At 46.0% G+C, this 132,984-nt stretch overlaps 2 protein-coding genes across 2 annotated transcripts; one reads left to right on the top strand and one right to left on the bottom strand.

Annotated features, from left to right (window-relative positions):
- Window positions 1-3,444: 3,444 nt before the first annotated feature.
- On the bottom strand, window positions 3,445-11,261 carry LOC119372050 (protein asteroid homolog 1). The gene is made up of 3 exons (XM_037642499.2): window positions 10,875-11,261; window positions 7,523-7,727; window positions 3,445-5,373 (listed from the first exon to the last, which is right to left on the bottom strand). The coding sequence occupies exons 1-3, from the start codon at window positions 11,033-11,035 to the stop codon at window positions 3,634-3,636; spliced, it is 2,106 nt and encodes a 701-aa protein (XP_037498427.1). The 5' UTR covers window positions 11,036-11,261; the 3' UTR covers window positions 3,445-3,633.
- Window positions 11,262-26,639: 15,378 nt separating this feature from the next.
- LOC119372042 (annulin) lies at window positions 26,640-119,893 on the top strand. Its single transcript, XM_037642484.2, has 22 exons — window positions 26,640-26,736; window positions 29,039-29,302; window positions 42,831-43,106; window positions 44,308-44,463; window positions 44,720-44,941; window positions 46,462-46,689; window positions 51,072-51,335; window positions 95,880-96,092; window positions 98,298-98,437; window positions 99,652-99,790; window positions 99,946-100,064; window positions 101,985-102,095; window positions 102,223-102,397; window positions 103,191-103,329; window positions 103,462-103,568; window positions 103,902-104,067; window positions 105,025-105,104; window positions 106,576-106,721; window positions 115,286-115,430; window positions 116,264-116,424; window positions 117,286-117,425; window positions 119,677-119,893. The coding sequence occupies exons 1-22, from the start codon at window positions 26,715-26,717 to the stop codon at window positions 119,864-119,866; spliced, it is 3,603 nt and encodes a 1,200-aa protein (XP_037498412.2). The 5' UTR covers window positions 26,640-26,714; the 3' UTR covers window positions 119,867-119,893.
- The last annotated feature ends 13,091 nt before the right edge of the window (window positions 119,894-132,984 follow it).

Below are 132,984 nucleotides of genomic sequence, written 5' to 3'. Positions count from 1 at the left end.
ACGAGCCCCAACTAAAAAGCGCGTTGCCTGCTTCCGCGTAAAGGCGCGAAAATCGAAATGAACGCAATAATCAAGAAGAAAAAAAGAAACGCAACGGGACATTTTTTTTTGTCCATATTTTGTAAAGTGACTTTTAATGTTGCCCACCTAAACCGTGTAACTCTGCAACATGAATTGACAAAGCCTGGATCACGCGAGTCGCTGCAACAAAAACAGCGTATGTGTCTGAAACAATTTCTTGATTCTAAAAGATCTACTCAGACTTAACTCAAGTAATAACAAAATAACATAGACGTTCCGTCACCTATGCAGGTGGCATCCCCATTGTGTACTGTGGATGCCACCTGCACAGGTGGCGAAACATCTATTTAGTCAGAGTAAATCTTTTAGAATCATGAATTCACCCGGCTTTTAAACATTTTTGCAAATCATTTCTTGCAGATATTAAAATCACCTCGTAGTCTTTGCAGTAAAATTCCAATGAACAAACTTTTCATCCATTAAATAAAAAGGGAAATAGTGAGAAGTACTTAACATTTACCTTTGCTCATATATATATATTTCCTCTTAACAATATATATATTTCCTCTTAACAGCGAGCTATTCGGGCAACGCAGAATATGCACAGCGCACAAACTGATAAAAGGACGCAAAAAGAGCAACGAAGACTAGTGCTGACATCCAACTGAAAGTTAGCGCTGGTCTTTGTCACTCTTTTTCTAATATTCTATATATTGCGCTTTGGCAGAGTTGCAAGAATGTGATCGAACACACTCAGAGAAATTTCATCACAATGCTTCTTCTTTGTGATTGGATTCTGATGGATCCCATCAGAATGCTTCTTTTGTACAACTGGAATAACACAATAGCACATCCTTCTTTAAATTCTAATTTTAATCAATGGACCTGTTTTTGTTTTACCAGGCATTACTAGATTTCAGCTCTTGTTTTACATTGCCGGAAACATTGCATAACATTTACAAGCTCAGCTAAAGCAGAGGGCTTTCTCGTGACAACATATGTTGGCATTCTTTATTCAGTCATGTAGAAAAAACTGCAACTTTGCCTTAAGCTGTGTCTCACCACGGTGGTCTAGTGGTGATGGCGCTCGACTGCTGACCCGAAGGTCGCGGGATCGAATCCCGGCCACGGCGGCTGCATTTTCGATGGAGGCGAAAATGTTTGAGGGCCGTGTACTTTGATTTAGGTGCACGTTAAAGAACCCCAGGTGGCCGAAATTTCTGGAGCCCTCCCCTACGGCGTCTCTCATAATCATATCGTGGTTTTGGGACGTTAAACCCCAGATATTATTATTATTGCCTTAAGCTGTAGAAGCAGTGCAAAGGTACCCTGAGATATTACTTTCTTGAAGCAAGTACAGTAAACTGAAACATTTATGAAAAGAAAGTAAGTAAAGCCATCAATATACTGGGAAATCCGTGCTTTCTGGAAACCTAAATTCTTTACAGCTATTCAAGACCCTTCACAAGTCTTGCCATCTATGCATTGCAGGTGATATCGGAGTGTCCATATGGCAAGTTTGTCACCATCAAGAGCTTGCATCCTTTATAGCTCTTGTTGCTTGGACAGAAAGGTAAAAAATGCATGATAGTGTAGTTCTACATTTGGCTTCAACATATGGTGACACTGTTTCTGTGTTTGTTCTTTATAACTGTCATTGTCGTGGTGTGCCAGCCATATTAATCTTCCCAATGAAATAGGCTAACAACGATGCTAAGTGCTATACTAAACAATGAGGACCAAAGAAATGGTCAAATTATTGCAAGATTTGGATGCAAATATAGCAGCAGTACGAGCAACATTTTAAAGTTGTTAAAATGAATATACAAGTTACGGTGCAAGGCTAACATATTTTTACAAGTTTTCTGAAACAGAAGTATTAAGTCACAGCCAAGATCTATGAAATAATGAAAACTATTAAAATGAATTTATGACAGGGCAATACATAATAGGCTAAGCAGCAGATATTACTCTTAATGACTAAAAAAAGCACCTCCAGGAAAGAAATCTTAATATCAAAGGGACGCTAAAGTGAAACATAAACAGTTTAGCCTGATTAATTATTCTCTGAGAATTAAGTGTTAATTTCAACACCGCCTCTATTTTTTTTCAATGCCAGTGCAAGCACTCGCTCCACAATAGGAGCTGTTGGTCCTACTTAGTTCAGGGAGTTGCCACGATGTGATGCTACCTAAAGGATATGGCTGCTTGCATCACATGTGCGTCTGAGCGTGCGACACTGCTGCTCCCGTGGAAACGCTGTAGATGCTCCGCTTTATCCCTCTCCAATATCCCGCATCTGTCAGATCTGTTCTTTTTGTAGCATGGATAGGGTTCAGATAGGAGCGCCAGCGGAAGATGAGGACAAGGACAGTTGTTGTTAGTGCTTGTGCTAGCTCCGCTTTGACTGCTGATTACTTCTCTGTGCCAATTCTGTAATAAACGCTTCACAGGCTCAACGCTAAACACATACCATCACTTAATACTCCTTCTTTTGTGGCTCAAAGCAATATCAACACCGTCGCAGAACGCTTGTGTGGCATATTTTAAAGCCAGCGTATGCAGCAGCGTTGCAGTGATGCATCCCCTTTAGTAGCGCACATAGCGCCACGAACGGAGACGCGCAATCTCAAAACGCCGCATCTCTCAGAGAGTGAGCATGACAACCAACACAGTGATCATGAGGGATGCAAGACGCCATCCCACGGATAAAAACCCAACCGAACAAAAAATTACCTTCTCCGACTTCCGTTGTAAGGCACCACCTAAAGATACTCTTCCCCTGAATGTAAAGCAGGCACAAACACTAGTTGACGAGGGAGAGTTGGAAAGGACGATAGGAGGGCAGTGAGTGGATGGATCGGGCACATCTGACTGACATTGAAGAAACAGAGGCGGCGTTGGTTAATTTTATGAGCATATGTTCATTAGTAAATAAGAAGATAGAAGCCCAAGTTTCATTTTTAAACATTACGCTGGTAACCAAGCACCTGGCAAATGTGACGTACGGATTTCAGTTTTTTTTTTAGTTTTTTTTTATGTAGTCCCCATTGGTTGAAAAAAATTTCCTGAAACTTGCAATGTTAAATCTCTGGCTTCCTTGAAACACAATGCAATTCATTTTTACTGAAAAAAACTTGGTAGGCACTAGCAAAGGCTATCAAAATCTGTGACGTCACAGCGAATTGGTAAGAAAACGTGAAGGTGGCTTTGCTACCTCCATTTTTTTTTGTGCTCATTGTGTCTTACAAAGCACCTTTTTGTAGCACGAGTGCTGTTCTTGGTATTATGGAAGGGTAATTTACTAACATGAGCAAAATCTTTTTTTTTTCTTTCACTTTTGTGTCTCTTTAAGGTGACACCTCATTATATCCGATGCTGTAACTGCTATGCAGAAGCAATAAACACTCCTCACACACCATGCACTGCACATGAAACACCACTTTTATTGTCTACATTTATTAAAACATAAAAGGTATCACATGACCCAATGAGTAATGTGGCAGGGATGTCTCACAACATTTGTACAAATCTACACAAGGTGAGCGATAAAACTTTTCAATGCAAAGTTTGGATGTCAAATGAAGCAAATGTAGAGCACACAAACCGTTATCACGCTTCTTCCTTCAAAAGCTCTTCAAAGCGGTTTGACAGCAGTTCAAATGAATCATCTTGCTGTTCAGTCGCACCATGAGTCTCAGCCTTCTTACTCCTTTTCTTCCTTTTCTTCTTTCCACCTGCAGCTGCTCCTGCACAGAAACTGTCTTCTGGCAAAAGGTCTCGAATCTTCTTGTAGAAGAGAGAAAACTCAGTCTCAAGCACTGTTCCTCTTCCCATATACTCAGCAATAAAAAGGTCTGGATTTACTCGACTGTCCAGCTCCTTGGTCAAGTTGTAAAGGAAAGTGCCATTCAAAGTTTTGTGAAACTCAACATCCTTGCATGGTTCAAGTAACAGCCTGTTGAGAAACCTTGCAAACAAAAGGCAGGTCTGCAGTTGGCTAACCAAATACACCAATTCATAGTCAAAGCGCTTAGCATGGTTATGCACAGGACCAGTGAAGAACTTTGAAAACTTGTGGCTCGCATGTTGTACGATCTCTTGACTCAGATGTTCTTCCACACCTGGTAGGATTTCATCTATGCCTTCACGGCTTCGAACTGTACAACCATTCCTGAGGAACTTGAGCTTCTCTGAAGCCTTTCGAGATGATAGCTTTGTCCTTAGAAGAAGCTTCAATAGCACAATGCTCACAAGCAATGAGCGAAAAAGGTTTTCATTAACTTTTAACCTGGAATTTTTCAGCCAGAAGCAGATAACTGCGAAGAGACCATGCACTGATTCTGGACACTGATCATGTATGCTTTGAACACCAAATATACAAAAAAATAAATCTTTACGTCTCTGGTCTGTTAAAGTAGGAATTTCTTCTAACCGTGGAAGTGCCCCATAACCAGATGCACTCAAGATAGGTTCAACAAACCGACGAGTGATGTTCCGTCCTTCTCTATCAAATTCTTCCACTGGTATTAAATCCTTGGACTTTGAGTTCACACTCAATACTAGGCCATAAAGGGCTTTACGCAGGGGTTGTGAGCATGCATAACTGCTTTCCAACTCAAAGCAATCAATCTGTGTCAAATGAAACACCTGGTGCACAGCAGCAATATTGATGAGATATGGGTTAAGGATCCCACTGAAGTACAGTTCTGAAAACCATTCTGGAAACGTGCTGCCTGCTTCATCTGTAAGAACCATTTTGGCTCCATCCTTCAACTTGTCAACAAATGGTGACTTGCACACTTCATACCGAGCCACAGTGTCCAAAATTATTTTGGAAGTAGACTCACGCCTTGCTGCTTTCAGTGTCTGCAGTATGTGGGATAATGCGAGATCAGAACTTGTTGTGCTCAACCAGTAGAGGAGGCCAACCATCTTAGTGTGCTGCTTACTGATCTTCAGTTTCTTGCTTCTGAGTCGAGGAAGCTTGATGCTGTTGAAGAAGCCTTCAAACATTACACCATTGACAAAGTCATTTCCCATCAATGTAGCGAACAATGGAAGCATAGACTTATCAAAGCCTGGAAAATGACACAATAAGTTGTCCACATGGTACCACTTGCAGGGCAAAGAATTCACGTTTTCACCATTCTCCGCAGTCACTATCTGTGGTGATGTGCAGATAGAGTCAAGCCGAATAAAGCCTCCAACAAGGTTGAATATATAAAAGTCACTATCCTGGCTAGCCACTGGACATCCATAATGGTTAGCAATGGCAGCAATCTCCTCATCAGCCTCAAAGCTGCACTGAAAAACTTGGATGCCTAGTTCTCGCACGACATCCTTGAACACCTGCAGGTGAATGAAGAAAAATTATGCCAATGCAATCAGCACACCAATATGAATCCAACACTAACAATTAACAGTACTGCTGTACACTTTTTATAGCACTCGTAATTAAATTGCTTACAAATTCCTTAGATAAAAACCATCACAAGTACTATATAGTGTGCTTTTTTTTATTTATTCCCTTTCTGCCATGGTTCAAGCAGCTGTTCCTAGAAGTAGCCGCATGTGCGCCATGATAAGGGCAAAAATAACAGAAAAATAGGATAATCGTTGCAATACAGTTGACTCTCAGTAAATGGAAATCCCTTAAATGAAATTACTGCTTAAATAGAACAACTGCCTATAACATGACTGGTTTCATACTTGAATTCTGCACCCCTGTTCACCTCTCAGTAAACGGAACTGTTAAATGAAACATAATTTCCTGATCCCTTCAGGTTCCTTTTAACGAAAGTCTACGATATATGGCTACCAATGCAAAGCTATCTGCAAAGTCAGTAGCTATTTCCTCAGAAATGTAAAGGCTATAAAGCAAAGAATTCTGCTCTTGTGTCAAGACAGAAAATAAGAAAGGGAAATAACTTTTACACCAAGGCCCATGGAACAATTGTCCAACTATTCTGAGTTTAACATTGTAACTGAGAGTATAAGGCCGAAAGTGTTTATACACATGTGCAAGAAAGGGCCCTCAGTACATATTTTACCTCAAGATTTAAATTTGATATAGCTGCCTTTAACCCTTTGACACACTATGTACACAACTGTGTACACCACTTGTTTTTGCTATTTGTATTGACTAGGAGCTAAGAAAGAGCAAGATACATTAACCTTTGAATGAATTGAACCTCCTGCATAATAAATTTGTCTACATCTAAATTCATTTTGCCATGTACAGTGACATATGAACACTTTGCTGAAGGTACTATCATCTTCGAAGAATCTTTCTACATGCCGCTTTCCGCGAGCCACGTCAAAGGCATAATTTTTCTGGACATAACTGGACATAACTGGAAAATGGACATAACTGGAAAAAAATTTGCACTATATTTGTAACCTGAAGTTTCATCCTATTCATGCAAAAACAGAGCATGAATGACTGCAGAATATATAGATATTTAATTAAAATTTAATTAGGATTAATTACTACAACACACATAAATTAACGTATTAGGACATTATTTTTGTTGCAATGGAATACTGAGTGCCTTGAAATGACATTGTATTGATTTGACGCATTTACAGATAGTTCTTCATAGCTGGCATATGAAAGGGTTAAACCGCTCCTACTGGCGGCTGCTTCCAATGGATTTTGACATGGATTATGTGAAATCATGAAATGAGGTGCCACCGCTATGTCGTCCACCTTGAAACATTTCGACACCACAACGGACGTTTCACTCTACATGCTCTGGCACCGAGACATGTAACAATAGTGTCACTATTGAATTGTACTCACTATTCCGTAACTCGCGCAATAAAACACAGCGGCAAATTCTGAGACATACATGAAAAACAAAACCATGCATGGCAGCCAGGATGTATTTCCAGCCACTAAAATCACTACCAGTGTTTGCAGTGCCCAAAAGCATCATAGCCTTTGAGATCTGCTTCTGTTAACTGAAGGAACCATTTATTTTGACATTCATTTTGTCATGAATCAGTGTTGCCAGAATGCTATACAGATGAACTGCGACAAATAAAGACCTTAAATACATATTTACTACCCCACCGAATGAATTCAAAACCTTTCCAGCTTGCTTTCAGACACGTATGTTTTAACATGCAATTCATAATTCAAGGTTGACAGCTGGGCTAGTGGATACCATTCCATGAAAGATCAAAAGAGTACAAACAACAGCATGTCTAACTTTTGTCCTTCTTTGCACTCCTTAATCTTTCATGGCATGATTCAAGCTTGAAAATGCAGCATCACTGCCTTTTAAGGACCACAACAATACAATAATCTATAAAACAGAAGGCCGATTTTTCCACACTGATTCATCTTTTTGATGCACATAATCCTGACCTTGCTATAAGAAAATTTTTGTGATGTGTAATTAATCCCTAAAATGCATGAAGATAAATGTCAAAATCTTAATACTTTGTTTTCCCTGATTCAAACTAGTCCTGATGGCTGGACAAGACAACTTACCTCATGAGCAAGTATAGGAAGAATCTTTAAGTTGGGAGCCCCTGTCTTGGCAATGGCCTTGGCAGTAGCCAAGCGCTCCTGGAGGCGACGCTGGGTTGTCTTCAGCTTACGGTTAGACACATCATGTCCACCATCAAACACGAGGATCAGCTCTATGTTGCATGCCTTAAAAACAGCAAAATAATTGCGTATTGCTGTTGCATACCTGAGTGAAAAATAAAAATAAAAATAATTAGTAAAGCACATGCACATTTTGTACCTGTACTCAGTCACAGGCCATGGATAAGTAAGAATATAGCAAAGCAAGACGACCTGCAGCCAGCAGATATAAAGCATGCTCAATTATCAGTTCTAAAAGAAACCGTAGTGGTTCCACTTGGCTGCAATAGTAAGCAAATGGTGCAAAAAGGCCATCATGGCATATTATATCATTGTTGCAGTTGTTACAGAATGAGGCACCTCAACAGCATTAACTCCACAAAGGTGCACAAATAAAGGAATACAACTAAACAAGAAAAAAAAAAGGGGGGGGGGAGGGCACTGAGCTGGCAGATAAGACGATTAGAACAGTGAAAGGGTAATTATGACCAGTGCACGAATGTAAGAGAGCCAGAATAAGCAAAAACCACAAGGTGACTGGTTATTTATTTTAAAAGATTGACAGAACATTAATGTTTCATATGAGAAAGCAGCAAAACACGCACTCATGTTACTGCAGTTACTCCATAAGTAAGGTCGAAGTGCAAAAGCACTTCTACCCTACCCTTCAGCAACTCGCAGCCACTGTAGCCACAATTAGATGGAGGTGAAATGCAAGAATACTATTTGTGTACTTGAATGTAAATGCACGTTAAAGAACTCATGTGGTCGAAATTCCTCCAGCATCCATCCCACTACAGTGTGCCTCAATCATATAGTGGTTTCGGTAAGCAAAGCAACAGAATTTAATAAAAAAAATTTCTTTGTTTTAAAGATGGCAGCTTAAACCACTGTCTAGCGTTCCGTCCAGATGAAACGATAAGTGCTAAAGTGCTTTCAGATGGAACAAATTGCTGTGGGCAAAGTATTGTACAGACGGAATAAAAGAAATGTCCAGCATTCATCGGGTTCCATCCAGTGCACTTCGTTGCATGGGATAAATTCCCCCACAAAGCAGCGTCAATCGTATGGGCTTTGTGGCGTGCTGCATACACATCAAGCTCATGACTGTAATAGCAGAGCTGTCCTGCGTTCGATTTTCACGTTAGATGAGGCTTTTTTTTTTCAAGAAATTCACTTTCTAAAGTGTGTTATTGTGATATATTAGCAAATCCGACGAAAGGGTTAGGAAAAGCCGCAGGCACTGTTAGACACAACACATACTAGGCTAGAATTTAGATTTTGTTCAGATCTGTCCTTGACATGCATATTTACTTAATCAGGAATCAACTGAGGCCTCTCAAAAGCCATGAACCCACATTCTTGTACACTAGAGGCACCCTTCAATGTAGTTTTCAAGAAGAGACAGATGCGCCAGGAAATGCAGCCTGTTGAGTAGAAGCAACAAAATTGGGCCTGGTCAAGAAGCGGACGTGATTTGCATGTCTCTCCCTCACTAGACTGTTCATGATTATTGGTAGGACTATGGCTGCATGGAGCATGCATTTCACCTGTTTCTTTCTTGATTTGAGAAGAGGAAATGATCTTCAAAATGGCCAAGTTCAGATTGTAATAGACCTTTTCAACTGAAAAGGGGAGAACCTTCTTTCTTTACTGTTGCACAGGAGTATAAAGGCTTGATGTCGCTGCCTTGACGGTGCATTTTGGGGGATCATGCATACTTAAAGGCCAACTCCGGCGATTTTTCGAGGTCGATGGATCTCAATGAAATTCGCTGGGTACGTTCCTTTGCACGTTTCCGTCATTTATGCCAAATTACAGGCTTGAGACATGCGCAGATCGTTTGCAAATGAATTTTAAAGATGGTCTGCAAACGCCCTCCTGGCTTCCCACAATTATTGGCAACATTGCGTCTGTGACGTCAGTATTGGGAAGGCGGCGGAAGTGACGCAGCCGAGGGCACCGCAAACTTCGGCGCTTCGGCCACTACAGTGAGCGTCTGCTGTGCACAAGGCGACAGACAGCGTTGGTTTGGCCGGCGCTTCGCTGGTCGTCCCGGCTGTCACAGTTTTCATACTCGGCGCCGGCGTGACCGGCATGCCTTGCATGAGTTCCGGTTCGTTTGTAACAACGTCTATGTCATATGTAGACAGCAGACTCGGTTGGGTTTCGGTGTTGAGCTTTTTTGCTTATTTAAAATTATTCTCCAATTTGCCCAGTATTTCTGCTATCGGGACCGTAACAGGAGCGTCTCAGGAACATAGAAGCACCATTACTTTGACATGGCCAAAAAATCGCCGGAGTTGGCCTTTAAGTCAGCCCCAAGGTGATTATGGAGGCATCCAGGAAAACTTGGTTGAAAGGTGCATAGAGGGGAGATGCATGAGCGCATCTGTGTGTTCTGCGAGCGCCTCATTTTCTCAGTATCCCTGGTGGCCAATGCTGGCGATACTGAGGTGGCAAATGAGAGCTACCTAGTGCCCTCTGGTCAGTGAAGGGTGCCTATACTAGAACCAGCGCTTGCCCCAAATGTGCATATGTGTCTACACACATATGAACACGTGCAGACAATTATGTGCGGTGTAAACTGGGTGTGGCTGAACCGCTGAAAAACATAACCATTACTGAATGAAGGGTAGTTATCCTTGTTATGTCACTCTGTTGCCTTTTATTAGCTTTTCCCTTCACAGCTGCAGTACAGTGCAAATCTCTAGAACAGCATTTTTATTGCAATTCCCGCTCCTTTTCGTTACTCCCCCATTAAAAATCACTACACCTACTATAGCACATTAAGGCAATGATGCACATTAACAAAAAAAAATTAAGCATTGTACAAGAGATTGTAACAACGTCAAGCATACCCATCACACTCACGAGCCCGATTATTTGCCAGCACACTGCAAGAACTTTTTCTTTTCTTTATTGCCTCGCATATAAGAGCGCCACATACTCAGTGAACTGGAGAAAACAGTACAATATGATGCAATGATGAAACATCAGCTGGAGGCTGACTACGTATTAGAACTTCGGTCTGTGTAATAATGGCTCCACAACCCACTCCGGTACATCAAAGCACGCCGCAAGAACCCAACAATTTTTTGCAGAACTTCAAGCAAGCAAGAAGGCCGCACTGTATGGAACGCTGGACAATCGTTTCGATTCCGTCTGAAGGAAACTTTACTCACAGTAGTTTGTTCCGCCTGGGCGGAACGCTAGACACTTCCAGCTAAGAATCACAACAGCTGTGTCTCACCCGTCATAGTCGCCCCCGTAGACGCACTCGAGGTTTGACGTGAAGTAGATCATATAGATGAGATTGTTTCCATCAACCACTAACTTCGTTGAGTGCAAATCCCTCCATTCCGACAGGTCGGGATTAAGAGTGAAAAAGGAACTGAGGCCGCGGACACCCATCAGTGCTTATGTAAAGCAGTCAATGCCTGTGGCTTTGCGCGCTATCAATAAGCTTTGGTCCTTTGATCACCTTGCCATGTTGCACGTATACACACACGGCCATACAGTCTGATACTAAATCTATACTTGCACTGAAACCACGGCTCGAACGGCATGAACATCTGTTTAAGCACTAGAAAGGCTAGAAATAAGCACGCTCCGCCATGCTTCTGCTGCTTCTGTGCTTGAATACATTCGGATTCAGCTCAAATTTGGATTGGATTAGCCCATAGAATAGCCCGTGCGCCACCGATGGCGGCGCTGCGAACGGCGCTCCGGTGACGCAAACGGGGGGATTAAGCTTTCGTCGTTATGCTAGCATGAAGGAAAAATGTAGCATTTTCGTTATAGTTCGCTCGAGTCGCACGGCGCTCCTTCGACTAGCGATACTAGCAACATGCCCCCGATTTAGTAGCGTAACTCACTGGCTGGATGGCATTGAAATATCTTACGTGAAAGCGCGAAGTCTACGCTGCTTTGGAAGCGAAGCGCGATCAATTTTAGGGCTTATTCGCAAATGTTAGCGTTGTGTAAACAGACTTGAGTTGAACGAAAATTCACCTGTGTACACGTGCAAAACGTTTGCCGACAAAATAAAATTGATGAGTTCACCGACCAGCGGGTTATTGCGGAAAACTAGCGTAGACTAGCGCCTAATGAAGCGCCAGCAGTGGTGCGCGTGGTAGTTAATTGCACCCTTATGATTAGAGATAGATCTTAAGCGGTTTGCCGCTCGTGATCCACGTTCATACTTTCGATCGCGCAATGCTGCCTAATCGGTGTGCTTCGATCGCCTCTCAATGGCGATGACAGGACGGCACGCAACTATACAGTTTCTAATGCTCAGGCAACGCGCTTCACTGTTCGTGTTTCATTTGACGCCGATAGCAAAAAATCGGCGAAAGGGGCCAGGAATTAGAGGAGAAAGAGCTCTCTTTCCCAACATTCTTTTTAGCCCTTTGGCTGATTATTGCTATTCTTTACCGCGCGGTAACAAGACTGAATATTTTAAGAAAGCCTTAGATTCCTCATAAAACGCGAAAATTGGCCATCGGCGGCGTCAACACGAGTGATGCAAAAGATCATCACGTGATGACGTCATCATGACGTCGGTCGGCAATGTGTGATTTCACATAATGACGTCATCATATGACATCGTCGCTTTGCACTCCTCCGTGATCGGCTCACGGAGGCAGTGCAAAACCAGGTGGGTAGAAAACTTTCGATGCCTCCAATCCTGGAGGCAGTGCAAAACCACGTTAGGTCCAGACCGTGGTCCAGACCCAACTGAAAAAAAACGACCTCGGCTCTATGCTGACCCAACGTGCATGACCGACCTGGCCGGCCAGGGCCCGAGCTTGGCCGACAGAGTTGGGCCGAGGTTGGGATTGGTTAATGGCCTTACAACGGCCGACCTTTGGCTGCTAACATAGGCTCAAGGCCGTAGGCCGACCTTGTAGACATCAGGCGGTGCACAGCTGGATCAAATAATCTTGTGCGAATAATTGTAGGGCAAAAAATGACAGCCGACGCTCAACGCTCGTACAAGAAATCTTCACTGAGTGAGAAATAATGCGCGCGGCGTAGGAAAAAAAATGCGCCAACAGATATAAAGCAATGTCGGCTTGTCGCTGGCTCATAGTCCCTGGCCAACGTGGTAGGTAGCAAAGCATGGCCCTACGGAGGACCACGTTTGGTCGCCCGAGCATTGGGTGCCGACTTTTTCTCTATCATTTGCTGACCATTGGCTGAACGTCTTCGGCCAACTAATAACCAGCGTAATTGGTTGCCAATCAGGGCCCCATTTTGGGTCGCCATTGGTCGGCCAACAATACCGGTTGCCGAGCGCTGCCCATTTGTTTGCCAACCATCGGCCGTCGGCCAATTTCAGTTGGGAGAAAGCTTTCAGAGGGGGGCGGGGGAGGAACAATACATCGACTGAATAAAAAGAAGAGGAAGATGGTTTTCGAGTTCGCCTTAGGCAAATGAATAAGGGACCCTGTGAGTTTTTTTTTTTTAGTGCAGTGATCGCACCTGTCGATCACTCTCAACGGTCGACTCCCTATCAGGAGCTCGTCAACCGTTGGGAGTGATTTACACTATTTTATTGCAAATACATCTTATTACGACTTTCCGATGCGAAAGCTTTGCATTTATCTACGTTAGTATGATTACACTAATTCTGTTCAGCATACTTTCAGACGACCGTGAATGGTCCAGAAAACGTCGATTTATTAACGTAGGGGTTAAAATGTGTTGAATAAAGGAACTCCGCTATCACCGCCAATATTTCATATGACTGCCAATATTTCATATCAACTAGTGATCGAAAACGGGCCGGCTCGTCATTTTGAGTGCACCACGGCTATAGAACAGTCAGGAAAAGAAATCGTCGCCATACATGAAGATGTATACACATTGATGGCTAGCAGACGACACCAGGAGCAATCGAACTGAACGTGCTCCTGACGGCAACTCCGCTAGATTTCGCAGGGTATATACGTTGCTTGAACATACAGTACAAATTGTTTTATGAACTTGCTCACTAATGTTTCAATAACTCGAGCAGGACAGACTGGCCGGCAGCATCGAGCAGCTGTCACGTAGCGAGTGCGCGCGCGAAGAGCGGCACCCCAGTTGTGATGCAAAACTATCGGCATATCGACTATCGATAGCATCAATAGTTTTTTTTTTTTTTTGAGCTATCGATAGTGTTAAGAAACTATCGATAGGATTACCGATAGTACAATCGAAAGTACCGTCGGTAGTATGTTCTCTGGTATTACTACCGACTAGAGCACTGCACGGGCTCGGGCCTACCCGAAAACCCGAGCCCGGCCCGGCCCGTGGGCCGGGCCGGGCCGGGTAAAGTAGTTTTCACGGCGGGCCCGGGCCGGGCTCGGGTTTGAATCTCCGGGCTTAGGGCCGGGCCCGGGTTTGAGGTGGAGGGCTCGGGTCGGGCCGGGCTTGGACTTTGATCAGTTCTTAAAGGGACTCTAAAGAGATGCAATGAATCGGTTAAGACTGATAAAGTAAGAACACGAATGTAACTGGTTTGAAGGCCAACTCCGGCGATTTTTGGGTCATGTCAAAGTAATGGTGCTTTTAGTTCCTGAGACGCTCCTGTCACGGGCCCGATAGCAAAAATACTCGGCAAATTGGAGAATAATTTTAAATAAGCAAGAAAGCGCAACACCGAAACCGAAACCCAACCGAGCATACTGTCTTCGCGTGACGTCTAAGTAGGCAAAAGCCGGAAATCATGCAAGGCATGGCGGTCCCGCCAGCGCGTAGTATGAAAGCTGCGAAAGCGGCGAAGAGCAGACGCGCAGGGGTAATTTACTGATAATAGAAAAATTGTTTTTTTTTTCTTTAGTGTCCCTTCAAGTGTGTTCCTCATGCGTTGCGTGTACATATACGCTTCAGATGTTATCTTTATAAAACGATTCTCTTTTCTTTTCTTTTATGGGGCAAGCTGTTTGGACAAGTTTTATGGGGGACAAGTACTGATCTTCTTTTGCCTCTTGCACATGGGGCTACTTGATTTATCTGAAACGGGAGAGCTAAAAGTAAATACACCAGGCGCAAAAATAGTTAACATCTCGCTATTCCGTGCTTTGTTTGCATTCGTTATTATTTTATATCACGAATGTTATTCTGTAATCGCCGTAATAAACGCAATATAATAAATTTATAGCTATAACTTATCATCGGAAGTGCGATTACGGAGCTTCCAGGCGGGGAAACGTCCTTGAATGTTCCAGCCCTCCACTAAAACGAAAAGACTTCGCGGAGTTTCGTTGCATAAAATCCCTTTAGAGACATTCTTTTTCGTGGCTTTGTCTAGGTTCCCACTGGTCATGTGACGCGAGATGGACATGCACAGCCTGCTTTGTGTGCCCAAATTGTTGACATCTGAGCGTTCGTCTTGTTCCGCTCTATATCAGGGGTCTCAAAGCCGCTTCAGCTAACAGGCCGCATTCACGAAAATGTACTTCCGCAAGTTCCAGGACAGTGACGAAGGTAGGAGTAGAGGGAGGGGGCGGGGTGAGGTAGGAATAGGTTATACCCAGGCCTGTATCAAGGAGGGCACCTAGCCCCCCCCCCCCCGAAATTTTGGTGAAGTAGGTGTTTTTACCAAACATAAATAATTAAAATAGGTGTTTTTCTCAAACAGTCAAGGTTTTCAGCAAATGCTTCCTCCCCCCCCCCCCGAAAAAATTTCCTGGCTATGGGCCTGGTTGTACCAGATGTCAGATAGCGTTGCCGTTTGAAATACCTTTTTAATATATCATATATGGGTCATTTCTGAAGGGTATTTGGCGGCAAGTTTCCACCACCATATCGATACCATCTCGAAGACGACTAAAATCTCGACGCCAATTCCGTAATTATAGTGTTTTGTTTCACGGGTATGTATCAACACATGGTGGCTGCAGGCGGTGCCTCACGAAAAAAAAAATGTTTTAGACCTGTCATGAATGTGTAGCTCAAAAACTTACTTGTAAATAAATAAAAAAGTGGGACGAAGACCGTCATGTGCGGGCCGCAGGCCGTTAGCGAGAGGTCCGCGGCCCGCGTGTTTGAGACCCCTGCACCGTATAGTGCGCGAGCTACATGATAGGGCCACAACAGCGTTAAAATGTGCAGGAATAGCACAAGTCCATTAAACATGTATATTCATGTATAAAGGCAAAGTTTATTAGCTTGACGAAGTATCTGCCTTAAAATAAGAATAAGTTCCATGCCGGGTGATGTTCCCTTACCTCGAATCATATGCATCCAATGAGTAAGCGTGGAGAAGCTTATTCGCACCTTTATTACCAAACTGGAATTTACCCCGAAAATAGATCGCAATCACTTCGTGCACCTACTTCCAGTCCTTCCAGTGTAGTCTTACAAGCGTAGGCCACCTTCTACCGGTACAACATCGTTAGGAAGGCATACGCCATTACATTATGAAAAAAAAAAAAACAGATTCCTGTGCAAGCCGTGCATAACAAACACTGCTGAAAACTGCAAGGACAAGCTCTCAGAGGCGTTTGTAGATTATATTGAAGAGTGACACAACGTTGGGGAAGGAGAGAAATGAATAGGGATCAGCTTGACAGCTATTTTCATTCGGCAGAGGTGCAAAAAGACCTCCTCCATTTGCTCCAGTGGTGGAAGTTAAGAAGGACGACTGCCGACGCCTTCACGTTTCGCAAGGCAGATGTGCGCCCCTGGGACTAGCGCAAGCAAGAAACTTTAGCGCGGCAGGACATGTGATGCAACGGAGCATGGTGTGCTTATAGCGGAATCTTTTTATAATTTGATTTTTCTGTACAATAACATGCGAGCAAATAGACTATAAAGTATGCCACAAAAACTCATAGACTGTATATAATAGCAGTGATATATGAAAAGAATGCTATGACAAATAGTCTCTTTCTTGCCATTCCACTTCTTATACGTATTTCCAAAGTGCACGCGGTGCGCGTGGTTCGTTATAATTTTTATCTAGGTTAGTGTAATTACAACAAACGTAATAAATCTGGCTTTTTCCCTCTATTTCTCTTGATGTGGAAAGGTGCTACTATGATGAAGATATATGTGCTACATATCCAGAAGGGTGCACAATGGGTTTTGTTGTTAAAGCACGCTTTAAAGGGACACTAAAGGGAAAAACGATTTTCCTCGTATTGGTAAATTACTCTCACAATTCCAAAATCCCCACGCCGGCCGCGAGAAGACTCATGAGAAGCGAGAAAACGCGCGAAAAGAAATTACGGCTGGTGACGCCACCTTGAAGTTCCCGCATCAAACGCGTCATAGATTTTGACGGCCTCTGCTAGGCACTACGCAGTTCATAATCGGTAAAAATGAAGTGCATTGTTTTACGAGGGGGGGAGGCATGGACTTAACATACGAAGCTTTAGGAAATTTCGACAAGCCATAGTCGCCAAAGTACGAAAAATACGCTTTAAAATCCGTGTTGTCACGCCTGGAGATTTTAGAGCGATATTTAAAAATGAAACGTTGACCTTAATTTTATCCTTTATTAATGCATCTGTGTTGGTGAAATTAACGACATTAAATTTCTCAGAGTACAATTTATCAATCTAAGCCGATTCATTGTTTCACTTTCGTGTCCATTTAAATTGCAATAGAGAGTGCAATAAAAACAAAGTTCTGTTCTCTCTCCCCTCTGTTTCTATTGCGCTCCTTATCGAAACCGGACTCATCCTGCAAATCACTCTTCTTCCAACAATATCTGCTACAAAACGCTCTTGATGATCCCGACTGCATTCCTAGAAAATTAGGTACAGTATACCACTGCCGAACGAACGTTCATCGTACTCAGTATGTCCGCTCAACTATTTCCACGGCGAGCCAGCCTCTTTTTACAAGAAAGTAACGTAGGTCAAAGTATACTTGTTAGCGAAGCATGCGCCAAGCATGCGTGCATATTTGCCACTTAATTGTGGTCGATTCTATGCTCGGGCAACACCACCTATAGATTAGTGGCTCGGGCCCCTGTCGGGCCCGATCTGTGGTCGGGCCGGACCGGGCCGGGTAGGCTAAATTTTTTCTCGGGTTCGGGCCGGGCCAGGGTCCCGCTTCGAGTCGCCGGGCCGGGCTCGGGCGGGTAAATTTGAACGAGTCCCGGGCCCGGGCCGGGCCCGGGCCGAGAATTCCGGCCCGTGCAGTGCTCTACTATCGATTTTACTATCAATAGTGCTGTAATAATTATGCTGATGCTAGCCGACGATATTGCCAAAAAAGCATTTGCGATAGCCTACTATCAGCAATGCTCAGTTTACTTAATTTATGAGCAATTTTTGGCGAAATAAAAATTATTTGAGCAGCGAAAATGCAGGAATATGTCCATAAAAAAATTCACATTCAAAAGCAACCACTTACAATTAACAAACCTAGTTCTTGATATTTTTATTTTGAAATCACAAAATGCAATATAAATACCGTCAAATGTAACGATCTAGTGTCCTGTACACCAGAACAATTCAACTTAATTGTCATGTGTCAGTCAAGCATTCTGGTGAAGGAGCGCAAGCATGTCAACTTTCGTGCCTTTCAGCCTGCTCCTCCTGCTATCACATACTTGGGGAACCAAGTTTATGCAACAATGTGTTCGCGCGGTTGATTTTATATTATGGGTAGTGCTATCAAACTTATTATCAATAGCGCTATCGATAGTGTTTTTTTTTTTTACCATCGATAATTCGATAGTGACTGCACTATTGATAGTACCATCGATAGTTCTGCATCACTACACCCCAGTCGTCCATCTGACGTCACACGCGAAAGGGCGCCACTCAAAGATCTCGGGGCACTGTACCAGCAGCCTTACTTAATTGACTTGGGGTACTGTACTTGGGGACTGAACTTGCGCTTTATGGACCACTGTGGCTACCGTGGCACTGTGGGCGAACCCGTTATACTGCTCCCTTTGGTACCTAGAACTGTACCACAGCGACAGCGCATATGCCGGCATGTATGTGCACGGCTAGCGAAGCTACAGGGTGTTCTTTTTTAGGCCATTATAAAAATGCTATGAGAGTAAGGCTCCTGTAGCACTCGCACGCGAACTCTACGTCGAGGCGGAAATACTTTGACGCGGCTAAAGTTGTATTCAAATTATTGATTAACAAAAAACGTTAATTTATTTTTAATCATTAACTTGAGGGCAGTTTATATGGACAAGTTGTAGTACGTGACAATTTATGGCATACCCATTTTTTTTTGGAAATCCCCCAAAACACACGTAATATGAAATATTAATACAGTAAAAGCTCGTTAATTTGACCCCCGTTCGGGAAATCGTATATTTCGGACGTGTTCTCTGGTCCCGGCAAGCATATGTATTGTTTAATGACATCAAACTCTCGTTAAGCCCCGCCACGGTGGTCCAGTGCGCCCGCCTGCTGACCCGAAGGTCGCGGGATCGAATCCCAGCCGCGGCGGCTGCATTTTCAATGAAGGCGAAAATATTTCAGGCCCATGTACTTAGATTTAGGTCCACTTTAAGGAACCCCAGGTGGTCGAAATTGCCAGAGCCCCTCAACTGCGGCGTTTCTCATAATCATACCTTGGTTTTGGGACGTTAAACCCCGGATATTATTATTAAACTCGCGTTAATTCGGTCGTACTTGGCCGCAACCTGGCTACAGCGTGCTTCACTGTAATCCGGTTAATTCGGAGGAGCTTCGGAGTGCGCCAAGCACGAAGCGCCGAAAATGTGTGACGCAAAGGATCAAAAACGGCGTTAGCGAGCAACCGAAACGGCCGCGGGCCTTCAGAAAGGCGTGGTCGCCATCCACAATCTTCCACAATTTGTTGTCTGCGACCAGCCAAAGCTTCAGCGGCTGCGGCAAGCTAGTTTCGTTTTCGATTTAATTCGGCGCACGCGAACTGCATGGGCCTATTTATGATCGCGTCGATAGCGACTGGGGTCGAAGGTGCGACAAGCAGTAGTTTCGTTTTGCGCACTAGCGAGCCAGGTTTATTCAGCAGCAGATGCAGTGCTCAGCAGCTTCGTTTCGACTCTGGACGTAAGCCGCGCGCGCGTCAATGCGCGCACAATGTCACAAAACTCGAATACGGCGCCAGCTGTTGAAGATGAAGAACTTCAACCGCGGTCCGCATGCAGTCATGAAACTCGCTTGCTGCATTGTGATGGACGAACGATCAGCTGCTGGCCATTTTACCGACGAAAAAATTGCCGGTGGTGGCGGTACGTATAAAGGAATGCGTTCAGAGCACTTTTCAGCTTAAGACACGGCGATCTTGAGCCGCGGTCATATTGTGAACGAAGTCATGAATGATGCAAATTGCGGATTTTACACTGCTCTTGCGCAAAATAAGCGCTGGATTTACGTATTCATCAAGGAAATGAAAATGTAGTGATGTAATAGACACTTTGTTATTGTCTTGATTCGGCATTCGGTTAATTCGCACATTTTTTTTTCGGTCCCCAGGAATCCGAGTTAACGAGCTTTTATTGTAATAGAAATTCAAGGCCCCGAATGAGGCGAAATCGAAACTGAGCGCGCGAGCGCGCCGGGTGCGCACGAAATGCCGCCGCTAACACGACGAGCTCTTAGCACTGGTCTCGTAGAATGGTGTTCTTGTGCGGAGCATGACGTCGTCGGTGCGCACGACCGCAACAGGCGGCCGCTTAGTCTGGGAGCTAATTGTTTAGCTCAGACATTTCGAGTGTAGCGAGTCTAAAACAACATTCGTTGCAGGTGCAAATCTGCGTGTAACGTAATGATCGCTCCTGTGTGTAACGTGAAGCTGCGTGCAACGTATTGAAGAACCTGCGGGTCTAATCAGACGTTTAAAATGACGACAATTGTCCCTCAATGCCGCACCATTTCTCAGCAGAGAATGAAATAATGGTAACTCCACATATCCGAGACACGATTCTACGTCAAAGAAAAATTTAGCCAACTTAATCACATTTATTTCTCTCCTCGCACTCACGAAAAAGAGCCAGAGGACTCTTTTTTTTTATTAAAGGGCAGAGCACATCGGTGCAAAGGGAACAGAGAAACAGACAATATGCAAGGAAAAACTCACGGGGCCCCTTATGCACTCGACTAAGACGACTCGACGGCGAAGCCCGTTTTCTGTTTCTTCTCAGTCGACGTATTGATCCTCCCCCGCCGCCCTCCGAAAGCTTTCTGCTTCTAACGCGGTTTTGCACTGCCTTCAGGCAGGGGCGCAGCCAGAAATCCTTGATCTGAAGAGGGGCCCGGGTAGGCAGATGTGATCGAGTGTTATTTTGTGCTCTGTATGCAATGGCAAAAAAATTCGGGGGGGGGGGGGGAGAACACGGGCCCGGTGTGCCCACCCCCCACCACCTGGCTACGCCACTGCCTTCAGGATCGAAGGCAATGAAAGCTTCGTGTACCTCAGCTGGCTTCGCAATGCCTCCATGAGTGGCCCTCCTTTGACCAAGCGACGATGTCATGTGATGACGTCATCATGATAGTCACGTTTTGTGACGTCATTATGATGTCACGATGACGTAACATATTTTTGCTGATCCGTGACGTCATGACGACGCCATGTGGCTACGTCATACCGTGATGATGATTTTCTGCATCACGCATGTTGACGCCCAGCACTTTGATGCCGACGCCGCCGACGGTCAATTTTCGCGTTTGATGAGGCATTTAAGGCTTTCGCCTTGATAATTAGCCAATAATAAATTGGTGGCTAATTAGCTTCCTTAACGCATCCTTGAATGAAAGACTGCTTGGAAGTTATTCGCATTGCGTAATGTTTAGGACATTTAATCATAAAGTCAGTATTCCGAGTATTGAAATTTAGCGTATATCTGGGGCGAATAATAATGAAAAAAAAATGCCAGTGCGTCTTTTAACCCATTTGTTTTTGTTCGTTGTTTCAGACTACGGCGAACCTAAGGACGAGCTTACACACCTTCTAAAAGTGCACCCTAGGCATGTACACATTTTTAGAAGATATATTCACGGGATGTATTTTTAGTGACTTTTTTATACAACTTTTTCAAAGTCATGAGGAGCACTTACAAAGGTACCTTGAAGGTGTACGGAGTACCGTACGTTTGGAATATCTAGCTGTTCCAAAGAGAAGTACACTGTGAGAGCAGCGTTATATCTCCTTTAAATCGCGTATGCCAAGTCGGATAAGCGTTGCGACCAACTGGACCGTAGTACGAAACAACGCGGAAGATCCCGCCTGCTTCGCCTAGAGGAAGACAATGCCGACTCGAGCTTTTTGAATTCTTACTGCTTTTCTTGCTCCATCCTCCTTTGTTTTGTTTTTTTAATTTCCTTCTGCTTCCCGAATACCCGGCAGCATTATTTGGACGAGAAGCAACAATTCGGTGCTTTCAGTAGGCTCTGCTGCGGTAGAAAGCGAAGCCACCCATGCATGCTCAATATGATTATAAGATATTCTGGAGGACGCAGGAAAACGTCTTGAGGAGTTCAAAAAAGTTGTATTAACACGATAGCGATGAACAGCCCATGTCGCTGATATTCCAGTGTCGGCGTTGGCGGCGTTGACTGTGAGTGAAAAAATAGCTGACCTGTATGCGATAAAGGAAGCCATTCTTTACATCCAGCGGCAACTTTCGGGGTGATGGGCCATTTTAACGGATTCGAAAGCAGCCCTACAGAGCATGAGGACCATCAACGCTACTCGTAAACAACGTCCGGTGGCCTGAGACATTGGTTACATCCACCACATGACCACCGTTTTCGGTCGCACTATCATGTGTCAGTGGATTCCCGGACACTGCGGCATGAATGAAGAAGCAGATCTAGCTGCAGATAGAGGTTTGTATTTAAAGGGCCCCTCACCAGGTTTGACAATTTTGAGCTAACGAGCGCAATGCATACACTGGGCGTTCACGATCACGTCTGCAAAAAATTTGCAACGCTATGCGCCGCGGAAATGGGTGAAATTTCAAGGTGAACGCTGCTTGCCCTTCCTCTCGCGGGCGCGCGCTTTAGAGAATAAGGGGATGACGTACATGAGAAAATGGCCCTACGTAGAAGGTAGTGTTGTGACGACGCTCCTCTACGTAGACGACTGTGCTCTGACGTCGCTAACAGTTGCACGTGACACTGGGATAATTATTTGACACGACATATGTAGTTCGTGTAATTTGTTGCTTCAATAGATTAATAAAACTTGAGAGAAATAATGAGACACACAAAGGGAATGTGTGCGTCTTTTAAATTTTTTTTTCGTGAATTGCAGCGAGATGCGGAGCTAATGTGCCTCCCTTTCCCATGCGTTCGTGTCCCCGCGGTTAGCGCATCGAGCAGACGCCAGCCCTGAAAACGAAAGTAATGTTCTGGCGCGTTCGAGCACTCATTATGCTCATTTATTCTACCGCGTCCAAGTAAACGTTAATACGGCACTGGCTCATGATACCGCCACTCTCGTGCCCGTACAAATGTCAACTTTCATGCCCGTCCCGCAGAAACAGGCAGTACACCACAGAGAACGCCGACAAAACGCCCACGGCCGCTACATCACGCTACATAAAAAAAAAAAAAGGTAGCAGCCGTGCAACGCCGCTCGCGTGCTCGGGCTGGCTCGGGCACGTCATGCGCACGTGACCATGCATACGCATGACGTGTTCATGCGTATGTGTGAAGCGAAGAGGGCAGGGAAGGGATTTGGCTTGCTAAGGCTACACGGGGCGAGTGGCAAGGGTTTGAAACTCGCCTCTTCGCTTCCTGGTTTCGCACCGCTACAAATTATTGTTTTTCTCAGCTCGTAATGAACTGATTTGAAAACTTCTCGCGGCATACTGCTCTTCATTCGGCACACAACAACTTCCAGCGTCTAACTAAAATTTGCTATGTGGCCTGGTGAGGGGCCCTTTAAGGAAAGTTCGGCGAACATACTTCACTCAATCAGATGCATCAAGCAACGGCAAAGAAGTACGCCCACGGAGAAGGGAATCAATTATGCATGGAACCTTTCGCCTCAAGATCTCTTTCTCCGTTCCATAGACCCTGACTTGAAATCAAGACTTCCGCATAACCTTTCTCGTCACTTTGAGACACTCTATCACCGACTTCGACTCAACGCAGCCTTCACCAATAGCTACGTGTGCCGCCTTGGTTTGACCACTCACCCATATTGCGACAACTGTGGTACGTTAGAATCAATAGAACATATTTTGTTAGATTACCAGGCATACGGAGAAGAAACAACTTGTCTCCAAATTAGAATATGCTCAACTTCCCAAGCACCGCTAGATCTCGGGAAAATGCTTGGACATACGTCTTCTCCATCGCAGCAACGTCAGATTTTAAAAGTTTCTGTTCAGGTTCCTCGAGGACATTAAGTTAATTTATAAACTGTAAAGTAACTTACATCATAACCATTACGTTTTGACATGCACATATCACTATCATAATATTTTCTTTATTTATTCTTTCTCTTTTCCTGCCCTCCTCCTCCTAGGGCATTTCTGTCCTCAATCCCGATCCCCTATACAGAGTAGCATGTAGGCGCCTTTATATACGCCGGCAGAATGCTCTGTTTTTCATTAAAGAGCTTTCTCTCTCTCTCTCGTCGGTGTTGTCCGTGCGCGAAAAATCGAGATGCAAATAAATAAATAATAAAAATCTGGGTTCGAGTGACAATCGAACCGAGGCCATTTGTGTGGTATAGCTAGTCATGTGATTGACCACAGAGTGACCCGAGTGCTTGAAACTGCTTCTCAAAAAAAAAAAAAAAAAACTATACAGGCGTCATGTGCGGAGGAGTGCCGCTTAGGAAGTCTGAGTGACACTTTAGGGTGCGCAGTGCTAAACGGGAAAACAGGGCGCACTTGTAGCAAAGAAGAAATGGCGACCGACAGCGAGCGCGTCTTTCGAACATGGAGATGAAAAAAAAAAAAAAACAGAAATATGATTGCTTTACGTTGAGTTATAAATAAAAACAAAGTTAAGCTATTTTTTTTTTACTTATTGAAAAGCGCAGCCGGCCGAGACGCAGCAAATTGCGGTCACGGAACGCACTCCGACTGGAGTATATATACTATTCTGGAAGTGACACTCCGCTTGCGTCGTTCAGATTTGGAAAAGCGCACTTTAACCAAAGTCTACTCCTCGTAAGTACACTTAACTTGCCCGTTTGACATGGTTGTAATATTGCGTGGCAGAAAGGTAGAATTGCACTTGGCGTCACAGCACGTAAATTGCGCTACGAGTGAGTGGTTGAAAGGCCAACACATACAAAACCCTAGTGGATAATTAATTACCATCATCATCAGCAACAGCATCAACAAAATGTGCAGCTGCGGGTATGGCCTTATAAGGACGCGGTGTGGGCACTTCGCTGATTCGCCGCACTGTACTTGCCGTAGGCATGCATTGTGAGAGAGTTTCAAACGGCCAATTTTACGCGCACAGACATTCCTTTCGTCGCGGCACGGTTGAGGGGCCCACTGAGAAGCGAAGCCTGGCAAGCGAATGAGAAGGCGATGCGAACGGGGCCCGATCACATCACTATATCGCGTTCCACTCTTGAAGGCGAAGCTCACGCGTCCTGAAGTTTTAATAGGCCTCACTGCCGTTCACGTACTCACGGTGTCACCAGGAGTCGCCAGCTGCTCTGTGGTACTGGATACACTGCAGTGCAGTGCAAGATGAAAGCACGCACTTATTCTCCTTTTCTCAGGGCACGAGCTTTGAAAGTTGCGTATAGGGTGCGACGAGCAGCGAGGGACTACGGTGTCTTGGGAACGCTGCCCATCTGAGGATGACCATGTTCGTCTGCTCATGAAATAATGTTTATTCGTCCTCCTTTACTTTTTCTCGTCTCATACTCAAGGACGAAGTTTCCGCCTACATGTGCATCACTGGAGACGCAAAATAGGTGCGATCAATAATTGCGGCCGATAAGCCTACACCGTGGAGCCAGCACATTAAAGCTTGAAACTAATCATTCTGCTCTATTTCGATTGATGAAATTAATTTTGGTTTACTTGGCGATTTGCCTATCAGAATTCATTATTGGTATTTATAAAGCTACCCCCATTTCCTTCTCCAGAATATCAATTGATAAAATGCAAAATGCAACTTTCATTTTCGCGTGAGTTTCACACTGGAATTCTACCGCTACACTGTGACGTTAATGACTTACGTCTGGGGAAGCAAAAATAATATCTGGGGTTTTACGTGCCAAAACCACGATATAATTATGAGGCACGCCGTAGTGTAGGGCTTCGGAAATTTTGACCATCTGGTGTTCTTTAACGTGCACTGACGTCGCACAGTACACGGGCCTCTACCATTTCGCCTCCATCGAAATGCGACAGCCGCGGTCGGGATCGAACCCGCAACCTTCGGGTCAGCAGCCGAGCACCCTGGGAAAGCACGTAAACCTGTTTTCCCAATTCGTCTTGATTGCGCTCGCCATGAATGGAGAAAACATTTTAGGGAGAGACCTCGCCTTTGACGTAAGCAGGAGTGGGCGGGGCAGGTGGTGTTGTCGGGGGTGGGCATACGTCGTTTTATGCAACATATACTTCGGTACACTTACTAGTACGTATATATTTTAGAAAGTTAGAGGGTGAGGGGGTTGGGGGGCGCTCCCCTGCCGCCGGCGCCCGTCTCTAATGCTGAGCTTCGTTGCGTCACGTTGCAGTGACATTAGGGGTCGAGACGGCAGGCCACGAGAGTGACCCGACAGCGCAGCGGCTCATCCGGAGGTTCGCTGCCGCCATGCGTATAAACGCGTTCAAGGCCTCTGCGAGCCGCGACCTGGCCCCGCTACACATCCTGCACTGCTCACCCACATATCGGAGCCCAACACAACGGTCGCGTCACTTTCGCTTTCCCGCAGGTGCATCTCATTACGCGCTTGGGCTGCGCAGGAAAGGCACCGGCGAGGCTGTCACGTGAAGCTGGCCACCCGCACCATCTACCTCTTGTTCGCCTTTGATTCTGGCGTTCTCCAACCTGACGCCGCTCTCTTTGCGACCTGCGAGCCTGGCACCAATACTTTCCACGCGTCGGCTAACTACGCAAGCGTCGCTGTCGAGTTACCGCGGAAGCATCTCAAAAGCTACTCTACCACTCTGTGTCTGCATGCAGCTAACTATCGACAACGTGCCGCAATGGATGTTCCGAGATCTGTTCGTGAGTCGCATTTTCCTTTCATTTTCAACGCGAATGCATCAAGCGCCGGATAGCTATTTCTGACTTGACCTCAAGCGCCGAGATCCCTCTCGAATGGGCTTACCATATTCTGCTTACTGCACGGGACTTGCGTCATCGATTTGTGTCTTTCCAAATCGACCACGCAATGCACTTGTGCTAGTGAGGTCATGAGGTGCCGTCGCTGTGTTGCGCCATGATGCGTTCACAATACAGGAAACTGTGATTTGAAATCCGTTTGTCACCGGCTGACGTCGCAGTTATGCTGTCATGTCGGGATGTTAGATAATCCCGACATGTTAGATAAGCACTGACAGAAATACTTAGCTTGGCCACTCAATGTAACTTGTTAGAGCATTTACAGAGAATTATGATACGTTTGATTACTCCACCGTCAAAAGAACTCTCCTGCTAAAAGAATGTTGAACTTCAATTGTAGGGTATTGTGCCCTATGCGATGTGTACGATGCACACACACACACACACACACACACACACACACACACACACACACACACACACACACACACACACACACACACACACACACACACACACACACACACACACACACACACACACACACACACACACACACACACACACACACACACACACACACACACACACACACACACACACACACACACACACTTCGAAAGCCAATGAGGCAGCAACTGCAGTTGCTGCCTTGACGAAACCGTTTCGACGAAGACAAGTCCACTAGTCGACAAATTTACTCCAGCGACATGCCCAGTTCACGTATTTTTTCATCTCTTCATTAAGGTGAACTATCATTTACGCGAAACATTAATTGCACAAGAAAATTTCGACTCATTGAAATTCAAATACAAATTGAAAATGCGAAGCTAAATTTATACAGATGAAATCGCCCTTGCGCCATTCTGACATTACGGCCCGTGTTCACAAAAAAAAAGCACCTTACGCTAGAATTGTTCGGAAGAGAAATTTCAGCCAATCACTATGCTGGTCATATCATTAGCGAAGCCGGCTGAGGAATGGGAATGAGCACTTACGATGGAAAAGCTTTGCGAATTTGGTCCAAGAACACCTGTGTGATACATGCGCACGAACGGCTGTTGCTCTATACGCTATGAATGGGCAAAGATTTGGACTTGGTAACGAATCTTTTACGCACTTTTTAAAAATTCTATTCCGATTATTTCTTTAATATTTTTATTGTTTTTTCTGCCTTTTTTTGTTGATATCAAGAATGAATGCAAGTTGCAAATTAATTGAGAAATAAACAACTTAAGAAATATGGTTTAGATTAGATGATGTTACCATTGATAAGATAAGGTGATACATGCACACGAATACCTGCTGCAGCATGGTGTGTGGGGGAAGAGTTTTGGACTTCGTAATCCTTAGCGTCATCAACGTCATACGGCAATACAGTAACGGAATTACTAACGACTTTAGCAGCTCAGTTTCTTCAATTAACACCATTTGATATCGCAATTTACACTTTCAAAGGTATTTTAAGCGCAAAAATAACATGAAATGAATGAATCGCGGTTATAAGCAACCTTTAATGACCTTGCGAAAAGGACAAGCTGCGTTTGCTAGGCGAATAAATGCTTCGCATTAAAAAGAATTTATGCCAGAAGAGTCTCTTTAAAGGGACACTAAAGAGCTAAACGATTTTTCTCGCATTAGTAAAGTAGTCTTCCACGATACCAAAAACACCACGCTTGCTGCGAGAAGACGCTTAATAAGCGAGAAAACGCTCAAAAAGAAAATACAGGTAGCGACGCCACCTCGGAATTCCCGCACCATTTGCCGTGACGTCACATATTTTTGACGGCGCCTGCTTGGGCCTACGTAGTTGCTAATCGGTTAAATCGAAGTACATTGTCCTCTGAGGGGGCCAGAGACTTGATATAACGAGTTTGTGGAAATTTCGTCGAGCCAGTGGCGCCAACATACGTTAAATGCTCTTTGAAGTCTTTTACGTCACGAATTACAAAGTTCGGCGCGAAATTTAAAAATGAGACTTTGAACTTGGGTTTTCTCCTCTAATAATAAACCTATGGTGGTGAAATAAACTACACAAGAGTTCTCCGAGCACACTTTATCAATCTAAACCAATTCATTGTTTCTCTTTAGTGTCCCTTTAAGAATGTATTTTCACAGCGTGGAATTGACTGCACCAAGGTGAAAAACAAATTACAGTTAGCGAAAAAAAATTATGCGCCTTCAAGCGCTGCAAAATATAGTATGGTGGACATGTTAAGCACGGCTATGGTCGTGGCAAATGCAGGTTTCAGGAGCTCTTCGCAAGATTCAAGGCGTGGTCCGAGGCGGACGTCCGACTCCGAGGAACAGACGCCTCCGTGTGTCCCAAAGCACGCCCCTACTGCATCCCCGTCAAAAAAGAATAGGCCCAAGAATTTGAAGGTGGCTTTCGAGAGTGTCGATATCGACACCAGACTGAGCACCTTTCATTCCGAAAACGGGAGTGCTCGCTTCAGGACGCCGCCGTCCAGAGGGCATCGACTGGAGGACTTCAGCCAAGTGGCCACAGGTGGGTCACGGATATTCTTTGCTTACACGCTCTGACGCTGCCGCAGTAAGCAACGATTCTTGTTGAATATAACCTCACCACTTTCATTTTTTAGGGTATTAAACAATTATGTTCCAGTACCCATCATTCCACAGGCAGCCCTTATTAATACTAAGAATACTAGATTTTCTAAAAACTTGAACTTTATTTTACCTATACTCGCACCAGCAGTCCTTACATTTTTCAGCATTATCACTCTGGAACAGTTTACCATTAACTTTAAAATTGCTGAACGCTCACAGGTTTAACGCTAAACTTAAGAACTTTCTTTTAACTTCCCCAGACTCACCTTCATCATTGTAGTATGTTTTTTTTTGTTCTTTTGTGATAACTTGGGTGGCTTTTTATTTGTTTCACGCTTCCTTCCTTCCTTTCCTTTTTTTTTTTGAAAACTGTTATCTTGTTAGTTTTCGCTATTATGGTTTAATCCGCTGTCGTGTACTTGTTCGTACATTTAACTCTTGTTTTTCTGTTCATTTACGCCTTGTCCGTTAAATGATTTTATTACTGATAAATTTACATGTTGCCATCATTGTTTGTTATGATAATTCTCTTCATCAAGCACAGCTGGTCCCATTTCAGCTTCTAACTACGGTACCTTCTTCTGTACATGCATATAATATAATTATCACCGTATATTAACATTAATTAGCTGTTTATAATTCTGACTGGTGGTTGTGTTGCAGCTATAGATGAGTCACTCCAGGGGGCGAGTTAGACGTCACTGCCCCGCATGTTACATCCGTACACATGGGGCGCCGCATGAACGCACCGCCAACGTCACAACAAGATTCCATCGATGGCGCGCAACATGTACCGACGGCAAGCTCATTGTGCGGAATAAATGCGGCCGCACACAATAACGACATTTTGCGCAAGCTGTGCATTTTCGCACAAGTGACTTGAACAGGATCCAAACAAGGCAGACGTTCAGGGGAACATGGAGGCAATAGGACCTGCGTTAAGTAAAGCTATTCCCTTTCCTTTTTCAATTCCGAGTTTAACCGCTTGCCCTCCGTGATTGGCTGAAATCTTTCGGGTCGTGCCCCCTGTGCTCGTCTGTCACGTAATGTAACGAAAACTGTGAAAATGTCCGATCTCAAAATTATACGTACAGCCGCCGCCAAACGTCTAGGTACCACAAGTTCTGAGAAAAATGAACTTCTCAGCGATTTGGGACAGTGTTTCGTCGAACTGCACAGTACATATTGTTTGTGAGTTTTGGAACAGGCCGGAAATCTAAATTCAAGGCGGAGGCCTGCCGAAGCAGCGAGATTATACAGCTTTTACAGCGAAAGATGTCATCAGATCACAACGGCAGTAGTTGTCCGCCACCACCGGTGTCCGTAACGACTATCGCGCGAAATAAGAAAAAAAAGAAATGAAATAAGAAAATATCCAGGATCGGATAGGATTCGAACCCGGGCCCTCTGTGCGGCAGTCGAGTATTTTACCACAGAGCCACGGTGTTTTTTTTTTTTTTTGTCTTTATTGCAGGGCTTCAGTTTTCAACAGTGAGAAGAGAGTACATCCTGTCTATAATTGTTTACAATTGTCTACAATTTAGGCACTGTTTCCCGTAAAAAGTTATATAAAGACTTATGTGATGTTGTTCTCCCCATTCCCTTGTACCGCTCTCAGTACTGTGGTGGAAAATGGAGCAAAGTGCTAAAACGCGTAAAAGGCATGCCTGTGCGTCCGGGGGTTAAAACTTTCTTCTTTAAGCTTCATGCTGGTATCTTGCCAGTTAAGACGTGGTTGTCTGAAAAGGGGTTGCTCGTTCCGTGGGGTGACCAGTGCTTTTTATGTCGCAAACCAGAAACCATTGAGCATGTCTTTCTGGAATGCTGGGACGGGGTGTTCTTCTGGGACGTCCTGCAAAGGACACTAAAGAAAGATTTCCCATTGGACGCACAGGGCATAAGGTATTTGATGATTGAAAATGATGATGGATTTCCTTATGATATCACAATGTTATTGGCGCTTTACAGCATTTCGAGGTCCCGAATGGCTGTACGTAACACTGATGTTGATGCTCGGCAAGCCGAGAGTACATCCTGTCTATATTAGATTACTTTTGTGAGACGCTGACTTCGTTTCTTGAATTGCAAAAAATGCAAAAGGATGTACCCGATTGGGTACCTCGCATGGAATTACTGTTGCACATGAAACAAAGCCACGGTGGTGCTCGAAACTTATTTGCAAAAAGACCCTACACAGGCATCATGTCTGGCAAAAAATCGCGTTACCATGTGTAATATAGCGTGGCAGAAGAGTAAAATAACAATTGGGTATCACACAATGCTAATTGCGCAACGAGTGTGTGGTTTAAAGCTTCCCACTCACCACACAGTGGTCGTGGTAGTAGTAGTAGTAGTAGTAGTAGTAGTAGTAGTGGTGGTGGTAGTAGTAGTAGTAGTAGTAGTAGTAGTAGTTGTAGTAGTAGTAGTATCCTCTATTGCATGGCTCATACCCACTCCGGGGGATTGGCCAAGAATTCCTCTTATGAAATTTTTTAAACTATTTTGAGTATTGAATGTTAATGGCAATAAAAAAGAATAAATAAATAAATAAATAAATAAATAAATAAATAAAACGTACGCAACAACGAAAGAGTGCAATAATAGTGGTAAACCATAATTCTTCATCGTAATCAGTCACATGAAGCATCAACAAAGCGCACATAATGCCTTACAGATGTGTAGCTGGTACCTCGCTTATCCGCAGAAAGACAAATAATGGCGTAGTGGGTGTTTTCCTACTTCACAAAAATTATGATTTGTGGCGTAGTGGATACCTTGCATGTGTACTGGTATCACTTCTCCCAAGAGAGTTTAGAACGGGCTTTAGAAAGCCCGCTCTTCCAGCTTTCGTTGCGACTGTGCTGCGCGCTCCGCGCAGGCCTGGCGTTTTTCGTGTGTCCCGTGGTCTCTAAACATTTGAAGCTGACTGTGAAAACTACTGATGCAGTATTAGGTAGGAGAAAATAGAAAAAAAGCAACAAAAACTAATGGGAGAAAAGAAGTGTTAATTTCAAGGGCTCGTTTTCTTTGTTATACACAATATTAATGAGAACTAACAGACAATAATGCCAAGGAAAGTACAGGGGATGTTTTTAGTAGTAAATGTAAGGTAAATGTGTATATATGTACATTTAAACGTGGGAGCGTAAGTCAGCGCCGCCAGTAGCCATGACGGCGAGTGTGGAACACTCTTTTTCTGCCTGTAGGCGTCACGTAGCACGTGAACTTATTACGAGCTGGCAGCTGACCAATAATCCCTCGCATACCACCTGAAAGCACCAAGTCTGCCAGAACGAGGCCCTCGCTATGAATGAAGGAAAGAAGTGTTAATTTCAAGGGCTCGTTTTCTTTGTTATACACAATATTAATGAGAACTAACAGACAATAATGCCAAGGAAAGTACAGGGGATGTTTTTAGTAGTAAATGTAAGGTAAACATTTACCTTACATTTACTACTAAAAACATCCCCTGTACTTTCCTTGGCATTATTGTCTGTTAGTTCTCATTAAAAACTAATGGGGTCCCATATGCACTTGCCTAACATGACTTCAAGGCGAAAGCGTATATTCACCTTGCTATATGGGTCATTCCACGCCAACTGTCCCAGCCTTGGCGCTCGACCATCTGCGATTTGAATGAAAAATATCGAGGACTATCTGTCCTCCGCCAAGTCTTCCGCCAAAATATTTTTGGCGAAAAAAATGTTTCAGTGCCGTAAACCGCATGTGAAGTTTTTCGGAAAGCTCGAAACTATGGCTTGTAAAACGCATTGTCAAAAAATATCGTCCTTCTAAATTAGGTTAGGACCAAATTTTCCCTACAGAACGATCGTAGACTTTTCACTTAAAATAAGTTTCGCAAACTTTTACAGTTTCGTGTTTTTTTTTATGCTGCCTTAAATATGGACAATATGGCCCATATTGGGGATTTTTTCGTAGAAAGGCGACATTCAGTGAAATGTAATGTTTTGTATTAACTGATTGCCAAGAAGGTTTACTGTAGCCAAAAAATAGATTGAGACGTATATGGCGTGAAACTGTGTGTACAGCTGGCGACAAATTTGCAAAAAAGTTCACTTTCGCACATGTTTAGTCGTAAATTTAACATTGAGGTGGTCCTAGCAAGATTATGCTGAATAGCGCATTTACTAGCAACATTAGTTGTCTACTGACTGAGAAAGCTTTATCAAATTACTTTTTGTTTTAAGGTATGAGGCCAAGTGAAAAAAGACGCCAGGCCTGCGCTGAAACCGCAGCACAGTCACAGCGAAAGCTGGAAGAGCGGCGTTTCTAGAGCCCGTTGTAAGCTCTCTTGGGGCTACAATACAAGTACACTAGAAAGGTACCCACTACGCCATAAATCACAATTTTTTGTGAAGTTCGGAAGCACCTACTAAGCCATTATTTGTTATTCTGCGGAGAAGCGAGGCACCAGCTACACGTCTGTAAGGCATTATGTGCACTTTGTTGACGCGACGACTGATGACGATGAAGAATTATGGCTCAGCCCTTTGTAATGGGTTGGAAGCTTTAAACGGCCCACCAGTTATGTAATTTGCATTGGGTGACGCCCGGTCGCTATTTCCCTCTCCCGTCATACTGTATAACATACGTTGACGTGGAAGAGAGACGGGGGGGGGGGCGAAGAACTTTACTGAGACCCCGAGGAAACGGATCATGCGCTTATGGGCTTCCTTGGCAACCAATACAAGTGCACTTGCGAGGAACCCACTACGCTATAAATCATTGTAATTTTACTGAGACCCCGAGGAAATGGATCATGCGCTTATGGGCTTCCTTGGCAACCAATACAAGTGCACTGGCGAGGAACCCACTACGCTCTAAATCATTCTAATTTTACTCAGACCCCGAGGAAATGGATCATGCGCTTATGGGCTTCCTTGGCAACCAATACAAGTGCACTTGCGAGGAACCCACTACGCTATAAATTATTGTAATTTTTTAGAAGTAGGGCAGCAGGCACTGTGCCATTTTTCGTCATTCTACGGAGAGCCGCGGTACCTGCCAAACGTATGTAAGGCATTATGCGCACTTTGTTGATGCTGTGCCTGATGACGACGAAGAATTATGGCAGAGCCCTGTAATGGGTTGGAAGCAATGAGGTTTAAACCTCCTTGGTTGGAAGCATTCAACAACCTACTCGTTGCGCAATTCGCATTGTGTGACGCCTGGTTACAGAACTCGCGTTGTGCGACACTTGGTGCTTATTTTACTCTTCTACCACGCTATATTGCATATGCTAATGTGGTTCCTTCCCGACATGAAGCCTGTATAGGACCTTTTTGCAAAGCGATCTCAAGCACCGGCATGGCTCAGAGGTTGAATACTGGGCTCCCACGCAGAGGGCCCAGGTTCGAACCTCGTTCCATCCTGGAATTTTTTTCTTATTTAGTTTTTTTCTTATTTCGAGCGATACTGGTTACGGACACCGGCGGCGGCGGCGGCGGCGGCGGCGGCAGCGGCAGCGGCGGCGGCGGCGGCGGACAACTACGGCGCCAAAAACGGCCGGTGAAATGATCTCATAACAGCTTTCGCTGTAAAATGCGCAGGAGCACTGGCGTGGCTCTGTGGTAGAATACTTGCCTCTCATGCAGACCGCCTTGGTTCGATTCCGGCTTGAGGTGTGATTTCTATTCTTTGCTATACATCGGGATTTTTCGCTCATCTACAACGCCGTCATTGCCGGCACCGGATTTTCTGGACACAAGTTCCTGAACGCTTTCGCGTTAAGATTTCCAAAATCAATTCACGCTGTACCTGGGTTATATACTGTGAATCACCTGTGGCGCATACCCGTATACCACGGACCATGTTATACGGGTATGTACCACATGTGACTGGTGGAAATAGTTTCATACCGCACGCGGCAGCAACGTCACGTTATTCAGATCATGACCTGTGAATCGTGTTCGTCATACCCTCATGTCCTCCTATGCCAATTTTGGTACATACCAAATTAAGGGGACGACCACAAGAGCGCCCAGACGTAGGCGGATAGATAGATAGATAGATAGATAGATAGATAGATAGATAGATAGATAGATAGATAGAAACGGTCAAAGTACCTTTGGTTCGCTAAGAAATGCTTCGCATTTAAAAATAAGGTTAATCTGATAGCGCTTGTTGCTGGAGTGAGTGGTGCATTGTGCTTAAGAAGAAATTATGGCGCGACAAGGGCGACCGCAAGGGTGATCGTCCTTAGCAAGGGCTCACGTGACAGATGACAATAATGTGAATAATGCGCACATGATCATCATCACATGGGGTTCTTCGTCATCATCGCTTGTGGGAACACATCTTGTGATTGTTCTGTGCATTGTATGTGATCGATTCGCCACGTCTTCAGGGCGCATTAAAGGCGTGTCAACTGCTACGTCACAATATTATAAAAGTGGGCATGACGCGTGATAGAAAGATGTAAATAAAAGGGGTTTCCTCTAAGCCTACGTTTGATGTGTTTTTTTTTTCTCAATCTTGCAAGAGCTACTCATACAGCAATACATTTTTTTCTGTCTTTCTTTTCGCATAAATCAAGCTACACAAAACCGGTGTTCCCGTACAATCCTCATAATCCAAGTGTACATAAACCCTGTAGCGTCGTTAAACTTCTCGACATGCATTCTACTCAGGTTAACCTCCATTTCGTTCCACGTGTGTTGCGTTGTCACTGAGTTGCACCTTATAGTCCTGCACACTAAACATTTTTACACCCTTAAGGGTGTAAATCGGCTTGTCGCCAGACGGACACCCTTAGGGTGTTATTGACAACACCCTTCAATTAGGGTGTTAATTTAACTCCCTAGAGAAAGGGTGTTCAGCAAAAATTTTGTGGGGTGTTAGGGTGTTAGCACGTATTAACACCCTTTTGTATGGGTGCTGGAAGGGTGTACGCCATTCATTTCGCGTCATGTTTAATGGCCGAAACAGAAGCTTCAGGTGGCCACAAAGGGCGTCATGCATGTGTTCCTGTGGATATCATTAATTCGGGGTGTACTACCGAGCCTGTTTCCTTTGTACAAACGCGTCTTCATATTGGTTTGGCAAAGGTCGTGTTCGCATAAGGAAGGCTCGGTTGGAAAGACACCCCGAATTAGTGAAATCTGCAGTGATCCATGCGTAAGCCTCGTGTGCTCATCTGAAGCTTCAAATTCGGTCATCACCCACTTGTGCTGCATATTAAGGATCATGAAATGAAATCAGAAGTAGTAATAAATATGTATATACAACATCATGTACAAGCATATGTACAAAGCAATGCTTAATATGGCTTGCACATCCAGCCACACTGGTCTGCAAGACATAACGCTTGATTATGAAAAAAAAAATATCTAAAATATTTATTGTCTGCTGTGATACAGAAAGGTACGAAAAATTGGGAAAAAAACAGACATGGGTAATTATCAAACTTCTTTTACGTAGAACAAAATTCGCATGTTATGTGCACTTTGACAACAAACAAACATCAGCTGATCGACCCTGCTAATGACGGTGCCTGATACTTGAAAACAATTTGTTTGTGTATGAAAAAGAAATTTGAAAGAATGTAAGCTTGTTTTGATGGCCTTGCAAAAAAAAGACCACAATGGAAACGTTAATGAAGGCGATACCAAAACTCGAATTGTAAAACAGTAACTGAATCCTATTATGCATTTTTTTACATAGCATAGTAATAAAAAGTCATTGTGAAAAGCAGGCCCGTAGCCAGTTTTTTTCGAGGAGGGGGGGGGGGAGGCATTTGCTGAAAGCCCTGAAAAACACCCATTTTCATATTTTTTTTCGGTAAAACATCCCCCTCCATAAGAACTTCAGGAGGAGGGGGGGGGGGCATGGCCCCCTCTGCCTCCTGGCTATATACGGGCCTTGTGAAAAGTATATGTGACGCTTCGATACTGAATATAATGGAGAGGACGAAATAGTAATCCAAGAATACAACTTTGCTTCAAAATCGTTTTCGAGCCAGTAGCTTCAGTTCACTGTAAATATTTTGTTGAGTAGGTTGATCCCCTCAATTGAAATCTCTGCACCAGCATTTCAACACTATATCACTTCTCAAAATTTTTTCGCACATTAACTCACAACTCCAATATAAAAAATCACGTCAAATGTGGGATGTTGTACATAAAACGACAGCTTTATGTTACTATACCAGTGTTCAAAGTTATAGTTTCTGGTTTTCTTAAAACTCAGCACTGGAAAGAATGTGAAAACCACCTTCGCAGACATGTATCCAGGGGGACGGACACAAAGTGAAACAATTGTAATTGCTGTCAGCCACCAAATTACCTAAGATTCAATACTGAACATTTTAGGGACTGCAGCAAGCGGGCACGTTTGTACTGAAAAGTTGGGAGCAGTCTCTTTTCTACACGGTTTCACTAGGAAGAATTCCAGCATGTCTGTGCTCGAGATATCTCGCTGCAAAGTTTGATGGCGGATTGCATAATCACGCATGCAGGGCGGTGTGGACCGGCGCAATCTTCCTCCGTGTTGGGACGAGCAGTAATTGCGCCAGCCGGTAGTAACAGCGTGGGGGGAGGGGCTTTGCGCCAGCGCTCACCGTCTTGCATGTGTAATAATGCAAATCGCAATGAAATTTTGCAGCAATATATCTCGCAGCACAGACATGCTAGAAGAATTCTTCCAAGTGGAACTGCGTAGAAAAGCGACTGCCTCCAACTTTTCAATACAAAAATGCCCGCTTGCTGCAGTCACTAAGAAGTACTTCATTCAATCATAGTTAACTGGGCGGCTGACAGCGATAATTATTGTCTCACTGTGACTCCATGGATTCATAACTTATCAGCAAAGGTGATTATAACGTACCTCCCGGTGCTGAAATAAAAAAAAAAGCAATAAAGCTGACTTCTGAATACCCTGTATTCTGCTCTTGATGAAGTGAAAAGTCAACCCAAAATCAACCAGGAAGGAAGGAAACAGAATAAGGAGAAGGCAGGGAGGTTAACCAGAAACACTTCCAGTAGAGCACAACTGCACTATAGCCCCAGTGAATATAAATCACCAAATTTTAAATTTCTCGCATAGTGTTGCAGTAATGCAAGTTTAACGCCTCTTTTAAGTGGTACAAAATACTGAAATAATTGGGCGAACATTGCTAGAGGTGACAGGAGTTGAAGCTTGTGTTTCTTGGTACTGCGCTGCTTTTAACGAAAACCTATACACAGAGGCACAGAAAGACATAACAGCGCTCTGCTGCTCTGTCCATAAGTGTATCAGTGCATACATCACATTCTGTGCTATGATTAGCAGTGATACTAATGCAGCACCATTACAGTTCTTAAAGCAGAACTTGTCGTGAATGTTGCACATAATTTTCAAGAGAAACAGTTTCGCCACAGAGTGCAAGCTGAACATCAGAATTAAAATTCACCAGCAAAAAATTTAACCAGCAATTAAAATAATGAATTCCTTTCCTTATTAAGATGTCTTGAATAGCAAAAAATCTAAAACATTCTTACTGTGCTCGAAAACTAACAGACATTTGCATTATATAAACATTAACAATATAATCCAAGCAAACAGATGCCGAAAATCGCCCGTTGCACTAAAAATTGTAACACAAACAGGCGTTTTCATACAGCAAGCCGTTTCATCGTCCTTAACACAAAATGCTCATGTTTGACCGCGAGGTAGGGGAAATCCGCAAAACCGCAAGTAGATGCACTTGGAACCACTGGAACACCACTGTCTAGTTGATGCAGCATATGGCACCTCTGAAATACCACTGTCAGTAGATGGAGCACAAGGGATTGCAAGAATGTCACCCTGCATTGAAAAATAAAAGGCATTGTGAGTGTGTACTGCACATGCACCTCGTACTACAGCGGAAACACAATGGTAAACATGTGTTCGCTATTTATTGTGTCCTTGTGTGTCCGCGCACTAATACAACGTGAATACACACCAACTTCCTCATACCCGTTAACTACAGCATATCGCTCCATAATGTCCTGTAGAATGCAGAAAATTGTGTGGCAGTGTAATGGCATGCATAATCAGTTGCGCAGGGAACAAACGGCAAAGGGAACAATGCTGATGCTATGGGTGCTACTGGTCTCCCTGTGCATTAGAAAAAGAAGGTGCACACAGTGGTGAAGCTTTTCTAGAGCTGCTTCTGTTTTACGAGCTGAAAAAAATTGTTTATATGGAGCACCTACTAGCTATGTGATCAACCTAGGCGAAATATTGTGCTTTAATAACCTTCATATACGCAACAAATGAAACCAACAGACAATTAATAAGTAATAACTTCTTTATTAAGCGAAGGAAGGTTTATTTAATTGGCTGTTAGTTTCATTTGGCTCTGTCTAACAAAGAAACTAGCCCTCGAACAACTACTCTCATTTAATAACAATTATAGTTGTGTGCTTGATCGGTAGTACATAGGAGTGTGCAAGTATTCGGAATTTCGAATACAAATCGAATATTTCCCTTATATATTAGTTATTAGCATATTGGACTAAAAAATGCGAAATCGCGCTTTTCCGTATATTCGGACAAATTCGAACAAATGAAGACTTTTCAGTGCTACGCATTCTTGTTTTTCAAGTAAGACATCACTAACACGTAATTGTTCTAAGCCTGCTAAGGTTAAAACGTAATTGCGACGAATCGCCAACCAAGACTATACCCTGTCGTAGTGGCTGGCCGTATGCCTACCGTTTGGCGCATGCCGCGATCACGATTTGTCGCGGAGATTAACCGCGCCCCTCAACTCGTGATAGGGCCGACGCCACGGAAAAGTTATTTCGTCCTTTGGGAAAGCGAAATGACTATCAATAAGTCTGACTTCAGCGCCAATGCACGCGGCAACGCCGTTACAGATAAACACCGGAAAGAACGAAAAACGCGATTACGGCCATCTATGAACTTGTCAGTACGGCACAGCCCTATCACCATAAGAAAATGAAGCCATCTGCCACAGCGCTGTTGTATGCGTGTTGCACGGCTTAAATAAGTGACGAGCCAAACGCACCTGGTCGCCACTGGCTGCCACCTTCGTTCCTTGTGATGAACCGCTAAGTGCGCGTCCATCGCAGAAACTAATGGCATCTTCGACAAATCGCACCGGTGCGCCCTGGTACGCCGTTTAGTCCAATCATCGTAGCGCCTGGGCGCCCCGCTGCACACCGGTGCGAATTGTCGAAGATGCCATAAAACAGCTGGCCCTCGCGGCGTCGACCCAACAAGATACTTTCCACACCCGCGGCACCTTCGCTCTGTTAGGAGAGGAGCGGGTACAAAGAATATTCAGTCTAGTAACGTTGACAGGAAGCGCGTAACAGCCGCTACCAGACACTGCGGACGGCGCACTTTCAACGCTGAAACGTCTCGCTTCACGAAGACAGAACAAGGTGCGGATTCGAAGCGCGGCCGGCGCGACAGCAAACAACGAAAGTACGAAAAAGTTCAGAACAGCGCGTGCTGCGCCTGCGCTATGTTCGTCGCAGGCGGCAGCGGCCGCCAAGCTTCCATGTTCCATTTAGCAGTGAACCGCTCAGTACATACAATGACACCTGACACAAACGCTAACCACAACAACATGAAAGAAAAGACAGGTACTCGCCTGGAACGTTCGTGATGACAAGATCCCGTGCCGCCAACAATGGCGTCGCAACGGCACGGCTGAATCTCTACGTATCCATTTTCGACAGCATACAGCCACTTTCCCTGAGAAGACGCATGGCTAACGCACAACGTAAGGGCGATATCTTGGGTCACACCACGCGCATATGAATCACAGCTGCACAACATATAAGTTAACACGTCGTTGTACGCGAACAAAAACCAAACTATACCGCACGACGACGCACAACCACAGCCACGCGCGAACGAAGCACAGCGCGGCCGGCGCGGCTACCCCTGGCTTCCAGGCTAAGAGCAGCCATTCTACGCGCTATCACGTGACTGTCGACCGTTTTCATCGCCAGGAACGCTAGGAGCAAAGGAGGGAGCGCACAGCCGCACAGCCTTGGCTTCCGAGATGGAAGATGCGCTATGGCGCTATCTCGGAGGCGATGATAGTATGTAAGAATGGCAGACTGGGCTTGTTGGTTTAGCAAATTTGAAGTGTAAGGCCCGGCAACGACAGCGCACAGTACACGCACACTTGTGACAGCGCGTGACGGGCATATAAACTGTGATGTTTTCGAAATAAACATTGTTGAAAGTGGCGCTCTGTGTGTGTACCTTCACTTCAAATACGATGTCATAGCGTGATAGCGTGCGTACTTCTCGCTCTCTCTCGTAGTTGCCGTAGTCTTCATCTTTTCTCACTCTTGAGTTGGCAGTGCGTTCGTCGTGCTGTGCATTCAGGCATCATTGGGTTTACAGCATATGACTTGCATTTATTGTCATGCTGTAAGTTTTACGAGCATGCGTGGTCATGCATGCGCTGCGCTAAATCGGTGCAGCATGGGAGGCGACAGGTATACATGAATGGAGTCCGCGGTGTCCTAGAAACTGTCATCCAAAGGTGTGTGCACGAGGGGAGCAGGGAGGAGTAGGGGGGGGGGGGCAGCCGCTTTCCAAAGTAATCTGTAAGGGGGCGCCAATTCTGCCCCCTACATTTACTCTGTCGAACCTCTCACGTCATCTTTAATGGACAAGGTTATGGCTGCGCATGCTCTTCGACAATAACGGCAACAGAGGACCTTCGACGTTGAATTCGAAACACATTTTTCTTCCTACCTTTATCCCCGGAGGCCGTTGGGAGAAGCACGCCATCGCTTCATTTTCATTTTTGCATCCATGTTTGAGCTTGTTTTGTTCCTTTAGGACTCGACAAAGAGGAAGGGGGAGGAGGGTTGCTGCGGTGAGACATGTTCATGCGGTTGGCATATATTGTGGAAAATATGAAACGGTAGGGCACACCTCGAGCCTGTGCAAAAAAAGTGTTTGCTGATTTTCTTGTACATTTTCTCGAGTCTTGTAGTATTTTGTGACGCAATGATATTTCGTCATTTGTCTATGTGAAAATAAAATATCACGAGAACTAACATTGTGCCAATAGCTCCACTATTTCCCTGTTGCTGTAATGTCACTGACATCGTAACCTTAGAAAAGGCAGTACAGCAGACGCATTGCGCAATGCACGCGATTTTAATATGCATGCATGGATGCAGCCTAATGCTTCAATGTGCACCCTTACGTTCTTCCATTAACACCCTTATGAAAGACATTAACACCCTTTTTCCGCGCACACCCTTCTCTTAGGGTGTATATAAAGAAAAAAGGGTGTTGTACAACGCGAAAAAGGGTGTTAATGTCATCAACACCCTTTTTACACCCTTAAGGGTGTAAAAATGTTTAGTGTGTGTGCGTCATTTCCGTGGTCTTCCGGTGTTTTCGAAAACTGTGAAGTCATTACGACGAACGATGGGACTGTACGCGTAAATGAGAGGCTGCCTGTCTGATTACCCCCGCAGGTCGCAGACGAGGAGTCGCGTCGGCCGAGCCTTCTCCGCGGCCCAGCCGACGAACATCGGTCTCTTCGGCGGCCAGCGACGACGGCTGCTACCGGCGCATGGGAGACGTCGTGTCGCGGCGCACCTTTCCCACCGTTGAGCCCCTGGTCGGCGACGCCGTGTACGCCAATGTTCCGCTTCTGATGCGGGCAGAAGAGCCTGCAGTCCCCGCTCAGGAGTCACCCGCTGACTCTTCCAGGGAGTCGGTCGGCTCGGCGCCAGTCTATGGCCATCGAGGTATTCCCACGTGGATAATTCGCACTGAACACTGCTCTTTTGTGTGTTTTGTTCCGAAGGCGCTTTATGCTGTGGTGACGTTTATGGAGCGGCACGTAGAAGGCTAACAGCAGTCGGTAACTGCACGTAAAGCGTAGATAAATATTGACAGCATTCTTTTATTGACCCTTCGATGTAATCGTGTAAAGGTTATTATAAGTATTCTTGAAGCTGAATAAATGCCTTTAATACGTCGGCATGCATACATTTTCACGTACCTACGCACGCGCACACAGGCCTCAAGCAAGTAGATGGTGGAGATTCCAACATTTCGGCTTCTCGTAAACGTCGGAATAAATTTTCGGCAATTTTTGTCACCATTGGCTCGCTCAACTGCATTAATTACGGTTTCGGGGAAATCTTCCATTTTCATTACGAGATGCCTTCCCTTGCTGCCCTGCAAGATTGGCTAGAAGACGTACGGTTTGTCAGTCATCCCGCGCGCTATTGTGATAGCGTGGCTCCCGTTCTTACGGATTACGATTGCTTCACCAACAGCAGCATTGTGTTTATCCCTGCCCCATGGCCGATCTAATGGGACATTTTTTTACAATTCTGCTCTCTTTTATATTTAGAATCTGGACCAAATGGCAGATTATTTAGCGATAAACTCGGGCGTGGTGTTGTTCATGTTGTTTATGATGAGTGAGTAAAAAATCGCTGTGTGAGTTTGGTTTACGGGGACTGAGCGCCCCTCTCGTATACTAGAGTCACTGTATATGCTACCTTTAGGTAGCAGAGTTGCGCATTGGTCCGGCTAGCAACCACAGCTATGCGGTGAAATCGCACTTCATTTTTGCAGGCGACTTGCCAACCGTGTCGCTGATTAACCTGTCTGGCGTGTCGAAGACCGGCGATAAACATTGGCTGTCGATGGCTAGTGTTAATTCAGTTCGCTGCAGCGGCGGCGTCAAGAAATAAAAAAAATTGGCCCAAGCGGCAGCTTCTCCGCAATGCATGGTTGCTAGCTGCGTTGGAAGACAGATGCGCAACTCTGCTACCTAAAGGTAGCATATACAGTAACTCTATCGTATACGTACTTACACTGCCATCTGGAGACCTATGCGCGTGCGACATCAAGAAACACTGAACTTGAATGACGTTTATGATATACGATGAAGGACAAGAACGCTAATTAATGTGCCGAAATCACCTTTTCCAGGATCTGCAGCCCCATTGATTCCGTCAAAGAAGGACGCTTCCAGGTTGAAGTCGCAGAACGACAATGCTGAAACGGAGTCGGGAATTTCAGACAAGTCTACGAAAGTATCCAAACCAAAGCCCTTTGATTTCCTGCCGTGGTGCCTGTGCTCCAAAGGTGCGATTAGTCTCATTATTATCGGTTGTACTGTTTGGTTGTTCGATCGTGCCACCTGAAGCGAACGAATGCATGCTCTGTTACTATATAGGCCTTGAGACCATGCAGCACCGCCACTGCATAATTCGCAGTTGAGCATTTGCCTTTGTCACTGACGGAAATGCCTTCTGCAACGAAGCTGTTAAATTTCGAGTGAGGCTAGTGCAACCTCGGTGCAGCTTCAGCGAGTGGTGTACGGTTTCGTGTCACTGTTCAGGGAGCAGCGGACGCTCGAGCCTGCCGTACGGAAAGCCGCGTCAGCGACCGCGGCTGCCAGCCGTCACCGAGGAGGCCTCGCGGCGCAACTCGACAGACATTGGCACGCCCGAGGGCGAGCTTGGATTTCTTCAGCACCTGTGCCTATGTGCCGTGTGCCGCGCACAGATGCACTCCTGTCAGCTTCTGGCACAGCTCGTGAGAGAAGCCCAAGGGGCTGCCGGTGAGTGCTGATGCGGCATACTGCTGGGAAGCAAGATTGAAACACGCGCGAGTGTTTGACAAGATGAGGGTTGACTATAAATATGCACTTTTAGGGCGCTTAAATAACGAAAGGATATTCTATTGCACTGGCGTAGGCAAGGGGAGGGTTGGGGGTTCAACTCCCCTCCCCCTCGAAATATTGCAATTCTGCATGCGTATGCATACACGCGCACATACAAACGCACGCACGGACATACATAAAGTGTGGTTGAACACTCCCATAATAAAAATTTGTGGCTAACGGGTTGTCCAGAAGGCCCGCGATGTGGCCGAAGGGCTTGACCTGACAGTCCCAACGTGGAAGCGGCCCGCGCCAACCCAGGGTTGACCTTCAGGACCCAATAAAGTTGTTCATACTATACCATATCATACGCCACTGTTCCATTGGTATGTTATTTCAATCACTTTACGTCAAATTCATGTAACTGTCGACGCAAGCATGGACAGGAACCCGCAACATACTCCAATCTCACCAAACGTTCTTCTTGTTTACAGGAGGTCCCTTTTGTTTGGTTTTGAAAAGAATAGCATTGCCTGATCTGACACGTTTTACTTATTTTACCGGCTGACGAGTGTCGAGGAGCACGTAGAAGTGGAAAGGGTTTTATTTTGGTCGAGGTCGCTGAGCTAAAGCGCGTCGTCGACGTCTTCTATTCATCCGGTTCCACTTTCTTATTTTGCGATGGCTCGGATCCTACGAGAACAACAGCTGGGAGAGCGATCGCGTGTACTTTCCAAAGAGATTCGACCACGTCATACTGCCGTGCCAATTATTTATTAAACGCAAATAAATACATTCTCATAGGTAGCTTCAAGTATCCTGCGACAGCGATTAGCGGGTATAGCCATTATCTGTTCATTTTATAACATGGTGCTTTTCGGCCATTCCGTAAAAAAAAATCTAATAAATAAATAAAAAAGGGATTTTTTGTTGTTGTGTGCACGCGTCACTTTGACGTAACAGATGAAATGTAAGCGCCAGAAGGACATTTTGGGGTCTTAAGTGATGAAATGGCAGCATTTCCGCAGTGTGACGCCAGCTTTCCGTGGTGCCGGAGCACTGGTTAGCGGAGGGGGGAGGCAAATTTGCCTTACCCGATTCTGGGTAAGGCGAATCATACGTTTCGTTGAGCATATGGTATCGGCCTTTAACGGTTACTGCTTGATAAACAAAATGAATAGTTAGACTATCTTCTCGAAAGCTACGCAGTATATATATACTGGCAATGCCGGTCTTGTTCTATTGCACGATACACTGCATAGGCCCAGCTTTATGACCTACGTTAACCCCGTGTCGTTCTGATTAAGCGAGAATAAGTATGAAAAAGAAATGGATCTCAGCATGGTTTGCGCATTGCCTGCTCCAGTGGAGCAATCTTGATCGAGAGGTTGTGGGGAAAACTCGCAGAGTACCACGCGCCGGCTTCGAATTTTTCTCCCCTGACCTGGTCGCTTGACGGGCCACGCATGGTCCGCAAGGCCCTCTCGCAGCGATCCAGTCGCCTCTGGGATTCGGCATTTACCGGGACCGCAGGCCAGCGCGGCTGACCGAGCCGGCACCAGCGTTGGACAGCCTTCCGTCCGATGAGCCGCACGACTCGTTCGAGAGCGCGATACGCGACGAGTACAACTTTCTGCGGGAGCCCGAGTCCGAGGACTCCACCTTCTACGACGACGACGTCTACCCCGTCCATCTACCCGAGAAAGGTGAAGGCTCTTCGGCCATGGTCTGTACTTGCGCTATTCAGGGTGTTAGAATAGCAAGTGTGGTTATTGAACCAAATACAGTGCAAGAAGCAGGTTGGAGAAACTGAATATAGAACATCTGTTTTAATAGTTTTCGAATAAAAAACCCCTGTTTTCACTTCTTATCCTAAATCAATATTCAGATCCTAGCGTTAATACCTTTCGAAAGTTTGTCATCACAACGCATGTTACTGAGCGTTACTTATAAAAAAACACACAAATTGAGTATTAGGGAAAAAATACGACGTTTGTTCGCACAATCTGGATTCTCAAGAGAGTACAAATGATTGCTGCACGTAACTTCTCACTTTCTATGCCATGCTATGGCCATGGGGCTAAATTCGCCTCACTTTTGCTCGAATTTTGTTTTACTGGGCACAGATGAAGAGTATAAATTATTGGAATGCTAGTTGAATTATATTAATTACGAATAGTGACTATATCCGATTTGAATACCTAATCGAATAGTCAGCGTTGCATTCAGTATAGTTTCGAATACAACACACAACTGAAAGCCGGGTAACAATGCATGCAGGTTGTTGTATACTGGGCGTCGTCGCAGGGTATCAGCACAGTTCAAAGCAGCCTGCTTAAAAGATCACGGAGACAAATGAGCTCTGCAACAGAACAACCACGACATAGCTGCTTCGTCATCATGTCTGTCGCCTATAACATTGTTATGATGTGTTGAGCTTCGGTGGGTTCATTAATCTAATCAATCGATCCACATCATCGTCATTATAACTTGAGGACAATGCATGAGAAGGTAACACCTGGACATTGAAGGTCGTCACATAACAGGCAGCACAAGCGCAAATAGCGTGTGAGTATAGGCACGACGTGGCTAGACACAGAAATACCACAGCTTTACTATATTTCCTTGCTAGTAGAGAGCCAATAAAATGAGAGTAAAGTATTCAGGAAGCTAGAAAAGAAGGGCAATTGCCTGCTATTTACCAAATTAATTTTTATGAGTGCAAGCTTTATTTTGTGGATACGGTACCTTCATTTTAATGGAAGCTGCTGCGTTGTCATAAAATCCGGATTAAAAAATATAGCTACTATGAGACATAAAATCACCGTTGTTAAAATGTACAATGATATAATGTTTGGGGTTCAACGTGCCAAAATATCGATATGATTATAAGGCACGCCGTAGAGGGGGACTCCGGATTAACTTTGACTGTTTGGGGTTCTTTAACGCGCACGCATCTAAGTGCACGGGTGGTTTTGCAATTCGCTCCCACTCAAACGGGGCCGAAGTGGCCGGTAATCGATCACGCTTCCTCGAGACTCGAAAAGCTTTTATTGCAGGTTGTCTTTCCTCCTTCAGTACACGTAGCTTCCGCTCAGCCCCTGCTCATGGGATCCTAATAAGTTTTTTTCTAGATTCGCCCCTGATTACGAGTGCCTCGAGGACTACTCCGTAAAAATTGTCCGTAGACGAGAAAGAAAACTTACGCGGATGAGAAGGCAATAAACGTGTATACGCTGTACTCAGCATTGAAATTTTTTATCAATAGCCGTCTAGGGCTGTTAAACGGTAGCTTGGGTTCCGAACCGTATGTGAATGCCACCCTCGTTCGCTGGTCGCTTGTTAGCACCTTCAGTACAAACAGGGCTCGCGCAATGTGGAGGAAGTTGACGGGCCGCAATTGCGGGCGCGTGTCGCGCGCTTTCGGTCGAAACGAAAAAGTGCGGCTAGGTGCGGCGGCATCGGCGGCGGAGCCACGAGCCCAGCGGTTCCGAAGCCCAGACCGCGGTCCCGGCTCAGGTCGTCCGCGACATGTAGCTGTACCGAAGGGGAGCAACCACTCACCAGCGTCTAACCCCGTCCCCGATGACGAGCCATCAGAAGCAGAGCCCGAGTACCTCCACATGGACGTCCTGACAAAGTGAGCGCGGATTATGTCCATGGTCAGGACAGGGCAGGGAAGGGTGTACCATGGTGCAGTGCGGTTAAGCAACATTAAGAAATCGCCGACTGTTGGCAACATTAGGGGGAGCCAATAGCCGTTGAGTGCATGCTTGGTCGAGTAATCTCATTGGTCCTATTGCAGCTTCCGCAAAAGGGAGTACATATTTACTTTCACGCCGAAAACTCGGCAGAAGTAAACAGCCGGTTTCGTGCTCACTAGCAGGACCCAACTGTGTGATCATCATACACAGTACCTACATGTTGACACCACATCTGCCGTGAATCAGTACCATGCCTTAAGCAAACGAAAGGAAGAAAACAAAACGGGTGGGGCATATTTGGTCGAAGTTCGGTGAATCGACTTGGACGTTGAAAGCCTAGCACAGGTCACGGTCCGCATTCGTGATATCATTATGACTAGTGGGTATTAGTCAATCCGGATGTTATGCTTATTACCAGTGATTGCGGTCGGCAAGTGGCAAACAGCTCATACGAAAGAAAAGCGTTATGAATTCGGCCTTTGGGAGTGTATTCGCAAAATGCTATTATATACGCTATAACAATTCGCATGTGTAGATGCCATCTGAGGATAGCAACAAGGTAGGCGTGTTGGTTTGGTTTTGTTATAAGCACATATCGCAAGGTGAGGGCAAGGGAATAATGGGACGGCCGCTTCCTTGTCCTCGCTTTGCGTTGAACTATATATATATATATATATATATATATATATATATATATATATATATATCACGTACTCGCAAATAATTACTGACTGGCCCGGTTGTCAGTTCTACAGCCAATTGGTTTAAGTTCAGCAAAAAAAAAGGGGGGGGGGGCTTAAGCGAAGAGCAACGTAAAAAAGAAAAACGGTATAGATTTTTTTCAATATGATCTAATCCCACCAAATGATATTGGACGCTGTAGTGGAAGCGGGCGGATTACGGCAAACAGCCCTTAATCGTAATCATTATGAATTTGGATCCTGGGCCACCCTATTCCCAAAAAGGTCTAATTCCGAAGTTGCCCGTAAGATTAAATTCCAGCTAGTCGTGATACCTGACACAATGACAAAGAGTACATTAAAACAAACAGCTATTACGGCTCTGAATTCTTCCTTTTTCGTTCAGTTTCACTTCACACCTCGTGAGGCGCTGTTGAAGGGGCGCACTATATTAGCGTTTCGCCATTGTTCACCATTAGGTCTTTCACCTCCTGCAATCCTGCTCATTGTTTAACTGCTACAGTAGTTGGGCCTTCAAAATACTGCTCCCCATCTTCGCCATTGACACAGCGGTTGAAAAACTTCTTACAGCCACCTCCGCCGAGATTTGAGCCCATGTCAGTGGAGTTATATGCATATTTGTTCTGCGCTAAGCCTCGGCTATATATCGCGCAACAACTGTGCTGGGCAATTAGCGCAAGGCATTGCGCTCTAAATAATAAAAATAATAAAATTGAATAATAAAATGCAGTAGCGTGAAATAAACGAAGACGAGATAAGATGCACAGGACTGGCGCTTACTTCCAACTTAGGTTTATTAAAAAACAACAACAAGGAACTGTTATACATCACGAGATAAGCATCGTGTGTCCCATTCACGATAATCGAACCAGAGATGTGAGAGTCACCATGATAACCCGATTTTCCTGTCGTGAACTCATACCCATTAAAACACCGCGCTATAACTACTTTCTTGTCGGATTCCTCGTAGTGGGTGAGCGCAATTACTTGAGGAAAAAAATAGACAAGTGGTAATATGGTGGTCTTCAATGCGGGAGAATGATGCTTCCACGGTAAATTATATATCTAGCTCACAACCCAAGCCACTTCAGAAATCGTCCCAGATGGTCAAATGAAAATGTAATCGGCTGCATGTTATATACAGATTTCTTTTTTTTTTTTGCAAACGGGCGCTCGATATTTACAACCATTTTGATTTGTAGAGGCTGTGTTACCAGTTTCATTAAACTGTATGCGAAAATATGTATTTATTGCGCGAATTGCCGTTGGGACAATGTCTAGTAGGTCAAGCATGGTGAGCGTATACCCGGCATTGATCATTGAGTCAGATCATAATTAAGAAATTTGACTCAGACTCGCGTTGCCTGCAGGGTATCCAGTCGGTTCATTTCCATACTGTCGCTCATGAAGCTTTGATATGAGTTATGTTCAGGACGAAAACTCCGCACCAACATTTAATGTAGCCTGCAAAAGCGACAGAGGCCAGTTTATACAATTCGCGAGGGTGCGCATATGTGGCAGCAGAACGAGCGAGGGACTAGCTTCCACGCACTTCCAGTATCGCGCTGGCGAGCCTCCTTGGTAACATTGACATCACAGCATGCTCCGAGCCAGTTTCACGCCATTGCTTCGTGGGCGCGCGGCAAAACGCGGCGGCTCTAACGGACGAGCCTGGTGGCGCAGCTTGCTTCAAGGAAGACTACGGTAGCGGCGGCGGCAGCGGAGAGGAGGCGTTCCGGCATCCGCCCTGGTCGGGCCCAGTCGGAGGGCGCTCGGCGTCGACTGCGGCCGAGTCTGCATCCAGCGCGAAGAGGAGCGCCAGTCCGGCCGAGCACCGCCGTAGGGGAGCCATGGGTAACGTCTTCTCCTGCTTCCACGGCTCGTTCTCGCCCAGCGAGGCCGAGACCGAGCCCAAGCTGCTCCCAGTCGCACCCAGGCCACCGGCTGGTGAGTGTACCATACGCAATTTTTTTTTCTTCTATGAACGAGAGTTTCTCCCTTGTCTTTAGCTTGCGCGCGAGAGTTCTCCGACGAGTCACACCAGACCAGTATGACTCCTCTACTGGACTTTTCGTTTTCTTGTCTCCGTACGCTAAGAGCGCGAAAAGAGACGAAGAGACAGTGGCGCTACTGTTCGCGCGTTTAGATGCGCCTCTATGCCCTAGTCTTTTACTGCGCTGTTAACATACCTTCAGTATATACTGTTAAGGAAGACATCAGGGATGTCGGTGCGCGCCCCAATATCCCTGATGTATTCCGCAGCAGGAAGCATAAAGCGCGAGCGATACGGAAGTTGTCAAGGAACGTTGTGGCTATCCATACCCTCGCCTTTTTACTATAGCGTAGTCTTATGTTTAAAAGTATTTATCTTTGCACAGGCTACAGTGCCCCGTAGTACGCAGCGGTGGCGCAAAAGACGTCGGCATGGTAATATCAATAGGAAATTGCACAGGTTATATACAAGAGTACCGGTAAAGGTGTGTCACCGCACTCTGCACTTGGCTTATTGCTCGTCGGTTTGTCTCAACGCCTTTAATGCTCGATATTTGTCGCCACTTTATGCTTACGGATGGCCATATTGTATTATACATTGTATTACAGTGCAGCAATACACGTAACTAGCGGAAACCACGAATTTATTTTGCTACAATCGACTTTCTCATAGTGTTATGATGAGTCTAGAGGTTACGAAAATAATCTAGGAACTTCGTTGTCCGTCTGGAATGCGAGTGTGTACACACGGAAGAGCTTCTGGCAAGAGTCGAATAGCTGGCACTATTGACCTATGGCGTATTGTCTACGACGCACATCTGTAGACTAGGTCACCATTTGCAAGTTAAACATGTACAGTCGCGAGCAAAAGCTTGGGGACCAGTTCGTCTGGCAAATAATGTTTTCTTTGCAGTCTGAGTATGTTAGATGAAATGAAGTGGTACAGCTCAAGTGCGCATGTTCGACCAATGATATGAAGTGTTTTATGCTGTGGGAATATGCTAGAGCTAAGTTAATTTTTTTGCTGTTCAATGGTCCCCAAATCTTTTGTTGCGACTGCACATATACCTGGATTAGTAAGCTGCAGAAAAAGCCGTGCGGGAGAAAAATGAGAACTGAAGTAATTTCTGGAGTTGATCAACTTTTCCACGCCTTTTGCTTCCCACGGTAAACAGGGACTCCTTAAGCTTTTTTTTTCTCGTTCCTACGCGAATCATGCCACAATTTGTTTATAATACGCAGACGTGGTGGCTTTGTCTTACATGGGGCCTAAAAACAGGTAATGTAGTTTTTGTATTAAGCCTGGGTTGTCACAAACAGTGATTAGTAGCTCCCGCCTCCGCAGATTTCATCTGCACTGCATGGCATGGCTTCTGTTGGGGAAAGCCTGCTTTGCTGGCGTTGTGTGGGACGCGCGCCGTGATCGCGCGTTGGCAGACAGCGCCACACGAAGGGCCTCAGTCGTTTTGTTATTATTTTTTTTTAATGCGAAGCATTTCTTAGCGAGCCTTTGGCACTTTGAGCGTTTCTATCTACGTATCTATCTATCTATCTAGCCGCCTACGTCTGGGTGCTCTCATGACCGCCTCCTTAAATTGGTGTTGACCAAAACTGGCATGGGAGGGTAAGAGGATTTGACGAGTATGACTGTCGGGTCATGACATTGATAACGTCGAAATGCTGTCGCGTACGTCGTCAAACCCTTTCCTCCAGACACGTGTGGCACATACCCGTTTACCACGGGCCGCGGTGTGCGGGTATGCGCCACAGGAGGTTGACAGTTGTAGCTGCCCAGGCACGGCGACAACAGACTTCGGTAATTTACACGCGAAAGCGTTAAGAAAAATCGACGTCGGCAGCGTTGACCCGACGAATCCAAATAATAAATCACGACCGCAGCGGGAATCGAACCCAAGCATTCTGCGTGGCAATCAGATATTCTACCACAGAGCCACGCCACGTCTGTAAACTGGTTCGGAAAAACAGCCTATGCAGGCGTAATAGTGGTTGTGGTGCTGGCTACCTAATTTTACAAGAAAGCAATAAACGCTACATATGTGCTCCTGCGATACAGGCGTCATATCATGTAAACGTATGTGGTTCCAGAGTTGGCTCCGCTTTTATAGCAGTCTAATAAACATTACATTTGTATTTTTATGATTCAGCAAGCTATATTAACAGAAATACATTAACGAAAGTTACGTATGATATTCACATGATTGCACCATAAAGTGCATTTAGTTTCGATAATACTGACGTATGTACTCTAACATGAGGGCGAGGTTACGTCGCACAATAAGTTACCCTTTGAACGCCAATGTTGTCGACGTGCCTGGTAAGCCCACAATGTGCACACAGCACTTACAAAAAAAGGTCGATCCACCTCGTAACGCTTGGCTCAAAGCCCTAAAATACAGCATAGAAGTACTCGCTGACTGCTTCGCAATAAACCGACTCCCACAACGCGTGGGATCTGCCGAATTTTTTTGTCTAAGTAATTTCCTGCACTGGCGCAGCGTCTTCTGTGGGAATGGCCGCGCTGAAGCAAGTGTAGTTCTTCGCAATCACAAAACCGTCTGCGCGTGCATCTTACCAATCGATGTTACCGAAGCGGGAGGCCCGTTGCTCGTTCCGATCACGCCTTGTTGTATCACAGAAGTGTGCCAAAGAGTTACCAATATAACACGAACATTTTTTTTTTAAGGCGAAAGCCTTAGATGCCTCTTCAAGGGCGAAAAGTGACCGTCGGCGTCGGCGGCGTGAACGCGAAGTGATGCAACGTATCACCGTCACGTGATGACGTCACATGACTTCATCATGACATCAGATATGGCAAAATGCGTGACGTCATTACGATGTCACCATGGCGTCACTATGACGTCACATAACGTGACGGCATCACATGACATCGTGTCTTAGTCAAACGTAGGCCGATCCCGCAGGCGCTGCAAAAGCACGTAAGGTGCAGAAAGCTTCCAACGCCTCCGATCCCGGAGGCTGTACAAAACCACGTTAGGTGCAGAAAGATTTCAGAGGGGGGGGGGGGAGGGGGGTCAATACAGGCGCCTTCGAAAAGAAAGAAGATGGCTTTCGCCTTCGAGTCGTCTTAGGCGAATGCATAAGGGACCGTGTGACTTTTGATCAAATTTTATGCATGAAGGAAAAACTAAAGGCTAACTGATGCTTCAACATGACGCGGAAAAAAAGATTGACTGCATTTTTCGCAAGAGTACACTTTCTTCTGAGAAGAGTAACCTTTCGTAAGCAGTGTTTTGTGTAATATTTTTAGGGCCCATTAAGCAAACTATTTAAGCGAATGCTTTAAGTCACTCGCGTAGTCGGTGCAATAAATGTAATGCTTTTTTTTTTGACGGTAGCACATTAATCGCAGTAGTGGATGTCAGGAATTCAATTATTATCGTTGATAAGCTCCAAATGAAGTGAAGTTCGTTGAGGAATAATTTTAATTCATCGCGTTAGGGAACATATATCAAACTCTAAACTGAACCCGGCGAATGCTTGCTTCTTATCAACTTAACTAGTAACCTCAAGTTTATGGCGCTATAATTTAGAGACACCGGCTCCGCAAATGTAGCGCGAAATGTACAGGCAATCCAGGTAGCATCTGTTACAGCATAGAAGAAAGGCTTTTGTCAGGAACTACTACGTGGAAAACCATAATGAAAACCAACAGATAATGAAGTCAATGAACGTATAGGGGACGTTAATGGCACTGTTTTAAGTGTACTGTAGTACCTAATAGTGATATAGGTGTGAAGAAAGTAAAGACAACTTGCCGCCGGCAGGGTTGTCTTTTCTCTTTTCGTCCACTTCACTTTCTTCATATCTATCTCATAGTTACTACAGTACGCTTAAAACAGTACAATTAACGTCCCTTATACGTTCATTGACTTCATTATCTATTGGTTTTCATCAAGGTTGCATAAAACAAAAGAGCGAGCTCTCAAAATTGCCTTCTTACGTGGAAGACCAGTTTTACTATGCCGCACGTTCGACGGTGCATATGTCAAAACTGGTCCTAGCATGAATGAAACTTCCTATCGGGCGACTCTGTGTTGAATCGCGACATTTTTTTTAGCGTAAAAGTGGAACGTAAAGGAATTCTGAGAAACAGAACAACACAGTACACAGCGCTCGACCTGTGCGCTGTGTGCTTCTCTTTCTGAGGATTCCTTCACTTTCCGCTTTTACGCTAAAAAAAAAATGTCGTATATGGTCCTAGCACATTTGTAAACCGGCGATGCCTATAGTAATAAAGCAGCTATAGGGGATATTTGGTGTGACTTCATAGCTGAACGCGCAGCCAAGTTTTCACCAAGGACTACAAAAGGCGACACACGAAGAGAAACAGGGCGATGCCCTGTTTGTGGTCAAAACATGCAGGCGCGTTCAGTTTTGAATAAGCCTGCAGTATTTCGACTGGCTGCTTCTAGTGCTTTGTTTGTGATGCAGTATTATAAAAAAAAAGGAATTATTGTACCTCTCCTTTCGGATTCACGAATGGGTAAAATGATCGGTTTAGAATGGAACTCCAATATCATCGTGAAGGTATGCGAAGGAAAGAAAGCCCGACAGCTCGTCCGACAAGCTTTACAGACTACTCTGTATTCCGCCAGTTGGCTTCGTTGTAGCGCACGCAGCGTCAGTTCGTTTCCTGAAGGTACAAGCGCTCTTTCTTTCTCTCTCTCCTGTGTGTTACCGGCAAGAAAGGAGGTGCGCATAATGAAAAAAACATCGACGTCACTAAAATGTCAAAGACGTTGGACACATGTACTTGGAAAAATGTGCGCCCCTCCACTCTTTCTCACCCATCAGTTAGACGCAGAGAGTTCTTTTCAGCGTGCGAGGATCTTAGTAGCTAACAGAAGCGGGCGACCGGAAGAAATTCGCAGACAACAGCCACCATTTGTAGCGGAGTCACGAAGGACAATACTTGCACCATTGGAAACATCGTCATGCAAGAGCGTAGGTTGAAGTGACGCTTCCAGAATACGGTGTGAGACTTCGCTTTCACGCATTACACTTTTACAGCAGCCACTCGCGCTGTTGATTGCGATAGAAGTACATGTGTGCATGTTCTTGAAAATGACGAATGCGCTCACTGGTGATGATGTGCTTTGCATGTGTGGAAACGCACCATCATCAATGAGCGTACACGTCGGTAGGCGTATGTGGGGATTGATATAGAGCAGAATATAGTGGTTCCTTAACTTTATAATTTTTCAAACGCGCAGCTGCGTGTGAGATACTGAATATGAACGTTTCAAAAGGGTGCGTACAGGTTACGCCGAGTTTTTTTTTTTTTTGGGGGGGGTGGGGGGGGGAGGGCAGGGGTTGGTTTAATTTTTATAGCGTAAGTACAACTAGTTTTCTTGTTTTTACAGCGTCGTCGTCCCCCCTCCCCCCCCCCCCCCCCTTTTTTTTTTGCTAAGACAAAGTTCAATAAATGTATGCGGAATTCCGCTGAGCTGCGCATATCAAAAGCCGAGGAAATTTCCGGCGGCCTTGGTGATCGCTGTGAGGGCGATATAAACAAGTCGCCATGGATGCACGCGAGCCAGACTCGACGCGCCGCGCGCGGCTTTCACACGTGGGCAGTGCGCGGCCCGCGTGTGCGCGAAATCCCTCTCTCGGCTCTTTTGTTCTGTGACGGATGTAGCGCCAGTGGGTACATGCGTAATGGTCGGCCGCGCTGGCCTATACGAGGCTCTATAGGATTACGCGCGTTGTGTCGGGATTCGGGCCTGACGGGGAAGAGTCTCTTGCCCTCGAAGGATTTACGACGACTTGCCTCATCGCGTCATTCGCCAAAAAACTAAAGTTATGGCCCGTTCATACCAGCAGTTGCTCGGTTCCAGGCAAATCGTTGGCGCGATTCACGTCGGACACCTCTTACAGCGCAGTTAATACGGAAGCACGAAACCTTTGCAGTTAATATATTTTTTTACTTCTTAACAAGTAGATAGGAGAGTTTTACATAGTATCGTCAATTACATATAAGCGGCGGCCTCACACCGCCCCCTGGTACATCCGTCCCTCCCACGCACATGCGCGCACACTTTACTATTATTACTACACTATACCCCCGTCCCTGCCAGAAACATTCACGCTTCGTCCCTGCAATTCGTTGAGAAATTTTACTGAGCACTTGTAAACAGAAAGATTCATGAATTCGGCCCCTGGTTTCACAAAGGTCCTGTCTGACGTTGACAGCTCGAACAATGAGGGTCGTAGGCAATTCACAACTTGCTGCAGTTGAGTAAGCTACAAGCGGCGTGACTCTTACGCCCGTACCAACTTATCACACTTGTCTTGTCGTGCCGTGCGACATGTACAAGTACGTAGGGAAGCGGCGCGTCTTTTCTCAACTATACTCATAATCCAGTCAGATAGATTAGCCATATATCAACGACATGAACACGACCGAGAGAAGACGGGTGTGCCTATAACTTTCATCGTTTTTCTTGTCCCACAGGGATATTTAATCCTTCGCTGTTTACGTCGCCGCGACGCAGAATGGATTCCCATGCATGCACCGGCTTCGCACGCTGAAGATTAGACAGCCCGCGCAATCCGAGCTCCGGTGGCGTTGTTTATGTGCGCTGGGAAAGGCGCATCCTTTGTTCGAGCTCCGGCCGTGTACGTGAACCGCTGCTCGCCGCTTGCGAAGAAGCCGGAAACCCCGCGGAGGAATATTGACGGCGCCTGCGCGACACTCGAAGTGTTGGTGCCAGATAGCGTTCCAGGCTATACCGTTCCAGGCACCTCTCGTTTCCAGAAATTTCGAGTTGCCTTCAAAAGGATGCGGGCGATAGCCTTCTTGCAGAGGCACAATAGGAACGCTATCTACGTCGGCCTACAGTTCATTAAATCTCCCAGCCGGTTTTTCTGAACGTTGCGCGCAGAAACATTGCGGAATTATGAAGTACGAGGCATATTCGAAAAGTGACGGCCGTTCGGTCGTAATGGTTCCGTTAGTACAATATCATTGTGGCAGTTTTAGTTTCTTGCAAGCGTACTTGACCTTTCTATATAATCGCATTAACTTCTGAGCACATTTCGCAACACTCCACCAGCTTCTTTAATCAATATGCTTAAAACTTTGCCGCCTGGTAATTATCAGTCCACGAAAATACAAGCTAACAATGACGATCTTGAATATTTATTTCATCATTGGTGACAGAAATGGCGCCACTGCATTGACTGTTCTTTTGTTTCTGCGTTAGTGTAGAATACCCACGTCTTCTTGCCTAAAACAATGAGCGAAAACGAGCCATCTCCGTTTAGTCGATAGCGGCTCAAAAATGCTTATCCGCTTGGTATTCTTTCCTATCAGGTATTTTCGGTAGGCACTTTGCCCATAATTTTTGACATCAGAGCACTTCTCTTAACACGGTGTAAATAGTGGAACGTCAAAAAAGAAGAGATTTATTAGTCGCAACACTAATCGTCACTCATCGATCAAATTGCTGTTACTGGTTCCCTTGTTGAACCACTTCATCGGTCTGAATACCGGGCCAATACCACTCGGCTCTTCATGAGACCCAATTGTGGCGCCATTTTTAAGTCTTGACGTCATTGTCTAATTTTCCCTTTACTCAGCACTACGAGTCAACAAACTAGAGAGACTACTCTCTATTAATTTCGGCAGCTGATGATCCTTTCGCACATAAAAAAAGATCAAACTACTGGGCACACTTCGCAACAGGCGAGAATTACGATTTTTGCGGACGTTGCCGTCTTTTTCCACCGTCAAACAAAAAAAAAAATTACTGAATCCAACGGATAGCTTCGGTGCTTTCAGAAACAACCCGCAGATAGCGCTGCATGTGTTAAACTGTCCTGCCCCGCCAATAGTTAAATATAAGCAAGCGGCCCTTACTTTTTTCGAATGGTCCTTGTATATCGTCACACATGTTTAACATCCCTTGTGCTTTTATAGTTAACGATGGTCGAGTTGCAGATGCGCGATCGGCCCGCATATACGTGGTTAAGCTCAACTTTCGTTGAACGGCCTACTGCTCGTTTGCGAGGAAAATCACCACGTTTCATGCATGCGCACTTCAGCTATCGCAATGGAATGATCGCGGCAGGGTTGCGCAGTGTTATATTACATTAAATCCTAGGGTTTTAAGGGCCAAAACTGCGATATGCACGGGACGCGCTGTAGTAGAGTACTCCGGATCAGTTTTGGCCCCCTGGGGCTCTATAACGCGCACTTAAGTCCAAGTATACGGGTGTTCTTGCACTTCGACTGCGTCGAAATGCGGCCACCGTGGTCGGCAGTCGAAAGCGTGTCTTCGAGCTTAGCAGCGCCAATTTTGCGCGAAAGATGCAGATGACTCGTGTCTATAATACTGTTGCCCAATCCGAAAACTTCGTTTTTGAGGGTCTTGGACCGTTAAAAGCTCGCGATTCGCGCATGAATCGGAAATACCGACGCACTGGTGGATAATATAGCATGGTTGCAATAAATAAATCTACATAAACGGGGGCAGCCGGTTAATGGCAAATGCCGCTTTATAAATTCGGCACCTGTTTTGACAAGAGCCTTATTAAACGCGGGGCCAAAAGCAAGATTTTCGTTTGAAATAACTACATCGCCTTTGGTCAACCGCTTTCTTTAAAAAAGTATTACTCAAACGTCACGATTGGTCAGGCTTTCTAGTTAGGACATTCTCTATGTCATACGAAGTGCCTTTTTTAATGCAGTCTACCTTCCCTAGGAGCAGGTACAAGGGGCATTTGACTTATTAGTGTTAACCGAACGGGAATTGCTCTTGAATTAGGCTTAGTTTGTTACAGGACCTTAAATGCCCGAAATGAGATTTTATCTGTCCGCTTAAAATAGGAAATTCTTTTACGAAATGAAACAGTCAATTTAGTTGCAAGCATTATTGCGATATACGACTGACAATTATGAGACCGTGGCTAAAGGGGTACTGACACCATTTTTCGAATGCGAGTTTACTGTGCCATGCAAATCTCCTGTATACAGAGACGGCTCTGAACAGATGCGAAGCTCAACAAAAGCTGATAAGATATTTTATTTTGATATTAAAGTCAATTTTTCCACAGAGCACCTATACTGACATCGGCACCAGCTTGACTTCGGGCTACAGTACCAATTCTGGTGACTTCACGCAGCAGTCTGGCTAGTTGTGATGACGTCGCTACCAAAACTTCCAAAATGGCCGCTTGTGCGTCACCAACGGAGCCACGGTGCGGAGCGGCCGTGGAAACGTCACGATATTTTGTGCGAGCACGTGACGAGAAGCTCATACCGTGTTGTGGCGTCAGGGAACAGTAGTAGCCGAAATTGGATTTTAAAACGATACTGCAATTACTTTTTTCAGAGCGCGCTCACGTTTTTCAGTACATTTTCTAGGCTCTTGAGGGCTTGGACTTTCATTTGATGCAAGAAAACGACACATGAAAATCTTCGTGTTAGTAACCCTTTAAGGTATTTGTTGGAGTAAATAATGGAATGAGTATCCATACATTGCAGACACGATGGCATATGCATTTCACTTTTTACGTGGTAGCATTTTTTACGTCTTGAAATCTGCTTGAAGAAGGACGTTAATAACGGCCGACTTGTCTTGAAGAAGCGCTTACTTAGGCCGCTATCGTAACCGGGAAAACACAGCTGCATCGCTCGCGCGAGGTGGTTCTTTCCGGTATTTATGATCGTCCATGTCTCGAAACTTCGCGCCTGTCAATAGGCGGACCGACGGAGTGACTCTTGCTCAAAGAATGTAGGAAGTGTGCTCGCTGTAAGAGTTCTTACTTTATTTATTTTCCTTTTTTGGCTGCTTTTCGCTTACTTGGGGCTGATGGCGGCAACTTTGACTTCGAACGATTACGTCTGCATCTCCGCAAATACGCTTTTAGATAGAGAACCTACCTGTGAAGGACGCTGAGTGGAGTGTCTGACAAACCATTGGAATCGACAAACTGTGCAGCCTACATTTCATTTAAAGTGACTTTTACGCAGCCGCGTGTCCTTGCCTACATTATTATGACATGCAGCGTTGTACACGAGCTACGTTCGTGGGGACTGTTGATCGTCTAGCACAGTGGTACATGAAAAGTACGCACCTATTTTACCCTTCTCCACAGCAGAAACCCTTCCAGACTTCTAACAAATCATTGATTGAAGTGAATGGAACGAACGGCTCCCCGCACCTCTCAGGTGTTCGTTTTTCTCAGAAAATCCGTTGGAAGTAGACGCGAGTACTTGCCGACATAGCAACGCGATCTTGGCCGCGAATCATGCTTTCGTTCCGATCCTCCGAGCGTTAATCGTCGTCGCCGGTCGCCTAATCGCGCGTGCGGGGGACAACAGGCGCGTGTTGCGCGAATGACGCTGTGGCCCGCTCGTGCGTCGCTCGTCGCGGTAGGCATCGCCCACCGAGCGCCAACGGAGGCGCGAGGTTGCTCGCGCCCACGTCGGCCCGCGCGCCGAATTCCACGCGCTTCCTGGCGCGAGCGACGGCCGCGCCGTGTTCGAGCCTCGCGCAGCGGCTTACGACGCTGCGCGTGGGCGACGGCGGACCAGCAGCGAGAAATACTGGCGAGCAAAGCGCTTTGGCAGTGTTTGGACATTTACTCCGTATGGCTCGCCATTGAGAAATCCTCACTGCGACTGCCGCTGGAAGTCGGGGAGGATTCTGCCTCTCTGCTGGCGGGGACGTATTACGCACTCAGCGGTAAACACAAACGGAACCGCGCTGTCTGCGAAGTGCCGCTCCTCGCTAGCGTTGATATATTTTTTTTAATGTTAAACTCGCGTGTTCGGTTGTTCTTACGAGCGCTACGCATGTTTGCACGGCGAGTCTGGCACGAGAAACTGACGGGTTGCCGCTTTTTTGTTTTTTTTTTTCCGGTGAAAGGGCGGAGACGCGTTGGTTCTCGAGGGGAGATAGACGGTGTAATGTGTGCTTACGCGTGTGTGTGGAAACGCTGGCCGTTCGCGAAACTGCGAGAGGTCGTCTCCTCAATGCACGCGTGGCAGCAGGTGGCCGATCGGTTGCGCAACGCGATTGTGTACGCGAGGTTGCCCCATCTTCTCGCCCTTACCCTCTGCGTGTACATATAGCGTACGTACGGAACGCCGACTGACCCCCACCAAAGGAGATTCCGCGGAAACGACGCCTTTTTCGGCTGTTTTTGCTTTCGCCAGCTGACGCAGCACGCTGTTGAATCTTGCGGCTGTGGCTCACCGTTCAGTGCAGGCGTCTGTTACACCTATATTTGCCGGAAGTATTGAGTTACGTGACGCTTTTAGCGCGCAAGCACTGTACGGAGACAAATTTAAAGTGATGCCTGGAATGTTCTAAACTACAGTTAAAGCTGAAATTTGGGCTAGTTTTGTTCCGCTATATTATGTATTTAAGTTCTAAACTATCTTGTACACAAAATTGGGGGACCCTTAAGCTTCGCCTTTAAGAGTTGAACGCGATAGCGAAATCCGGCCCCTAGTGCGCACTTCAACCACTAAGTGCATACTTATTAATGTGTATTGTTACACACACGCACGCACGCACGCGCGCGAATTTTACAGGCTTTCGATCTAAAGCAAGAGTCGCATGGCCTCCAAGATATACGCCGCGCGCCGGCCCACTCGGAAGCCATGAAAAGGCGAGACATATTTCTCACGATACCTCACAGATGGCAGCACATTATCTAGCGTTTGCTGCGTTGGCTTGATATGTTTTCCTCTAGATGGACATAGTTGTCCATTTTTAGAGCTGTTTGAAAGTTCGTGTGTGTATTTAGCGGCGATGGCTGCACTATCCCGGCGTTTTTCGACGTAGTTTGATGGCCTCGCGAATGCGCCTACCGTATGGGCTCGTTTTCGTCGTGACACCTGCCGAACAAAATGCGTCGAGACTCCTTTCACTACATGACATTTATGTAGTGTATTTGTCCGAAGCAGCTGCAAGCAACATCGTGGCTTTGTGGTAAGACACCTGCTTGCCACGCGAACGGCCCGGGTTCGATCCTCATTGGGACCGAAGATTTTATCGTTTATTTTATTTGCTACTTTCTCGATTTTTCGCTCACGGATGATTTTTCGCTCACAACCAACGGTGCCGACGCCGACAGCGGAATTTCTGCGACACGAGCTCTCTAACGCTACCGCGTTAAAACAGGTAACAGAGGTGGTTTTCAAAAAGTAAACAAAAAAGCCGCGCAAGGCTTGAAACAGCGAAACTGGACGACTCTTAAGACTAATCTGGTTGTTTATAGGTTGCTTTATAGGTTGTTTCTACGCTGATCAGAGAGGTTCTACTTAAACCACAGACAGTCACAGACACGACACGGATGCCCAAATTGCAGAGACGGAACCTCGCGCTGAAGCCAAGCGCTCGCGCCTCTCGTAGATCTACGGGCACGTCGTCGTTGGCGTAGGCCTTCCATCGCTTCGGGGTCTTCTCGTAGCCGCCGTTGCCTTTTCCGTTCCCCAGTATTCTCTCGTTGTACGTACTCGGGGTCTTCGGCTCGCCGCCGTCGCTTCGCAGCCATTTGTTGGGCTAACTGTTGGCTTCATTTTTAGTGGACCAGTGGTGAGTAGTGAGATTTATCCGATTTCTGTGGCACATACCCATTTATGATGATGATAGTTTGTTGGTTCGCCGGACAAGGAACGACTTGCTAAACAGCTTCGCTGTTAAAGGAATTAAACATAAGTGGTTCGTGTCAGAGAAGGAGACGTGTCGCTGAACCGGGGGGAGTGAGGGGAAGGTTCGAGACTGCAATGTGTTCGTGTTATACTCTTGTCTATTCTTAGACAGTTAAGTTTCCTTTTTATACACAATACAAACAAGACCAAACGAACACGTTGTTAGAGCACTTAGTGGTTAAGTAGTCTCAAAGGAACGTCGGTACTGTGAAGTGTAGGGCTGTTGGGAAAACTCGAGAGGATGAAAATGGATAAGCCATGCGAATTGCTTTACGCTTGCAGGTCCTGTGAACTAGGACTCGTATAAACACAAGTAGTTTTTTTTTTTTTTACTGAACCTGTTCGTAGGAGCAAGTTTTCAGCCAGTCGTGTTGGACATGTTATCAAATGCAAATGCAACAAATGCGACCGACCAATGGTAAATAGCTCTGACTCTAAGTATACACTCGGAGAGGTTTTAGTGACGGAAAATCAGCCTGCTGACGATGCTTGTGTGCTCAGAATAGTGTTTCCCTACGCTCGTTCGCTGACTATAGTAGGATTCCAAGAGAAAGCACCGACACGGACAAGAAGGAACATGAAATGCACCACTGGTGTGTCATCTTCCTTTATGTCTATGTCCGTGCCGTGTTTATAGTTCCGGAATACAGAATTTCGTCTCAGGAAAAGCTCATGACGTGGAGATATGTGCAACGAAGCTATTACTATTAATGAAGGAAAGAAGATAACTTTTAAGGGCTCATTTTTCTTTGTTAGACACAATATTAATGAGAACTAACAGACAATAATGCCAAGGAAAGTATGGGGGGGGGGGGGTGTTATTTGTAGCAATCACGATATAAATGTGAAGAAATTAAAGTGGACGAAAAGATAACTTGCCGCCGGTAGGGACCGAACCTGCGACCTTCGAATAACGCGTCCGATGTTCTACCACTGAGCTACGGCGGCGGTCATCCCCTCGTCCACTTTATGGGGTTTATATGCGCATTTAAACCTAGAAATGTTAGTCAGCGCCGATCGCAGCCATGGCGGCGGGTGTGGAACACTCTTTTTCTGCCTGTTGGCGTCACGTAGCACGTGATCTTTTTACGAGCCGGCACTGACCAATAATCCCTCGCATACTACTTGAAGGCATCAACTCTGCCAGAACGAGACCCTTGCTATGAATGAAGGAAAGAAGATGACTTTTAAGGGCTCGTTTTTCTTTGGTAGACACAATATTAATGAGAACTAACAGACAATAATGCCACGGAAAGTATAGGGGATGTTATTTGTAGCAATCAAGATATAAATGTGAAGAAAGTAAAGTGGACGAAAAGATAACTTGCCGCCGGCAGGGACCGCTATTGCTATTAACTTTCACATGCAATGCAATAATACTGCTATTTAACAGTACCTATATTTTTTCGAACCATGAGGTCGGTTGGGAAACAAACAGATGTCAATGTTGGAACATGCTATCAGCATGTTCCTATGTACAGGCTATTTGATTCGCAGCGCGGGAAGAGAAAAATAACAGGGGAGGCAGTGGTTGGTCATAGAAAGGACGGTGCGGAGATGGGGATGCAGTGTTGTGTACAAAATGCCCGAAGAAATGTATACCTCTGGAGGGGTGTTCTCTGTAAGAGTCCACTAAGTGGTCTGCCCATCTCAGTGCGAGTTGATTAGATAGATTTCGAGAACCAGCGGACAGGCGCCAGCAGTCGTCGCAACCAGTACTCGAGCTCTATCCAATCGGAGCGCACTGAAATGAACAGTCTATTTAGTGGACATTTAAAAATTTCCTCTCCAAAAGTGCCTAGAGTAGGGCATGTCATGGCTAGAGTACAAATTCCCGACACTCATTCCTGTGAAATTTGCTAGTAGTAACACACTCAATGTGTGCCACCTTGCAAGGCCCGTAGCCAAGAATCTTTTTCGACTTTTTCGAGGGGGGGGGGGGGACATGCTGAAGGTCTTCACTATTTGAGAAAAAACACCTATTTTCATTAGTTATTTTCGATAAAACATCCCCCACCATCAAAATTTTCGGGGGAGGGGGGGAGGCCTAGGCTTCACTCCTTCTACCGCTGGCTATGGGCCTGCACTTGCGTATACCGTTCTACCATATGGGTACAACATGGCGCAACCGTAAATGCTTCTAACTGAAACTTCGTACTGTTGGGGAAAAGAAGGTAGACAACACTTCCCTGCTTAAGCTCAGGAATGGCAGCGCTACAATTCAAGCAGGCACACATACTGGTGAACGCGAGACGTCGTTGTACTGCACCGCGAGCATAACCTACTAGTAAAATTAGGTTGTGCTTGCCTATAATAGAAGGTTGTGTTTCACGCTTGACATATCATTTTAGCGGAATAATAATAATAATAATGTGAGGCAACGTTTAGGACTGTCAAGACTCTTCTTTATTGTCCCGAGTATGAGCCCCACACCACAAACACAGTTGGTGATGATGAGTATGTACATATGAGAACATGAAGGGCATAAACAATGCTCACACTAATCTCCCCGCGCGCGCGAGCGGCCGGCCCGGCCGCGATTTAGGCGGGAAAGGTACGCCGAACGAATGGCTTGAGACGCGATACGTGCACTATCTCAGAAGCACGGTAACGACGGTCCGAAGAGACCTCGACGGGGGTGACAAGATAGTTCACTGGGGATGTTTGTTCACGAACAACGTAAGGTCCAAGGAAGTGTGATTGAAACTTCTCACACAATCCAGGAGTACGAACAGGCGTCCAAAGTAGAACTTCATCGCCAGGATGGAAGGTGACGTCGCGATGAAAGCTGTCATAACGCTGCTTACGGTCTTGCTGACTGGCCTCTGTGTTGAGGCGAGCACGCTGCCGACATTCCTCAAGCCTAGAGACGAAGTGTTCTGGTGTTGTTGTTGAGATGTTTGTTGTTGCACTGAAGAAAGAGGCGTCGATGGCGAATGTCGGCGCACGACCGTAGAGCAGGTAGAAAGGTGAATATCCGGTAGTTCGTTGGACAGCGGTGTTGTGTGCAAACGTCACGAACGGTAAGATTGTGTCCCAGTTATCGTGGTGTGGTCCGATGTACATTGATATCATGTCGGTTAGCGTACGATGGAATCGCTCCGTTAGGCCATTTGTTTGAGGGTGGTAGGCTGATGTCCTCTTATGAACTGTGCCACACGTCTTCAGCACTTCTTCAAGAATTGTCGACAAAAAGGTCTTGCCGCGGTCACTCAACAGCACGCGAGGTGCACCATGGCGCAAAACTATGGCTTCCAAAGAGAAGGCGGCCACGTCGGACGCAGAACTAGTGCGTAGAGGGGCGGTCTCCGCATACCGTGTGAGGTGATCGACCGCTTTCACAATCCACCGATGACCTGCTGACGTTATGGGAAGTGGCCCGACCAGGTCTATTCCGACTACGGCAAAGGGTGTTTCGGGACATAGGATGGGTTGTAACAGGCCAGCAGGAGGTGAAGTTGGTCGTTTCCGGCGTTGACAAAGTGCGCAAGAAGCGACATACTTGGCCACAAAGGTAGAAAGGCCAGGCCAGAAGAAGCGGCTCCTAACACGGTTGTACGTCTTGTGAAACCCCAAGTGGCCAGCGGACGGGTCGTCGTGCAGTGCTTCGAGAACTTGTGTTCGCAGCGAACGGGGAAGTACTGGCACCCACCTATGCCCATCGCTATTGTAAGTATAGCGATGCAGCACATTGTTTTCCAGCTTGAATTGCCTTAGCTGACGACGTAGTCTGGCATTAGGAGGTGAAGACGTTCCACTGAGGTATCCGATGATGCGGTTACAATAGGGGTCATCACGTTGATACGAGGCGAAGTGAGTGCAGCGGATGGAAGACAGCGACTCAGGAACTGCCAAGGGCGATAACGTCAGTGAAGATGAAGGCTCAGGATCACCTGATGAGCAACGAGGGTGCGTGGTCGGAGAAGAAAGTGGCAGAGGGCAGCGAGAGAGAGCGTCGGCATCTTGATGCTGTTTGCCAGACTTGTACACAACGTCAAAAGTGTATTCTTGCAAACGAAGTATCCAACGACCGAGGCGTCCAGACAAATTTTTAAGTGAGGACAACCAGCATAGAGCGTGATGGTCGGTAATCACAGTGAAGTGGCGTCCATAAAGATACGGTCGAAATTTTTGTATGGCCCAAAAAACAGCAAGACATTCCTGCTCTGTTATCGAGTAGTTCTGCTCCGCAGGTGTTAGGGCGCGACTGGCATATGCAACAACTCTCTCTCGTGAAGTGTCGTCGCGTTGTAGGAGGACAGCACCGATCCCATGGCCGCTTGCATCTGTGTGCAGAAAAGTGGGGGCACTCTCGTCGAAGTGACGGAGGACGGGATCTGATGTCAACGCACGTTTAAGAGCTTGGAAAGCACACTCGCAGTCATCAGTCCAAGCGAAGGCCGTTCCCGACGTGAGAAGCTTGTGTAATGGTGACGCAATGGCAGCAAAGTGACTGATGAAGCGGCGGAAGTAAGAAGCCAGGCCAAGAAAACTTCGCAACTGTTTTTGATTTTCGGGGCGAGGGAAACGAATCACGGCAGCAATCTTGTCCGGGTCTGGTCGAACGCCATCTTTACTGACAAGGTGGCCCAGCACTTTGATACTTTTGCTGGCGAAGTGGCATTTCTTTGTATTGAGCTGAAGTCCAGCATTCGAAATGCATGTTAAAACTTCGTCCAAACGGTCAAGGTGCTGCGAAAAAGTGGAAGAAAAAATAACGATATCGTCTAGATAACATAAACAGGTTTTCCACTTGAGGCCACGTAAAACAGTGTCTATCATGCGCTCGAATGTTGCAGGAGCGTTGCATAATCCGAAGGGCATTACGTTGAACTCATAAAGGCCGTCCGGAGTTGCAAAAGCTGTTTTGTCCTTGTCCGCTTCGTGCATAGGTATTTGCCAATACCCGGACCGGAGGTCGAGACTAGAGAAATACTCTGCGCCTTGAAGGGAGTCGAGGGCATCGTCGATTCTTGGTAACGGATATACGTCTTTTCTGGTGATATTGTTAAGGGCTCTGTAATCGACACAAAATCGTACAGAGCCGTCCTTTTTCCGGACCAACACCACAGGAGATGACCAAGAGCTGGATGAAGGTCGGATGATGTCGCGTTTCAGCATGTCGTTGACGTTGTCCTCGATGATTTTGCGTTCCGCCGAAGACACGCGATATGGGCGGCGGCGCACAATGGAGCTGCCATCGGTCTCGATGCGATGCACTGCGACGGAAGTGCGGCCCAGAACCTTGGAGTGTACGTCAAACGAAACGCTATGCTTTTGAAGAAGGTCTAAAAGGTCTCTCTTTTGCTCAGCAGTGAGATGGGGATTTATGGTCGCATTTAAAGCAGCTGTCGCAGCCTTATGATCAGTTGAGGCAGACAAAGGTGGCGATTCTGCGCGAAGGGAAACCAGAGAAAGAGGCTCGGTGTCGGCGAAACAACTCACTGCAGTGCCCAGCATCACTGGCGAAGAAGTTGGATTAAGTGCGGCGACCAAAGCTCTACCATCGTTAAAGCGCACAAGGCCAGGCGCGATGGTAAGCCCCGTGGGTATGCAGCGACGAGATGGAGCAATGAACACGTCACCATTAACGGCGGTGTCAGAAGCCAGTGTAATAATATTCTCATCTCCCGGCGAAATGAAACAGTCAGAGGCTGTGACTAAACGGAAGCTGTGAGGAGCGACATCGGATGGAAACTCAGTGTCTGTCATATGGATGACTCGCTGACGACAAGATATGAAAGCTGACGCTGAAGAAAGAAAGTCCCATCCCAAGATGAGTGCGTGAGTACACGAGGGCAGCACAAGAAACTGAATATGATGAAGGATGCCATCAATGGAAACGCGCACTGTACAAACACTGGAGGGCCGAATAAGAACTCCGTCAGCACAGCGAAGGGGAGGGCCATCGTATGGAGTCTTCACTTTCTTCAAGCGGGAACAGAAGTCTGCACTAATTACGGAAAACGATGCACCTGTGTCCACCAATGCCTCAGTCCGTATACCTTCAACATACACCAACAATATATTTGACGGGCGATCCGGAGGAGTTTGATACAGTCCGAAATATGCAGCTTTCCCTCCCGAAGCTGCACTATTTAGTTTTCCAGTCGGTGATCAGGAGTCAAGGTAGCTGGGCGAAGTGGGGAAGAAGAGCGCCGCAGCGGTGAAGGCGAGCGACGACGCGGAAATCGGGAACTGCCAACTGCGCCGAAGTTCTGCGGAGACTGCGATCGACGTGGGCTGTTCTGGTATGGGCGACGATATTGCGATCCATTGGTGTAAAATTCGTCCCGTTCAAAGTCGTCGTAGCCGCGTCTTTCGTCTTGCTGACGGCGTCGGCAAAATCTCGAAATATGGCCACGTATGCCGCAATATAAACAAATCGGCCGAGGGGTGCGCCAGATGTTGTAAGGCTGGACCGGCGCTCGGGGTGTGAGAGAGTTGAGCGAGCCGTGCACTCCAGGCGCCTGTAGTGGTGTCTGCTGGGGCTGTGGTGTTATGGCAGCAATCTGGGCATAAGTTGGGGTTGGCAAGGGATGCGGGGTTGGCATGAGATGCGGGCTCGGAACTTGCGTGCCGGTCATGGAAGCCAATTCCTCCCTCACGACGTCGCGTAGATTGGCACCAGGTAGCGTCGTACGAACCTCAAGATGGCACGGCGGAGCTTGTGCGTGGAGTTCCTCTCGGATAATCGAGCGGATCAATGCACGCAGCTCGATGTCGTTGGTTGGCCTCTGGTCAGACATGTCAGGTTGCAGGCGTGTGGTCTGAAGTTCGTCGAGGCGCTGACATGTAGCGACGATATCGGCTACGGTCGTGGGGTTCTGCACTACAAGCGCATTAAAAGCGACGGTCCCAATACCTTTCAGCAGGTGGCGCACACGGTCATTCTCCGCCATGGAGGTGTCGACGCGGCGGCAGAGGGCGAGCACGTCTTCGATGTAAGATGTGTATGACTCGCCCGTGTGTTGAACACGCCCAGCAAGCCTCTTCTTCGCGATATCTGAATGCACAGATGGGTTGGCAAAAATCTGGCGTAGCTGAATAGTAAAAGAGGTCCAATTCGGGAAATCTGTAGCATGGTTGAAGAACCATGTCTTTGCGACGCCTGTGAGGTAAAACGCAACATGGGTGAGTTTCGCGGGCTCATCCCAGTGGTTGATGGCACTCACGCGGTCATACTCCTCCAGCCAGTCTTCAACGTCCTCGCCGCGAAGCCCAGCGAACATCGGTGGGTCCTTCTGAGGGCTGGTGACCATCCAAGAAGGGGTGGCCGCAGGGGCAAGCATTGGGGTTGCTGCCGAGCTGGGCTGCTCGTCTTGCGACATCACCGAACGCAGGGGGTGTAAGCGGCGTCCCGAACGGAGCTCCAGGGATGTATTCGCGGTCAAGCGGGAGAGGATCTGTTAACGAGAGAGGCTTCAGGGACCGGACAGCACTCTCCACCACTTGTGAGGCTCACAATAATAATAATAATAATAATAATAATAATAATAATAATAATAATAATAATAATAATAATAATAATAATAATAATAATAAGAAGAAGAAGAAGAAGAAGAAGATATGAGGCATGCCGTAGTGGAGGGCTCCGAAAATTTCGACCATCTGGTGTTCTTTAACGTGCACTGACATCGCACAGCACGGGCCTCTAACATTTCGCCTCCATCAAAATGCGACCGCCGCGACTAAATCTTGGCGGAAGAAAGTGCTCTATGCTACCTTCGTTTTCCTTGAATAAAGAAGAAATATTATTGCTTAAACTGTTCTGTCGCGTAGGTTCGCACATGTGGCAAACCGATGAATGACGCTGCCATTCCTGAGCATGCGTAGATGTGTTTACGCCCATCTTTTCCGCCGCAGTGTGACATTTCAGTTGGTTTTCCGCATATGTGCTGTCTAGTTTGCCTTTCTTGGGTTCATGTTTGCGTGCCTTACCTCCTTTAATGATGAATATCTATCAACTAGCGTAACTTTCGGTCGTTCCTACCTCCCAAATTCAGGTGTCTTAAGCTGCCCCGTGAATCTTAACAAATGTAGGTTGATATCGCATATCGGACGGTATGAAAAGGTCATAATTGAATTATCGCGGCCACGAGTATAGGCTACGCTGCCTTCGAGCCGGCATAAAAATGAGTGAACAAGCGCGCCGAAAGTCAACCCTTTATCTGCAGCGCCTGCGTCTTCAAGTGACCGTTCGTTATTGGTCACGATTTTCGAATTACATTCGTGCATTTCAGGATTCAGCTGTTACCTTGGTATGGAGCGCAGAAAGTCGAGTTGTGAATTTATAAGTTCATTTTTTTTCTATAGAAGGAGAACTTTAATTTTGCTTGACAAGATATTAGGCCGAAATTAAGTAATCATAATAATAAATTTTAAACTTGGTGACGCATAGGTCACCACCCCATTTTAAAGGCAACGCTCATAGCATCCGTCCATCGCACAATAAGTGGCATGCTTAATATGCGTTCTGAAAATTGAAACCACCCAAGTGGCTGTTTCAGCTTAGGACAGAAAAAAAAAATTTCGAAGCAACACAGTGCGTGCTTTCTTGTTCCGGAAACTCTGCCTTTTTGTCCCGCATGTTCTTTACTTTTTCGACGATTGCTGGCTGGGTGCTGCGAAAAACTGAGTACGTCGACTTAAGCCGAAAAGATGAAGAAAGACCGAACTGGTGCTACAGACAAAATCTTGATGTGAAGAATCTTTTAAAAAGGGTTCTCAATTGAAGGAAGTCATGGTTGTTGATATCATCGATAATAATGTTTAATGACCACAAGACTGCGGGACGCACTAGTTGTTTAATCTTCACTTTGAACCCGCCACGGTGGTCTAGTGGTTACCGTGCTCGACTGCTGACCCGAAGGTCGCGGGATCGCATCCCGGCCGCGGCGGCAGCATTTTCGATGAAGGCGAAGGCACTACGGCGCCCCTCATAATCATATGGTTGTTTTGGGACGTAAAAACCCCCACAATTATTAATAAACCTCACGTTGAGCATATCTAAAAGCACACCGGCATACAAAGCATTGCGTTTGGCCTGCCTTTTGTTCGGGTTGTGTCAGGTCGCTCTGCCACGAATTTTTCGCGTGAGAACTGTTACCTCACTGCTGCTACCGCATTAAACAATGCTGTCAAGCCGTTGACGTGGTGGAGTTTTGTCAGGCGAGCACCGTGCCGGAGGCGCACGATTCATCCAGCAAAGCGGCCACGTGGGCCGATGGTCGGAATGAGGCGCGTAGGCCCAGCTGGTCGACGCCCAGGCGGAGGTGGTGCGTCCTCTCGTCTTCCGCCACGCAGTAGAACGGGCGCGCATTGTTCGTGTCTGAATCGTCCGCATTTCTCGCGTCTGCCATACATCACCGCCGCCACGCGCGGCGCGAGCGCAAGGCGGATCGGGCTGCTCACCCGCTGCTCGTCTTTCCGGGCCGAGGCCGTCGGTGAAGGAGAAAGCTACTTAATTGCAAACTTTCTTAACAAGCCGTCGACAGGAACAAGGACACCATGTCGCTAACTGTTTCGAAGGTAAAGCGATAAATCGAAACAATGATTAGGCGGAGCTAAATCCTTTAGGCGACCGACGGACGATCAGCGATGTTATTGTGAGCCAGGATGGAATTTAAAGCAGCACTGCCGTGCTTAAGCAGCCTGCAATCGTACTATTTGCCTTCAAAATTCGGTCACGTCCAGGATACCTCCTTCTCTATATTGTTTAAGCATGCAAGTCTGTTCTTCCTCCGATGAAAAAAAAAAAAAAAGGAGCTTGCACTGTGGCACTTTAACAAGGGCAATTTGTGCGCCACCTTTCTGTTTTTTTTTCTCTCTCCGCCCAAACCTTTCTAACCTGCAAGTAATGCGACAGTTAAAATTCTGAACGAGTACTTGTGCCACATGTTGTTTCTTCAATGTGAGTGAAAGCTTTCGCGTACGAGAATCATTCAAGCGTTTCACGCCGCTAAGGTCAGTCGAGAGAGCAGCTCCTGTTTAGTGGAGTACTAACGGGGCGTATTGTGAAAAAAGGGCGCTCGGCTATTAAAAGTGTTTTGCCAGCGGCAGATTCCCCGAGCCGCGATCAAACTGCGTTACCACCATTTGGAACACTCAGAGGGTTCCCTGCGTGCTCGCGCGAGCCTGTGTAAATCGACGAATTTCCGACAGCCCGAAGGTAACACCTCCATCAGTCCTGCTAATGGAATCCAATAGAAACACGGGCAGCGTCGCCGACTGCCCACTCTGGCTGGAATCGTTTTTCAGCTCAGGAACGCGGGGTATGTTTCCTGTTTACGGTTCACTCAACTCTCCGCCGTATAAACTACTGTATTTTGACAAGGGAAGACCAGACGTGCGACTCGTCGGGTTATTTCTGAACCACAGGGCGATTGTTGTTCTTACGTCAGTGCGAGACCGTTCTTGCGGCGAAGGTGAAGGGTGGGACAAGAGTGCAGGGCTTTGCTTGTTTTCGGATACTTGGCATTGTTTTTTTTTTTTTTTGCTTTTGGGCTGCCGCTGTGTTGCTCCCTTCTTTTCCGAAGCACGAGATCAGCATTAGCGTATTAGAAGGTATGGAAGACAGGTAAATACGACTAAAATAAGCGCTGAATTCTGAAGCTACATAAAACAATAATTAAAGAAAGAACGCCACTCGTTTCGATCGCTGCAATACAAAGTTTTACCTAGAATTTTTGCAGAACTCTTACAGAAACGTTTGCCTTTCAGTGCAGCTAATAACTCAACAGTAAGGATTCGCGGAGAATCTGCAATAAGTGACAGAAGCTTAGTTGTAGTCGAATGACCTTGTATAACATATGAAATATGGAGTGTTTTTTTTTTTAGCATATGCAAAATAAAAAAAAAAACGCCCGTGACGGATAGATACCCTAATTGTAGCTCTCGATCTCAATTACTTCACGCACCGGACGTTCCTGCACCAAAAATATAAACATGTAATAGACTCACTAACGTTCCCTAATTAACGTTTAGGCAATTTCTTTACGATATGTATCACACATGAATTGTAGCCGCCGAGTTCGCACGTCATATCGACTTGGAATAAAATGTGAGAGTGGCGAGGATTTTGAATGCGCCACCAAACTTGTGGTAAAAATGCACTGCCCTTCCAGGTGCTTTTCTTACAGAACGCCGTCTTAAGAAGTAAAAGGAAGGCACCTAGAACGCCCACGCATTTAGTCGCGCACTTTCGGAATGCATATCTCAAAACTGGTGTCACCCTGAAAATTCGTTCAAGGTTGAAACGTCTTGCGAAATCAGGGGCTCTAATGAGTAAAATGCAGTACGTGGCGTAAAATAATTACGTGAACTTTAATTGTTAGATTGTCTTAATAAGCCGATTAACTATTTTTATTTCTCGTGCAAGCGATGTCCGCCACTAGGAGTAATCGATTTCAGCGACTACAATTGTGCTATCTTGCACAGGCAAATAAAAAAAAAACACACACACACACTGAGTATAAACTTTCGCCTTCGAGGTCATCTTAGGCAAATGCATAAGAGACCATGTAATTTTTTTTTGTATTCCAAGATATATTAGAAAAAAACATGGCTGATCCCTCCGACATAGGAATCGGTATAACACGAAAGTGAAACGTGTCTTCACAGAAGTAGTGCTTATTGTGTAGTGATATATGAGAGCTTGTACAATGTCTATTCGTGTTTGGCAGCTATAGCACCGTTTGACGTGGATGCACCCATGTTGACAGCATGTCTTTATCGCGACGACTAACGCCCATGATCGCGATTAAACCGTTGTGGTAGCTGACGGTGTGAACATATATATGGACACAGCGAATCGTGAATCCCGCGTAAGGATGATATCAACAAGCTCATAATCAACACTGGTACCCGGTATGCACTTCTTCAAAGCGTCGTCAATTAATGAGAGAAACGGCATGGCGTGCGCTTTCTAGTAATGGGTAGCCGACGCCTGTGCTCATGCATACATAACACACGTTGCGCTTCAGCAACACGGGAGGTAGAGGTTCGTAGCCTGAGCCGCAAACGCGTGCGTCCCGCTGGCCTGTCTCGCAGGCGCTGCTCTCGCTCCACCAAGGCACGGCATTCGCCCGTCGAAATCGCGTCCTTTCTGCGACGCAAATTGCAGCAGTTTTGTTAGTCGGTGCTCTCGCAATTGAAGCAGTCGGCGGCGAAGAAATCCCGTTGGTGCACGTAGAAGCTACACTACTCCGATGAGCCGACGCACGCTAACACGAAGCCAAAGGCAAAGAACGTAACTGCGTCAAGGGTGCCTCGGCGACGCCAGCGCGGCCAGTCTAGCTCTCTGGTAACGAGACGCTTTAATCATGACCTCCGATATCGCATGCAATCTCGGAGTAAGCGCTAGTAAGTGTCGATCGTGAAGCATTAGTTCTTTTCCCATCTCACAGACGGCGGCACCGTCTTGCTCCGCCCGCCGCGAAAGGGAATGTGTGAAAGATATAAGGTGCGTTCGCGCCGTGCCTACCATCTCCTGAGTTAGCTTAGTTGTTTGCGCGTCGGGCGCTTGCCGTCGTGGCCGCAACGTCGTGGGTTCGATTCCCAGGGGGGGTATCTTTTATTGGTTTTTTCCTTTCTCACCCGTTGGCGTCCATTTTATCAACGTCATATCCGTGACGGATGTACTTGGTGGACCCCGGCATAAAACACTTTCGTGTTAAAATTGAGCTATAACCTCTGACCACAAGCCGTTGCGAACGCGATGCGATGCTTAATCCATTGGCAGTGCCTTTTCCCCACATGAGCTTGTGAGCTTGTGGCACATGAGCTTGTGACAACCAGTGACCGAATTTACAAACCTTTTAAATTCGTATGTTCTGTCTGCTATTGGCCGACCGCCTTCGCCATTACGTCCAACATCACACAATTGGATGACATCTGCTCATCTGCTCATCGTCCAACATCACACGTTGGATGAAATTAAAACTGGACTCGCTTTGTCTGTCTGTTCCGTTCCGTTAGGCTTAAACGGGCACATGCCGGCTCTGTCGTCATCGTTGTTTTTACGCACCACAGTCGTGCTCATGTCACCGACAGCGCCTCTCACCTTCGATATCCATGACGGCCCCTCGCCGTTATGGGATCAAACTCGCGCCACTGGAGTGTCGTTAACTGGCTTATCGTGCAGTTTGAGTACTTGTCAGTTTGTGAAGATGCTCGTATAGCTTACGGGACGCAGATTCAGGAGGGTGATGGTGCCACTGTAACCATATTGGATTGGATTGGAGGCAATAACATTACTTATGTCTGGTGTTCTAATTAGCAGTCACTGTCGGAGTTTTCTTCACAAAGACAGTTTTGGGTGTTTTAAATGTAAGTCAGAAGGGAACTGCGCCGACGTCGTTTTGTGCTTGCCGTTCTCGTCATGCTGCCACCGCTGCAATCATTGTTGCCATTGCATTCAATCTGCACGTATTGGCAGGAGTTTAAATTTTCCTGAAGTTGGGAATAATGGGGATGTCAAGAGAGTAACTTTACAATGGGAGAAATCACTGGAGCCTTTCACTTTTGATTAGGCATCAAGATATCTACCATAGCTAGCTATTGATACTAAGTAACTTGTATTTCGACATGACTTTGCTTTGGATTCCAAAAATTGCCAGCTATGAACACTTTCTTCTGCACACTGTATATAACCCCTCAATCTAATTCTATTAAAGAAAAAATATGGCGTGCACACTGTGCACACGGGAATCATGGTATGATAGCATACTCCCTCCCTCAGGCTTCTTTGCTGTGCCCGCCATTGTCACAGTTCACGTTGACACATTCGGACAGCTTTTCTGCTTGCACGACCGTCGATGGTCCAAGCGCTGCTCGGGCTTTACGCGTTGCCTAAGGCAAATTTTGAAACATGTTCTGCGAAGGCGAGCTGTTGTATTTGGCAATGCCACAACAGAGTTTTGCATATAGGCAGGGAAAGGGTGGCGCGTATTCAGCAAAAGGAGGCGCCGCGTGCGCGAGCGACCTCTCGAGGAAGCCCCGCATGTAAGATGAGCTGCGCGGGGCAGAGGCGCACTTTACAAGGTCCGCTCCCTGCACGGGGTTATTTTGCGACGGCCGGCACCTGGACTTTGTCTAGCGTGCTCCTCCCGCTTAGCAGCTATATAGGCCAGCGACCACTCGGCTCGGAAGAAGATTGCTAGTGCAGCGTTTCGTATAGACGTCGCTCTTCAGAAAGCGCCTTGGTGCCCGCCGCGCGATGCATGCGGTTTCTTGCCGCAGTGTTTTCGTAACGACACGAACGTTGAGCCCTTCGCGTTACATATAGAGATTGACCAACCGGTTGGCGTTGATCTAATATTAAAGATTAATTCGACGCTTGAAAAAACTTAAACCGCAGGCTCCAATGGCGTGTCTGGGCCCTATTTCAGCCTCTTGTTTTTATGCAGATGCTATTTTCAGATGCTGTTTTTACGCGGACGCGCATCGGACCTATGGTCGCACACCCCTTTCTTCTGTTCACCTCCGCCACAGGCTTGATCCATGGCTGCCGAGGCCGCATTCTGCTTGGGCTGTATAGAGAAAAAGTTCACGTACTATGATTCTGATACATGTTATTGTGCTAGTCGAAATGAAATTTGATTTCTAGCGTATTCGAGCAAAGCGCAGTCGTGGCATTTCTGCTGTACACACCGTTCGTGGGAATGACAATGTTTAGTCGAAACCTGGACTCATGATTCCCTGCTTCCTGCGCAGAAACACGATTGTCCCCTCACATCCATGCGCAATGTGACTCAGCCTTAAACGTAACATTCTCATTTTTTTCTTTACAATGCATAGAGTGAAAGGTGCATTGGACCTTTCCCGGCTCACTAGGCGATGGTGGTGAGTTTAACCGACAGACAGTTGCGCAACGGGGTGCAAGAATACCAGGCATAACAATGAACGCAGGCCAACAACTCGTCACCAGCGACGACCGGTCATCTGTCACCAGCACGTGCGTACATATCGCATCGCTGTCGTCGTCCGCTTCCACGGAACGTCGTGTCACCTTACAGCCGACACATGGCTCATTGTTGTCTGCGAGCGGAGGGTGGTGTTGCTCCTGTGCGTGCCCAGCCCAGTGATATAGGGATTACGTTTCTCACGCAAAAATACCGACTGTAATCATTGCTGCTTGCTGACCTTGTGCCCTTGTGCTTATTTTTAAAGGTGATGAAGGCGACTTTGATTGCACGCATTTTCAGGTTTCTTATGACAAAAAAAAAAAAAAAACTCCCACAACTTCCACTCAAATTAGAAATAAGAAGAAAGAGCATAATTGAAAAGCGAACAATGGTTCAGTTTCATATATATATTCTTTTTTTTGGGGTCACATATCCGCAATTGGTTATACACTTGGCGAACATATAATCTCGTTGATACAATTCTACGTAATGCGCTTCTTTTCCCTTTCCCAGCCAACAGAAACAATAAGAGCGATGCATTTTTACACGGTTAATGCGATTGGGTCTCGAGTTGGATATTACGACTGCAGAAGTGGGCTTTATTGGTACTTCTAAAACCCTTCACCTTGTATTCGTATGTACTAGCTTTTCAACGTGGTTTGTTGAAATAACATTTCAACGACTCACGAGCAATTTGTTACGCGTCCGCAGTCGGGCGTATTATGCAGCAGCGGCACGGAGAAATTGCCGCCAGGACAGAGCGGAGAGAACCACTACAGCGGTGCCGCTATTGAACGCCACACCATAGAGACCATGGTCGCACGAACGTTTAGAGTTTGTCATCGAGTACGCCTATTTTCATACTTTTCTTTGGGTAATACGATTTTCGGATAAGTTTTACTTTCCGGCTCCCGTGAAGATTGTATCAATGAGGTTCTGATGTATGTATTCAACAATCATTTCTTCTTGCCTGATAGGGGACCTTGCAAACCGAATACAATATCTACCTCTCCCGCTGCCCACAAAGACGAAGAAGCTCAAAAGACGAAGGGCTGCGAAACGTTGCTCGCGCTTGGCACTATGGGTCTCTTTTCGTTTCTCTCGTACTCCGAGTTTCATTGCTCGTACATGAACGTTTACGAGTTCTGCCTCACCATAACAATTAACTAACGTTGTTGCTTAGGCTTATTAATTTATGTGCCATTAGAGAGAAAAAAGTAGTTCAATCTTCATTGTACATTTATAAATAAGAGCTTGCAAAATGTCTGCTCTGCAGACATTGTGCAAGCTCACATAAACCCGGACATACCGTATACGGTGAATCACGCGCAAATAACGCATCAACAAATACATATCACTCGTACTCGATCGGTGCTCATGGAAAGCGCCGTCAGTTGAGGAGAGAATCGGCAAGGTGTGCGCTCTCCAGTAATTGGGTAACCCACACTTCTGGTCATGCATACACATACCACACAGCTCTTCAGGAACGCGAGAGGTACAACTTGTAGCTTGTATCCTGAACATGCAAAGCCGTCCCGCTACCCGCTGGCGTGTCTAACTGCAACAAAGCACTCACTCAAACTGTATTGAAATGAAATGGAGTGGACATCGAGGAGCCAGCCTCTGCGGTGCTGAATAGGGCGCCTCGATGCCAGCGTTGAACGAAGGAACACTGACATCGAGGCGCCCTAGAGCTGACATTACACTCTAAACGTGGTAACCGATAAATGTGATTTTGTGCATCGATAGTAAGAGTTACCGAGGTTAGAATTTATGCACTCAAAGCTAATGTAACCCTTACTTTATAGGTGCACAAAATCACATTTATCGGTTACCACGTTTAGAGTGTACCGAAGCGCTCCCTGTCGGCGCTTGTTAGTGTCATGATGCAGTACTTCACCTCTTCGAGACGGCGACATCGCCCCACGCCAATAAGGTCACTGTGAAAGGGAGACGTGAAAGATATAAGGCGCGTTTGTAATGACACGTGCATGAGCGTCGGTGGCATAGTGGGTAAAGCTCCTGACTCCCATCGTCGCGGACCGAGAGGGCGTGGGTTCGACTCCTACGTCATCCAAATGGATGAAAAATTTCTTGTTCTTCTTTGTCATCTGTTGGCGTGCATTCTACCGATATCACATCCGTGGCGGAAATGTCAGTGAAGTCTTGGTTGGCCCTGGCATAAAACACTTTCGTGTTAAAAAGAAAAAAAAAAAACTCACAAGGTCTTTTATGCATTCGCCTAAGACGACTCGAAGGCGAAAGCCATCTTCTTTTTGAACAACCTTTTTGTAATCAACGCGGGGAGGTAGCAAATCCTTTTGCGCGAAGAAATCATCAATGGCTATTGCGTCATTTTGTAGATGCGGTGGACTTCTTAACCGGGCACACCGAGATAAAAATATATAAATGAAAATTTACCTTTCAAAGCGACTACATTGGTGAATATTTAACTCAAACTGAGGCTCTTGCTTCGTGTGACAACAGCGACCCATACAGGCTTCGACGACTTCCCAAATGAGGATGGCGGAGTTTTCATGTAATTTAGAAAGATTACACCCGTGTCTGCTATGTACACCACGAGCTGATCTCAACACCCGTGTCTGCTATGCACACCACAGCTGAGCCCAACGACCGGAGGTGCTGAAAGAAGTTAGCAGGTTCCCTACTAAGCAGGTTCTGAGTGTGCACTTGGTGATCAAAACATTACGGGTGTGCCTTATCAACAACAAAAACTTCTTGTTTTTGCCAGGAAAGCATGAACAGGGCACGCTGGAATAAAACAACGCGCATTTGATATCGTACGGTATCTGGGCCTCTCGAATCGGTTCCGTTCCAAGAAGCCATTAATTAATTTTGTATGAGAGCTGGCATTCTATTATTCCATTACGTCGGTCGGGAATTGGTGATTTAAAGAGCTCACTTGTAGCTTCGAGACGTATACAGCTGCAGCTGAGTATTGTTTGGTATGACCGATTGCTGAAATTTTAATGCGGGCAAAGTAAGGCACCATAGTGTGACAAAGTAACCGCTCCTAATAGCGTCTTATTGCCTCAGGATGCACTCTGAGGGTATGACATTCATCGCACAGGACGCTGACCATCCTGTGCGTGTTCTGTCCTACTCTCAGCGCTCGTCCGCAGCGTTCACTTTCGGCAAGACGAGACAGTAAGCATTAACTATGTACGCTGGTTTATATAATCTGTCTACGCACGTTGGTGTACACGGGTGTACACCTTCACTCATAAGTCTACTCACTTAGACTCGGATGAGCCGTGAGTCTGAGTCCGGGTGAGTAATATTTTGGTGAGCTTGAGTCCGAGTGAGTCCGGTTGAGGAAAATTTTGGAGAGTCTGAGTGCGAGTGAGCCCTAAGTGCAACATACATTTATTGAGGGAGTCTGAACGAGCTCCACGTTTTTTGTTTGTTTTTTTTGCCGACCTATGGTCCTACCTACTCATCTTCAGCATAGCTATCAGCCTTATTTCGGCTCATGTCTGTACCGACGTCTACTCACATATTTCAACGCACTGGCGTTCATACGCCATCTCAATATTTATTGATCAGAAGCGTGAGTTACAGAAGGAGGGGGGGGGCTAAGGGCAACATACATTTATTGTATGCCTTGACTTTCCCCGCAATCTCTCTCACGGGAAGTCCTTGATAAAAATATGTCGTGTGAGTTGTGTCTTTCAATTAATATGTACTTACTGAACTGCAACTACTAATAACTTGTATTTGAAGGTACGAGATCAAAAGGCGTATCGTAGAGCACCGATTATATGAGATATTGGCGTTAAAGAGCATTGACACCATGATCGAAAGCGCTAATTATACGCTAACGCACTCATGAGTCGGCTCACTCAGACTCAGATCGAGCCGTGAGTCTGAGTAAGCCGCGAGTCTCGGTGAGTCCGGGTGAATAATACTTTAGTGAATATGAGTCCAAGTGAGTCTGGCTAAGGAAAGCTTTGGCGAGTCTTAGTGCGAGTGAGCCCTATAAGCGCAAAGTATATTTATTGAGGGAGTATGAACGAACTCCTTTTTTGCCGATCTCGAGTGGTTTGATTATGTATAGCTTCCCACCAGGCCCGTAGCCAGGAATTTTTTCGCGGGGGGGGGGGGGGGGGCACTTGCTGAAAACCTTGACTATTGGAGAAAACACCTATTTTCATTATTTATTTTTGGTAAAAACACCTACTTCACCAAAATTTCGGGAAAAGGGGCTAACCCCCCCCCCCCCCCCCCCCTGGCTACGGGCCTGCTTCCCACATATCGAGCGTTATACGAAGTCACAAATTCCGCATGCCGTTCTCACGTCGGTCGTATAGTGCGTGACAGCGGACGACATCGCTAGTGTTAAAACGCATCGCAGCTGCCGCAAAAGGCGTCAGGCGTCGACAAAGGGTTGCCGCTGTTGCTTCGAGCGAAAGCGCTGACCTCTGCCGGCCTTCAGAGGAAAGGGAACAGGGAAAGGGGGAGCGTTGCGCAACGGCACTCCTTTGCGGGAGTTCCGGTGCGCCCTCAAAAGTGGGCTTCTCACGACCAGCAGACACAGCGCGGCCTTGGTTCCGCTACGAAGTGCTCACGCAGCGCTGTCTGCCCCCTCACGCACGTAACGCACGCACACACACGCCGCCCACGTCGCCGATGGACGGCTGCCGAGATGATGCCCACACGAGACGCGTCTTTTCATTCTGCGATCGCTCCTGACGTCCGGACTGAACAGAGATAGGATTTGGGTCAGAGATCGGAAATCAGCTGCGTCGGCTCGAAGTTCCGAACGGCCGCAGGTGGGACAGCTGTATACGTTTGCATGCTCCGTGCATACGCACATACTTCGAACAATTGTCGAACGGCACCTTCCTTTAAAAAAACTATCATCATCATGAACCGGCACGCGCTCTCTTCATTCTCCTTACGGTGAAAGTGAAGCTGTTTAAGCTGTCGGTAACTCGTGCTCCGTGGAGCGATACTCCTCAGGTCGGTATGCGCCACAGGAATTGGGCAAGCCCCACTATACCGTGTATAGCAGGTGCGAGTGTCAAACGAAAACGAACACGTGAAAAAGAGAGACAGTAAGACATAGATAGATAGAAAGAAAGAAATAGAAAATAGAGAGAAAGAAAGCGATAGAAAGAAAGAGGAAGCAATCAGTAAAGAGAATGAAAGAAAGGGAAGAAATATAGAAAGAGCGAGAAAGAGAAAGAAATATATAGAGTGAAAATGAAAGAAATAACTAGAAAGAAACAGATACAAGAAAGAGCTACGAGAATCAGAGAGAAGGAGAAAAATAAAGAGGAAAAAAGAAGGCCGCCCAGCTATATATATATATATATATATATATATATATATATATATATATATATATATATATATATATATAGCTGGGCGGCCTTCTTCTTATATATATATATATATATATATATATATTATATATATATATATATATATATATATATATATATATATATATATATATATATATATATACTTTTCCAAGTAGCCACGGAATGGCTTCACTGGAGGAGCTTATTTTCTCACGAATCGACCACCGCGAACATATTTAGAATCCGTCCCGTGCGAGCGGAGTTACAAAGATTTGTCGCCCGCTGTAATTGCTTTCTCTCTTCTCTCGTCCCGACGAAAGCTAAGCAGGGAAGGGTGGCTCGGGGGAAGAAGGTGCGTCACGCGCGCGTCGTAATCTTGAGCGATTTTTTTCTTTTTCCTTCGAACGCGCGACGTACTTTCAGTGCGATCGCACGCGCGCGTGGGCAAGTGACGGCCTGCCGTGGCGGCCGCAGTAGCTACCGAGTGCGCCATGTTCAAATCAGCCAATGGAGTGGAACTTGTGTCAGTGACGCAGTGACTTTGAGTCAGTAGCATCGTCTGTCGAGAGAAGAGGAAGGGATTTTTAGCTGACTTTGAAAATTTATTGTAAATTCCAGGCCGCGTGCTGCGCTATAATGTTTGGATCGCGTGTTCTCGGGAGCCTCGACTACCGATCGGCGTTTTCTGACCATGCTGAAAAAGTGCTGCAGGGCCCCTTTAAGCAGTTTCCTGTTTACCCATTTCCGAATTTCGTACGTGCTGCAAACCCTTTCGTGGGTCAGCCGATATCTAAAACACGAAGTACGAGCGGACGTCGCACATTACTTTCATTCCTATGAAGTTTCTTGTGTGGTGCAGGACAGGGTGAAAGCTGCTCTCACAGACACCGAGCTTCCCTTAGCGGTGAGTGGAAAGCCTCAGTTCACTGCCCAAGTTTCGACAAAGTATCAGCTGATTTTCTCTACACAGTTTATACGACTCCCGCTACTGCTAAGGCGAGGATCCAATGCAGCTACAGGAAAATGTAAGGCGAATACTAAGTGCGGTTGATACAAATATTAAAAAAAAAATGCTTTTCACATTCGTCGGATGCTTTTCACCCTAGGGAGAGTGGCGTCTTTACTAACAAAATGAGTTCAGCTAGTGCCGTAGAAAAAAGGTATTCCTGTATATAAGCGTGCTATACTTCCCGCTGACAACTGTTCGATTCGTTTGCACGTTTACGCTATACTTTCACCTTGTTTCCTTGTCTGGACAACTTTATTTGATATTAGAGAAGATATGGTCGATGCAACCTTAGTAATACAGTGTAGGTGCTTCGTGTGAACCTGGTTACAAAAAAAAAAATCCTTGTTTCAGATGACGCAGCGTCTATTTTTCGTTTTTTTTTTTGCTGCCATTTCTATTGTAGATTATCTTCGTTAGCCTACTTTTGCTTGAGACATGTCGTGTTGCAAGATTTGTGTTCTGGGGAACTGCTGCTGTGTCAACATCGAGTATAAGTTTAGCTAGGCTTTTGCGCACAGGAAAGAAGGAAGGTCTCGAAATAGCCATCTGGCCAGCCGATACCCGAGAAAAAAGAAAGAAAGAAAACACGTCGCCATGTGTATATATATTTGCATTTTCTGAAGCAAAGCAAACATTCTGAGAGTGCCGGCCTTGTTCGAGCAGCGATTCCCATCTTATAAGCGATATCCAATTACCGAGATTCCTTTGTTAGCAGTTTGCCTGAATTGCAGAAGGTTAGTCACCTACCTATACGTATAGATAATAATTCGTATACTATTCTATTAAAGTCTGTTTTTAGCAACAGTCGGGGGTGACTTCCCGCTGACAAAATGCTGCTTTACGTAGTCAAAGATATGGCTGTCCAACTCGGTCGAAGCCGCCTCAGGGAACACGACCGAAGGGGAACAATTTCCATCGTTCTTTGTCACAGACGCGAGTTCGCTGACAAGGGCCCCTTTCCCTGTCTTCAAAAGTCAGTCGTGGCAAACGTGCGTCACGTACAGCTGTGGCCGGCGTCAACCGGACATGTGTGCGATGCGTGCGCACAACGAAGGCTTGTTTTGGCAATGGCGCGTCTCGCCAGACTGACGCATTGATATGACAACAAACGCACGTGCACGACCGTCCAAAGGCGAAGACGGCCGGCGTGGCCTCGGACTGACCTTGAGTGATCAGTCTACGCCAGGACGCCTGATCGAAGTGTAATGCCTATGCAGTTTTAGAGATCACATATATATCTGACTTGAGCTTTTGTTCAAGTATTAGGTGCTGAATAGGGAAGAGTTTCATTACATTGTGAGCCTGCCCGCTTCTGTACGTTACAGGCCACAATTCACGAAGCTCTTTATTGGAACGCGGTGCATGCCACTGATGGCTACATTCGCTGAGACGTCAGTATGGTAGGAAGACGACCGTTGTTGCGAGCACATTTAGTTGCATGAAAAACGCCTTGTGAATAATACTGCCACATAACTTTTGGCCGTCCGTCTATTGGCTTTCTACTACGCAAAGTTTAAAGGCTACCGTGGTCTTCAATGTAATTTCAAACTTCCCGTGCTCGGATTCGAAGGCAGCGTGGTGGGCTACCGGGACGGCGGTAAGCTTTTCGTAGTTTGAGCAGCGTTTAGGCTACGTGTACCATGTTTATGTGTGTTTTGTCAGACGAAAAAAACACATGTTCTCCTACAAAGAAAATGACATCGTCTTCTGAAGAATACAAACTGACGTGGCGATACCTTCGTCATAATCGTAATCATTTTCAACCTACTTAGATCCACTGCAAGACGAAGGCCTCTCCCAACGACCTACAGTTCACCCTGATTCCATTTTATCCCCTCGAACCTCCTTATTTCGTCACTCCATCTGATTCGCTGCCTTCCTCGATTGCGTTTCCCATCCCTTGGTAACCATTCTGTTGTTCTTATTGTCCATCGGTTGTCTGTCTGTCCTACGCATTACGTGGTCGGTCCAGGCCAATCTCTTTCTCTTGATGTCAACTAGAACATCCGCCACCCCTGTCTGTTCCCTGATCCAATCGAACGTCTTCCTATCTCTCAATGTCACGCCTACCATTTTTCGTTCCATTGCACGGCATTCCTTCATTCTTCCTAGAAATAAATAAATAAATAAATAAATAAATAAATAAAGAAAGAAAGAAAGAAAGAAAGAAAGAAAGAAAGAAAGAAAGAAAGAAAGAAAGAGAAAAGAGCATAATAAGGAGTTGTAGAAGATGCCCCCTTACGAGTTGTTTCAACTGTTATCTCGAAGTTTAGCAACATTAACTAAAAAGAAACGTTTAACCGGAAATTCCAAGCTTATGCGTGTTCTGACTTTCGTGAACCGGTAACACAGGTAAAAGACAGGTTTGTTCATGTTGCTTGTGCATGTTGCCTGTTTATGTGGCTCCCTTTCGCTCGCATCCCCGTCCCTATCTCCGCACAATGCTGAAACAATGTGGTTGTTCTTGTTAGCACACGAGTGAGCGCGTTTCACACCAGGATAAAACTTGAATTGTCCTTGAAAAGTTCGGTAGCACTTAATATTTTTTTTTGTTTTGAAAGGAAAAAAAGTCACAGTTTCGCCGCAACGGCGAAGCAATGATTGCGATAGCAATAAATTGTAATGTAACGCAAAGAACGGAAAGCAGCTCGAAATTGCCAGCGCATCGCTCGAGCCCAAAGGACGCACGAAAAGAACGCACATAGGACGAGCGCGAACTAATGCGTCACAGCTCGACACTTGAAGCGCACTGCTCAAACATAAAGCAGGACGCACGAAACAAACGAACAGGTACTATCGCGCTCAGTATGAGCTACATCATGCGAGCGCGTGGCCGAACGCTCTGCAAGGTTGTACAGCATGGCGCCGATCATGGCATATTTTCGAGTTATCGGGAGAGAGTTTAGCTGCTCGTGCGAGCGCGCGTCACCCCCACTTGCTTGCTTTCACCCTCGAAGTTATCATTTTGGCAGCTGATGTCACCGCAGGGCAAAAACGAGGGCCAGGGTGAAAGCAAGTGGAGGCGATGCGCGCTCGAAGGGACAGCCAAACTCTCTCCCGATAACTCGAAAATATGCCATGATCGGCGCAAGTGTACAACCTTGCAGAGCGCTCGGCCACGCGCTCGCATGATGTAGGTCATACTCAGCGCGATAGTACACACAAGACCAGCGCGAACTAATTGACACAGTTCTGTTTGAACAGCGCGCTCCTTTCGCAAACGCGGCCGCTGCAGCGAGCGAAGCGAAGCAATCCACCGGCCGCCCCTTCTTTCCTTGAGATAAGCGCACGAAAGCGACGACGCCCTGTAGAGCGAACAGGAACGGCGTTCGCAGGGGCGGGGTAACGATCTTTAAAGCGCGCCACACGCGCGCACGTCGCGCCATCTATGTGGCCACTAAGAAAGCATGCTGAATTACATGGTGTATATAAATAGCTCGCCGTTAGCAGGCTGAGAGACGGTGCTGTCGTGGCCTAACGTCTAACGCGGCGGGCTGCAAAGCGAGAGGTCGCCCGTTCGATTCCGCGCGTCGGAAAGAATTTCTTAATTATTTTCTTTCTGGCCTTTCTATATATATACATACTTATACATATACAGTGAATGACGGCGACGGGGACGGACATTTTCCAGCCGAGACTGTCCATATAATTGCTATCGCAATAAAAAATATTCATAGCGTAGTGTTAGGTTATTATGGCCCACATTTGGGACGAGCAGAATAGAAGACACGGACGATTGCTGTTGTTGCTTTGAACTTGGGAGCGCTTGCCTGTATACGTTTACTTTACGTGTGTGAATAGTCGCAAATTTCGAATGACAAATAGACTATGGTGGTTTTCGATTTGGCCCTCGAACTGAATATAATAAATATTCGGTTTTGGTCCTCCACTCGGACTGTCATTCTAGATATCCATTTTCTTTAATAGCTCCCGAATGTTTTAGCCTTGTTCGCTGTACATGATCAAAAGTACAATTCAAGACAAAATGTGATAAGTTTCACTCAATTTACTAATATTATAATTATAATAATAATTATAATTATAAACGTTAATATGATTATGATAGACGCCTTAGTGGAGGGCTCCGGAAAGTACTTCGGAAAGTTTCCCGAAGTACCAGAGGTCGTGCATCGCCGCAATAGGATTTTTAAGGACCATGTTAGCGCACGCAAAAGTAAACCCTCATTCTACTGCCCACTTAACACCTTGTCCTCGTCTAAGATGCAAGACATGCAAACACTTTCAAAGTGACGTTATAGTTAAAAGCACCGGAAATGATTACGTCCATCATATAACATCTAGTTTTACTTGCAATAGTTCAAACGTTATCTACATGATCGAATGTTCATATTGTCACAAACGGTACATTGGCGAAATGCATGGACAGCCTGTTAATGGGCATCGCGCGGACACGGCGAATAAATTACTCAAAGCAGTGGCACAGCATTTTAATGTAGCAGGTCACAACTTCGACGATCTGGAACTTTACACACTTCAGTCAAACTTCCGATCCCCAAGAGCCAGAAAATATACAGTCACACTTTATTCACAAGTTCAATACACTCCAGCCAGCAGGTATTAACGTTTCTAAGGGGGCTCTTGAATCCATCCGATGTGGTAAATACACAACGAAAACCAATGAGAGTTAAGCCCTTCTTCTAGGAATTTCGAACCTACCATTGTTATGTGGCGCCTCCTTTGACGACCACAATACAGAGAAACGTCTACCCCTCCCCCGCCACCCCGGTTTTTCTTGTTTTTTCTACGGAATACCCCTTTCTTTTCTGATTCACCCCATTCGTGACGGCGACCTCTCCCCCACCCCCGCTTTCGCAGTTGCCCTTCTCCTTTGTTCAAATTGGGGGAGAGGGTACGAAGCATATACATACAAGCGCTAAGGGAATCAGTTTCAGCCTTGAAGAAGACAAGTCCACTTTTCGAAACGTCGGCTCGAGCACCCACCCCCTGTTTACGGATTTTCCACTTCCTGCCGTTAGCTGCAATGTCACTCGTGTAAATTATCAGTAGTAATGGACCGAGTGCGGAACGTTGGATTCCCGAAGTGGCTGCAGTACGGTTAAGAAAACAGTTGTTTAAACGTATTACTTGAAATCTGCTAGTTAAATACCGATCCATCGCGTCGTGTTGCAGTCGAGTTGTAAGTTTCTAACTTTCAGTATTAGGCGATTGTGAGGCACTCAGTCAATCAATATGCTTCAGAAAAATCAATGAAGGTAGCGTCTAGGAAGTGTGAATAGTTGTTACTAATACATTTAGTCGCGCATGACACGATCAATTCTGAAGGAAGCCATGCTTGTTATTCAGCAGCAGAATATTTTGGCTGAGGTAGGCTATAAAGTGCGTGTACAGAATGCCCCCAAGCAATTTTCAACAGGTATAAGTTAGTGAAATTGGTCTGTGATTAATAGGATCCGCGGTGTCTCCAGATTTGAACACAGGTATTACTAAGCTGATTTCCCGTCTTCTCGTACACAGCCTGCTTAATATTAATGGTGTAGATTCTTCGCAACGTACATCGTTAGAAAAATATTCTATATTCGATTTGATTCAACTAGTATCTGGCAATATTCGATTCGAATTCAATTCGCCTTCTAAAATAACTATTCTCGCAAATCATTTGATCTTCACAGCGAATCCACTTTACCGGTATAGTGGGACCAGCCACGGTGGTCTAGTGGTTATGGTGCTCGACTACTGACCCGCAGGTCGCGGGATCGAATCCCCGCCGTGGCGGCCGCATTTTCGATGGAGGCGAAAATGCTTGAGGCCCGTGTACTTAGATTTAGATGCACGTTAAAGAACCCCAGGCGGTCGAAATTTCCGGAGCTCTCCCCTACGGCGTCTCTCATAATCATATCATGGGTTTGGGACGTTAAACCCCAACATTATTATTATTATTACCAGAATAAGTGTATCCAGCCTTTTGTTTAAGGGGTAAAGCTTTGACTTTTGGATGGTGATTTTTGATGAAAGTGATGATGATGGCACGGAGTACGGTTAAGCATGACGAATTCATGTCTCAGTGAGCGTTCTAACGACAAAGTGACAGCTTGAAAGGACTTCATGAGTTTGTCACGCAGGCACTGCGCACACACACTTCCGGGGATAAGGACATCCCAAGGAGGTTTAAAAAAAGTTCCGCAGTGGAAGCTCTCGCACCGCCTTATCGGCAAAAGTGAAGCCGGTGATTGCCCTTCTTTTGGCCCTCCTTTATTTCGGAAACATGCTGTTTTTGGGTGGGCCCGCTAAAAAATCGAGTGGTTTTGTCATGTTAATTCTGAGATCGTTGTTCCCGATGAAATTAACATATACAGATATGCACTGATGACTTTACCTCCAATGAAAATTGCCAAGACTTCGAGGCTTCTTAAGGAAACCAGTGACATAACTACACCTGTTGAGCGGTATCTATCCGGAAAAATTTCCCAAATTAAACTCATATGGCATGGGAAGAAGGCGCTCCCTTTTCTTCGCTGCACGTTAACGTTTTATCGTGCCCCTCCTAATATGGAGGACGCGACAGCTCTCTTAGGGCGGGCACAGCTTCACTCTTGAGGTATAATTTCGACTCTAGCAATATTTTTAAAACCCCCTCGGGACATCCAGACATACAAACCAAATGAGCGTCTCCTTGCAGATGTTTAAAGGCCGTTTCACATGACACAAAAGAGAGCGATTTTAAGGCTGCGAATTCGCTCGCAGCGAAAAAAACGGCCGATCGCTCTCTTTTCGCTCTGTTCGCAGCGGCGGAGCGATTTTTCAGTTGAGACCCGTCGAAATTGCGCCAACCCGGCCAAGCCGTCGAAATTGCGCCAAGGAGTTTGTTTTGGTTTTAGATTGGAAAGTGTTTTTAAATGACAAAACACGCGTGCTCTTCGCTACCGGTGATGAAAAGTTAAGAACATCATAACGCCCAGATTATTAAATCACATTCAAAAATTATGCAGTGTCTGCCACAAACAACGGCAGCAAGCAGCTTTGCGCGCCGCGCCAGTCGCAGAGCGAAAATCGCAAAGCATTCGCAGTCCATGTGAAACGAAACCGCCATTAGCGGCGGTTGCGAACAGAGCGAACCGAGCGATTTTCTTCGCTGCAATCGCGGCATGTGAAACAGCCTTAACGCGAAAGCGTTTCTTGGCTAGTTTGGCGAAAGCGCGCACCCAGCTGGTGTCAGCAAAGGGCGTCCGCAAAAGCAGTGTCCAGAAAGCACGTGACCTCTCTCACTGGAACTTACGCCGGCGCCAACAACAGCCGCAGCAACCATGGAGTTTCCTAAAATTAACTAGAGGGGACTCTGGCGCTGCGATCGTTCAGCTACCATGGGAATGATGGGTAGTACACGGATTTGCCTAGTCTTCGTGCTTGCGGGCTTCGAATGCACTTGTGGCTTTGTTTATTGTTGTGTTTTGTTTTGTTTCGGATAAAAGAATGGATCGCTGTGAACTTCGTGACCAGATTTGAATTGGTGAGCCTAAAAGGGTTAAAGTAGTGAAGTGGAACTGCTGACTTTTGCTGAACTTTGTTTTGCGACAAAGCGGATGCAGGCGACGCGGAGCCAAACGAAGCCGATAGAACGAAGTTTAGACAAATCCGTGTGCTACCCATCATTCCCATGCTTGTTGAAGCGCCATGCGTTGCAGCTCCCATAGACACTAGCGCCAGAGTTCCCTCTAGTAAGTATTGTAGGAAACTCTATGGCAGCAACCACCTGCAGCCGCGGCCGCGTTTCTTGGCTGTAGGCGGTGCGCAGCGCCTATAGGGGCGCCACCGAAAGCCGCGTAGCGGCGGCCCTTGGAACCGCAGGCGGGCTTAGTGCCGGAGATGCCTGCTTTCACTGCAAGCATGGTTGATGTGCGTGCGCGCAATGTTCCACTTTTGCGCGTCGCAAATAATTACTTCGGTGGTCACAGTGTGCGCAAATGAACCGCACCTTATAATAGGGGACATGCGTCCCATTTCACAGCTTTATGGGACGGCATTGTAACCGTACGCGCCAAGTGTTTGCCACAGACCATGGCCTCCGAGATCTGGCGTGCAATCGCGGAGGCCACGCACAAACGAGCTTTAACAAGCTTCCCTACGAAGTGGCGCTCATCGTAATTACGCCGCTTTCTTTATAATGCCCCGACCGCTAATGGCATCATTTGTTGACACGTGAACCATCGTTTTCTATTGACATGCTAGCTTCGTTCACATGCCGTGTGTTTTATAGAAGACGTTGAGGGAGCGCTGTGGCGCCGGCGAATGGTTTGTACAGGCGCGGCCACGTGAAATGTCAGAGTTGGTAAAACTTCCAAGCCAGCACTATAATCTTGAGAAAAATAGCACGTATAGGACTCCGGCAATACTTACGTCAATTGGGTTTATTGGATCATTTGATCTTTGGCCGTTCAGAAAATGCTGGCTACAGATCCTGGTGTTCGTAGGCTCGCAGGGGCTCCCATCCTCTCTGAAAGGTCGATAAGGTTACAGAAAAGTGGATGAAGCAAGCAATTCGTTAAAAGTACATATTTGCAATATTCACAGTTTGAAAGCAAATGCGAAGAGTGGTCATAAATATTGCTTGTAAACCACGAGCTTCAATGTAATAATTTTCTAAGGAGATACAAAACTATAACGTAGCAACGTGCTTGAACATATATTAACTAGTTTCGTGCAAAAAAAAAAAAAAAAAAAAGACGGCAGTAGCTAGCACCACTGTCAAGAATCAAGAAAAAAACTTGGAAGTATCAGAATCGACTCCACGCATTTCACAACTTGTGTGAATGTGCATTAGTGGCAGACATCAGGGCGTTTCATGAATTCACGTTAAGGGGCATTCAAAACGAGGTTTTATATCCTGTCCAACGCCTTCAATGCTCACAGGTGCCAGGTTGTACTACAGCTAATATGCAGATAGCCGAGGCGAGCGCACAGCGAACATTGTACACCGAAGATCGCATGCCAGTGTAATCGTTAGGTTGACCATGCAGCCGATTCCGTGTAGCACATGTGTGATTCAATCGGCGCTTTTATGAAGGCGCCGCTACCTGCTTTTTAACACGGAGTCCTTTCTTTAAAGCGCCTAAGCGCATTTACTTCATAGCTTTACTCTGCATTGTCAGACTTTGCGCTTCGCATCAAGCGTTTTTTTTTTTTTTCAAACGAGGCATTGTGTCTCATGAGTGACAACAAGCTCGTGTGCGTTGTAGCTTCCAGAATTTAGACGATGCGACGAACTGTAAACATGGTAGCGTTCACTAAAGGCATAAATGGAGAAATAGAAACACGGTAATCGTTCTAGCACTGCCGTAAACAAAGCGCGATTGCGTACCTTCTGTGTCGAACAGCGGCAATCCACCGCCACCGCCACTCATTCTCGTGAAGCAGCACCGGACACTTGTAGAAGTGTATTCCTCGCGAGTTTTTGTACGTGTTCAAGCAGCCAACTACACAGCAGTTGTTTCTGGACATCGCTGAAGGCTGACAGAAGCGTTAAATTGCGATGGATAACGCAACTATCACAGCAACTACAACACTCGCCTTGACGCCGCTCACGGCAACACTGCTCGCTCGAGCCCGCCTATGCTTCCGAGCCGTGGCGACAGGCGTCGTCGTCGGCGCTTTGCGCAGCGCCTACAGATTGGCACCCAGATGGCGTCGCACCGCGACACTATGCGCGCACTCCACTATGGCGCAGCAACCAGCTGCAGCCTCAGCATAGAAGAGGAGAATCCCTGCAGCACACTTTCGAGCGCCCCTCCGCAAGAGCATAGCCAAAAGAAACGCTTTCGTATTCTCGTCTCAAAAGAAAATGCTTAGGGATCCTTTGCAACCTTTTGTTTCACAGATGCATAAAAAAACGCCTTTGTTGTGTAAAATTTTCATATGATTATCTTCTATCCATACGAGCGATAGTTATGATACGGCATCGTTCGAGTGTCGTAGCGCAAGAATGTAGGTAAAATAAGTAAAAAATTGCAGCAGGTCCAATGCGATCTGTCGAAATCTACATGCAGCGAAGCTCCTTTCACACAACGCTCAGATGCTCACAACGCGAAGTGCCTACCTTGGCCTACTTCCACCCAGATTCTGTGACTGGATGTGATGTCCACGCTGTCGGCGATCATTTATGATTGAACTTGTTTTTTTTCAGAGGCTTTCCTTAGATGGCTATAACGGAACGGTATACGGGAACGAAATAACAAGCATGGATGTGTGAGTGAAAAGAACGTCCTGATTTTTCCTATGATTCGGGAGGAAGTAACATGCGACAAGCTAGGGAAGGCATTAGGACAGGTAATTGTTAGCGCTCGGAAATACATATTGTGGTCCCCAGATGGGGTGTGAATCCGAATCGCGCAGTTGTTGGAACGCATGATCTACTCAAAATTAAGATGTGCAAACTGTTCAGAGGAGTGTTCGCGCAGTAAGGCTATACAAGTTCATTGCCGTGCTTCTTTCCTTACTGTTTCTGCGGTCCCTGACACAGTGTTGAATGGCTCAGGTCGTTTCTAACGGGGGACGCATACTGCTGCTGCCCAGATGGCAAGGGTGACAGCATTTTGCAGGTGCGAGATGTGGACCTACGCGTGGCGGAGAATGCTCAGCAGCACCGAACCGATGAATTCGAGCTGACCAAGGGGATCAACCCGGTGCTGGTGGTGCGGCGGGGGGATCCCTTCAAGCTGACTCTAGATTTGAGCCGACACTTCAATCCGGACAGGGACACCCTGGCCTTCGTCTTCACTGTTAGGGGTGAGAACCACAGCCGGACCGAATCCAACAGGCTTTTAGTGCGCAAGAACTGTTTGTAATTTACTAGTCAGTTTTCAATATTACCATTGGCTGGCTCATGTTCTTACGAGCAGTTCTAGCGTCCAAAGTGGTTTGTAAAAATATTCGTTTCCGTGACTATGGTATTCGACAAGCTACATCTGGGAACTCGACAGTGTTTACCGCCATTACTATATACTGTTCTCTACTGCTTCTGTCCTCTATATGTGTCTACAGGCACCCTAGATATTAAACAAGTGCTACAGACGTCGTACTTTCGCTAGTGTGCCATGACTTTGCGAATATACAACTTGTAATGATTAAATTTGACGTAAACGTAAGGTCTCACATAACATGTACTCTTTTTTTATTGTAAACGATCACCGCAAACGTAGGAATGGAGGTATATAAGGTTCAAATATTGCGCAAAGGAAGCTGCATTCCTGTATGCGCTTAAATAACCCCCTCCTATCTTCCCTCCCCCCCCCCCTCCTCCAGTCCTCTACCCCAGAAGCAACCTATAGAGTGCAAATATGTCAGGAATTAAAATAATGGAGAAATATACGCTGGCGTATTGACCGCTGCGTATATGAAGCCAGCTGCTGCAAAAGTATGTATGGTGGTGTGAGAGGTTCATCACCCTGAGGACTCCGCAAGGAATCGGCTGCCTTCATGGGAAGCGCAAAAGCTGTAGCTGGTGATTATAAAAACTGAACCCATCCATCTTTTTTTCCTGTCACCTTTTGAGTCGTTTAAGATATTCTTTCTACTTAAATTGTATCACATAACCTAATCACCAACTAGGAACAGCTTCCCATCTGAACACCGTATATACCCCCCCCCCTCAACTCCATACCTTTTATTAAGCGCTTTAATAGTCACCTAAATGTGGTCATTCCTGCAGAAAACTTTCTCCCGACGATCGCTGATGATTAGTGGCCGTCCAAAAGCCTATAGTTGGCCTGTTTTCTCAACACTTCTTACGCAACAGTATATCCTTATAGGGAGGGGTTCAGTCGCCGTTACTTATGACAGCGGTTGCCCTGGTAACAAGATGATCCTTGCGGCGACGGCCGATCATGGAAGGAATCAACGCTTGAATTTTACGAATACGAGTCGTCATATAGAGTCTTTGCTCACGTTAGGTACAATATATGGCCACACCTTCAATCGCAATAAGCAACAATAGGCCATAAGATTGTTGTAGTAGTTCCCCCTTGTATAAATACCCGCTTGTATAAAAGTATGCATATATTCGTAATGACCGTAGTAGATTAGCACGCTAAGGTGCCGTGAAGCTGAGCTTGAGGACGCATGTCCGATTCCCTATTACGGCGGCCGCATTTCGATGAGGTGAAATGCAATAACAGCCGTGTACTTAGATTTAGGCGCATGTTAAAGAAGTTCAGGTGGTCAAAATTAGTCCGCAGCCCCCACTACGGTGTGACTTATAATCAACGTCGTGTTGGTAGTACAAATAAAGAATGTTATAATTTCGGGTTTTTTGTTGCCCTTTACACGCAGCTTAAGCATAAAAACGGCTGCGCACACACAGCAATAAAGAATGTTATAATTTCGTGTTTTTTGTTGCTCTTTACACGCAGCTTAAGCATAAAAACGGCTGCGCACACATAGCGCATTTGAGCTTGAGTATAAAAAAGGTGCAAATATGTCACCTTTCTTACGCCGAAAACAAAAAAACAAAATTAACCCGCAGCCCCCACTACGGTGTGACTTATAATCAACGTCGTGTTGGTAGTACAAATAAAGAATGTTATAATTTCGGGTTTTTTGTTGCCCTTTACACGCAGCTTAAGCATAAAAACGGCTGCGCACACACAGCAATAAAGAATGTTATAATTTCGTGTTTTTTGTTGCTCTTTACACGCAGCTTAAGCATAAAAACGGCTGCGCACACATAGCGCATTTGAGCTTGAGTATAAAAAAGGTGCAAATATGTCACCTTTCTTACGCCGAACCTGAAGAAAAGATTGAATCATATTCTGGTGTCTTAAAGGCACCAGACATTGGCATAGCACAAAAAGAAAAAAAGGACAATGGTTATACAGAACAGAAAACAGATTTTTACTTCGCACCTACGGCACCACGACGTATCTATGCCAGCTTGCTCGTATTTAAGTTCTGCTTATAGCTAAACGTCTTCTGCGCACGCGCAAACATGCACAGGTGAAGAGGCCCCGTCCTACACCAAAAACACCGTTGCTGTGGTGCCTGTCGGCTACGGGTCGTCCACTGAATACTTCGGGGGTGTGTCTTCCTGGACGGCTTTCGTCAAGAGTGCTCGGGAGGACGTCATCGAGGTAGAGGTAAAGATACCCCCTTCTCAGCTGGTGTCCTCACACGTCAGCATTATGCACAGCGTGTGCTAGACGTGCGCACTTAGATGAAACGACGGTTCCTATAGGATCAGTAAGCGAAAGAACGTGTGCTCAAGGAGAAGGACAGGGTTGTTTCGATGTTGGCGAGATAATTTTCTTCCAACACCGTAGCACGCGTGGCGTACAACAACGCTGTCCCACGGTACTCTTGCGATCGCACTCTAGCTCGATTTGGAATGAACTGCACAACCGCGAGTGGCTCCTTTTCGTCTCAAAAGGTATAAGGCTCTAGCGGACACAGACGAGAAAAACGCAACGGGACAAGCGCTTTCCTGTCCCGTCGCGTCTCGTCCCATTGTGTCTTTCTCATCTGTGTCTGCTAGCGCTGTGATACATTTTGATGCATTCAACCAACTAGCCCAAAAAGCCACTTTGTCAAACTCATTTTCGCCGTTTTTCACTCAGGAGCCAATCGCCATCTGGCCCGATCACGATTGAGAGTGCACTGTGCGACGCCCTTATGATGCACGCAAAATGTAAGGAAGACAGAGAACTGCACCTGCCCTTGATTAACTAATGTCTGACTATCAGAACAAATAAGCGGTATACGCGGGAACGGTAAACGCGGCAAGACGCTCTCGTGCGCGCCTTGCAAAGGGAAGTGCGATTTCGCCATATTCAAGAACCACGATCGCACGCTTATATCTCCAATTTTCCCCATTACGCGCAGCGCCTTCAGCATCGACGTTATAATAAAAAGAACCAGTGTTCGGCCGATATGAACGTGGACAGAAAAATCAACCTAATATAATGTCGAAAACTTGGGTTCTGCCATGTGATGTGCATGCCCTGTTGTCCTTAAATGTGCGTTGCATACTGCGCTACTTGTAACATCAGTCAAGAATAACGCTAGAAAAGAGCGAAAGCGATTAACAGATAAAACAAGTGCTTCAAGTGCAGAACGCGTGATGTACGCCCTCCAGTCAGCCATGAGCTGTAAAAGTAAGGATTCAATGAACAGTCATTCGAATACATCAAAGTCGCTTTTAAAGCTCAGCTGTTCGCAGGATGGGACTGCTCGGAGCTCGTTATATATAAGTATGTGCCCCTATTGCCTTTGTGACGAAATATCGATACGGAAAATAGCCAGAACATCAGCCCAATAAACGAGATGACCACAGAACTGCGCTTTTTCTTTTCAGATTACACCACCTGCCAATGTCATAGTCGGAGATTGGATCATGGACATTGACACTAAGAACCGCTCCGAGAACGACAACACCGGATTCCGATACACGCACAAGAACCCAATCTACATTCTCTTCAACCCTTGGAACAGGGGTAAGAGCCGAGATTTAGGCGGTGCGAAATAATATCAGGAGCTTATTGCCTAAAGCAGCTGAACTGGTCGAATCTCCTGAACACGTTGGCTTTGCTTACGCGCTACCTTAACCTGCAATCAACGCGTCTGAACCTCTTCTTTTTTTCTTCTGTAGCGGACACCGTGTACATGGACAATACCAAGCTGCGGTATGAGTGCGTTCTAATGGAGAGTGGCCTTATCTGGCGAGGAAGCCACAGCAGGCTTAGGCCTACCGTGTGGAGCTACGGCCAGGTATGGTACCAAAAAATCGAAGATTGCTTCATTTATATTAGCACACTGCATGGATACAAAACCAAGCAACACTAATTTCTATTTAAGGGCAGGAATGCGCGCCTACTTTGCCGTTGAAGTGTCATAAAAGTAAATTAATATTGCAAAGGTTCCGAAGGTTGATGCGGGACCAAGCTAAAAAAAGCACCAATAGTAAACCGTTGATGAAAAATCGTACTTGCAAGGTTATCAGCACGAAAGACGAAGGCGTAAGAAGACACGCACACACAGGACCAGTACTGAACTAATAATAGTAATAAAAATTCTTGATGTTTTACGTTTCAAAACCACGATATGATTGTGAGGGACGCCGTAGTGGTGGGCTCCTCGACCATCTGGTGTTCTTTAACGTGCACCTAAATCGAAGTACACGGGCCTCTAGCAAATGTGGCCTCCGCGACCGGGATTCGACCCCGTGCCCTTTGGGTCAGCAGTCGAGCACTATCAACTGAGGTTCAATCGATAAAGGTGCTTTTTTATAGGGTCGCTCGTCACCAATGACAAGACGAGACCATTGCCTCAGATGTGGTTGCGAACCAGATTTTCCGAGAGACAGGTTTCTAAGTAGACCGAATAGCAAATTCAGAAGAGAAATAATACAGACGTTTTTTATCAACAAAGCTGGTGACAGCTGTGTTAGCGAACCATCCATCATTCTCTCAATAGACGAGTTGAGATTCTTGGAAGGCCGTGTATGAGCACTTTTCAAGTCTTTTTTATGTAGAGAGTGTTATCTTTTTGCCTAAATGCCTTCAAACTTGTGTGAGACAAGCATTTGCAGACTTTCTTGTTTCTTTTCTTTCATTGGTTCCCTTCTCGAAATTGCATGTCATCTTAAACCCACCTGATTTTGCAGTCACCTTGAAATTTTTATCATCGCTGATTTGGGAGGACCACGTGCACTGCATCGTTTTAACGATAGAATGCTAATTTAGCCTACTAAACTTGTTTACACCGTGAAAAGATTTTGTGCTTTCAACGTGACGTCACTGACATGCCACGCGCTTCCGTGTATTTGACTCTTGTCATCCTGACTTTCGTTAAGAAGATAGCAGTCATGTTTCTTGTTACACGCTATGTTTATGCGAGTGCAGTCTTGTCAATGGTGACGAGCGACACTATATAAAAAGCACCTTTATCGAATAAACGTCAGTCGGTAGGTCAGCACTGGTCCTCGCGTGTGCGTGTTTTCTTACGTTTTCGTTTTTCGTGCTGATTAACTTTGCAAGATGTCGCACCTACTTGCCCAAATCAATGCACATCTAAACCAATACTCGGTCTTAACTGCCATTTAACTGAAAACTAAATAAGAGGAAAATATTATTTGATAAAGGGTTCCATTGGCTTGTTCCTAAACCGTGAAGTAGCACAGCGAAGAAGTTTTCATTTGGAGACGCAGTTAGTCAACGGAATAAACCCAGAGTGTAACCACTGAATGTGTAGCTATAGGTAAACGGCATTGGAGCGCCATGCAACGTGTACGAGCGCGTGGTATACGTTCAATAGCAGTGGACATTGTGTTCCTTCAAAATATATTTACACTGAATTCACTATAAGCTATGAAAGTCAAATTCCATTGCACAGTTTCGACTTGCCAAAAAATTGCGGCGCAGTGGGTTACAAAAGGCGCCGTATAACCGAGGGCTGCCAATTAACGTGTCCATGTGGAGTTGCTTAACGTGCACTTAAATCTAGGTGCGCGATCAGTTTTTTGCATCTAACCTCCGTTGATAGGCGTTCAGTAACTGAACCGGTAGCCACGTGCCAGACAGTGTAACGTCGGAACGGAGAAGTTTGCGCGTAGTGAGTTCTGAAATGTACAATCAGTTTGCAAACATGGAATTCAATCTTGGCTTTCTTCACCCGTTCTCGGTTATTCAGTTCGAGAAGAATGTGCTCGAGTGCTGCGTCTACCTGCTGCGGCACGTGGGACGACTGCCGTCTCCGGCGTGTGCAGATCCAGTCAAAGTTGCAAGGCACGTCTCTGCGGTGGTAAGAGCCGATCTGCAGGCTGAGCACAATGTTTTAAAACTTTGCAGCAGTAGTGTGCGTTGCACGAAGCTTTCATTGCTGTCCGTGCCGCGACATCACAGATGGACTTTGGCGCGCGTCATTTCAGGTCAACGCCCCGAACGATGACGGTGTCATTGTGGGCAACTGGACGGAAAAATTTAGCAGTGGTACAGCGCCAACAGGATGGACAGGGAGTGCTTCAATATTGCAGCAGTTTTACAAAAACAAAAAGCCTGTGAAGTACGGCCAGTGCTGGGTCTTCGCAGGTGTAGCAACCACAGGTGAGAGCTACTGACCCTCTCTCCTCCGTGGTCTGACGCCACAAGGGGCAACCATGGCACTCTCTCGCATGTGCGTTGCAAAGGTTCGCTCTAACAATGTGTGTGTTAAGATTCTGTAATTTGCCCACATGCTTCACTCGCAAGACACGTAAGATGTGAGACAGCTATAATTTGCCCGCAGTCATTCCTCAGCCTCCCCGCTCCTCACTCACGGATGCAAGCATGCATAGATAGATAGATAGATAGATAGATAGATAGATAGATAGATAGATAGATAGATAGATAGATAGATAGATAGATAGATAGATAGATAGATAGATAGATAGATAGATAGATAGATAGATAGATAGATAGATAGATAGATAGATAGATAGATAGATAGATAGATAGATAGATAGATAGATAGATAGATAGATAGATAGATGATAGATAGATAGATAGATAGATAGATAGATAGATAGATAGATAGATAGATAGATAGATAGATAGATAGATAGTAGATAGATAGATAGACAGACAGACAGACAGACAGACAGACAGACAGACAGACAGACAGACAGACAGACAGACAGACAGACAGACAGACAGACAGACAGACAGACAGACAGACAGACAGACAGACAGACAGACAGACAGACAGACAGACAGACAGACAGACAGACAGACAGATAGATAGATAGATAGATAGATAGATAGATAGATAGATAGATAGATAGATAGATAGATAGATAGATAGATAGATAGCTGCCACTGTGACACCAGAACGCCCCTTTAAAGCTGCCAATTTTCGCAGTGCTTCGGGCATTGGGCATACCGTCTCGGCCGGTGACCAACTACTACTCGGCCCACGACACGCACAGCAGCTTGACTGTGGACCAGTTCTACGACGACAATGGGGAGGCCATTGAAAAGCTGAACAAGGACTCTATCTGGTACGCAAGGACGGTTCTCATGTGCACAGCGCGCGTGCGATTGCTAATAACTAAATACAATGTTAGCGCTCGTTACCCATTAATGCCGTGGTTATTGACTAGCGGGTCGAACAGAAATATGCGGATCTGCAGGAACTTCCACGTGTGGAACGAAGCGTGGATGACGCGGCCTGACCTGGAACCCGGAGACTACTCCGGCTGGCAGGCCATCGACGCCACACCGCAGGAAGCCTCAGACGGTGAGCCGCGCAAAGTGTTGGTGCACATATAAGACGTGACTCGGAGGTCATGTAATTGGTGCATGGTGAGATAATGTTACACGATTTGAACAGAGAAAGCCAATAAATAATGACGAGAGACAAGTAAGCTTACTGCTTTGAATATGGGATTTTACATTTGAATGTATACACCGAAACTGAGCGCTTACCGTGGAAATCACCGCTATACAGCCGCGCAAGAACCCTATGTATTTAGCTTTTCCAACCCGGAAAAAAAGATTGTAGCATTAAAGACCAGGGCTCGCAGACTCGCGCAATTTGTCGATAGCTGCTGGGGGTCCGTGGCTTGTACAGGTGTCTACAGATGTGGACCAGCTAGCGTCAAGGCGATCAAGCGGGCCGAGATTCTGAAGCCCTACGACGGTACGTTCATCTTCGCGGAGGTGAACGCAGACCAGATCTACTGGCGTTACCAGGGCCCCATGCAGCCACTCAAGCTCATTCGCAAGGCCACTGACAAGTAAGAAATCATGGTTAAATAGATCCGTTCATACAGGGCCTAAAACAATGTCATGTGTGTAGTCATTAGGGAAGGTAGTTTAACAGCTACCGTGGCCAGTGGGTCCCGGTGGCGAAGAGCTGGGTCCGGAAGAAACTTGCAGAAGTAGAACTTTGAGGAAGTTAGTGGCCTGATATGGTAGATGCAAAGAAAAAAACATATTAGGTCTTGAGAAATCGATTGCTTGTTTGTAACCTTCCCTGGACTACCAACGACTGTACACCCTCGAAGAGCGAGAAAGTGGTATCAAGCGAGTGTGTATGGCAGCGCTCTAACAGTCTCGTGCCAGTTGTGCAAGTAATCAGAGCGATTGCATGCGTCTTTTGTGCAAGATAAACCTGTACTTCGGTGGTTACTGGGGGTCTCTCTACCGAAAGGCGGAACAAAGCGCAGCATGTTCACACCTCGGATAAGCTGTCTTTCATTGTATAGCAGCCATTTAGGATAGTTTGTATTGCTCAGTATTCCTTAAATCTCACTAATGAATTGCAACACTTGGCGGTGCCCGGATATTTGGAAAAACCCGTGTGTGCGTGTGAACAGAGGGAAAAGCAAAGCCAAAGTGAGGTAAAAAGTAGTTAAGATATATTAATATAGATAAATAAAGTAGATTTTATATGCTTCATAGGAATGGCTTGATGACCTAGTTGGTAGTCCGCTTTCCTGTGGCGAACAGCGCAAGACAAATTTTCTCCCTTGTTGGTGTTTAGTTTCCTTAGCGCTGTTCGTTACATGAAAATTTTGATATGTATGGGTCTATCCAACAAGCATGCTCCCGTTAGTTATTATATTTCAGAAAAATCTTTCAGGCTATTTTTCTGCTTGACTTTATTGTCTTATCAGGCGTTTTGAATAGTTATGACATTTTTTTACTGCTTTTGATAAATTAATCAGTGGCACGTTTTCCTCCCCATTTAGGATTGGACAGTGCATTAGCACGAAAGCCGCTGGTAAATTTGAACGCGAAGACATCACAGATTCCTACAAGCACCCCGAACGTGAGCTGGCTGACCTTTACTCTGTTTCGTTCTTTCAGTACTAGATCAAATATTGCATTTCAATACGCCATGAAATGTCATACATATACCAGGGATCAGTGCTAACTGATAAGGTCAATATGTTCCATGTAGCACATCGTTTCTCACCTTCTATAGGCACCTTGCGCTGAAGTTTTTCATAGCTTACCGTAGCGCCAGAACACATTGCCTAGCTGACACTGGAATAAAAACTGGAGGAATGCAGTGCACATTCAATGCCACACCTCAGATCACTAAGCACAAGGGAACAGTTTTTAATGCCTGAAGCTTTGAGAGGGCGCATGCTCCGCGTGATTCGGAAGCGCTTACGGTTTTAATAAGCAGCGTGAACATGATAAACTTGAGCTTGGCAAAGCTCGGCGCTTAAGGATTATACGAGCGATGCCGCGTGGGTGTCTGGCATGTGGAATGTCGTCGTGTTTTCTTTTCTTGCCTAGTGGCCGGAGTCTGCGACGCTGAAGTGATAAATGGAATCGTCTTGCCGGTGAAAGATGCCCATAGTGTACCTATATAACTTGATGTGCACGACGCTAAAGGTGTCGTTGCACAGGTTCGCACATGTCTAGAGTCACTGGAAAATCTACCAGTTGCTCTGCGTACAGTGTGCTACGAACACCACCACGACGATCAGCTAGCGGAGAAAGCGAGCTTTTCTGCATAGCGTAAGAGTTTGGCGGGCGGTACGCCGAAAATCAAAGAGGAGGCGCCAGGATAGAGCTCAATAAAGGTGGCAGTTCTCTGCCTATTGAAGCGATAACGTATGCGAGTTGAAATTTCTATCCCATGAAGCTGTAATGATGCATATAGGTGTTTCAGCTGCTTTTTATATGATGTTTAAGTGCACTAAACGAGACGAGAAAATTTAGTTGGGGCCGTGGTTAATTGTGGCCTAAGCGCTGTAGCATGCCAATTATATTGAGTACACTATGCTGGCACCAGTCAACAAAGAGAATGATATTCATCACCGATCGCAAATTGAAAAAGAAAAGCCCACACAGAAACATGGCTTAAAGAATTCAACGATATATGCATCTACTTTGCGAAGGCTATGACCGCTTCAAGAAGAAAATTAACCTGAGGGGCAGTGCAACAATTGTAGTCGCTTAGCGCGTCACTACAACATGAAATGGGTAGTGCGGCTAGCGGCCAGTGGCGTTCTGCTACGCTCATAGGACGAAGTTACAACTGCGATTAACGGTTCAGACATTTTACGCTCACATTTACGTGTGTGGAAGGTGGCCACGTCATTCTCGAGCTGTTTAATCGGCTCTCTTCCCTGGTCTCCCGCAACATTTCGCAGAGTATTGCAAATAGGCTCATTTGAATGTCATTCACAATAAAGAACGTGAAGAACATGAATAGTTCTGCTCACCAGAAAATGCATGCGAACTACTTTCGGTCGTGACGCTGTGCCTTTCTCTTGTGCCCACAGACACGCAAGAGGAGCGCAACGCGATGCTGAAGGCCCTGCGAAAGTGCAACCACGCCTACTCGCGCTACTATCTCAACGATGAACTGGAAGACGTCTCCTTCGACTTCGAGCTTCTGGACGACATCGTTATTGGCTCTCCGTTTACGGTACGCTATGCACGCTAGTGGCTTATCGGTAATATAAATATTGGGGCTAGTTCGGGAATCGTTCCACTTGCTGGCAGGTTGCAACCAGTGGAAGCTTTGAAGCACGTGTGTGACGTAACTGGAATATTGGACGAAGTCAGCAACATCTCAGTAGAGTTTTTTTCTATTTCAACCGCAAGCACTGCTACTCGTTACTCTTTTAATAGTTTTATTTTTCGCTGTCACGAAAGGCTGGAAATAAAGTTTTTATATCGTGTGATTAAGATAAAAAAATAGGAAGTTGTACACGACAACCCGTCTCTCGCACAGTTTCTTGTAGATATTTTGGTTCTTGTTCTTCAGTTGTTGCTCGTATTACACAGCACAGCACTTAAGACGCATATCGCATCTTCCGGATCATTTTACATCAGTAATACGCTAGTGGTGGGGACGGCCGGTGGTATCGTTGAAGAAATTTAGGCGCGACGTCTATTCTATCTTGAAGTTGCCCGTCCAAGTTGTGCCTTCAGATAGAGTTTGGTGGAGTGGACAAGGTAATGATACTGTTACGTGAGTTACGTGAGTGACGAGTCGCTTTTACAAGTCGCTATTCACAAGATGTATTCGCAAGAGCGGCTGCAGCGCTGACCAGTCCGGCTCCGAGCTCGAGCAGCTAGCGACCTTCGTCCTCTTCGTCGGGCGCACACGCGCGTCGACAATATGAATTCCGGCAGCCTACATGTAGCATAACCCCCGGCGGCAAAGGCGCCGTCTCGGCGCATCTAGACGTCAACGTCATTGGGCGAGTGGTACTGCTTCAGGCGTGCGACGTGTACGATGTCGCTGGCATGCGGGGTGGATGAAGACGACGGGGCAGCAGGAGCGATTTCATAGGTGACGGGAGTCACCGCACGAAGCACTCGGTATGGCCCTGTGTACCGAGAGAGCAGTTTGTCGGACAGGCCAACGTGCCGGGTCGGAGACCACAGCAGAACCAAAGAACCGGGCGAAAAGTGTACGTCGCGGTGTCGTTGATCATACCGACGGCGTTGGTTCTCTTGGGAGGTCAGAAGGCGAGTACGAGCGGCTTCGCGTGCATGAGCGGCCCGGCTGATAGCGTCCAGGGCGTATTCAGTGGTCGGAGCTGCTGGCAACGGAATGACTGTATCGAGGGGCAATGTGGGTTCGCGGCCGAACAGCAGGAAAAATGGGGAGTAACCAGCCGTGTCATGGCGCGAGGAATTGTAGGCAAATGTCACGTACGGTAGAGCAAGGTCCCAGTCGGAGTGGTCTGAGGAAACATACTTTGAAAGCATGTCGGTTAGGGTTCGGTTCAGACGCTCCGTGAGGCCATTCGTTTGCGGATGGTACGACGTAGTGAGCTTATGCCGCGTTTCACATGAACGCAGGATGTCCGCTATGACTCTCGATAGAAATGTGCGGCCACGGTCCGTGAGCAGCTGGCGTGGAGCACCGTGTTGCAAGATCACGTCGCGCAGAAGGAAATCGGCGACATCTGTGGCGCAGCTTGTAGGAAGAGCTCGTGTGATGGCGTAGCGTGTGGCGTAGTCTGTGGCCACAGCTATCCACCTGTTGCCAGCAGAAGACACGGGAAAAGGGCCGAGTAGGTCCAAGCCGACGCGAAAGAAGGGTTCGGACGAAATGTCGAGGGGTTGAAGGCACCCAGCCGGAAGCGTCGACGGTGTTTTGCGGCGTTGACATTTCTCACACGCCGCGACGTATCGTCTGACGGAGCGTGCGAGACCTGGCCAATAGAAGCGACGGCGGATTCGGTCGTATGTGCGAGACACACCAAGGTGACCGGCAGTTGGAACGTCGTGAAGTTCGTGGAGTACAGCCGAGCGGAGGTGTTCGGGTACAACAAGCAGCAGGGATGGTCCGTCTGGATGAAAGTTGTGGCGGTATAGTGTACCATTCTGGAGTACGAACGAGCGATGAGATCGGTCCGAAGGTGAGGATTTAAGGCACTCGATGATAGCCCGTAAGGATGCATCACTGCGTTGCTCGTCGGCTATGTGGGTCAGTTGGGAAACGGTGCACACGCAAGCGTCGGTGTCAGGGACGGTGCGCGACTCGCCAACCGGATAGCGAGATAGGCAGTCGGCGTCTTGATGCAGGCGTCCAGACTTGTACGTCACTGCAAAAGTGTACTCTTGCAGTCGCAGAGCCCAGCGACCAAGTCGACCTGTGGGATCCCTTAATGATGAAAGCCAGCAGAGCGCGTGGTGGTCGGTGACTACGGAGAAGTGAGTGCCATATAAATATGGACGGAACTTGGAGACCGCCCAGACAAGAGCAAGGCATTCTCGTTCGGTGATCGAATAGTTGCGCTCCGCAGGTGTAAGGAGGCGACTAGCGTAGGCGATAACGCGGTCGTGCCCCTGCTGACGTTGGGCGAGGACGGCTCCGATCCCGTGACCACTGGCATCAGTTCGGACCTCAGTCGGAGCGGATGGGTCAAAGTGGGCCAATATAGGTGGCGTCGTCAAAATTGTAATGAGGTGAGAGAAGGCGGCAGCTTGAGTGGATCCCCACGAAAATGGGACGTCTTTCTTTAGAAGATCAGTAAGTGGTCGAGCGATTGCTGCAAAGTCTTTCACGAACCGCCGGAAATAGGAACAGAGTCCCACAAAACTCCGAACATCTTTGGCGGATTGGGGTACTGGAAAACTGGTGACGGCACGAATTTTCTCAGGGTCCGGCCGCACACCAGAAGCATCAACGAGGTGGCCCAACAATACTAATAATACTATCTGGGGTTTTATGTGCCAAAACCACGATATGATTATGAGGCACGCCGTATTGGAGGACTCCGGATTGATTTTGATTACTTGGGGCTCTTTAACGTGCCCCTAAATCTAAGCACACGGGCGTTCTTGCATTTCGGCCCCATCGAAATGCGGCCGCGGCAGCCGGCAATCGAATTGGCGCCATCGAGCTTCGCAGCGCGAGGCCTTAGCTGTTAAGCTACCGCGGCGGGTCAGGAGGACGACTAGCGGGCGTAAATGGCTTCCCCACATACCTGACAAGATCGTCATCCGTGACCCTGTTTTGATGCAGACTTCGCAAAATTGAGGAGCCTGCTCGTGTGTTTGTCGCAATGGTGGTGGTTCTTTTGTTGCCGGACGCAAATTCGCACACTATACCAGCCGGAGCTTAATTTTGTCGAAACGCCTTTCGACAGACGCCTGATATCTTAAAACAGGCTGAATCAAATATTACGAAAAGACACACAACAGACACACGAGAAGCTCTGATGCATTGCTCCTTGACGATGGTTATATACGTTATCTGCTCATCCGTCTTCGTGCGCGTTTTTTTTTTCCTGCGTTCTGTAAGAAACCGCCGAGATACGATAAGTGTTGGGAAGATGCGGGCTCCAGTTCACAGGCAGTGCACCTGAACTGTTGCCGATTTTTGCTTTTTGTTCTAACAGGACGCGCATGGTTTAATAAAGTAATTAATTTATTGAAAATATTTCACGGCACCGGTTACCGAAGAGTAAGGGAAATAACAGGGCCTAGCAAGTTAGGCTTCTCAGGCATGTTATTTCTTAAACCATCTTTAGGTCGCAACGCTAAAGTGTAAATACCCGCCCGAACATCACACGGACTTGCTAGCACTTCCCTCGTTCTGCACTTACACTGTCATTATCAAAACATCCTTCCCCGCCACGGTGGTCTAGTGGTTATTGCGCTCGACTGCTGACCCGAAGGTCGCGGGATCGAATCCCGGCCGCGGCGGCTGCATTTTCGATAGAGGCGGAAATGTTTGAGGCCCGTGTACTTAGTTTTAGGTGCACGTTGAAGAACCCCAGGTGGTCAAAATTTCCGGAGCCCTCCACTACGGCGTCTCTCATAATCATATCTTGGTTTTGGGATGTTAAAGGGGTCATGAAGCACCCCTTGGGCTTGTTGAAAAAACACATCCTGCGGAAAGCTGACACGGCTATGAACTGCTCTGCCAAATATTAGTCGTGCGCGCCGCGTAAAGTAAAGGCCATAAGCGGAGCGCGAAGTTGCCGTTTCCTCAGGCGCCCTCTTTTCAAACAGAGGCCGGTTCTCACTCTCGTCGGTGGGCGGGGCGTCTGCACGTTGACGTCACGGATCTGCCAGTTTACGTCGCAAGAGACATAGCATGCTTATTGGCCGATAGCCGACGTAAATCGAGAGCGGCGTTCTGATCAGATGCGCTTCTTGCCGCGGGGTGCCGCCACTTGCCGGCGCCGCACTCCTTAGTACAAGGTAGCCGCACTCGCGCACGCAAATCACAGCGGGAGGGCGATCGCGTTTCATGACGCGCGCTGACGTAACTTCGTTCCCCCGTGCCATCCCTCCCTGTCTAGCTTCCAGTGCGCTCGTCGGCACGAGAAAAGAGAGGAAGCGCCAAACCCCGTAGCTCCGCCCATTCTTTATTTTTTATTTATTTTATTTTCAAATACTGCAGCCCGGTTAGGGGCTATCGCAGGAGTGGGTACACAGCAAGAAATAATAAACAAGTGCACAAACAAAAACAGGTGAATACACAAGTACATTGGCAGGTCATAGAAATGCAAACATTTTATAAACAGAATTATACGAACAATGAAAAGTAGCAAGGTTTACAGCACACCGTCCTTTAATGCATTCAAAAATTCATCTTTCTGAAAAGACCGAATGCGACCTGGTATGAGGTTCCACATTTCAATACATCGAGGAAAAAAGGTGTATTTGAAGAAGTCAGTGCGAGGATGAAACACAGACACATTAAGTGCATGGCTGTTTCTGGTGGATGATGGTTTGGCAGGTGTTATGTAGTTGTTGAGTGATGAATATTGCGGTGAATTAAATAAAGAGTGAAAAAGTTTCAGAGACTCGATGTCGCGTCTTTTAGAAAGTGATGTTAGGCCAAGTTGCGCTAGATGGCATGATGGTGAGAAATTACGATCATAGCGTCTGTAAATGAAGCGAATAGCTTTTTTCTGGATGGATTCAACGCGTTTTATGTCAGTGATTTTATAAGGGTACCATACAGTGGCGCCATACTCAAGGATTGGTCGTACGAGGGTTTTGTATGTTAGCAGTTTTTTCCTTTGGGGCTAAACGTAGTGAGCGGTTAAGGTATCCAAGTTTTTTCAGAGCCTTGTTGCATGTTTTATCGATGTGACTAGACCAAGATAAGGTAGTAGTGAAAAGGAGGCCAAGGTACTTATACTGTGAGACCCGCTGCATTGCATAGTTATTAAAAGAATAATTAAACATAGATGGGGTTTTCTGTCTACTGAAACACATAGCAGCTGTCTTTTGGAAATTAATGTTCATCTGCCAATTTTGGCACCACCTGCAGAAGTTTAAGAACGATGTATGGAGTGTATGATGATCATCAGGTGAATTTATTACGTGATATATAACGCAGTCGTCAGCGTAAAGACGAATTTTAATGGAAACTGTGTCGGGTAGGTCGTTTATATATAACAGAAATAGTAATGACCCTAGCACGGATCCCTGGGGCACTCCGGAAGATACACGTGCTTTAGATAAATGGAAAGTGTTAAATGATACGTATTGGCCACGACTTGAAAGGAAACTACTAATCCAGTCAACAAGCAAAGGGTTTTTTAGTAAAAGATTGAGTTTATATAGGAGTTTTGAATGGATGACAGTATCAAAGGCTTTAGAAAAGTCTATGAATAATGCGTCCACCTGAAGACCTAAGTCAAGAGCTATAGATATGTCATGAGTGAATTCTGTCAGCTGTGTGATGGTACTGAATCCACGCCGGAAACCATGTTGTGCATTGGACAGAATATTGTTAGTTTCGAGAAAATTGATGATGTGTTTGAAGACAATATGTTCCAGTAGTTTGCATGAGTGAGAGGTTAGTGATATAGGTCTGTAATTTAATACACATTGCCTACTACCTGATTTGTGGAGTGGAAGGACCTGTGCAATTTTCCACAATGCTGGAACAGTTGATGTTGATAATGATTTGTTGAAAATTACTGACAGGTATTGGCTTGTCCATAGAGAATAGCGACGAAGAAAACTGTTACTTACGTTGTCTGGGCTAGACGACTGTTTTGAATCAAGATTTAAAATCAAATTTAAAACACCTTCTATAGACACAGAGACATCATTAATAGAAACAAGTGAGGCATGAAATGGAGTGCACGAAGAAATTTCATGTTTATCTTGAGCAAATACAGACGTAAAATATTCGTTAAATGCGTTGGCAATGACCTGCGACTGGCTAGTGGGGGATTCATTAAGGACGAATGTATTAATAGAGCATTCATTTGGCGAGATTGAGCTCCACAATTTTCGGGGATTATTCTCGACCATATTTGGCAAAGTAACCGAGAAAAAGAAGTCTTTAGCAGCATTTATTTTCCCACGAAGTTCCTCCTTCACTGTATTGAATTCAGCTCTGCGCAGGGCATTGCCATTACGACTTGCAAGCCTTAGTCTTGATAGTCGACGCTTCAAATGCAGTATTTCTCTCGTTATCCATGGAAGTTCAGTATTTTTCTTTTCAGTTTTTAGTGGTACATATGTTTCAATACATTCTATAACAAGGTTTTCAAAATAAGACACCAAACTGTTGACATCACCAGTATAGCTAAGTTTTTTGAATATGTCAAACTCGCTGCTTAAGGTGTCAATTATAGACACATCGTCAGCCAGGCTATAATCGCGAAAAGTTGTATATTCATAGCGGCGTTTTGGAACTGTGTAGTTAAGAGTGATTAGTACGCCTTTATGATCAGAAATACCATTAATGACCTGAGCTGTAAACCCCCTTGTATACAGTAACGCACTGAGAAAAACGCAGTCCAGTATAGCATTGTCCCTTGTGGCGTCATTTACAACTTGTTTGAGACCTAAATTTAGTGAAAAATTAATCATCTTTCTACAAATTGATGAATCGGTGCCCAGAGTGGAGAGTGACGGCCATGAAATGCCAGGCACATTAAAGTCCCCCATGCAAATTAGGTTACCTGAGGAAAAGCCTTTTTGTTGTATAAAACCACTAAGTACTGTGAACTGATCTAGTGATGAACCTGGGGGACGATAAAATACACCAACAATTATAGGAGCGTTCGCGATGTGAACCTTACACCAGACGGTTTCGATATCTGCAGGTGACTTTAATACAGAAAAACTCAAATCAGACCTCAAGAAGATGGCAACGCCGCCACCTCGGCCATGCAGTCTATCAGTACGAACAACACTGAACCCTGGTGGAGTAATTTCAGAATCATATATGTCGCCATGAAGCCAGGTTTCTGTGACGCCAATAATGTGAGGACAATAGGTAGCAAGGAAGTGCACAAAATCAGGAAGTTTATTAGTGAGACTTCTGGCATTTATATTCAGAATACACACCTTATCATGAATCGGTCATTTCGTGCCATGAGATGTAAGAGTAGAGCGTTTAGAAGACTGTTTGGTGGATTTTACTAATGAGTTGGAAATACAATCCCAGTCATACCGCGCATTATCTACATACACATGATCGTACCTTAATTGCACAGTGGAACCGTCATTCCTAAAGGATGCAGTGGCGTCATATAGTTTTTGGCGAATAATGCGTATGTGTTCAGAGAAGTCCTCCGTTATCCGCATGTTAGAACCTTTGAGCTTAAAGCCATTCTTCAATACCTTAATCTTTTCGCGAAAGTCAAGAAGTTTAAGAATGACCGGGCGAGGTTTACTATCAAAATATCTACCGATGCTGTGGAATCGAAATTTTGGCGGCAATCGATTCGGGAGGCAGTAAACTCCGATACTGAGGTCATTAGATCATTACTTGGAAAAGTGGTTCATGACCCCTTTAAACGCCAGATAGTATTATTATTATTAAAACATCTTTCACATCACTCGCAATAATCAATGTATGAGCAGCTCTTATTATTCGGGAAGACAAAATGGCCCAATACGACGAGAGACGTGCTGCGGATTTCAGTAAAAGAATGCGCCGCTCCTAAGTCACCATGGCGGACCTTGCACACAAAGCGAAACTTTCATTCCGCGTTAAACCGTGTTCTATCCCAAGACGCGACGTGCTCGACCGCGCAGAAATGCTACACAGTCACTGTGCCATGAAAGACGCGCAGCAAATTCCGGTGACGGACGAGTCCCATGGCATCTTTCTTAAAAATTAAATTATGCGGTTTTACGTACTGAAACCAGAATATGATTACGGGGTATACGCCGTAACGGTGGACTCCGGCTTAATTTCGACCACCTAGAGATGTCGACCGTGCACTACAATCTAGGTACACGTATGTTCTTGCAATTCTCCTTCATCCTCATGTGGGTGCCGTGGCCAGCACTCAAACCCGCATGCTCGTGCTTATTAGAGCGACACGTTACGTCTGTTTTAATCGTCAGCTGCAGAAGACGCACGCTCAAGCTTTAGGACCAACCCGTATCTACACGCGCCTCAAAGCACTGGCTTTCTCGAGGGAAATCCCTAAAACTGTCTTATTCCCTCGTTTTTAGGCATGCGTCCGGGGACTTCGTAGACAGAGATCGAGTTTGAGTTACTGGAAGTAGTAACACGGGTGCCTTTATCTTGTGCAGGTGAAACTGAGCGCCAGGAACAAGAACCCGACCAAAGAGTACAAGGCACACGTCGTCATGCGTGTCGAGAGCACCCACTACACGGGAAACAAGAGGAAGCTGGTCAAGAGCAATCAATTCGATGTTGACATCAAACCAAACTCAAGTGAGCGCTCTTTTTAATATTATTTTTCCATTTACATGGTTAGTCCAATGCACCTTGCTTTCCCGACCGCTGTCGCCTCTCCACTGTACACACAGCCTTATTCTCTAGCGCTTGTGTAATGGGGCACTGTCCTTCCCTGCAATCTCATGAAAGTTTCTTTGCCGTCGGCAGATGCGTGCTATCAAGTGACGTCCTTCGCATCTGTCGCGCTCAATGTACTTATGCGCTGGAATTTATTCGCAGCTTACAACCTGCTCAGAATACCTCAGTGGAGTGTCTCGACGCACTACTCGCTTCATTCCAATGACTTGTTGCTAAATGCGCAAATCATACGCATTAGGAAGTTCAGTGGCTATATATATATATATATATATATATATATATATATATATATATATATATATATATATATATATATATATATATATATATATATATATATATATATAGCGCAACCATGAAGCAATACTCTACATTCCTGCATACATTTGTCACGTTCCCGCTTTGACGGAACTTGCTGCGCCGTTGACCCGTAATACCTTGCTTCATATTTAGGAACGCAATCCTTGCGCAAGGAAAAACTAGTCAGTACAAAATTAAATCCTTCAAAGCAGTAATAAAGCACTTGTGTGGCTAAGCCAGCAAACATGTATAGATAGATAGATAGATAGATAGATAGATAGATAGATAGATAGATAGATAGATAGATAGATAGATAGATAGATAGATAGATAGATAGATAGATAGATAGATAGATAGATAGATAGATAGATAGATAGATAGATAGATAAAATATGCCTCTTCAGTGCACTCGCTGTTTGGGAACTGCGCAGGGCAGGAAGTGTCCATGGAGGTGACGTACGCGGACTACGAGAAGTTGCTGCTGGACCAAGCCATGTTCAACATTGCCACGTTGGCCACCATCAAGGAGACAAAGTTTGACTACTTTGCGCAGGACGACTTCAGGGTGCGCATGCCAGACGTCAAAATTGAGGTCAGTGTATCTTTATCGCTGCAAGGCGGTCGCGTACGGTCGGGTGTGGACCGACAGAACCAATATTGATCTGACATCCTCCCCACGGCACCCGCAATAGCCACAGCGTCACTGTGATATGTAAAATTTGAACATTACAGCTCAAATATTTTAGGTGTATTACAGCTAAGTCTCCGAGCACCAAGCAACCGGATTAATCTGATTTTATGCCATTACCCTGCGGGAATTTTACCCTGCATGAAGATGAATGACATATAGGTCATTCATCTTCATGAACGGTAAGACATAAGTGCCTTGGCTGTCGTACAGCGTGTAACTGTACGCGCAGCACGGCTCGGCGCTCGCTAGAAAATGATGCTCATGGAAGTCACCCGTCCATTTCGTTATTCTAGCAAAACAGCGCAGCCACATTTCACACCAATGCTATTACCCCTTCTCCCCCCCCCCCGCCCCCCCCCCCCACCTTAGCATAGACAAAAAGTTGTTCGGTTACGACTTTAAAGACTGAATCTATTGGCCAAAGAGGTACATGCTCTATAACTAGCCTTATTTATAACGACGTTAAAAAGCCCAATTTTCAACGCTTTTCGGTTATATGCGCTGTCTGCCATCGCTGATGATACATCCAGCATCAGGACTGGCTGCAGTATTTTTCTCACAAATATTTGTAGAGTGAGGCATCTTTGTGGATACGGGTGCCTTAGTTTGTATTCGTCAGTTGTATGCGTAGAACGTCTTGTGTTGCTACTTTATTCATTTTCCATTTGTTGCTCAGTGTTCCTTTTTTTTGAAATCTTGTTTTCGGCGCGTGAGCACAGTAGGAGGCTTCAACGATATCTATTCACGTTTGCAACTTTGCAGACCGATGGCGATGCGATGGTAAAGAGACCACTGAATGTCAGAGCCTGGTTCATTAACCCACTTCCAAAGTCGCTGAACAAAGGATTGTTCGTCATCGAGGGACCGGGGCTTTCGGAACCGCTGAGGCTGGCCGTCAAGCAGTAAGTACACTACGATGCAAAACTGAAGTATACTACGCATCTACGCATCTACGAGGTTCTAGGCTGACATAGCCGAACAAGCACTATAAAGGCGGTTAGGCAATTCTCCAGTGCGACTCTTCGTATTTTCATTGCCGAAGACGAACACTATAAAACGAAAATTAGGACTGGTATAATTGTGCCTTGATTACAATTCACTGCGTTCTACGGTGGGGACTTACAGCATCAGTCGTTTACACTTTTAAAACTCGGTCACAAAAGTGTACCGATACCTGCATGATGTTTTCGCAGAGAGATGATTTCAGCCGAGAGCAACACTGGTTGTTATAATAATGGCTTCTGCCATTTCTGAGTGTCAGAGGGATTTCAGAGTTCTGCTCATCCAAGACTAGCTCTGGCGCCAGAACCGTGTAGTAAAGCAGCCTGCCTACGCCCCTCTGTTAAAATGACTGTACGTATACATATTGGTTGCAATTGACAGTTGCGCGAGGCGGCAATCTACATCATATCACGAAACAGGCAATTGCGGCAGAGCTTCGTTTTTCGCCACCCTCCTGCGTAACAACAAGGGGTAAATAAATGACATGATGGCAGTTATCTCGGTCTTCGTGATAATCGTGAAATGTAAAAACACCGGCCAAGATCCGGCTAGACTTCACATTTCCTTTCAACTTTCTAGTATAAAACTCTGCTGTAAAGCTTGTAATTAGAAAGTCGATTGATGCAGTTAATTTAGTGAGAATTTGCATTGGTTTTCTTTGGAAGTAATGTCTTCGTAATTTATCCGCAGTAAATTAAACTTTGTGGGCGTTTTGACCGCACGAGTCAGGAAAAGTCCACGTTATAGGTTATCGCTTCTGAGGAAGCTTTAGCTCGGGAGCACTTATCTAAACACACACGAACGAAGAAATCTTGATGTTCAGCATCCACTGCACCGAACTTTATCAAGTTTTTAGATTTAAAAGAAAAAGTTTGGATCTAGTGATTGTAGGGGCGAGAAGCCAAATTAACATGTTGTTTGTAAGAGCGCTTGCCCTTACAAACAACATACGAGTAGGATCATAAATCGGTGTCTAATTTCCATATTCTTATTTTTATGTATAATTGCACAACGTCGTTTCTATTCTGCTGTTTTTTGTGCTGTTATATGATGTTTATAAATTTCTGTTCTTAGTTTGCATTGTGCTGTTTCTGCTATGCTGTTTCTATATTTGCTTTCAGCGTTGTAAATTTTCTCATCTTTTAACAGCCCGAAAGGGCTCACAGCACCGAAAATAAATAAATAAATCGGCAAAATAAGTGTGACTCAAACACGCTAACGCAATACATTTTTTGCTTATGACACACTGCGACTCAGACTAATCATACGCAAACTCATTAAATATACTTAGCCACGCTCGCTTACTCGGACTCATGGTATGTCCGAGCCGGAGTGAATCTGAGTGAATAGACTCAAGAGTGAATTGACCGTCCCATGACAGGCTAGGCGACCGAATGCAAAAGGTTTTTTGTTCGAAGTATTCGCGAATGGCTCTCACTAATTTGTCCAGCTTGAAGATTGGCTGGAATTTTCTTTTGTCGAACAATTGGAACACTCCTGGCTCAGAATACGCAAGCCTTCTCAGTTTTCCACAATAGTGGCCCAGATTTTTATTTAGACTGTCAAACTTTTTGGCAAATATTGTTGCGAATCGAAAACTGAAACTTCAAAATGTCCAGCTTTCAAGTCTTTTGGAGGCTACATGCAACCTTCAGCAATATCTTTTGGAGAGGGCATTTTATGGCTAACAAACCGTGATACGGGAAACTGCACCTATTAGGGCATCTAAAGCGGATAAGTTTTTTTAATATACAAAACTCTGAAATATACTGCTAATTTCCGAATAAGACATTGTGAAAAGCCTCGCAAAAATTGTTACAATTTTACGAAAGCGGTGAAATCGTATTATGTATATACTTTATTAACAACACCGCTTTGCAGAACTATGATATTCGTTTTGCTTGTGCGGATGTGAAAACTATGTGCTTAATATTTATAAACTTACTCATTTCTAAAGACTACTTAAAAGTACAAGGCCCTAAATGAAAATTTTATTCTGGCTTCTGCTTTTCACGTGTACTTGACGTAAAAGATAAACTCGGGGAAAAAGCAGTTCACAAACGACAGATACGAGTGTGCCTGGCTCGCTGATTCATTTCTTTTTTCGTCGAGTCCGTGCCGATTTTCACTTGTGCGGTGTTTCTTTCCCAGGAAAATTCCCCCAGGCGAGGAAGTGAGGGTCAATTTCCATCTGACTCCTAAAACCGCTGGACCCAAAGCCATCATTGCCAAATTCAGCTCAAAGGAGCTGAGTGACGTGGACGGTTTCAAGGCCATTGATATTAAGGGAGCGTCTTTCTTCGATGCCGCCAGCCCTACGCCCCTAGCCGCCACTGCTTGACGACCACAAGTGCCCACCAAAATATTCAGATTGTTATTTTTTGCAAGTTGTACTTTATCACGTCAGTTTGGTCCCCTGCCAGGATATGCAACTTAATGAGCATTAAATCACTGTCTGAATATGACTTTGCGCTTGGATGCCGAAAATGTGATTCTATAGAGTTAGCCATGAAAATTTGACAGTATTTCATGACACGATCTCCAAGCAAATAAGTTGCCCAAGAAAATGTCCTCCTTCCCCTTCACTGCTTACCTAAGAGGTTAAGCTGGGAGAGAATAAGAGGTCTTTATGTTGCATAGGGGCATTGACTGAGGTATTGAAATATAGCGGCCGTTGCAATGCACCTTTCTGTACTAAAGCGACAATAATGATCGCGATACGTGTACTCATGTATCTAGATAGTTTCCGTTAGTTTAGAGCTACATACCCGTATAAAAGCCGTTTACAGGCCATCAGAATGTTGACCGGGATGTTGCCCAGTATGTCGCCGCTTGTACAAACGTGCCACTGTTGGGATTATGGTCGAGCCAAGTTATTTGCAAACATGCCGTGACCGAGCTGTTATGCCACCTTTTGGTGTGAAGTCGTGTAAATGCCTGAAGGGTTTGATTTCTGAACCAAAGTAGGTTAGCGCAAAAGCCTAGTGCCACAGGAAGAGCGAAAGTAGTTGAAAGTAGGCTTCCAGGGTAAATAGCATTGAAATGTATTGAGCACCTAGGCGGTCCCAACGTTCTTTTGTCGTTTAGAACGTTGTGCAGATTGTCACACTGGGATATAGTATCTGGAAATGCAACCTATTCGCCTCGAGATCTCTGAGTGGCGCCCCCTCGCGTGTGACGTCAGAGAGGGGACTCGGGTGCCGCTCTTCGCGCGCTCGCTCGCTACGTGAAGGCTGCTCGACGCTACCAGCCTGTCTGTCCTGCTCGAGTTATTAAAACATTAGTGGGCAAGTTCATAAAACATTTGTGTACTGAATGTTCAAGCAAAATGCCCAGCGAAATCGAGCGGAGTTGCCGTCAGGAGCATGTCAGTGTCGATTGCTCCCGGTGTCCTCTGCTAGCCGTCAATGTGTACATCTCTGCTAGCCATCAATGGTGTCCTCTGCTAGCCATTGTGTACAGGCCAGCAACGCGTACATACCCACCAGCTTCGTCATAGAGCACAGGCAATATACCGGAGCCCCAAACGAGCTCCTGGACGAGGAGTTCACCGTGGCTGAAATCAGGGCAGCGCTACACAAACTGAACACCAAATCCGCACCGGGACCGGACGGGATCACTAACAGAACGCTGCAGAACCTAGACGACCAAGCAACAGAGAACGTCGCGCAATATATAAACGAGCGTTAGGCCGAGAGCCCTATTCCGAAACAATGGAAAGAAGCTAAAGTGATCCTTATACCCAAGCCTGGAAAACCTCCCCATCTATCAAACTTACGTTCCATATCACTCACGTCCTGTGCTGGAAAGCTGCTGGAACACGCTTTTCTGGACAGAATCAACAACTATGTTGAGGAGAACGAACTTTACCCAGACTCCATGATGGGGTTTCACACACGGCTCTTCACACAGGACGCTATGTTGCAAATCAAGCAGCAGATCCTAGACCATAAAACACGATCAGCCAGGGCGATACTAGGATGAGACCTTAAAAAAGCCTTTGACAAGGCAGCGCATGTAGCTATATTAAATCAGATCAGCTAATTAAGCTTAGGATTGAGAGCATATAGTTATGTTAAGGCTTTCCTCATTGACAGAAGGGCATCCCTCGTAATTGGATAACTCAGATCTGAAGAGAGGCACATGGGCAGTACTGGTGCCCCGCAGTGTTCAGTCCATATACGGAGCTCAACTCCATATACGGAGCACATCATTCGGTATATGCAGACGACATCACCATCTGGGTGTGTGAATGTAGCGACGGAGAGACCGAGCAGAGGCTCCAGGAGGCCGTCGACACTATCGAGGAGTATCCGGAAGGTACTGGCCTCGAGTGCTCGCCGGTTAAATCCGAACTCCTCCTCTATCGATCCACGCTTAAAGGCAGACCACCCAAGGGATACAGCCGGGACGGGGCCTACGAAGAAATCCAAATTGGCACCGAAAACGGCAGGATTATTCCTATAGTAGACCAAATCAGAGTCCTTTGACTCATCATCGATTCCAATGACACTAACGGAGAAACAGTCAGGAGGCTTGTAACCAAAGTCACCAACGCAATAAGGCTAATCAAGAGAGTCACAAAGAAACACCAGGGCATGAAAGAGGCTAACGTCATCAGGCTTATCTATTCCTTCGCCATAAGGCACATAATATACGTGGTGGCATACCTCAATTGGTATACAGCCGAAAAAGCCATGATCAACTCACTCATACGAAAGGCGAACAAGCAAGCTCTATAGCCTTCCAGATAGCACCAGCACCGAGCGACTACTTCAACTGGGCATACACAACACTTTACAAGAACTGATAGAGGCTCAAAAGATTGCCCAGTTGGAGAGACTAGCCAGCATGTGCACAGGCTGGAGTATCCTATAGGCAAGTTAGGGATCAACTATCACAACCAACAAGGATGTAAAGTGTTGGTTCCAAAGGTGACCAGGGAAAAGATCCTGGTCCCCAATCTACCCAAGAACATGCACCCCGAACTTAATCAGGGCAGAAGAGAAAGCAGAGTAAAACTCTACTCAAGGCTCCGGTATAGAAACAAGGAGGCGTTGTTCGTCGATGCAGCGGAGTACCCGAACCACGAATCCTACGTTGCGGTAGTAATAAACTCGGAACGCAAGTGCATAAACGCGTGCTCAATACGCTCAAATAACTCTGAAATCGCAGAAGAGGTGACTATCGCTCAGGCCATAATTTACCCTAAATGTAGGTACGTCATCAGCGACTCGCAGTCGGCCATCAAGAACTACGCGCGAGGAAGAATATCGCCCGAGACCATTAACATACACTTCGGGAAGGCCAAGCTAATATCGTCTGAGGAAAATGAAGACAGATATGTCATAATGGTTCCCAGCCCACACCTCCTGCGAGTCCCCCGTTCCCAACCACCGCGTCGCGCGAGGTCTCATTTACCGCGCTCGCGAAGAAGCTTCCACCGAGGTAACGGGAGGAGAGGCCTCGAAGGAGAGGGACAGAATGTTTAGATTCTGCGGCATTAGGCAGTTCTACCAAAAGTCGAGGCGCAGATTTCCACCACCTAGCTCCAAATTAGATCTCAGGAGGTTGACTGGAGGCGACTACAAACCAGAACGTTTCCCAACCCGGCGCACCTGAAACGCATCTACCCCGAGCTATACCCAGATGACTCCTGTAAATTTTGTGGCATAAAACGCGCCACCCTAGAACACATTTTATGGGAATGCGCACATATACAGGATGAAAATGCAGTCTCTTTCGAACATCTTGGGGCGCGGTGGAAAGCCGCGCTGATCAGCTCAGATCGTCAAGATCAAATATGGGTCATCCAGCGAGCACGGAAGGCAGCTGGTAGGCAGGGTCTCCACCGCCCCAGGCGCGGCCTAGGCCCAGGCCACACTCCGCTGGTTTGAATGAAGTTGTTCACACACACACACACACACACACACACACACACACACACACACACACACACACACACACACACACACACACGCACACGCACACGCACACACGCACACGCACACGCACACGCACACGCACACACACACACACACACACACACACACACACACACACACACACACACACACACCTTGTGCCTAGTGCACAATAAGAAAAGGGCGAAAAGCCAGTGGTGCTCTGAGTAGGGGTATCGTACGTGTGCGTTACGAAGGGCAGAATGGCGTCACAATTTGTGTGGTTGGCGGCGAGGTACATTGCAAGTATGACGCCGAGTGTATTTTTAAAGCGCTAAGTGAGGCCACTGGTTTGAGGGCGGTACACCACAGTTGTGTTATGAACAATGCGGCAATCTTTGAGGATGGCTTCAACTACTTTGGACGAGAATACACATCCGGGACCACAAAGCAGCTCTTTGAGTTGGCCATGACACGCAGGATGAATCGGCGAAGCAGGAAGAGGCGACATCGCGCGCTGTTGCTGCTGGAAGGGCGAAAGTTTCGGCGTATCTTGCGCAGTGGTCAGCTGCCACGATGGCCCAGCGGTTACCAGCAGAGGAAGTGCCCCATGCTAATCAAGTTATCTCTGAAGTCTTCGACTGTGAATCTTAATCTCTTTAGCAAAGCGGCTTTAACCTTTGTATAGCTCGAGGGACCGGACGGCGTCAGCCTACAGTACACACTGAGTGCTTCGCCACACGCGCATTTTGTGTGCACGCTCGCTTGCTCCCTTGTGACACTAACAGAGACAATAATTCATATAATGCCTTATCAATGCTAAAAAAGAAACAGCATCTTTGTAATGCGCGCGGCCCAGAAACATGCCCTATTCCTGCACCTCTAAAAAGTATTACTACACACTATCTGGCTTAATAAATATTTATAGAGCGTTACTGACCTCATCTAACTACCACGAAGAGTATTACACGACCTCTTTTTCGCATTGAGTAAGCTCTCTGCAAGAATAGTTAATTGTCGAAATGATAAAATGTTGCAATTCTTACTTCTGTTAAAGTGCCAATGTTTGTACGTCGCAGTACTTAGGACGTGCCTTTCGTGGAACTTGATGAAATGGTAAGAAATTTTATCTTTCGTATGATACTCTAATTCCTTGACGTGCCTTGTGTTGTTTCTGTTGTTGCTAATGCAAGAACAATCGCCTCGTCAAGCTTCTTGAATGAGTATCGACACAAAAATTCTGCATCTTGTTTTTTTCTGTTGCAATAAGCAACTGATGAATGACCCACTTGCCACGGCTGAAAACCTCGTTTACTTGAGCGCGCGACAGTTTATTATTTGGAGACGTTTTTATAGCGGCCCTGTTGCAGTTTCGGTTTCAGAGAGCACCGAGAAAGGCTCGACCAGGGAAGCTTTATTGTAAACACAGCTTGCCACCTGCAATACAGACGCGCACGCCACGCGTGACATCGCGTGCACATGAACGCCACGTTGCAAACTGCGGCAGAGAGCACTCGCATGGCAGCCAACACAAACTCGTGACGTGGGGTGGTTGTTGTTCGTTTATCTTAATTCCAAGTTGATTACATGTCACGAAGTGATCTGTTTTGCGCTGAGTTGCGCGGCATACACTTTAAACATGGTTTTAAATATGTTCTAGGCTAAATATGCCATAAGCTCTCTGTCCTTCAGAACATTGAGTCAGTACATATTTATCGTAGCTTTTAGCGGCTGCGCCTTCCTTTTCTTTGTTGCTGAAGGGAAAGAAAGTATTTGTATTTGTAGATTATGCGATGCGGCGTCGCCCTCGCCCGTTATAGTATTGCCTATTGTGGCCTCTGTAGTTGACGCACAGGTGCCACTACTTTTGGATTCTCTGTGCGTGCACTTAAAGCCTCCAGCCCCCTGCTGCACACTGCCGAAGATGCATAAGTTGGAAATGCAGTGGTGGTGGGTTAAGTATCCCTTTTCTTCGCGCTTCTGCAAGTTGTTTTTGTTACGCGCGGCTCACAACCACCACAGGATATTGGCCATGAAATGGGGAGATTATTGTGATTTATAATTACAGTTAAGTTTTAAGGACTGCCTTGGAACAAGTTCTATTGAGATGGGAAATTATCTGCTAGAATGATGGCAATGTCTGTAGGAAGAATCAATAATCAATTCAGTCGATATAATTTTACAGGGCGTCCGTTCGGTTTCTATAAGGAGTTCCGTAACAGCGGAACAAGCATCCTTGGGGCTGAATTCAAGCATAATTGGGTGCGAAAAAAGTGGGTCAATTAAGAATTAAAAAATCTGAATCAGAGATGAGGATAAGTGGTAACTTTAAAAACCAGCCGAGGTGGTCGTCTTGTCGTCGTCGAAACGAAGGATGGACACAGGAAATCTAGTTTTTAATTTAAAAAATAATTTTCACAGTCTTACGCGCCAAAGTGACGATATAAGGAACGGCGTAGTGGAGACTACGGATTAATTTCGACCACCAGGGGTCCTTTGACGTGCGCCCTAAATCTAAGTATACGGGTGTTCCTGCATTTCGTCCACATCGAAATGCTGCCGCCGTTCCTGGGAGCAGAACTCGCAACCCCGAGCTTAGCATCTCAGCACTTTATAGCCGCTAAGCAGCCACGTTGATTTTTTGAGCTCTTAGCTGCCATCTGCATTAAACATGTAGGTTATAGGAGTGTATATATTTCAATACGTATTCCTATATGGGCGTTTTACTTTAGAAGAATGGACAAGAGCTCATTGAGGTTGCGAAGTGGTTGTACACACCTTCGGGATAAATTATGGATAAATTATGGCATAGGAATTCGTGTCCGAGTATCTTGCTGACCTCCATCATGCCTATGCATAGCACCATCTATACTTGTTGGAGGCGGTCAGTACGTAACGCCCACAAGGCGAATGTAGGATTTTCCACAGTAAAGAGGCTAGGAAGGAAGACACCGCAAACAAGCAGTGACGTCTATCGTCCTTTCGCATTTCATTTGCGAAATGAATTTTAATGACATCACGCAATGGAAGCATACTATAGCTCATAACAGGCCTCTGAGCTTTCAAGCGTTTCGGAGTCATCGGTTCATCGCATTTTAAGCGGCAGGTAGCGCGCAGAAAAAAAATGTCCTCGCATTTTGGCGCGATTATTCATATCATAAACCATACTTTATGGTTAGGAAAGTTAGTCTTATATTACGATAAATAAATCGCGCAGTTGTTAAGGACATGCTAATTTGTGGCAGTACATAAGCGTAAGAAAGAGGACACCCGCTTTAGTAGTTTCAACATTGCCTGAACATTGTCTGAGCGCGATAGCATAATGCCCCTGCGGTATGCTACGCACGCAAGCGGGCCGCGCGCTGAGGCCACATGTAAAGAACACAAATGCAGCGGCGTTTATTATTTTTTTTTGTTTCCTTTCAAAATAGATGAATTCAAGCGGGAGCACCCGTTTCCTTTACTCTCACAAGTGCAACATATCTGATTGGAATCAGTCACTTACACTTGGCACAAAGAGCAGTGCTGCCATATTGTAAGAAAAACGGTGTCTCGAAGTACTTGTTTGTCAGTACTCTCTCCCTTTTCTTTTTTTTAACGCTAAATATCGACGTCATAGCACAATAAGTTTTTCTCAATTATGACTTCAGTGTGAAGCTGTTCAGCTGTTACGCAACTATGCTGCTCTTTGTTCGAGGAAGCTTCAGCGGCGCGCTCTAGGTGCTTCGCGCAGTTCAATTAAACAGTTGAATCTAGCCTTCAGGTACCTCGCCCGAATAGCGAGCACACAATGCTTCGATTCTTCGTATTTGCTACTTGTTCACACCGTTCAGACACCTCCCGCAGTATCGCGGGCACTATGCCTGCTTAAACGTGCACGGGTACGAACCCGCGATCCGAACTCATCATTTGCAGAGCAGAAGCGTGGGAACCATTCGTATAATGGCAGCGCGCCAGCTCAGAAGAGTAGAAGCTTGGTGGGGAGAGGAGAGGTGGGCGTGTCATCGCTTCCGTGGAGCATGCTAGAAGGCGGTGGAATGAGGGTGAAGCTTCTGACGCGGTGGCCTTCCCGTAAGCAGCGCAAGTTGATTGCTTAGGACGCTGTCGAGTGCCTCGACTCTCCATGTAACGCAACAAGGCACGATAAACAATAACAACAGCCTCCGAGACCGCCATGCTGCATCGTAGCAACCCATGTACGCTTCCCTATCTCGGATGTCGCTTGTTAACAAAATCATTTGCATAATTCACTGAACGCAGTACAAAAGAAGAATGTCCGCTGCCACGGCACATTCCCAGAAACCTGGGAAGTTAGTAATGGAATAACGTGACCACTTTTCTCGTGCCGGTAAGTTGAGGGGTACTCAGAATAAGAGGTACATATCTAAATTGTCGACTATCATTAAGGTTTCAAGGGTAACAATGGGCAAAATTGCGGGCTTTACAAAGGGTAACGTGCCACTCTCACAGATATTGGCTTCCGTCCACCGTCTATTCGTATGGCTTTCACAACATCCTCAAACGTGGCGTTGTAGGTCGGGAAGTATTCCTCCTCGTTTGGACTCTCAGCGCTTGCCACAAGCACAAGAAGCAATAACTTTCTACTGCAATCCAGCGTTATAGAATAAAACATAATAAGCAGAATAACAACAAAACTTAGTTGCCTTTTACGCATAGCAATACCAGCTTTTTGTGTTAGCGCTAATGACCGGCTGCTTTCGTTGAAGTTAACAGGACCACTATTGGGTGGCACCTCTTGCAAACAATTGTAGCGCGAGACTCTTATTATGAACTTGAGTCAACCTATCCATCTTAAGGAGAACAGAGGCGCGAAACAGAAAAGGTCTAAACGAGACACAGTTGGAAGTTAGAGTCAACGCTGTGTCTCGTTTCATTCTTGTCTCTTTCGCCCTCCTGTTTCCCTCATTCAATTGTGAATCAATTTGTCCCCCCTCCCCCGAAATTTCTACTATATTTATCTCGGCTTAGCTGTACTTTTTAAAATGTTTTGTTACATGAATACCCGTGGTTAACGGTATATATTCGTTCCTTGGAAACCTTGCTGCTTAAGAGCTTGATACGTTCTAGGGAGAGGGCGGATGTTAGAATAGTTGGCGTTAGGATGGTGCTTGGTGAGGCTGCGCCTGCAATATGTCAGCACGTCGCGTGCTAGTATTACAGGGCTTTAAGTGTATGTGCTCCCTTTCTCTCTCTCTTTACACCTTCAACTTTCAAAGTCCCCCATCCCTTTTCCCGGGGGCAGCACAGCGGTTATTCCGAACTGGTTAATCTCCCTGCATTTCCTATTTCTCCTGGTTCTTTTTTTTTTTTTTTTTGCATCTGCCATTACAAGTAACGATAGCAACTTCGAGAGAGTCCACTAACTAGCAGTTCAGCTTTCTAGTAATTGGTATCCCAGCGTGTTCGCACGAGTAAAACCATGAATATGCACTTCGTAAAGTGCAATAAAGCTCAGAACGCTCCTACATTCTCACGAGTCAAATAAAATGGGGAGACAACGAGTTCAGCTTTGTCTAAAGTGTTCGTAGCGATATGCGTGTTCGTTGGCCGCGGCCTTTCCACGTCCCTCTTGCAAAGGGGTTCGCACTAGCATTGCGGGAAAAATAAGAAAAAAAATTAGGCGAAGGTTGCACTAAACGGCGAAGCTGGACAATTCTGAAGACTAATGTGTATGCTTCTCGGCTGTTTCTAGGCCTTTGCTAGGTGATGCAGGCTGTTTCTAGGTTGCTTCTAGGTCGTAACTAGGCTTCAGCTAGGTGATGCTAGGTTGTCTCTACGTTGATTCTCAGCGCAGAGAGTTTCGAGTTAAACCACAGACAGTCACAGACACGACACGGATGTCCAAACTCCAGAGACAGAACCTCGCGCTGAAACCAAGCGTTCTCCCCTCTCATAGATCTACAGGCGCGTCGTCGTTGGCTTAGGCCTTCGATCACTTCGGGGTCTTTCTCGCAGCCGGCGTTGACTTGCCCGTTCCCTAGTATTCTCTCCTTGTACGTACTCGTGGTCTTCGGCTCGCCACCGTCGCTTCGCAGCCATTTGGTGGGCGAACTGATGCCTTCTTCCTTTTTAGTGGAAGTTGTGTGTAGTGGGATTTGCCCAATTTCTGTGGCGCATACCAGTTTATGATGATGATAGTTTTTTTGGTGCGGGGTGAACAAGAAACGATGCGCTGAAAAGCTTCACTGTTAAAAAATTTGTGTAGCTTGCACTGAGTCGTGCAAGGCTGGGGCAAAGCAGCGCTGGTCAGCACACGGCTGGTCCTGGCTTGACTAGGCACACGTGCATTCACACGACGATGCGCTAAGTGTTCACGTGATCACATTGTAAATGACGAGTATCGGCTATGTATAGCTCGGGCTCGATTGGAAATCACAGCACCAAGTATTACCTTAATTATCTTAATTAGATGAATTAGGATATTTAGCTTCATTGGTCTTATTTAGATATTCGAGGCTTGGTCTCAATTAACTTGCATTCAAAGTCAACCTAGCATTAATTATCTGATTAGCGTAATTAGTGCTACATAGGCGCAGTTTTGATTAGTCTTAATTAGTCTTAGCTCATCTTGATGAGCTCGGGATGACTGGACACAGCAGAATATCAACTCGGCTTAGGACGAATTAGGCTTTGACCTAATAAGCTTAATTATGTCTAGATAATTAGGTATTAACATGCTCAACTAGGCTTAATTAAACACAGATATGCTTAACTTGGCTTGACGTGGCCGCGCCGGTACGATGACGATAACTTCGTGTCTAGAACGCGAACCGGACAAACGGCGGGCCTAACAGCCCTGCTGTAAAAAGCTGAACAGGAACGCCTCTCTTTCGCGCAGCACTTCAGCGCTGTGCAAGATGGCACACCAATTAGCCCAACAACGTACTATTATTTTCCAGTTCAGTTAATGTACCGCAAAAGCATTTCAAGCTTTGTATCTTGCGTCAATGACGAGAAACGAGATCCTGTCAAATATTGACATGACATTATTGACAATATGACAATATTGAAATTGTTCGAGGGTGATACGGCTAAACGCTAACATTGCCTGACTGAGCCGTGTCACCAAGAGCAGAAAGAGGACATTGACAAAACATAAATGCACACACAAAAATCAACCAGTACACTTATTTCAGACAGACGAGATGTACAAATCATAAAAATTAAAGGCAGCAGACGAAAACAAACAAAAAAAATGAACGTTATAAAGTTTGCTAAGAACTTGCTAAACACGTCAAAGAGAGAGAGAGAGAAGAGAAGAGCGAATTTATTAGAAGGCAGAGAGGTCGGCCTGAGCTTGAGCGCTCTGGCCTGCTACTCTGCACAGGGGAAATGGGGAAGGGGGAAAAAGAGCAATGAAGATGATGGCGGGGACAAGAAGAGGTGATGCGCATGCACAATAACCACGTAACACAGTGGTCTTCTTAAAGTCTATTGTAAAGTCTAGTACTCTTGAGAAACTATAAATGCGCTTGTAGCAGTCGTTGATGCTATCTGGTCGGACATTGCGGACAATATATTAGTTTCACTTAGAGTGTTCACACTGATGCCGGCCAACGTTGAAGCCAGCGTCTTCCGTTGGGACACGTATCGAGGGCAGTCGCACAATATATGGGCTAAAGTTTCATCTTCTTGGCAGCGCTCGCAGTTCGGGCTGTCCGCACGGCCGATAAGGTGCGCGTAGCTTCGAGTGAAGGCGACGCCTAGTCGAATCCGGTGCAGCAGACTGGCGTGGCGTCGCTTTATTTTAGCCGGGAGTCGAAAGGTCATGTGAGGGTCTGTTTCCCGCAGACGCCTATGCCGATGGTCTGGGTTAGACCAGTAGGTCATTGTGAACACTCGCATAAGCGATCTTAACAAAGAGTTCACGTCACTTCGCGAATACGGAATTTATGCGAGAACGGCGTTGTTATCCACAGCGGCTTTTGCGGTAGCATCAGCTAGCACGTTGCCTGCCAAGCCACAGTGTCTAGGTACCCATTGGAAGATGACAGAGTGACCATTCCATTGCGTGAGATCGAATGCCTGTATGATTTCGGAAGCCAATACGTAATATTGTCCTTTTCTTGAGCATGAATGAAGAGCTTACAATGCGGATTTCGCATCGGAGAGTATTGTCTATTTGCGTGGCGCTTGGTCGGTTACAAATCGAACAGCTTTTCGTATATCAACCAATTCTGCTGCTGTTGATAATGACTTATGGTCTAACCTATACTGCCGGGAAATATCCAGTTGAGGGATCACAAAGGCGGCAGTCGAAACGCGCGGAGTCACAGACCCATCAGTGTATACGTGTATAGTGTCGTTGTATCGCTCAGTCAAGTATACCAAGGTGAGTTGCTTGAGGCCAACACAAGGAACACGGGATTTCTTCGGAATCTCAGGTACTTGAAGGTACACCAGTGGTTTACGCAGTGTCTACAGTGGCACTTCAGGGATGACGGTTCGTACAAAACCTACAGGAATGGTACGCCTGTGAGTATTGATGCATTCTGAGTAGGCGCAGCCTGGTCGGTTCGTCTGCAGTGAAGACAAGTGGTGGTGCGCATTCCGGGTCAGCAGCCGAAGGCGGACTCGAAGAGGTTCACAAGGCATGTAAATATCTATAGGGTGGGTGCGTGACTCCTCAATGGTGCCTGATGTTGTAGTACATCGCGGGAGGCCTAGGCATGTCCGGAGTGCTCGCGCTTGAACGCTCTTTAACGTACGAATGCAAGTTGTACGCATACGTGAAAGCACAGGTGAGCTGTAGCGTAGATATCCTACAAACAATGCCTGGTATAACTGCAGAAGGTTTTTCTCAGAGGGGCCCCATCTTAGTCCAGCTACAACACGAAGCACATCTACAAAGCTGACCAGTTTGGTCCATAGCGCTGTGACATGCTTCGACCAAGATAGGTTGTGGTCAATAACGACACCTAAATATCTGTAATGCGTGACAACAGGAATCGCTGCTCCGTCAGCGAAGATCTGATACCGCATCATTGACTTTCTTGTGAACGCCAATGCAGCACACTTTGTCAGATTGTCAGGGAGCTCCGCTCCAAGACCTTCAACTTTCAACGGCAATGTTAAAATCAGCGTATACGCAGACGATATTTGCATATGGGCCTCTGGAGTAACGCGTCCACAGATGCGAGCGAGACTACAACAAGCTACGTCAATAACGTCCAAGTACTCGCGCCGTCAAGGTAAGCACGTCAAAAGTAGGAGCACAAACATATACAGAAGAATGCTCATATAACTAACAAAAAATAATGAAAAGCAACCAAAAACAACTTTATAAAGCTCGAAAACCAGTTGCAGAGAAAAAAAATCGTTGATGCGGAATAATATCCCTGGTAGTTTAACTTTAGTTTTAGTCTTCTGAAAGTAATTATTCTCTCATCGTTTTCTTAGATGTTTGCTTAACATCAGGAACATCATAACGGCACTTAAAATGACGATTGCTCAAATTAACTCCGCCTCTTTAATAAAATTATAAGATTTTTCAACGGGATATTTCTATCCTGGTCTTTTCGTCTTATGGTCGGAA

The sequence above is a fragment of the Rhipicephalus sanguineus genome, chromosome 1, assembly GCF_013339695.2.
Source record: "Rhipicephalus sanguineus isolate Rsan-2018 chromosome 1, BIME_Rsan_1.4, whole genome shotgun sequence".
Lineage (NCBI taxonomy): Eukaryota > Metazoa > Arthropoda > Arachnida > Ixodida > Ixodidae > Rhipicephalus > Rhipicephalus sanguineus.
The sequence above is the reverse complement of the archived record's forward strand: the minus strand, read 5'-3'. Positions and strand labels throughout refer to the sequence as shown.

What these genes read in the sequence shown, in the direction of transcription:
- LOC119372050 (XM_037642499.2), bottom strand. Translation starts at nt 11,035, where the DNA reads ATGGGTGTCCGCGGCCTCAGTTCCTTTTTCACTCTTAATCCCGACCTG. An exon ending in TACGGGGGCGACTATGACGG is followed by an intron (nt 7,728 to 10,874) that starts GTGAGACACAGC and finishes TTTTTCACTCAG; the next exon opens with GTATGCAACAGCAATACGCA. An exon ending in TTCCTATACTTGCTCATGAG is followed by an intron (nt 5,374 to 7,522) that starts GTAAGTTGTCTT and finishes ATTCACCTGCAG; the next exon opens with GTGTTCAAGGATGTCGTGCG.
- LOC119372042 (XM_037642484.2), top strand. Translation starts at nt 26,715, where the DNA reads ATGGATGTTCCGAGATCTGTTC. An exon ending in CTTCAGCCAAGTGGCCACAG is followed by an intron (nt 29,303 to 42,830) that starts GTGGGTCACGGA and finishes TTACCCCCGCAG; the next exon opens with GTCGCAGACGAGGAGTCGCG. An exon ending in AGAAGCCCAAGGGGCTGCCG is followed by an intron (nt 44,942 to 46,461) that starts GTGAGTGCTGAT and finishes ATGGTCCGCAAG; the next exon opens with GCCCTCTCGCAGCGATCCAG.